The 144,179-nt window shown below is 44.1% G+C and overlaps 1 protein-coding gene across 2 annotated transcripts; it reads right to left on the bottom strand.

Moving 5' to 3' along the window:
- Window positions 1-39,688: 39,688 nt before the first annotated feature.
- Window positions 39,689-132,023, bottom strand: TMEM182 (transmembrane protein 182). 2 transcript variants are annotated; one of them, XM_052649834.1, is made up of 5 exons: window positions 131,694-132,023; window positions 131,357-131,456; window positions 129,600-129,698; window positions 100,447-100,584; window positions 39,689-40,694 (listed from the first exon to the last, which is right to left on the bottom strand). In XM_052649834.1, the coding sequence occupies exons 1-5, from the start codon at window positions 131,823-131,825 to the stop codon at window positions 40,591-40,593; spliced, it is 573 nt and encodes a 190-aa protein (XP_052505794.1). In that variant the 5' UTR covers window positions 131,826-132,023; the 3' UTR covers window positions 39,689-40,590. The 2 variants fall into 2 exon arrangements, with proteins under 2 accessions (XP_052505794.1, XP_052505792.1); XM_052649832.1 differs by lacking the exon at window positions 39,689-40,694 and adding an exon at window positions 82,838-85,017.
- Between the last annotated feature and the right edge of the window lie 12,156 nt (window positions 132,024-144,179).

Genomic DNA, 144,179 nt, shown 5'->3' with positions numbered 1-144,179 from the left:
TTCTCAGGGCGGTGGCTTCTCTCCTGGTGAAGCACGGGCTTCAGGCCTTCAGGAGCTGTGGCTCCCTGGTTCCAGAGCACAGGCTCAGGAGTTGATGCATGTGAAATGAACACATTTTCAATAGGTTTCCCATATTTTTCTACATTTGCTTCTTTTTGTCCCTCTTCTCTACAAGGACGGTGTTTTAAAAAATTAATGCACAATGAATGCTCATTTAGCTGCCCTGAAGCATGTGGGATCTTCCTGACCCAGGGATTGAACCTGCATCTCCTGAACTGACAGGCGGATTCTTTACCACTGAGCCACAGGGGAAGCCCCCCACCTCCTATTTCTTGTCTCTCAGACGAAGCACAGGGCTCAGTTCTGATCCTCAGGAACAGAGACAGTTTTAGGCTGTCAGCCCCAACGGAAGGCTCATTGGCAAGATTGAGTATTATGTCTCTTTCATAAGAATTAAAGATCTAATCTGACCAAGGCTCCGTCGATGCTGATCAGGAAGAGGGGCGTCTTCAAAATATGGAAGACACTTGATCACTTTTTATGGACGAGATACTCTAATTATTCAGTGGGGATTCATTTCAGGTTGCAGAATTTTTATTGGAAACCATTTAATTTTCAGTACCCGTCATTCCAAGTGGACAAGGATGAGGCACATCGAAGAATTACTGAAGCAGGAGGCCAGGGCCCCTGTAATTTGCATGCACCCATATAATATAATTTTTATCTTCTTTTCACATAGGAAGGCAGTGAAATTGCAGATATTGTCCACAGACCGCTGCCTGGCATATTGATCGTAGCAAAACTGTTAATAAGAAGAAGAATGCGGGAAATTCAATTTTAGGAACTAGCTCTATTTATCCACACAAGGAGAACTTTCTCGGATGCTAACTAGAGCAAATGGAAGGAAGGATGTGTGTTCCCCTCCCACTCTTCTGCTCTGTTACTGTTCCCCACATTCGAAATTAAACTGAGTGCATAATTTCCCAAAGCAACTTGGTCATCTTCACCATGAAGATTAGACAAGACGCAGACAGACGAATAAAAAGGAACGAAACCACAAGCAAATAGGCAAGGGTTGAAATCTCAAAGCTGGGCTCCTAATGTATGCTGCGGGTGGATCTCCGGTCTATTAAAGCCATTTGTGACGCTTTTACGCTTGGTCTGTACAGTTGAGGGGTATCACTGAGCCAGACAGCGATGCTCCCACACTAGTCGCTTCTACTCACACCTGTCCGCATCCTGAGAAATGCTGTTTGCCACCATTCAAATGAGGCTTCCAGAAGACACCTTGTCTTCAGAAAATATCACCTTGTCAATAAATTTGCATTTCATATGCGGCAGAATTATTCCAGGAGGTGTTTTTAAGAATGGTGTTCTTAAGGCACGGCCGTTCCAACTGTTTACGATTCACACATCTTTGTCTTCAAGGCATCTCTGCAGCTCCCTCTACTCATGTCCCACTGGCTCAAAGTAGCTCCCAATGCTGCCACAGGTTCAGGAGGAGACAGGTGAGATCCCTCTGATCCCAGAAAGGCGAGAGATGAGACAATTTTCCCTCCTGGAGAGGAGCTGTGGACTTGCCCAGGGACGAGGCCCTGAGTAAACATTACATGAAGGAATGCATGGCTGAAACAAAGCCAGGATGGCAGGACAGTGAATAACTGAGCTGGTGATGAGAGGACTCGGGATTCGCAGAGCAGGAGGAAGGCTTGTAAAGATATGGTGACAAGCACGTGATGGAGCTTCTGCCTGAGCTCCTGCCAGCAGGTTTTACTGTGCTGACCCTCAATTCAAGAAATGCTGATTAAAACAGGTGGCCACTAGGGACTTCCCTGGTAGTCCAGGGGCTAAGACTCCACACTTGCAATGCAGGGGATCCAGGTTTGATCCCTGGTGGCGCAACTAGATCCTACATACCGCAAGTAAGGCCAGGCACAGCCAAGTGAATCATAGAAAATAAAATATTTAAATAAATAGGTGCCCCTCGAACCAATTATTTCTTCCATGGACTCTGATATAAGCTTCAACACATCCTATAAGTGAGGGCTTTCAGGAACATATAAGGATTAGAAGCAAGACCATGAAAAAGTAAAAGTGTTAGTTGCTCAGTCATGTCTGAATCTTTGCGACCCCACAGACTGCAGCCCACCAGGCTCCTCTGTCCATGCGATTCTCCAGGCAAGAATACTGGAGTGGGTAGCCTATCCCTTCTCCAACGGATCTCCCCAACCCAGGAATCGAACCGGGGTCTCCTGCATTGCAGGCAGATTCTTTACCATCTGAGCCACCAGGGAAGCCTAAGACAGTGACAAGAAGGCAATAAATTATTGCCATTGGTCAAGAGTATCTGGCACCTTTCTAATGAATTCATTTTTACTCACTGGAGGCCTCAAAGCTCTCCTGAAGTTCCTCCATTGCCTGTGATAAGGTTGACTCAGATATAAACACCTTCAATGGGTGGCATCTGAGTATCCACACGTCTCTGTTACACAGGACGGTTCCCTCTGATCACATACTTTGTACCAGCGAGCTCAATAATTCCCGCCCAACCTGCAGGGCCGTGGGCGCTCATGCTTGCCACCTTAGAACAGGCAGGTGGAGAGAGTGATCTGAGGAGAGCCCGGTGTCGAAAAATCCATATCGACATTTTGATCATAGGCAGCGTGGGACCGAAAGTTTTTGAACAACAAACCGTTTGAGAGTGTGTAACACGCTTGTGAAAATATTCAAGGCATAATTAGATAAATAACAGATCCAGTGTCTATTTTTACTTTGCCTTGATGAGAAGCTTTGCAGGAGAGACTGTTGGTAGTTAATTCTCCTTAACAACAATCTGTGTAATCACAAACCCCAATTAGCCGTGCCTGTTCTCTGCGATACAAACTATTTCCTTAGCGCTTCACATCACTACTTTGTAATTAGCTTTCATCTACACGAGCTTTGACTAAAAAAATATAAAAGAGTGTAAGTGATTGTACTGCCACTCAGTATTCTGAGAAATAATCGCCTGCGATTTCAATCAGATTAATTTTATCACCCGTATTAAGGAAAATTACCTCCCTCTTCACTCTCTACAGCTGAGGGCTATTTCATTTCCTGAGATGTTCATAAAAGCATAATATAAAGCAATCTGTAATTGTAAATATCCTTCCCTAATAACTTTGAGATATTTCCTTAATACATCTCTACATTTGGAGTTTCCGTTCCATAAAATACAGTAACAAGTGCTCTGTTATGTTTTAAGTGTGCACTGTTAAGCCGGACAACTCGGCACTGTCCTTCCTGTTTTTACATAGGGTTATATTTAACTTGCAGATAATGGGAACAAGGTTTAAAAGTGATGGAGCGGAATAATGGCGTTACAGCAATAATATATCTTGCCTTTGTGAGGAATAGAACTTTACAGCCCTATTTCAGGTCAGCTGACACTGATACCATTTTTCACAGCCTGACAACTTTCACCTTCACCCAAACTCCTGATGCGTTCGCAACACCCTTTCCAGCCAGGACACAGAGGTCTCTTTGCTGTGGGTGTCCTTCCTTGTGAACCTCTTCAGAGAAGAACAGGAAAAAAAAAAGACTGTACAGGCTGGTCTGGGATTCTCAAGGCATCCAGAGTTCCCATAGGCATCAATGCAAAGGGTAAGAGCTTCCTCTGAGAGTGAGCTATTACAGGGAAGGTTTCAACCCCAGATGGGCAGGGAGCTGGAACCTTCCCACTGGACTGATGGCATTCTGGCCCTTGACCCAGCCAACCCGGGCAGGACTGCTGTTCTGATAAGGTGGCAGGCAGCCTTCTATGCAGCATTGAACACCACTCTGTGGCCCACTGACTTGGGACAAGAACAATTTATTAGGTGGATCGTTCCATCATAGTTGTACCTGGAAGATGGACTTCAGAAGGATTCCGGATTCTCAGCTCAAACGCATGTCAAAGCCCCACAGCTGGGAACCCTGGGAGGAGGGGGGTCTCCTTGAAACCTTGCTGATCATATTAAAATATAATTTGTATCCTGGGCCACCGATCCATATTTTCATGCATAAGAAGTCTACCAGCATCGAAGACTAGGCATACCTAGCCCATACCTCACAACTGTCTATATCTGTCCTAGTGGGCTCGGGTCATTTGAATTTGATAAAGACTGCGGGGGGCAGGCTGGTGCAGAAGGGAAGTCGCATCGCTTTGTGCAGTGGACCTTGAATTGCTCTCATACAGGCAGGCCCCATAGGGAAATGAAGTGCTCAGATGCCTTTAATCTGCTCCCCTGCAGCAAACACAGTGGCGTCTGCCAGCTCAACTCAAAAGTGCTCTCCCTTGCTTAATATTCTTCAGGCCTCTCTGTCTCCTGGCAGGTTTGCAAAGGTTTTTTCCCTGCACAATAATGTAGTGTGAACCAAAACTTTGGGATTCGAAATGGGAAGGGAAAGACAAGGAACCATGTGTTCTCTTCTCGGTCTTCTGATGCAAGAGAGGGCATGACAGAGGCAGGCGCTCGGGTGTGGGAGCGTGCCTGATGAGAAACATCCACAGCGCCCGTGTGCCACATTGTGATTTTTTTCTGACCCCAACTCCTGGCACAGGGATGATTTGGAGCAGCAGCTGCGATGTGAGGCAACCTGTGACCTGCCACTATGTCTGGACACGCCTCCAGGATGTGAGCAATGACACAAAACTGAGGCCCCGCAAATTCATTAGCCTTCCTCGGTTTATCCCCCTCGCTGTTTGTGAGGCCAAAAGAGGGTTTAACACATGCTCTTGCCCTGTATGTTTTAATCCTTCATCAAGAAAGAAGACCTTTTAGAACATGAAGATGTCATCTGCTGTTATGAAGAAGGCGTGCACGTGTGCTAAGTTGCTTCAGTCCTGTCCAGCTCTTTGTGACCCCACAGATCACCATAGCCCGCCAGGCTCCTCTGTCCATGAGATTCTCCAGGCAAGAATACTGGAGTGGGTTGCCATGCCCCCCTCTAGGGGATCTTCTGGACACAGGGATTGAACCTGTGTCTCCTGCATTGGCAGGCGGGTTCTTTACTACTGAGCTACCTGGGAAGCCTTTACACCACATTAGGGTCTACAGTAAACATCTGACCCTGACGAAGGCAGCTCTGATTTATCATATCTAAAGATGTAAGCTATAGTTGCTGGGGGAAGGATGGGGGGAAGGGATAGTTAGGGAGTTTACACACTGCTATATTTAGAATGGATAACCAACAAGGACCTGTGCTCTACTCAATGTTATGCGGCAGCCTGGAGGGGAGGGGAGTTTGGGGGACAATGGATACATGTGTATGTATGGCTGAGTCTCTTTTCTGTCCACCTGAAACTATCACAACACTGTTAAGCGGCTATACTCCAATACAAAATAAAAGTTTAAAAGAAATAAAGATGTTAAATTCTACTCTAAATTATTAATGATATCTCCCAACATTGCAAAAGTTGACAGATTACTGCAGGTGGAGTAAGTTTGGGCCAACAGTTAGGGACAACGTGTGTGTGTTCATGGGGAAGAATACACATTGTACAAGGGGATGATTCAGAAAGAAAATATTTGTGTTGAATACCTCGCGGCAGGCATTTGTAAGGAAAGTCATCTCCTGGAGGAAGTGGGATCTCTTGCCATTTTCCTTGAAGTTATAGGGCGTAAGGAAAAGGCAGCAGGCATATAAATTGGTGGAGACCAAGACCTATGGTCACAGAAGTGAAGCTGATTAGCACAGGTCAGCAACAACCAAGGAAACACCCATCAGGCTCGGTTTGTCCACCCAAACCGTCCTGTTGGGTGGACTCACTTAGGAAAAGTTTAATTGCTCTTTGCTTTTATGGAGATTAAATTACTCAGTTAATTAAAGATTTTTCTTTCACCATGTAGGAAAATTACCCCGGGAAAAAGTTTTCATTTACATATCAAAATATTTCTTAACCTGTGAATTTCAGAAGCTAGTAAAGGACAGTTTGGTTTTGAATTATCACTCTTTCTGGGGGGGGCCTTGCCCCTTGGCTTCCAGGATCTTAATTCCTTGACCAGGGATGGAAACTGTGTCCTCGTGCAGTGGAAGCACAGAGTTCTTACCTCTGGACCACCATGGGATTCTCTAGAAGTATCACCTTTAAACTGAGCTTCAAAGAGTCATGACAGTTCATTTCAGAATGCATTCATTCCTTATATATTGACTTTAGTTGAACATTTACTATATGAACACTTACTATATATTGGATATGATTCTAAGAACTGACTGTTAGAGGGAAGGTCTTGTTTAAGACAGTAAAACATTTTCTTTTTCTTTTTTTTCCACTTAGCCACTGTTGCAAAAGTAACCAACTTGAGGAAGAGATGCAAAGACTGAAAACTATGAAAACTTTTTACAAATTTCCCTTCACATCACCAAGAACGACTCCCTAGAGAGGATAAGAGTGGGGAATTTCACCCAACCCAGCAGACGTAAAACTGCACTTTTTAATAATAAAAGTAATGAGAATTAGAAAGATCTATTCCAATCCCAAAGAAAGGCAAAGCCAAAGAATGCTCAAACTACCGCACAATTGCACTCATCTCACACACTAGTAAAGTAAGGCTCAAAATTCTTGAAGCCAGGCTTCAGCAATACGTGAACTGTGAACTTCCAGATGTTCAAGCTGGTTTTAGAAAAGGCAGAGGAACCAGAGATCAAATTGCCAACAGTTGTTGGATCGTGGAAAATGCAAGAGAGTTCCAGAAAAACATCTATTTCTGCTTTATTGACTATGCCAAAGCCTTTGACTGTGTGGATCACAAGAAACTGTGGAAAATTCTGAAAGAGATGGGAAGACCAGATCACCTGACCTGCCTCTTGAGAAACCTATATGCAGGTCAGGAAACAATAGTTAGAACTGGACATGGAACAACAGACTGGTTCCAAAGAGGAAAAGGAGTACGTCAAGGCTGTATATTGTCACCCTGCTTATTTAACTTCTATGCCGAGTACATCATGAGAAACGCTGGACTGGAAGAAGTACAAGCTGGAATCAAGATTGCTGGGAGAAATATCAATAACCTCAGATATGCAGATGACACCACCCTTATGGCAGAAAGTGAAGAGGAAATAAAAAGTCTGTTGATGAAAGTGAAAGAAGAGAGTGAAAAAGTTGGCTTAAAGCTCAACATTCAGAAAACAAAGATCATGGCATCCGGTCCCATCACTTCATGGCAAATAGATGGGGAAACAGTGGAAACAGTGTCAGACTTTATTTGGGGGGGGCTCCAAAATCACTGCAGATGGTGATTATAGCCATGAAATTAAAAGACGCTTACTCCTTGGAAGGGAAGTTATGACTAACCTAGATAGTATATTCTAAAGCAGAGACATTACTTTGCCAACAAAGGTCTGTCTAGTCAAGGCTATGGTTTTTCCTGTGGTCATGTATGGATGTGAGAGTTGGACTGTGAAGAAAGCTGAGCACCGAAGAATTGATGCTTTTGAACTGTGGTGTTGGAGAAGACTCTTGAGAGCCCCTTGGACTGCAAGGAGATCCAACCAGTCCATTCTAAGGGAAATCAGTCCTGGGTGTTCTTTGGAAGGACTGATGCTAAAGCTGAAACTCCAATACTTTGGCCACCTCATGCGAAGAGTTGACTCATTGGAAAAGACCCTGATGCTGGGAGGGATTGGGGACAGGAGGAAAAGGGGACAACAGAGGACGAATTGGCTGGATGGCATCACGGACTCAATGGACGTGAGTCTGAGTGAACTCCAGGAGTTGGTGCTGGACAGGGAGGCCTGGCGTGCTGCAATTCATGGGGTCACAAAGAGTCGGAGACGACTGAGCGACTGAACTGAACTGAACTGATGCTGATTCAAGTTATTAAGAAAAGACAGAAATGTATCAGTTTTGTTTTTGAGTGATCGTACTCAGTGTTGTTATTTTTTATCACTGAAGGTGTCGGTATTTTTACACAGTTCAGAAAGGGTTGTGGAAATAATGAAGGCTTTTTAAAAACAAACTTGAAATTTTGATTTACATTCAGAGTCCAAAACAAAGTACCGGTAGGAGCTGGCCCTCTAATAAGATTTTTTTTTTTTTCCTCTCTTGATGAAAGTGAAAGAGGAGAGTGAAAAAATAGGCTTGAAACTCAACTTTCAAAAAACTAAGATCATGGCATGCAGTCCAATCACTTCATGGCAAATAGATGGGGAAACAATGGAAACAGTGACAGACTTTATTTTGGGGGCTCCAAAATCATGCAGCCATGAAATTCAAAGAGCCTTGCTTCTTTGAAGAAAAGCTATGACCAACCTAGATAGCATATTCAAAAGCAGAGACATTACTTTGCCAACAATGGTCTATCTAGTCAAAGCTATGGTTTTTCCAGTAGTCACGTATAGATGTGAGAGTTGGACTATAAAGACAGCTGAGTGCAGAAGAATTGGTGCTTTTGAACTGTGGCATTGGAGAAGACTCTTGAGAGTCCCTTGGACTGCAAGGAGATCAAACTAGGCAATCCTAAAGGAAATCAGTCCTGAATATTCACTGGAAGGATTGATGCTGAAGCAGAAACTCCAATACTTAGGCCACCTGATGTGAAGAACTGACTCACTGGAAAAGACCCTGATGCTGGGAAAGATTGAAGGTGGGAGGAGAAGGGGATGACAGAGGATGAGATGGTTGGATGGCATCATCAACTCAATGGACATGAGTCTGAGCAAGCTCCGGGAGTTGGTGATAGACAGGGAGGCCTGGAGTGCTGCACAAAGAGTCAGACATGACTGAGCAACTGAACGGATGATGATGACTCAGTGACAAAGGAAATCAACCCGGAGTGTTCACTGGAAGGACTGATGCTGAAGCTGAAGCTCCAATACTTTGGCCACCTGATGTGAAGAGCAGACTCATGGGAAAAGACCCTGATGCTGGGAAAGATTGAGGGCAGGAGGAGAAGGGGGAGACAGAGGATAAGACAGCAGGATGGCATCACCAACTCAGTTAACGTGCATGGGCAAACTCCGGGAGACAGTGCAGGACAGGGAAGCCTGTGTGCTGCCATCCATGGGGTGGGACGTAGTCAGGTATGATTGAGTGACTGAACAGCAACAACAAATATTCAGTCCATGACAAGGGAATTTTACTAAAATATAAGGCTCAAGTGAGATCATACAACAACTGTCCTAACTATGTTAGACATCATCAGAAAACAGAGACGGAGGAGTGGGATGGGACCATGGTGAAGAGGCTTAACTGCAACCTGTGACTGAAGGATCTCAGCTGCTTCCTTGGACATTTGTGCTGAACATCAGACAAGGAGGAGCGCACATCCACAGGCTCCTGGTGCCTCCAGCCCCACATCCCCTATAGGGTGAATGCTCAGGGGAGACCTTCCCATCCTTCTTGCAACAGGATGAACAATGGTGCTATTTGTTCACTTTGTTTTCTTCTGAAGACTTCCTCTTTCCCAGGCTTCATTTAAACAAAACCACATGGAATTTTGACTCTTTTTAAGAAGGAAAGCCCAAGTGAACTACCCATGCTCTGAGAAGGGGTCTGCCTGCTCTGGTCCTTTGCCTGCTATAGCAATGAGCAGACACATAGCAACGCTCACACATTTTTGTAGAATGAGCTTAAGAATAAAGAGATAGGGGAGCAGAATCTGGGGGAGAATGGATATATGTACGGCTGAGTCCCTCAGCTGTTCACCTGAAACTACCATAGTGTTGTTAATCAGCTGTGTCCATGAGATTCTCCAGGCAAGAATATTGGAGTGGGTTGCCATTTCCTCCTCCAGGGGATCTTCCTGACCCAGGGATCAATCCCAAGTCTCCCAAAGTGCAGGCAGATTCTTTACTATCTGAGCCGCTGGGAAGCCTGTAATCAGCTATATCCCAACACAAAATTAAAAAAAAAAAAATTTAAGAAAATAACAAAGAAAAAAGAGATAACTTTACTGTGTACACAAACACTTCAAACAATGCCATGCACACTTATACCCAGCAAAACATCTCCCAGCTGAATTTTTTCAGGTAGGATAACGCTTGATACTGTTTTGTTTTGTGTTTTGCTTGTCTGTTTGCTCATTTTTAGCTTTGTTTTTCCTCTTAGTGACTGCTCTAGCATTTAAAATATGCATCTTTAACTTAGAGTTTATTTGCCTTAAAATAATACTATATCATGACACACTATGATACTATATCATCTATGATAATATAATACTATATGATCATACACAGACACTCCTCTTGATTTTTAGTATTAAAACTACATTAACTTATCTGAGTCTACCAATATGGCTTTTCAGCAAATGTTTTCATAGAAGATTATTTTAGGGGTTTCCCAGGTGGCTCAGTGGTAAAGAACCTGCCTGCCAATGTGGGAGTCTCGGGCTTGATCTCTGGGTCAGGAAGATCCCCTGGAGAAGAGAATGGCAACCCACCCCAGTGTTCTTGCCTGGAGAATTCTATACACAGAGAAGCCTGGCGGGCTACAGTCCATGGGGTCGTAAAGAGTCAAACACGCCTGAGCGACTAACACTTTCACTTTTCTTTTATTGTTTTTTAGGATATAAGCTAGGGATTCTGTGTTCATGTGAAGGTCACATTTAAGGTGATGGAAAATGACCATCCAAGTGAGTGTTGCCAGGCAGATACCTGTTTTTCTGCCTAGGATCCCAGACACTGAGCATGACATGACTGCATTTCCCAGCAGGAAGGCTTCTTCCCACAAATTCCAAAGCTTCCAGAGAACATTCTCATTCTTAGCCAGGCTCAATTCCTACCTAAACACTGAGAGAACAGTTTGCAAGGGTCCGTTTGAGCAAAATCCTAAGGGAATTATTGAAGACTATCTGAATCCCAACATTTGAATCCTGCTGAAAGATGAGTGATCAAACCATTGGAGCAGGCTCATGCACAGCTGACTCTAGTAAATAAAAGAAAATAAATTCATGAGAGAATCTAAAATCTTTTGACCTAAAGAAGGCTTAATAGCCTGAGAAGCTCTTATGATGAGTGCTATTTGTTGTTTAGTGAAGTCGCTCAGTCGTGTCCAACTCTTTGCGACCCCATGGACCATAGCCCACCAGGCTCCTCCCTCCATGGGATTCTCCAGGCAAGAGTACTGGAGTGGGTTGCCATTTCCTTCTCCAGGGGATCTTCCTGACCCAGGGATCGAACCCTGGTCTCCTGCATTCCAGGCAGACACTTTAACCTCTGAGCCACCAGGGAAGTCCCGTTTAGTAGCTCAGTCATGTCCAATTCTTCTGCATGAAAAGTCCTTATTACAGGAGACGACCAGTTATTTGATTCTTACATGAAATTCCTGATGTATAGTGTTAAAACAACACTGAAACCCCGTACTGAGAACTCAAAATTCACAGAATGATTATTTTTGACCCCAATCCCCTCATCTGAAAGGATTAAATAAGACTGAAAGTGAAGTAGCTCAGTCGTGTCCCACTCTTTACGACCCCATGGACTGTAGCCTACCAGGCTCCTCCCTCCATGAGATTTTCCAGGCAAGAACACTGGAGTGGGGTGCCATTTCCTTCTCCAGATCTTCCCGACCCAGGGATTGAACCCAGATCTCCTGCCTTGTAGGTAGACGCTTTACCATCTGAGCCACCAGGGAAAATAAATAAGACTGAAACCAATCTTATTTCAAGCACCTGATTTACTAATGATTTGTACCTATACGCAAATCAAATTAATTGCACTGTTTCTGGAAATGTTGCCAGTCAAGAGGGAAATCTCCCATTCATCAAACCCATTTAAATCCATTTGGAACCCTTTGTGAGGGGCATTAAAAAGATTTAGCTGTTTAAGGAGAGAGCGAGGCCATTTGGACACAATTATTTATAAGTATTACACATGCTTCTGGTTTCCCCTCCATTTACTAGCATGAAGCCCAGGACCTCTCAGGTACACTGAGTCTATGGTAGGTATGACACTGGGCTCAATTGTTTCTTTCAGCAAAGATTCTGGCTTCAAAAGAGCCCAGACCACTTACTCTTTCAAGAGACATACATGATTCAGTTCAGTTCAGTTCAGCAGCTCAGTCATGTCCGACTCTTTGTGACCTCATGAACTGCAGCATGCCAGGCCTCCCTGTCCATCACCAACTCCCGGAGTCCACCCAAACCCATGTCCATCCAGTCGGTGATGCCATCCAACCATCTCATCCTCTGTCATCCCCTTCTTCTCCTGCCCTCAATCTTCCCCAGCATCAGGGTTTTTTCAAATGAATCAGCTCTCCACATCAGGCGGCCAAAGTATTGGAGTTTCAGCCTCAACATCAGTCCTTCCAAAGAACACCCAGGACTGATCTCCTTTAGGATGGACTGGTTGGATCTCCTTGCAGTCCAAGGGGCTCTCAAGAGTCTTCTCCAACACCACAGTTCAAAAGCATCAATTCTTCAGCACTCAGCTGTCTTTATAGTCCAACTCTCACATCCATACACGACTCCTGGAAAAACCATAGCCTTGACTAGACAGACCTTTGTTGGCAAAGTAATGTCTCTGCTTTTTAATATACTGTCTCGGTTGGTCAAAACTTTCCTTCCAAGAAGTAATTGTCTTTTAATTTCATGGAGGCGATCACCATCTGCAGTGATTTTGGAGCCCAGAAAAATAAAGTCAGCTACTGTTTCCCCATTTATTTGCCATGAAGTGATGGGACCGGATGCTATGATCTTAGTTTTCTGAATGTTGAGCTTTAAGCCAACTTTTTCACTCTCCTCTTTCACTTTCATCAAGAGGCTCTTTAATTCTTCTTCACTTTCTGCCATAAGGGTGGTGTCATCTGTATCTGAGGTTATTGATATTCTCCCGGCAATCTTGGTTCCAGCTTGTGCTTCTTCCAGCTCAGCGTTTCTCATGATGTACTCTGCATAGAAGTTAAATAAGCAGGGTGACAATATACAGCCTCGATGTACTCCTTTCCCGATTTGGAACCAGTCTGTTGTTCCATGTCCAGTTCTAACTGTTGCTTCCTGACCAGCATACAGGAAAAGAATCAAGAAATAAGATGTTAGCTGAAATTTATGATTTCATGAGTTTGAGTAAGCTCTGGGAGTTGGTGATGGACAGGGACGCCTGGTGTGCTGCAGTCCATGGGATCACAAAGAGTCAGACACGACTGAGCAACTGAACAGAACAGGTACAATGTTAAGGGCCACAATAATTTATTTTAAAATGCTGGCTGCCACATTTTCTTTCATTTGTCTGTGATCACTTAACAAATAAAAAGCATTTCTGAGCCACTAAAGGGCTTTCCTGGTGGCTCAGATGGTAAAGAATTCACTTGCAATTAGAGAGAACTGCATTCGATTCCTGGGTTGGGAAGATGGAGAAAGAGGGCAAAAATGACATCTGAGAACTCAGGGGAGTGATGCTCAGTGAAGTACTTTGTAGACTAGAAATTAATTATTCTGATGAAACTAGGTTTTAGCCTTGCTCACCTGGCCTCTGTTTTATAGCCCCTTAGAGACTCTTTGGGGGTAAATGCAACCCCTTCCCCCCATTTTAGTGGCATTAATAGATGTACATGGATAAGGCTGGGAGGAGGCGAAGTGGATAGAGAGGAGGCCAGAGGCGCCTTCATGCAGAGCATGCCTGCCATTCCTGGTGATAGAAACCACTCGCTTATAGCTGCAGTCTCCCAGTGGACAAGTACAGCATCCCAGTTTCTCATTAGAGAACTGCATCCCCCTTTTTCCACATTAAACACGGGGTACACTTTGTGAAGTAAACACCCAAGGTCTTGAACTAGTGATTGGGCTCCAGCCTCAACTCTGTTTACTGTCCAGTACAACCGCCCCTGCTACTTGGTGATGGGGAACAGACGTGTGCCGGCGAGGACAGCGAGCCTGGACACGCTGATCACAGCTCTTTCGGGAGGGCAGGCTCAAGATTCCGGGCAGAATTAGCTCTGCCAATTGCCTTATGCCATCTGTTCCTAGAGACCCACACACTACAGTCATTAACAGAAAGATTTCCTGTGACATTACAAAAAAGGAACCCAGCGACTTTTTTTTTTTAAGATGTGTTTCGAAATGGACATCAATCTGAACAAATTGTGCAAACATGCCTGATGCCAGTTCCAGAGCTGACCCTTTGATGTTTTGTACTTTTGTAAACCTATCCTCCTAGTTTCAAGAATATTTTGTTTTTTTAATTTATTTATTTTTAATTGGAGGATAATTGCTTTACATTATTGTGTTGGTTTCTGCCATACATCAGCATGAATCAGCCATAGGTATATACATGTCCCCTCCCTCTTGAACCTCCCTCCCATTCTCCCATCTCACTCTTCTAGGTTGCTATTTAAATTTACTTTTAAACATGCCTTTACCTGCTGTATAGCACATGGAACTCTGCTCAGTGTTATGTGCCAGCCTGGATGGGAGAGGGGTTAGGGGGAAATGGATACATATATATGTATGGCTGAGGCCTTGCACTGTTCACCTGCGACTATCACAATATTGTTAACTGGCTAATACATCAATACAAAATATTTTTGGTGTTAAAAAAATTAAAATTAAAAATGTCTTTATACTTACCATGACATGGTCCCTACAGACGGGGAGTTTTCACAAAGCTATAATGTTAGGTTGACCTCCCATGCCTAACAGACCCTTTTTTCTCTCCATCATCCTAATTTTTAAAGTGTAAAAAGTCCCGGTTGATCCCCTAGACTGTGTTCTGATCCAGCTTCATCTCTGCTCACTGTTCTGGTGACCAGGTTGTTGTTTAGTCGCTCTGTTGTGTCCGACTCTGGGCAACCCCATGGACTGTAGCCCACCAGACTCCTCTGTCCATTTGATTTCCCAGGCAAGCATACTGGGGTGGGTTGCCATTTCCTACAGGGGATCTTCTCGACCCAGGGATCAAACCTGAATCTCCTGCATTAGCAAGTGGATTCTATACCACCGATACCACAATTAGCTCCACAGTGCTTCAGCCTGTCACTAACATTTCCTGGTACCCAAGGTGCCTTATCTTCTTGAATCTGTCGATCCCTGAAAACAGGTAGTGTGTTCCCCTCTCTGGATGGGGTCAAATGTCATCCTGTGGCCGAGTCAGCCAAGGGGGTAGCACGCTGCTCTCATTTCCAACATCTTCTCTACTATGAACAGCCCACAGCATGCCCTGTGACGCATTTGTTCTCAATCCCACTTTAGGATCTAATGCTTTAATTCTATTTCCAAGTCTCCTGTGGCCTGGCCGGAGGTCAACAGCCTCCCAGGCCCTCATTCTGCCTCCACAGAAGCTTAACTGTTCACTGTTACTTTCTGCAATGAAGATAAATAAATGAGACAGAATCTCATCTTGGGCTTCCCTGGTGGCTCAGACGGTAAAGAGTCCCCCTGCCAATGCAGGAGACGCAGGTTTGATTCCTGGGTGGGGAAAATCCCCTGGAGGAGGAAATGGCAAGCCACTCCAGTATTCTTGCCTGGAGAAACTCAAGGACAGAGAAGCCTGGCAGACTACAGACCATGGGGTTGCAAAGAGTCAGACACAACTGAGTGCCTAACACACACACACACACACACACACACACACACACACACAATCTCATCGTACTTCTCGCTTTACAAATGAGGATGCCAAAGCCGTGCTCATGGAGTTAGTCGTACAACATCACAGAGCTGGTCAGTGGCAGAGCCGACCCTGAGACGTCTCACCAAGGGCGGTGCTTTCCCCATGTCAAGGCTGGGTCTTGCTCAGTGATCAGCTTCTCATGCCTGTGTGATGGCCTGAGTGTTTAAGACAAAGACTGTCAGGTTTCCAGAACAGGCAAAGACTTCAGCTTGTGCTCCAGCTGAGGGAGGGAGGAGGGGGGCAGTCACAGACAGCTGCCCAGGCAGGCCCTCTCGACTGCGCCCCCTCCTGGCTGCCAGCCACTCCCACGGGGACTACTGCCCCTTGAGCAGAAAGGAAATTCACCACCAGCCCCGCTGTCATGGGCCCTTTTCCCACAACACTGTCCTGGACTGTCTGTCTTCCACCCTCCAGCTTAACCTCCAAAACCTGCCTTCACCTCCCCGGACAAAGCGAACAACAGTTGAAACAAATATCTTATGGGGAGGGGCTTCCCAGGTGGTGCTAGTGCTGAAGAACCCGCCTGCCAATGCAGGAGATAAAAGAGATGTGGGTTCCATCCCCGAGTCAGAAAGAGCCCATGGAGAAGGGAATGGCAACCCACTTAGTACTGCTGCCTGGGAAATCTCATGAACAGAGGAGCTTGGTGGGCTAAAGTCCATGGGGTTGCAGAGTCGGACACGACTGAAGCGACTTAGCATGAGCACGAAGACACATCTTATGGGGAGTTTGGAAGTGCTGGAAGGCCAAGCCACCCCAGGATGCCTGGAAAAGAGCAGTGTCTGGGGGACGTGCTAAACCCCAAAGCAGCCAAGGTCTCTAGGGCAGCCAAGGTTGCTAGTGGTGGCGGCAGTTGCAGCTCTGGGGGGTGTCTGAGCAAAGCACTGGGGTGGTCACACTTCTGCTCACCCACATGTCGTCACCCCGCTGGAGCCTGGCCACACACAGGACTACCCTCCGGGCCACAGACAAGGACCTCCCATCACTGCGAGCGGTCCAGCAGGGGTGTGAGGGAAGGACTCCTGCCCCCATGCCTGCTGGGGATTCCCTGTAGGTCTTTTACAGTCATAGCTTTGACTGTTGCTGTTGACACTGAAGCCTCCGTGTTAGCAGCCAACCCCGGACCACACACTGCGCCCACTTCACCTGTGTGCTTTCTCCCACCAGCCATAGGGCTGTGGTTTTCCTGCCCTTCTAGTTTGGTTTCCATTTTAGCTATTCTTTCTTCTTCAGACATCAACAACTGTCTTCCTTTGTAAGGATGGAATGAGCACTTTGTAGGCAAAAAACCCCAGCAGGATATATTACATTATAATTTATTTTTTTTAATTTTAAGGGGAAGGGGGAAATAAAATAATGCACACATTGCAAGGAAAAGTGAAACCTCTGAAAAGTAAGTAGATTTGCTTTTAAAATTCAAATGAAAAAACCACCAAGTTCCCCTGCCAACAGTGTGCGTGTGTGCTAAGTCGCTTCAGTCGTGTCCGACTCTTTGTGACCCCATGGACTGCAGCCCACCAGGCTGCTCTGTCCGAGGGATTCTGCAGGCAAGAATACTGGAGTGGGCTGCCATGCCCTCCTCCAGCGGATCTTCCTGATTCAGGAATCAAACCCACATCTCTTGAGTCTCCTCCCCTGGCAGGAGGGTTTTTTACCACTAGTGCCACCTAGGAAACCCACCCATGCCAACCACCACCAACAACAAATCAAAAACTTTGCACCTTCACACCACAACTGGTAAAAGCCTGGACATCTCGGTGCAGAAAACGCCATATCTATATCCACTTAAGACACAGTCACCTGACTCATAAATACAAATACATGTTGATATTTTCATAACCACGGAAACTTATATGTGAGAAAGAAAATCACACATGCAAACACATTGGCTGCTTCTGAAAACTTGGCCCTGAAAGTCGACTATATTTTGCCATCGGCAGATGTTGTTGTTGTTTTTTTATCATTTGGAGATGTCGGTATTTTTACACACTTCAGAAAGGATCGTGGAAATCACGAAGGCTTTTTTAAAACAAACTTGAAGTCATCATTTACATTCAGGGTCCTAAACAAGGTATCGGTAGGAGCCGGCCCTCTAATGAGATTTTTTTTTCTCCCTTCCCTAAACAAATGTGGAATGATATGCGATGCACTTTCCAAGCCAGGTCACCTTTAAGAGCCCGGGGATGGCTGTAGTCACTGAATTACCCGCCAGCCCTCCGCAGAGATGTCTGCCCTGCAAAACCCGTGACAAAGGACCGAAATGACAGCACTCTGACTCACTCCTACATTGTGTTTGTTTAGGAGGTCCTAGAAATTGTATTTCACCAACCACATTCGCTATCAACACACAATTATCTGGCTTAATCATGTGGAACAGTGGCAAATTCACCTGGGGCTTAAGAACTAATGACATTCTCGTCTGAGCTGCTTTAGTGAAATGGCCCAGCACCTGAAGCAGGAACAGCAAGATTGCTCAAGAAAATTTGGTTTTCTGTTTTCATTTCACAGCATAGGGCCTCTGCTCAAATCAACAAACACTCCTGATTAAATAGCCGCGCTGGCCGGCTTCTCCTCGCTCTGGCGCATGGCTCGGAATGTTACATCGAGCGCCCCAGCCTCGACAGGCCAAGGATTGTCTGGGACTTTGTGGGTGATGCATTGTCTTTCTGATGGGGAAATGAGTAAATAAATTGGTGGTGCCTAATTTGGGTTTGATGACAGTTATTAGTGTTGGGCAACCCCTGTGTGGCTGAGAGCTCCGCCAGCCCGGCAGCCCCAAAGTCACACCAGTACGCTGCTCAGGTGTGTATTTTCATTTCCTCCCACCATTTGGGGCAAGGGCATTAAGATTCTGCTTACTCCTGAAAAACCCAGCCCCTACCCTTGGCCCTACTAGCCCCCTGTGTGCAAGGAGCTTTGTGGAGTCACTGCTGACTCTGCTATGAAAATCCCAAGGAGGGGAGGAGGCCAATTTTCGAAAGCCGGCAGGGGCGAGGGATGGAGTGCTCAGACTTCCAAATGTTTCAAAACAAGGAGGGAGGCAGGCATGACATTCCTCCTGGAGGGCCACGGGAGGAATGGCCTTCATTTCTCAGAGAGATGAGAATTCAAAGGCAGCCCGGGAGACCCCCGAATGTCTGCTTCCCTTCTTGGTGGATGTTCCACACCCAATGTTCATTTATTTTTTTAAACGCCAGCTAGGAACACCTGAACTTGATTTTATTTTTTAAATATTTACTTTATGTATTTGTCTGCTCCGGCCTTCATTGTAGCATGTAGGATTTAGCTCCCTAACCAGGGATCGAACCCTGGTCCCTCTGCATTGTGAGTATAGAGAGTTAGTCACTGGACTGCCAGGAAAGTCTCCCCAACGTCCTTTCCTTTTTGTTTCATCTCTCTCATGAGCATGGGCCGTGGGGCTAATGGCGATGAGCACAGCACTGTATCTTCAGCTGTGGTTTTTGCTCTCACTGCCAGCCCTGGGGCTGGGCTGCCCATATCAGAGCCCCAAAGCCTGCTATGTAGAGAAATTCCAAAGTCCTTAGGTTTGCCAGCTCCAAGCATAGCTCACATGCCTGCCTCTGGCCCCCCACGTCCCCTACTCCCGCTTCTCCTCTCACGACTTCAAACTACCACTAACACCATGACAATCCCTACCCCCAGCGAACAAGAAGCAATGCATAAACAGAAAAATTGTACACAGAGCAGAAGCAAAAATAACAGTGATAAACCCTGAGCAGGAAAGGATAAAAGAGAGAGAGAGAAAGCAGGAAAGGTTAGAGATTGGCACAAGCATGGAGACTTGTTGTCACACTGACTTTGAATACTTTTTTTAAAAACACAGGTGGCACTTCATAGGAGAGTCTTTTGATACTTAACACACGAAAGAGCTTTTTGATGGACCTCCCAAAGTAACCTGCCTCATGATAAAATGGCTAATGGCACAAACAGCAGCCCCCCAGGGCTCCTCAGTGGGTGCATTCACCACACTCTCACTCTTACGTGTGGCTTGTCGGTGGGCCCGCCCTCCGGTGTGACCACTTTGATCACTGTGAGACAAAGTGTAGTCAACCTTCATTGCACAATTCAAATAAAGTTACTGCACACTCACCACCAATAGCACGCAGCTGCTGAGCATCAGCCAGAAGCTACAGTTTCTGACTTTGTCAGAAAGAGACCATGATACAGCTCAAGAGGACATGAGTTACAGGAAATTTCTCACAAAAAAGAAGGCACTTATTCAAAATCAACTAACTCTGAGAAGGAAGGTTACAACCGGCATTGTACGTGCACGCTGTCATTCAGTCGTATCCGATTCTTTGTGACCCCGTGGACGGTAGCCTGCCAAGCTCCTCAGTCCACAGCATTCTCCAGACAAGAATGCTGGATTGGGTAGCCATGCCCTCCAGGACATATTCCCGACCCAGGGATAGAACCCACATCTCCTGCATTGCAGGTGGATTCTTTACCACCGAGCCACCAGGGAAGCCCAACAACTGGCCTTAGTACCTTTCCGTTGCTCCTGTGAAACCTCAGAAGTGGAAATGACTTAGACAAATCTAAAACCACTGTCTTCCAAAACCGCACACATCCGGAGGTCTGCTGCTGGTAGACAGCTCAGTGATTTGCTGCTTTTGCATCCACTGCGGCTTCAGTCTCCCCCAGGGCCTGTCCCTCCCCCACCCTTCTACCAGCCATCCACAATGCTGACCTGGCCATCATCCACAACATGTAAAGGACCTGAAGTTTAACAAGCCACAGTTCTTCCACGAAGGGGACCACAATGTGGCTGCTGTTAGTGCTACAGAAAAATAAAACTAATGAGTTTTCAGCGTCCACTGTAATTATAGAAACATGCAAGGGCTTTGTTGGGCTTCCCTTGTGGCTCATATGTTAAGAATCTGCTTGCAGTACAGGAGACCTAGATTTGATCCCTTGGTTGGGAAGATTCCCCCAAAGGAAGAAATGGCAACCCATAACAATATTCTTGCCTGGAGAATCCTATGGACAGAGGAGCCTGGTGGGCTACAGTCCATGAGATCACAGAGTCAGACACAACTCAGGGACTAATCCTTTACTTCTTTTCATGCAAGGGCTTAAGGAACATACATGGAGATAACCATTCTATTAACAGAGGAAAGTGCAGCAACTTTTCACACACACACACACACACACACACAAAACATGATACTTGCACCATGACTCTGCTCTTGTGAACAGGAAGGCTACTGGGGGAGACATAGATACAAACAGTTCCAACAACTTGAAGAAAAACAGGGACAGCAGTTCAGAGCAGCGCCAGACATCGCTGAGGAGGCAACGTGTAAGCTTAGACCTAAAGGACGAACAGAGAGAGAGCCATGTGCATGGGGCTGGGGGGACAGGCCAAGGGGGAATAGACAGAGGAAGACCCCCTGCGAAGAGCCAGCACAGTGATGGCTAGACCAATTATATGCTGACTATTGGCCAAGAGTCTAGACCTGTGACTAAAGCACGTGAATAACCCAAATGCACTAAAGCACGTGAATAACCCACTCTGTGGGATTCTGGCTTCACTCTTCTGTCACTATTACATACTGCCTGTGACCACGTGTGAATCGCTTCTCTTTCACGCACCCATTTCGAGACACATGAGCAAAACAGGAAAACGCTCAACCTGACTATAAATTAATAACAGAAAATCAATGATGAAAGTGGTTTATCACCTGAAAGCAATAGGTTTTCTCTTGACGTGACCAAATGATTCCTCTCCCATCCTTCGGTCCTGGGGCAAAAATCATCTTCCCACAGTCTCAGAGCAAGATGTTTTCACCATCTACCACAGCATCTTGGTTTAGAAATCCCATCTGTCCATCCAAATCTACATGAACTACTTGCCTAAAATAAAATTTTTACGTTGTTTCATAACCCACAGATTTTGAAAATTATCCCACAATTTTTAATTCAGTGGGATAAAGTAAAAATACCCAGACTAATTCTTTACTAAAACAAACCTTATTATTCTCTAACCTTAGCAGCATATTTTGAATTGCAAAAAAAAAAAAAAAAATAGCATTCATGAGCTCCATGCTGAGTTCAGTCAGGTAAATGGTGAGGATAATTTATAAAGGCAACCCGTTGACCAGCTGTGCCATCGGGTAAAGTCCTCTCAGATTCCCTATTTTTTTTTTTTTTTGCCTGAGATTCTCCATCAGATGTAATGGTCCCTACTCTTCCAAACTGCTTTGCGGTTGTTGTTGAGTCACTAAGTCCCGTCCGATTATTTGTGGCCACATGGACAGTAGCATGCCAGGCTTCCCTGTCCTTCACTATCTCTAGGAGTTTCCTCAAACTCATGTCCATTGAGTCGGTGATGCCATCCAAACATCTCATCTTCTGTCGTGCCCTTCTCCTCCAGCCCTCAACTTTTCCCAGGATAAGTGTCTTTTCCAATGAATCAGCTCTTTGCCTCAGGTGGTCAAAGTATTGGAGCTTCAGCTTCATCATCAGTCCTTCCAATGAATCTTCAAGGTTGATTTCCTTTAGGATGGACTGGTTTGGTCTCCTTGCAGTCCAAGGGACTCTTCTCCAACACCACAATTCAAAAGCATCGGCTGTCTGGTGCTCAACCTTCTTGCTGCTCCAACTCTCATAGGCATACATGACTACTGGAAAAAACACAGCTTTGACTTTACGGACCTTTGTCAGAAAAGTGATGTCTCTGCTTTTTAATACACTGTGTAGTTTTGTCTTAGTTTTTCTTCCAAGGAGCAAGTGTCTTTTAATTGCGTGGCTATATACAGTGGTTTTGGAGCCCCAAAAAATAAATCCAAATTGCTTAGGCAATGAGGAAATCAAACAAACTGTCACGGCTTAAAAAAAAATGTGCTTTTTAAGAATCACCTAACTTAATGCATGTAAGCTTATTATACTCTCATTACAGATGAGCCTCCTAGGTCATTGGAAGATGGAACCAAAACCTCTATCACTCTAGGTAAGAACAAAGACGAAGGAAACCTTCAGAAGAAAATAAGAGATAACACAGAAAATGATCAGTACCAGGAACAACAAAGCCTTCTTCTTGTGAATTACCTCTAAATGACCCAGTATGTATTCCAGAACCATTCCTGACCCTTTACCAAAAAAAGCCCTTTGCTGCTTGTAGTAAACTGTTAACAATGGACTATTATCATAATATTTCTTCCCAGGAAATTATCTGAGTGCTTTGCTCATTAGAAAGAGCGCCCCAAGTTTTGTTCCCAGAGATTCTTCTTCAATTGATAGGGAGAAAGTCCTGAGGATCTGGATATTTAACACACACCACATGTTATTCTATCAGGCAGTTTTGAGAAACACCACTGCAGCCTGAGTAAGCAACTGAAGGGCCTGAAGCAGGAATGCAGCACCCTCCAATCCATGCTAAAACCAATTTGCAAATGCCTCATCTGGGAGCTTTATACTTTGAGTCAGCGACTGGCTTCTGGAAATCAGCTAGGGCACTGTTAAAAAATCCCAATACCCAGGCCAGAGCACCATAGACTAATTACAGAAGAAGCTCTGGGGGTAGGATCCAGACACAGCGTCTTTAAAGCTCTCCAGGTGATCCCAGTGTGCAGCCAGGTTGGAGCAGATGAAATTCTGAGCAGTATTCTCCCGGCTCCTTACTCAAACAGGATGGCCTGCCTCTCTCTCTCTGGCAGGCTTTGGGTTCTAATAATAAAAAGTCAAGGCTCATTAGGTCAACGCTGAGTGTCACTTGCTTTATTTTTCTCTGCAGAACTCATCACAATCTAATACTGTAATACACTTTAGTAGTTTTTAAAACACATAGAATCTATCTCCCCTTTTAAAGCATATGTTTCATTAGATTGAAGACTTTTTCTGGAACAGCAGTGCCTAGTGCAGCTCCAGTACCTTGGACACCTGATACGAAGGGCCAGCTCATTGGAAAAGGCCCTGATGCTGGAAAAGACTGAAAGCAGAAGGAGAAGGGGGAGACAGAGGATGAGATGGTTAGATAGCGTCACCAGCTCAATGGACATGAATCTGAGAAAGCTCTTGGGAGACAGTGGAGGACAGAGGAGCTTGGTGTGCTGAAGTCCATGGGGTCACAGAATCTGACATGACTTAGCAACTAAACAACCATACACGATTGAAAACTTCTTGTGTTGTTACTGGATACTGCATTTATAATACCACTTGGCAGGGGATGTGGGGGAATATTCTTATGAGCCAGTACAACCTTAACTAAGCAGATAGATTTTGTTGGATGAAAAGAAAAAAACAACTGTGAATTAAGATATTTTTGACAATGGTAATGTAGACAGACATCTTCCAGGCAGCAAGAGAAAGCGATCCAAAACATCAGTACCCTCCTAACAACATCAGCAGATTGGTGTTGAATTCCCTTCTTGAAGGGAAAAATTCTCACAGACAGCCAACCACCATTAAATGTTTGCCTCCCAAAGTCATTTAAATCATAAAAATATCTAAGTAGATCTCAACTCTTTATGTTCATAACCTCGCACCTGTAGAAGGCTCAAATCAAACACAAAACCACAAACCAATAAAAGTACATTTAACAAAATTAATGTGGCACATGATGCAAAAATAAAAATGCCAATTTTGTTTTTAACAGGAAAGAGTTCTACATTTTTTACTTTTAACTTGCCCATTTATCTCTTTTTATTTTGAGCATAATGGAACACCATCTGATCAACTTGGTTGAAATGTTATTTTCTGTTTGAATAAATGTGTAACTTATAGTTAATCTTTAACTTTAATGAACACATATATTTAAGGCACTTCAAAAGACAAGACTAGCGAAAGGTAAAACTCCAGTTTAATCAAGTTCATCAATGTGTGACAACTATGATACTGACATTAAACATAAGTTATCTGTAGAGATAGGATTCCCCCCCCCACACACACACACACACTGTAAATACAGTGCTAAGAGCAGGCTTGAGGGCAATAAAGGACTTGAGCTACCAAATGTTAATAAGTAAAAGGGTTTCCCAGGTGGCTCAGAACTCCCCACCAATGGAGGAGACATAAGGGACACCAGTTTGATTCCTGGGTCGGGAAGATCCCCTGGAGAAGGCATGGAAACCCACTCCAGTATTCTTACCTGGAGAATCCTGTGGACAGAGGAGCCTGACGGGCTATGGTCCACCGGGTTGCAAAGAGCTGGACACGACTGAAGCAACTTAGCAATAGGTAAAATGTTTATATGTATGTGGTCGTGGTTTAGTCACTAAGTCGTGTCTGACTTTGTGACCCCTTGGACTGTAGCCCGCCATGGGATCCTCCAGGGAAGAATACTGGAGTGGGTTGCCATGCCCTTCTCCAGGGGATCTTCCCGACCCAGGAATCAAAGCCATGTCTCCTGCATCTCCTGCATGGGCAGGCAGGTTCTTTACTACTAGTGCCACCTGGGAAGCCCTTTAAGGGATCCATTTAATAGGAAATGTTTAATTTCCAAAAGTGGCCAAACTCTTCAACCCTCCCTCTCACCATGCCCTTTGTCATGTGACTTCAGAGTCCTTATGAAGGAAGAGTGTATTCCTCCAACCCTCCTGTTTGGGTTGGGACAAGACCTGGGTTTGATCCCTAGGTCAGGAAGATCCCCTAGAGAAAGTAACGGCTACCCACTCCAGTATTCTTGCCTGGAGAATTCCAAGGAAAGAGGAGCCTGGAGGGCTACAGTCCATGAGGTCACAAAGAGTCAGACACGACTGAGCAACTAACACTTTCACTTCTTCATCAGGACATCAAGGATGCAAAGACAATAAGATGTGGTCCCTGCTCTTGAAGACCCTTCCATCAACTTGATGTCATATTGGAAAATATAATGAAATACGTGTTTTGCCTTCTCTCTTTAGTAAATTATAGGAATGAACTAATGGTGCTCTTTAGCACCTAGTGTTTAGCTTTTATAAATACTATCTTCTAATTCTCTATGAAAAACCAAATGGTCCAAATGAGAGAAAAGTCAATTTGTTTAGTCCTCAGTTTGTAATGTCACACCTCAAGGTAAGACTCCCTTGAAAATATGAAACTTCTTGACATCGGCAGTATGGAAAAATAAAGTACGTGTCGCTCAGCGGGTGCCCAGGACCTATATTATGTCCTACTGTTGGTTACAGAATTTTCAATATTTCCTTATCCTTTTTCACTCATATGAACTGCAGCTTATAGCAGTGGTAATCATTTCCTGTGTTTGAAAAAGAGATGAAAGCATTCATGGATGAAAGTCAGTTGGATTTAATCTCCTTCTCTCTCATCCAGGGCACTGCACTGATCATTTTCCAGGAAAACAAGACTTAAGCTCATTTTTGTCATGACAAAACTGGTTCCCTAATAATCAGATGGCAATTCCTAGTGTACACAATTCTAATATAATTACCAGGAGGAAATGTGGAGGGAGTTGTAGGTTTGAGATAAAGAAAAGCCTGTGAATTTTGTATTAATGTCTCAGACTCTCTTATTTGTGCAAGTAATCAATCTTTCGGGGAGTAGAATAGTAATTCTTTGTGGGAAAAAAAAAAATGACGAGAGTCAGAGGAAGAAAGGAGATAATCTGAGTTCCATTCGGTACACAGTGGGTCAGCTGTGAGTGACAAAGCTCATCACAAAACTATAGCTCACGGAGTAATCCCAGTAGCAGCGTCTCATTTGCAGCCCAAGCAGTGTTAATGACATGTTTAACAGCTGCTTGTTGAAGTTTGGAATCTGCATTAACCCGCAGAGCAGTGAACAGAGAAATGAGGGAGCGTATTGAAATCAAGCCTTCATTATGCTGACAGCCCAGGTGAAAGGCTGTCCGGAGATTGTACAGAGGCGGGGAGGCAGGTCTGGAGGGTGGAAGGTTCAACTGCATGTGAGGACCATCTCGGAGATGACAGGGGCTGATCAGAAGACACAGAGGAGCACAGAAGCACATCGGCGGCCCCTCTCCAAGACGATGCAGCGGGAGCGGCTGGCCATGGTATTGAAGTCCTGGCGGGGCACACCAGCCACGTGGTTGGCATGACCGTCACTGTGGGTCAGCTCAACCTTACACTCTGTCGGCGCTATCGTAGTGGGGACACCAAGTGATGCCAAGTCTCAGGCTCCTTCACCCCCGGGAATATTATTTACTCAGCACTGCTCCAAAAGCAGAGGAGTCTAAGTGCCACGGCGTGAATTCTAGACTTCCTAAAAGAGTGCTTGTCGAATTAGCTTAAATGAATGACTAAATGTGTTTCCCTCTTGTTCTTGTTGTTCGGTCACTCAGTCGTGTCTGACTCTGCCTGCCAGGTTCCTCTGTCCATGGGATTCTCCAAGCAAGAATACTGGTTGTCATTCCCTTCTCCAGGAAATCTTCCTGACCCAAGGATCGAACCTGTATCTCCTGCATTGGCAGGTGGGTTCTTTACCACTAACCACCAGGGAAGCCCAAATACAACTCCTTATACTGGCCTGTTGTTCCCGGAAAGTGTTTCTCTGGTTTTTCCCTTGCAAGAGGGCATTCATTACTGAGGACCAAGAAGGAGGACATGGGAGGAAGAGTCATAGGATTTGGGGCAAATCCCAGCTTCTCTGCACTTTTTAAAAAGTAGACTTAGGGCTTCCCTGGTGGCTCACATGATAAAGAATCTTCCTACAATGCAGGAGACTCAGAATCTCCTGGAGAAGGAAATGGCAATTCACTCAGTATTCTTGCCTAGAGAATCCCATGGACAGAAGATCCTGGCGGACTACAGCCCATAGGGTCACAAAGAATTGGACAGGACTGAGCAACTAACACTTTCACTTTTTCACTTTTGGCAGCTTTGTGTGAAAGCCCTGGCTTCAGTGTTCTTGCCTATAAAAGGAAATAACAACACCTACCTTATAGGGCTAAGGTAAGGATTAAAGTAAAATGTTGAAAGCCCCCAACACAAGTGGACATTTCATCAAAAGTCTCTGGGGTTTTTATTGGAGATCACCACCATCAGCAGTGCAGGTGTGGCCAGTCTGCACAAAGGCCCTCCCTGGAGTAAACTGCACCCAGACACACATGGCACGGGCTTCCCAGGTAGCTCAGTGGCAAAGAATCCTCCTGCCAAGGCAGGAGATGCGGGAGACTCAGGTTAGATTTCTGGGTCAGGAAGATCTCCTGGAGGAGAAAAGGACACCCCACTCCACTATTCTTGCCTGGAAAATCCCATGGACAGAGAAGCCTGGTGGACGACAGTCCATGGGGTCGCAAACACGATTGAGCGTGCATGCACGCACACACAGCTGCACTCTGGTAAACTGTCAACCCCAGGAGACCTGCGCTTTTATTTATTTTTTTTTTCTACTTTGTTGACTGATTCATTCCCTGAAAACTAAACAGTGACTAATCCATAATGGTCAAAACATATGTGTGGGTGACAAGCCTGCTGTCCCCATCTAAAGCACCTTTCACTCCACTGTGTATTGCTTCTATATAAAGCTTTCTTCATTTAAAAAGGAAGAATGATGGGGCTTCCCTTGTGGTCCAGTGGTTAAGAATCTGCCTGCTAATGCAGGGGACACAGGCTTGATTCCTGGTCAGGGAACTGAGATTGCACATGTCATGGGGCAACTAAGCCCGTGCATCACAACCCGTGAGTTACCACGGAAGATCCTGCATGCTGCAACTAAGCCCAGGTGCAACTAAATGAATATTTTTTAAAAAAAGAAGCATGCTGGAATTATTGAATTATAGTATCTCAGTTATCATTTCTAGGAAAAACCAACTCACTGGAAGAGACCCTGATGCAGGGAAAGATTGAAGGCAAATGGAGAAGGGGGTGGCCGAGCATGAGATGATTAGATAACATCACCGACTCAATGGACATGAATTTGAGCAAACTCCTGGTGATAGTGGAGGACAGAGGAGCCTGGGGCTTCAGTTCATCGGGTCACAAAGAGTCGGACAGGACTTAGCAATGGCATAACAACAGCAAAAGCACTCATTTCATCAACCACTTCATTTCGCAAATGAGGAACCAACCGAGGCTCAGAGAGAGGTTGATATACTCTGTGAAGAGCAGGCTAAGCAATGAAGATTTCACAGCCTTAAGGAGATTCCCATGGAACAGTGCGCTCCTATATACCGTGTCTAGGCTGCTTCCCCTTTAACCAAAGCCCTGAGCAGTGAATTTTCACGGTCGTTCTGTCATGAAAGCAGGCTTGCCCACTGGTGTTCTTTCTTCGCCTTCAAGTTGTGTTGCCTTTCAGGTCTTCTATGTCCTCTTATATTTTACAAAATGAGGAAACTGGAGATGGTTTTGTCTTCACACAGCTTACTGGAGAACGTGGTTCTTCCATCCTTGTGTGTGTGTGTGTGTGTGTGTGTGTGTGTGTGTGTGTGTGTGTGTGTGCCAAGTCGCTTCAGTCATGTCTGACTCTGTGCGAACCCATGGAGTGTAGCCCACCAGGGTCCTCTGTCCATGGGATTTCCCAAGCAGGAATACTGAAGTGGGTTGCCATTCCCTCCTTCAGGGGCTCTTCCCCATGCAGGGATCAAACCCTGGTCTCCTGCGTCTCCTGCATTCACAGGTGGATTCTTTACCACTGGTGCTACCTGGGAAGCCCCTTATATTCCTACTCAAAATACAGCACCTCGGTCATAACATCTATTTTATATACCAGATTCTAGGTAAGATTTATTGAGGGTTAAAGACAGTTTCTCCAGCTAAGCAGCACTTGCCTAGATGACCTTGAGGCTCCCTTCCCTGCTGTTCCCCTTGGGAACAGAAAGAACAAAGTCAATTCCATGAGGAGGTACTGGATTCTGACTGCAACCCTCCCTAACTTCTCCTTCCCAAGGGATGAGGGTCTCAACAGAGGAGGCAAGAGGAAGAGGGAGGCAGAGGAAGGGGGTCAGAAGGAACTATTAACAGAAGGTCGAGAAGAACAAGAAGAGGAAGAGAGTCAACAATTCTACAGGACAGTCAACAGTTTTTGGCCCATGTATTTCTGCATCTGTCATCTTACTTAATCCTCACACAGATCCAGGGGTCTAAGTACCAACGGTATTAAAATGAAACGGTGGAGGCGATAAGATGAAGCTACCTCACTCAGTCACTCAGTCCGTCTCAACGTATTCATCCACCTGCCGATACAGGAGATGCACGTTCCATCCCTGGGTCGGGAAGAGCCCTGGAGCAGGAAATGGCAACCCACTCCAGTATTCTTGTCTGGAAAATTCCATGGACAGAGCAGCCTAGCAGGCTATAGTCTGTGGGGTTGCAAAGAGCCAAACACAACTGAGCGACTAAACAGCAGCAGCCCAGAGGGCAATGGTCAATGGCTTGCATCTCTGAAGTCTGCAAATCCAGGCAGCACTCCTTCCCCAGAGGACACGGCTTAGGTATGGAACAGCCAGATCTCTCCAGGTAACCTCCTCACCCCAGCATCTCATTCATTCTTCGGCTTTGCATCCAGGTAGAGACTGCTCTGTTGCAGACTCAGTCCCTAGTCATGAGGCCAATAAACAGTTAATTAGCAGGAAACAGGCTCAGCTCCTTCTGTGACATGCAAATAAGGATGACTAGATATTCGGAAACCATGCCAAGTGTTCGGATCACTGAGCCTCCTGTTTCTGGTTTTGTGACATCCTGGGATCCCCTCCTCCCAACCCACTGCCCTCTACCCTTTCCTAGGACCTGAGGCTTTTCTTAAATTTTCCTAAAATGTCTTCAAATACAAATAGTTTGAATTCACTTTTCACATAGACCTCTATATATATGTATGCTGGTGTAACTGCGCATACTCATTTCACATACAACTGCATATGTATACTTGTAAACATACCTATGGGGGCTTCCCTGATGGCTCAGCGGGTAAAGAACCCACCTGTTAATGCAGGAGACAGGAGATGTGAGTTAGATCCTGGGTTGGGAAGATCCCCTGGAGGAGGAAATGGCAACCCACTCCAGTATTCTTGCCTGGAAAATTCCATGGACAGAGGAGCCTAGCGGGCTATAGTCCACAGAATCACAGAGTCAGACACACCTAAGTGACTGAGCATGCATGGAGATCACATACCTTTATCCTTTATTAAAAAAAAAAAAAACTCCAGAGCTACCTGGAAAAGTACTTGGGTCTCCCTTGCTTCTCCCTGCCCTGGTAGGAACTTCCCCATTCATCACAATTCATCCTTGTATCCCCCCCACTCTCAGCCCTAAAGAGCCATGCTTCCCCTTCTCCCACAACTTGGTAGTAATAATAACAGTACCTACAGCCTACAGAGCACCTGCTCTGCGTCGAGCACTGCACTGGATATTTTATAGATGAGATCTATGAAAGTGAAAGTGAAGTCGCTGAGTCGTGTCTGACTCTTTGCAACCCGTGGACTGTAGCCCACCAACCTCCTCTGTCCATGGGATTCTCCAGGCAAGAGTACTGGAGTGGGTTGCCATTTCCTTCTCCAGGGGATCTTCCCGACCCAGGGATCGAACCTAGGTCTCCAACATTGCAGGCAGACGCTTTAACCTCTGCACCACCAGGGAGGCCCTATACTTCCCCCCTAAATAATCCACTAGGATTATCTGCCTCTTATAAGGAAAAACTGACGTTTATAGATTAAATGAATGTCTAAGGGCACATGACTACCAAGGGAGAGGATTGATATTCAAACCCAGGACTAGTTTTCCCTAAAGCCCGTCACATTGGCCAGTAACCTGTGAGCCTTGCATCCCACTCCTGAGGATCTTCCTGTGGATGAACAGGATCTTAATTCACTGAGCACGTGTTTACTGAATGCCTATTTTCTGCCAGACACTCTTCTAGGCACGTCAGATCTGGCAGGAGACGAAACTGTCAAACACCCCAGCGTTTGTGGAGCTCACACTCCAGTGGGGAAGACTGACAACAAAAACATGAGTAAATCTGCCACCTTGATTCCCGTTTCTGAGATGAACAGGGCTGAAATCGTTACAAAAGGGGAGATTATTTGTCTTTCCATGTAGCCTTCTGGGAAGGCCCCTGCCAGGTGAAAGAGAGTGACTTTGAAAGGGAGGCGGGATGCAAGCATACTGGCAGGCAAGCTGGGGGGCCTCCAACAGAGCTTGGCAAAACCGAGCCAGCAGACAGCTTCTTGCCTTGTGGGAGGGGAAGAGGAACGCATTTGTAAAGTCTGGACTTTTAACCAAGCCGAGATGTGCGTGCCCAGTCATGTTCGACGCTTTGCAGCCCCGTGGAATGTAGCCCGCCAGGCTCCCCTGTCCATGGGATTTCCCAGGCACTGGAGCGGGTGGCCATGCCCTTCTCCAGGGGATCTTCCCACCCAAGGATCCAACCCATATATCTTCCATCTCCTGGGCTGGCGAGCAGGTTCTTCACCACTAGTATCACCTAGGAAGCCCTTGTCATGCTTACATTCAGTCAAAAGCTATTCAAAATTCAGAGATGGTAAGAGTCTTTCCACGAGGCACTTGCAGAATGTGGCCACGGGAGCCGTATAAACAATCTTCAGTCTGCTCCTCCAGGGCGTCTTCCCAACTCAGGGAGCGAACCCATGTCTCCTGCATCATAGGAAGATTCTTTACTGCTGAGCCACCAGGGAAGCCTGGGGAATCTGCCTAAGTCAGCACAAATCCTTTTTAACATTTTTTAAAAAGTCTTTATTGAATTTGTTACAATATTGCTTCTATTTCATGCTTTGTTTTGTTTTTTTGGCTGTGAGGTCTGTGGGATCTTAGCTCCCCAACCAGGGATCGAATCCACTCTTCCTGCATTGGAAGTCAAAGTCTTAACCGCTGGATCACCAGGGAAGTCCCCTCAACAAAATCTTGAATGGGGGAGCAAGAATTTGAATCCTCGCCTCTAAAATCCCAACCTCTTTTCCACGACAAAGAGCTTCCAAACTTTTACTGAGGAAGCAGTGTACCATCTATTTAGAGATTTCTTTAGTTTGACTTGTTGGCAGCATATTCATGGTTGTAAATTGAAAGGAGAGACAAAGAAAAGGAATAACATGAAACAGTAGGTTTTTACTGCATAAGTCCTGTGATGGCGTATACAATTAGGAAATAATACTATGAAAAAAAGGTATACTGCCCTAAAAACAATAAATACAACCCTGATGTTTATTATTGTGCTAAAAGTTAAAAGGTAAGGGACATTCCTTCAGAATACTGGAACTAAACATTTTTAATAATAATTCTTAAATTATCGCTAACATTCAGTCTGTTTATAGCTTTTCAGTAGAATATGCAGCTCTGTGTTCCCTAGAATTCTCCTTTAGCTTGTTGCATGAAAATGGCTAATTTGAACTCACTATTCTTTTCTAGCCTGTTCATCAGTGTGCAATGTCCTGAAAGGGTAAATTAAAAAAAAAATTATTTATGTATAAAAATAATGGCATCAAAAGTAAAAGAAACAATCTCCAAAGAAGGAGAACAAAAAAATAAGCCATGAATTTCAGACCAGCAACAGCAAATCCCAAACAAGAGCTTCTGTGAGCAGATCACCAGGATCAGAGTGAAGCGTTCCTCCGGCAATTCTCACTCCAACCAGGAGGGTGTGCTACAAACCTTCAAGGTTGCCCACTCAGCTGTTGCTCAAACCAGCCCTTTCCTTCCTGAAGTAAAGCCACTGGCTGGAAGTAAAGAAGAGAGTGTGGGTGTGTCAGGAACTAGCCTGAAGCTCGCTGACTCCCTAGCACCCTGAACAGTGACACCAAGGTGGAGATGTTCATGATAGCTGCCCCAGTCCTCCCCAAAGTCAGTCTGACACGACACCAAACCCCAACCTCTCAGCTGGTTCATTTAAGATGCAAATAACAGAAATGACAAAGTCAAGCTCTAATCTCTTGGGCCAGGTATTCTAAAGATGAAGTGAACTGAGAATCATGGTGACAAGAGGAAAATCTAAGTATCTATCTGAATGCGTCAGGGTTAAAATAAATTTTCCCTATTTCCCCCTTGAAATTAAAACCCAGTTAACTTGGCTCATGAATCTTTTAGTTAACTATTTTGTTAGCAGGAGGTTTAGGCAGAAAAAGACAGAAACTGTTTTAAGTTTTTGAAGTCATCCTCTCACAGCAAAAAGGAAAAGACCCTCTCTCTTTAGAAAAATCTTATAACTGTATGTGGGATACAATTATAACTGGTTTGCTCTAAATTCAGTACAATCTTGACTGTGTATTAAGCAGTTGAACAGTTTTTCTCCAGGTTTTTTTTTTTTAACTTTCATAAAATATTAATTTTTTCCCCCTTTAAACATTGTTCCAATCCGCTTGGTTAATGTGATGAGGTGCGTGTGGTCGGGTAAGGAGAGCTGTATTATTACCCCATGCTCTATTTAAGCAGTACAGCATGGTCTTTCAGAAGCAAAGGGCACATTGAAATAAAATCAGCCCAAAAGTGTTCCTCTGTGTTTACATCTCACAATAGCAATCACCACCACCGTGCAGGGTGTTTCTTAGCAAGGCCTGACTGGCTGAGGTTAACTGCCCAGAGTACAGCTGAAGGCCAGCAATTCTTCCCAGCTACTTATTAACCCCCAGGAAATCTCCTGAACCCTGAGGGTCATTGTTCAATCCTTTATAAGCAGTTTTCCAAGTATTTTGAGTACTTGTTCTTTCCTGAACACCTACAGCCGGCCAGATCGTGTTTGTATAAAGAAACGCTCTTTTTTTCTCTCTTTAAAAGTGGATTGAATTTCAGGTCACCTTAAAGGTCAGTGGCTCCAGAAACCTTCTGTACAGCACAGCGAGTTCAGCTCGGTGCTCTGTGATGACCTAGCGGGGTGGGATGGAGCGGGGAGGACTATGGGAGGGATGCTCAAGAGGGAGGGGATATACGCATACATATGGCTGATTCACTTTGATGTACAGCAGAAATTAACGCACTGTGAAGCAATTATGCTTCAATAAAAAGAAAAACAGAAAAGAAAACAAAAGAATGGTCTTTACATTTTTTTACAATGGTCTTTAGACGGGTGTGTGTGTGTGTGTGTGTGTGTGTGTGTGCTGTCTCTCAGTCCTGTTCAACTCTTTGAGACAGCGTGGACCATAGCCCACCAGGCTCCTCTGTCCATGGGATTTTCCCAGCAAGAATACTGGAGTAAGTTGCCCTCTCCTTCTCCAGGGGATCTTCCCAACCCAAGGATCTAACCAGCATTTCCTCCATCTCCTGCATTGGCAGGCAGATAATTTTACCAGTGAGCCACCTGGGATTCCCAAGATGGCAGGGAATGACCTGTATAGTTCACTTCTGGCATGACTATGTTATCCAGAATTATAGCGTCTTCTACATCCATGAAGTTGCTGTTCTTTGCATAATTGACTCAGGTTCCAGAATTCACAAAAAAAAAACACTACTAAACATAAAGAGAATTATTGGTGAAATATTTTGTACATGTCCCAAGAGAAGTCATTCTTTTCAGAGAAAGGAGAAAAGACCAGTGGCTCAGAGAAAGAAGGTCATTTTCTTCACATTTTGGCTTCTCTTTTTTTCCTAAGGACCAAGAGAATGGAGAAGGTAAGGGAAAGAGGGGAGACAAACAGAAGGCTGAGAAGCCCAGGGACCAAATTTCTCCTCCTCCCAGGAATCACCCTGCGAAGGACAGGAGAGCAGGGGGCTGCTGGGGAGGAAGGAAAGGCTCAGAGGAGATGATGCAGGCAGGACACAAGGAGGTCGGAGTCAGAGGTGCCACTCTGCCAGCCACATGGCCAGGCCAGGGCCAACCAGAGACCACAGCTCAACCCAGAGACCGGAGACGACACTACTGATCTCCTTCTGCAAAACCAAGAGATTCTATTCATGCAAGAGAGTCCCACGCTTGTGTGTTTTAATATTGCAAAAAATTGAAGAGTATAGACTAACTTATCAATTTATGACAATAAATAGAATTAAAATTTTGGTCTGCCCTGCCAATAAAAATTTTATATTTCACCTCAACATTTAATATCAGGTGTCTGGTATTAAGAAGTTGTATAAATAATGGAGATTATTTTTAAACCACAAATTAATTATAGAGTTGTCCAGTGTTAACTCATTGGGAAGTTTTGAGTACCCTGTATGTTTTGTGTGTACGTGTGACAGAAAGGAGGGGAGTAAAGAGAAGCTCGAGAAAGAGGAGAGAGAAGAAAGAATCTTCTGAGTCAAAGTGACTTCATCTATTCTGCGTGTTACTGTCCCTTCTTCCAAATCATTTTTCTATCATTTATTAGTGCCCATAAGAAAAAAAAAGTGTCAAATGAAAATGAGGATCTTCTAAACAGATATTGTTAACAATAAGTATATCCCTGAAAGTGAAAGTCGCTCAGTCGTGTCCGACTCTTTGTGACCCCACGGACTAAACAGTCCGTGGAATTCTCCAGGCCAGAATACTGGAGTGGGTAGCCTCTCCCTTCTCCAGGGGATCTTCCCAACCCAGGGATGGAACCCAGGTCTCCTGCATTGCAGGTGGATTCTTTACCAGCTGAGCCACAGGGAAGCCCCAAGTATATCCCTATTATGACTTAAGAAACAGTTAGGGTCTCTTCCTAATCATTTAAAATCAAAGGCAAAAGGAGATTCTCCTGGTGGTCCAGTGGTTAAGATTTCACACTCCCAATGCAGGGGCCCCAGGTTCCATCCCTGGTCAGGGAACCAACGAGGATCTGGCACAGCCAAATAAATAAAATAAATATTAAAATCAAAGACAAAAGACTAGATACATAGAAATGACACATCGTTTGTTTATAATTAAAAAAAAAAAAAAGGATGTGAAGGCTGTCTCAAAGGACCAATAAACTTTCTAAAGTCATATGGCAGAAACATCACTATAGTTTCTTCCTTTAGCTGAGAGAAGAGAGGGAAACTATATTCACAATCACACACATACCAAATTGCCCTACCTTGATGTTCTGGAGATCCCTAGCTCCTTTCCAATCTAGTGGTGGGCTTCCCATGTATGTTTATGAAACATTATGTTAAATCAGTCCAATGTAATTCAGTGAGCAGTGATGGGCATATGGCTGAAGGAGAATCTGGCACTGGTATTTTTATGAGTATAGGGTGAACTGTGATATCCTAAATGCAAAAGGGATGATGGGCACTGCCTATTCAACCAGGGTAGAGCTGAAGGAAATTTCTATAAAATGTTTTCTAATTTGACAATGTCTACACAGGAAAGAAACATCACTTTGCTGACAAAGGTCCATATAGAAAGCTATGATTTTTTTCAGTAGTTATGTACAGATGTGAGAGTTGGACCATAAAGAAGGCTAACTGCTGAAAAACTGATGCTTTCAAATTGTGGTGCTGGTGAAGACTCTTGAGAGTCCTTTGGACAGCAAGGAGATCAAACCCCTCAATCCTAAAGGAAATCAACTTTAAATATTCATTGGAAGGACTATTGGTGAAGCTCCAACACTTTGGCCATCTGATGTGAACAGCCAACATATTGGAAAAGACCTTGATGCTGGGAAAGATTGAGGGCAGGAGGAGAAGGGGGCGACAGAGGATGAGACGGTTCGATGCCATCACTGACTCAATGGCCATGAGTTTGAACAAACTCCAGGAGATAGTGAAGGACAGGGAAGCCTGGCGTGCTGCAGTCCGTGGGGTCGCAAACATGACTTAATGACTGAACAAAAACAACAATACAAGCAAAATTATAGTACTGGGCAAAGCAAGTCCCATTATTTCTGCATCTTGGACACTGACATAAATACAGAGCAAGTCAATAATTCAGTCAAACATAAGTAGTGTTGGGGTCAGTCTTTATAACGACATGGTATCCAGTATACATTTAATCATAAAAGGATGCAAACCAAGCCAGCAGCCAAGAACAGCGTTGAAGGAAGTGTTTCTTGCAGACAGTAGGACTTGAGCCTCTAGGAGGACTTTAATTCAGAAAGAAGCAGACAGTTCAGCTCAATGACTCTTCCTTTCCCCAGAAAAGACTTGGGAGTCCCTGAATGAGAAGGAAAAATGCCTTCCATCCTGCTCACTGCCATCCTATCCCTGAAGGCTATCCTGTGACTAAATGTAGCAGGGCCTGTTGAAACCTGCACAGCTGTGATAAAAACACTTGGACCAGGACTTCCACAATAACTGTTTGCATGGCTAGGTACAGTTAATTATTATGTTTTTCTTCACCCTTTCAGAATTCATAAACTCTGCCTCAAGGTCAAGGCATGATTTTTCTGTACTTTTAACAGGTCATTTATTCTTAAAACGTTTGGGGATTTTTTTTTTTTTTTTGAGAGAGAGAGAGTGAAACAGGTATATAACTTTAGGGAAAACTCTAATAGTCCAATTTGAGGAGATGGTAAATGATGGGGGGGGGGGATGTTGTTTTTCTTAAATATTTCATTAGTTTTTCACCTTGAGATTTTTTTAAAAGCCATATGTTTAGGATTATTATTATTCTAGGCCTGGTATCCTGCTAAGAACTTTATATATGTTTTACTTTTCACAATAACCATATGAAGAAATTTCATTGCCATTCTCCATTTACATACTGAAGGTTAGAAAATTTCAAACCCTTTGCAGGAGTCCTGTTACTAGTAAGACACAGAGCTGAGGTGTGAATTCAGGTCTGTCCTGACTTCAAATCTCTTTATCTTAATTACTGAGTAATTCTGCAATTGAATTGCTTTTCAGAGGTGAACTACTTCAGATAACAAAATGAGGTTTGCATTTCCTTCCCTATTATCATGTTCAAAGGATAATAGTTAAAAACAACACTAGGGACTTCCCTAGTGGTCCAGTGGTTAAAACTCTGAGCTCTCACTGAGGTCGGCTGGGGTTTCATCCCAGATTAAGGAACAAAGATGCCACAAGCCACTCGGAACTGCCAAAAAAATACTTAATAAAATAAAAACAACACTATATTAGATATTTACTGCCTTGTCAGTTTCTTCACTTTTACTAAGAGTCTCATGAAATTAAAAGTTTTATTTCAAAAGGCAATACAAAAAATCTCAAATGATGGTTTCTCTCCCAGTTCTATTTCACCTACAGGGAATCTGCATAACTAAGGAAGACACTGGCCACTCCCCAATTTCACTGCAGCAAACTCTTCTCACCCAGGAGAGCTTAGTAGTGACATGTTGGTATTAGAATAGCTGTCTATTTACCCTGGTGTAGTACTAATATTGTTAACCAGAAAATTCACATTTATCAGTGTAGAAATGCTGCATTAACAATTCAACCCTTGAGGTTCCCTTGGAAATGTTCAAGGGTTTACATTTTTGTAAATGGAGCTTTACATGTTACAAATAAAAGCTTTCTTTTATACTCCCCAGAGCCCATCCAAAAAGTTGTGCCAATAGCATCAACTTTCTGTTCCCACCATAAACACACCCACACGCACACACACATGAGCACACACATGAACACACACCCGAACACACACCCATCTCATCCTTAGAGGGAGAAATAATGAATAGGGTAGTTGAATACGAAGCTAATTAAATGCACTTAGCCTACACTGCCATCAGCTTTCTATTCAGCTTAATGTATATTCCTTTACCTATGTAATCAAGGCATACACCCCAAGCTGTCAACACCTCAGCCCAAATAATCAAAGCAGTTCCTGGATAACAAAGAAGCAATATGCAAACAAAGTGTTTCTACAGCCTCATGAATTTATGTATGGCTCAAAGTTCTTAGATATTCTTTCTACGAACTTCGGATTCAGCCAATATTCCACACCGACCCAAAACAAGAGTGAAACATCCTTGAACAGTTTCTTATGCCTGTTTATACCATTTATTCATGATCTACAAATTCATTTAATAAACATTTCATGCAAGCTTAAAAGCAGCTTCATGAGAAAATGTAAGGAAGCAGCATACACAGAAGATGGAAAGAAAATGTGTTCTTTCTCAAAGAAGAATCCAGGAAGATTTCATGTACCGTGGAGCAACTAAGCCCGTGCGCCGCAGATACTGAGGCCCACAAGCCACCACAAGAGAAGCCGCCGCGAGGAGAAACCCTCACACGTCAACAAAGAGCAGCCCCTGCTCACGGAAACTAGGGAAAAGTCCACGTGCAGCCACGAAGATCCAGCACAGTCAAAAATTAATAATTAAATAAATAAAAATTAAACAAACAAAAGAGTCCTAATCCCAATAAAAGAAAAGGGATTAAATTTATTTTTTAAAAAAGAGTATGTTTTAAAAGCTCAAGTATATCCATGAAAATGGCTGTTTCAGCAATCTGAATGTTTCTTTCACAGAGAAACAGGTTACTCCTGACCTGTTTTGCAAATATACTTCACACTGATGATCAGATCACTATCAGTCTGGAAAGGATTGTTGTTTTACCAACTTTCAATAAATATGAAATAATCCTGGAGGAATAAATGCACAATAAAAGTCCAATTGGAGTTGCTTTGTTTCCCAAATGCAAACTTGTTCATCTGCAGCCTGTTTAGAAACCACAGTTCTGAAAGGAAGAATTAGGTCATGAATGGATGTGGCTGAGAAACAGAGGTTGAATAAAAAGGATATGACATTCCTCAACCAAGCACAAGATATTATGAAAATACATAATACAGTGTGATGCCCTTCCTCATGAAACAGTGACCAGTAAAATTATAATGAATATACCAATGTCAATGGTTAAAGGCCATGCAAAAGAGTCATGGGGAGATTACTTTCTGAGATAAATAACACACTGCAGATGTATATTTATGTATTTTCACTAGAGCTGATAATAGATTAAGGTTTAGAATGGCAAACATTCCGGCTATAAAATCTTTTTTAATGAGACATGCTGTATGCTGAGGATATAGGACAGTGAGAATCAAAAAAAAAAAAAGGTGCTGATTTTGAAGAAGTTAAACAATTTGTTAGCTTTCTTTTATTCTATACTAGTGTACTGACATGTTAACTAAAATTTGAAACTATCAGTGTGAAAATATTGTTGTTTTTCAGTCACTGAGTCCTGACCAACTCTTTGTCACCCCGTGGACTGCAGCCCACCAGGCTTCCCTGTCTTTACTATCTCCTGGACTTGGCTCAAACTCATGTCCATTGCGTTAATGATGTCATCACCATCTCATCCTGTCTGCCGCTTCTTTTCCTGTCCTCAGTCTTTCCCAGCATCAGGGTCTTTTTCCAATGAGCTGGTTCTTCACATCAGATGGCCAAAGTCTCGGAGCTTCAGCTTCAGCATCAGTCCTTCTAGTGAATATTCGGGGTTGATTTCCTTTAGGGTTGGAAGAGAAAGAAAGAAAGTGAAAGTCGCTCAGTCGTGTCTGACTCTTTGCGACCCCATGGCATAACAAAATAATCCCCTTGAAGTTTTAATGTGATCCAATAGCTCTCTTGTGCAACAAGCCTTTAAAAAGTGCTGAGATCTATTGCTTTGGGAAAATACAGTAGACTATAAATCAAGCTACAGTAACAACTTTGAAAACTTCTCTTACCATTCTACACCTCTAGGCTCACCTCTGCCCAAGGGAGCTCTGGAAACCTTCTATTCAATAGACTCTGTCTACAAACAGTTATTTATCACACCTTGAGAGGTGGCTTCACCTCCGCAACTAAGTGTCTGGAGATTTCATTTGTCTTCACTCACAGTTATGAGAACAAAGGAAACTTTGATTCATTCGGTTGGGATGAAATGTATCCATATCATAGCAATATTAGGACCTTTTAATCATCTCTCCATAAGAAAAGATTAAAATGCCTTAGTTATGCGAGATTAAATGTACATTCAGTAATTGCAACGGACAGTATGCTTTCAGAGTGGGAGAATTAAATTAAAAGAAAGACAACCCTGGAAAATGTACTAGTGGTAGAATTAGAGGATGTTTCATCAGGTCCTGATGTCTCTACAGTAATGAATCTGCCAAAAGATAATAATATTTTAGTGAAAGGTGTGATTGGATAAGTCACATTATTTATTAACTGTTACCCTAAAATATCACTTTTGTCTTATTATTAAGAATGGTTAGAGGGCAGCTGGAATGCCTGACACAAGGTATTAGAATTGGATTGTGTCCATCACAGATCCTGGAGGCATGATCTCTGAGCTTGGTATTGGAACTCACTAGCACCTGCTGGCTGAGTGTTCACAGACCAAGGCCTGCCAAGGTCTCAATTATGTCTCCAGGATCATCCAGTCATTCACATGGTCCTCTCTAATGGCCTCAACAAGAGCCGTCTTTAATTCCTAAACTTGCTCTTCAAAAAATTTCAAATAGATGCAGACATTGGAGAAGACTGTCAGCGACCAGAAAGACTAAGGCTACAGAAGCGGGAGGGGGGATCTTTCCTGGTGACCCAGTGGCTAAGACTCTGTGCTTCCAAAACAGGGGCTCCAGGTGTGATCCCTGGTCAGTAAGACGTATGTAGCCAAGTAAACATATAAAAAATACCGTTATTTTTGTTGTTCAGTTGCTCAGTTCTGTCCCACTCTTTGCGACCTCACAGACTGCAGCATGCCAGGATTCACTGTCCTTCATTATCTCCCAGGGTTTGCTCAGATTCATGTCCATTGTGTCAGTGATGCTATCTAACCATCTCATCCTCCGCTGCCCTCTTCTCCTGCCTTCAATCTTTCCCAGCATCAGGTTATTTTCCAGTGAGTTGGCTCTTCACATCAGGTGGCCAAAGTATTGGAGCTTCAGTATCAGTCCTTCCACTGAATATTCAGAATTTATTTCCTTTAGGATTGACTGGTTTGATCTTCTTGCAGTCCAAGGGACTCACAAGAATCTTCTCCAGCAACACAATTTGAAAGCATCAGTGTTTCAGCGCTTGGCCTTCTTTATGGTCCAAATCTCACATCCTTACATGACGACTGGAAAAACCACAGCTTTGACTATGTGGCCCTTTGTCAGCAAAGTGATGTCTCTGCTTTTTAATACACTGTCTAGGTTTATCATAGCTTTCCTTCCAAGGAGCAAGCATCTTTATTATTATTTTTTTAATTTATAAAGAAAAAAGATTTGATGGGAAAATGTCTTCGAAGCCCTCTCTGAAGGTTATTGGCCTTCTCGTGGGAAGCAAACTTTCAAGGACAGGTTAATTTAAGTCCTTAGATTCCCAAAAAGCTTATGTGATAAAGGCTATGAATGATGAAACAGACATACCAAAGAACAAAAGAATGTAGACTTCTTCAAGCAAAGTAGGTCTGGAGGGTAAGGAAGCAACAGGAAATCAATCAGTAGTTACACTGAATTTCCGAGGGCTTGCAATAGAGGAGGGCAGGAGGGAGAAGGAGATGGGGAGAAGTCCAAGGGCCTCACAGCTGTCAGAATTCTTTCTTGCTGGTAGGAGGTCTTTGTCCTACTCAGGCCTTCGATTGACTGGAAGAATCCCACCTTCATTATAGAGCCATCTGCTTTACTCCAAGTCCACTCATCTAGACTTTTGTTTGTTTGCTTTTGATTTGTATTCAGTTGTTCAGTCGAGTCCGACTCTTTACAGTCTGACCGTAGCCCGCCAGGCTCCTCTGTCCATGGGATTCTCCAGGCAAGAATACTGGAGTGGGCTGCCATGCCCTCCTCCAGGGGATCTTCCCAACCCAGGAATAGAACCCAGGTCTCCCACATTGGAGGTGAATGCTTTACCATCTGAGCCATCAGGGAAGCCTTATTTAGATGTTAATCTCATCCAAAACCCACCTTTAGGAACATGCAGTATGTGGGACTAAGTATTTGTCCCCAGTGGCCTAGCCAAGTTAACGCACAGAATCAACCTTCACAGTTTCTAAATGGACTCGATACTTAAGACCAAGTTGACTGACTATCTGGGCAAGGAGCCACAGCATCATTTATAGGGAAAAGATAAAAGAAATAAACCTGCAAATAAAAATGGACTCTTCTAAGTCCCAGACATGAAGAAGAGAAAAAAGCCAAGGTGGGACTAATCATGATGAGTGATTTCTTCACAAAGTAAAATCATTTCATCATTTCAGCTTCTCTCAAATCGGGTCAAGTGAATAACTCTATGAGAAAAGCAGAAGATCGTTTAATAAAATACTAAATCAAGCCCATGTATAGTAGTGTTACAGGGTGTGATGGCTAATTGTATGTGTCAACTTAGTTTTATGCTCTAGTGCTCAACTGTTTGGTCAAACACCAGTCCAGAAAAGGCTGCAAAGGTATTTTCAGATGTGATTAACACTTAACACCAGCAGACTCCGAGTAAAGCAGGTGACTGACTCTTCATAATGCGGGTGGGCCTCATTCATTCAGTTAGTGGACTTAAGAGAAAAGTCTTAGGTCCTTTGAGAAAGAGAAAATTCTGCCTCCAGACTGCCTTCAGACTCGAAACTGTGACTTCTGCTAAAATGTCCAACCTGCCCACCTGCCATACGTCAGATGGCAACCCACTCCAGTGCTCTTGCCTGGAGAATCCCAGGGACGGGGGAGCCTGGTGGGCTGCCGTCTGTGGGGTCGCACAGAGTCGGACACGATTGAAGCAACTTAGCAGCAGCATATTCACACAAGCCCATTTGCCAGGAGCCAGCGTGAGGAAGTCCGCCCATGGCAAAGGTTATGAGGAAGGAGGCTTCGGCATACACAAAGGTGGGATTGAGCCTCAGGAAACCCCCTGTTCCTGAGCAACTACCCCCAAAACCAGAGTCTGATTTATGCTCTCACCTACACCTCTGACTTTACCGGGCTCTCCCCCATCACCATTTCTCTCGGAGAAGGAGTTAACTTGCAGCTCCAGTTAATAAAAATTCCTGGGCGTGACAAGAGTGTTTCAACTTACAAACTCCTCTGAAGGTTCTCTAGCCTGCCTGAGCGGGTTTGTCCAGCCACATGTGATTGTTTACAGCCTCCCAACCGTGAGAGGCACGAGATGCTTTAAAATTTTCAAAATACAGACTCTTTTGAGAAGTTATAAAATTATTAGTATAGTATAGTGGGTTGATTAGAAATTATATTGGTGAAGGGTTTTCATTTGTTGAGCCAACATTTGCTGCTAAATCTCTATATTCCTTGCCCTTATAATGAATATAACTAGCGTATAGGAAAAATAAGTATTGACCTTTAAGATTAATCATGTTAAACCGTAGGCTAAGTAAATTCCTTTCTTGATTGTAACGCACTACACCCTCACCCTATAGGAATGCAACTTTATTTGGAGGGTGGCGCCTAGTTTAAGAAAAAATCACCTCTGGAAAAAATAAGTTTTCTGGTTGACTGACCATTATCAGAAAGGGTGATAAAATGTCAGCAGGCCTCATGGCCAGAAGATGATGTAAAACCCATAAGACCTTTGTATAATTTTATATGAAGCACCTGATTTTGAGAAGGGTCAGGTCTGCTGACCCCCGTGTGACTCTGTATTCATCCCTATGTATAACAAAAAGTATATAAGCAAACCTAAAAAATAAAGAAATCAGATCAGTTTCTGGAAAGACTGATTCCCCCGTGTCATTCTTTCTTTCCCCTTCTGGCTGAATTCCCATCTGGAGTGTGGGTACTCACCACGTCTACTTACTTGCCCTGGCTTCTAAGATCCGTGAGAGAGGGACCCCAAGGCAGGGCACCCTCCGATATTCAAACGGGCGCCAGTGGCCCAAAGTAGATGGTGCAAATTCCTTGTCTTGGAGTTTTATTGGTAGTCCATGTAAACCAAGTTATTCAGCCTCTTTTTCTCCACTAATTTTCCTACTACACTATTCCTTTCTAATCTCTCTTTATATCTGTAATTAAATAAGTTTTTTCCTAGGACGCCTACTCTGTCTCCCCTTCGAATTACCGTGGATCCACCGGGGCTGGACCCCGGCACCCATTTTTGCATATCTTTCTTTCTGTCTCTTTCTCTGTCTCTCACCCTCTCTTTCTCACTCATTCTGTGTGTGTGTGTGTGTGTGTGTGTGTGTGTGTGTTAATGTTAGTCACTCAGTCGTGGTAGACTCTACATGACCCCATGGACTGTAGCCCACCAGGCTCCTCTGTCATGGAATTCTCCAGGCAAGAACACTGGAGTGGAACACTGGAGTGCAATCCACTCCATCCCCATTCTCCAGGGGATCTTCCCAATCCAGGGATTGAACCTGGGTCTCCTGCATGGCAGGTAAATTCTTTACCATCTGAGCCACCAGGGAAGCCCAACAGGATGTGAGTGTGTGTGTGTGTGTGTGTGTGTGTGTACATTCTATTGGTTCTATTTTTCTGGAGGACCATGACTAATACAGTGGTGGAGAGCTTTATGGCACGAATGGGCCCAGTATCTGAAACACTTCTTTTCTAAAATAGGTGTGCTATTCTATAAAGAATCCTTATATCTTATTTTCAATGTATATATTAACACTTCTTTAACTTTGTTACAAAGTTTAACACTTCTGTTTTAAATTCTTAAACTCACTTTCTGTGTTAAATTCATAATTGACCAGCATAAAACTCTCGGAAGAAGAAACTGAGATTGCCTTGCAATCTGTTTAGTGCCTTGCACACAGCAAGCACTCTTTGAGTGGCTCAGGTTTACCAGTTAATCTTCCCGCATTACAAGGATATGGTTTCCCAGGTGACGCAGTGGTAAAGCATCCGCCTGCCAATGCAGGAGATGTGGGTTCGATCCCTGGGTCGTGAAGATCCCCTGGAGAAGGAAATGGCCACCCACTCCAGTATTCTTGCCTGGGAAACCCCATGGACAGAGGAGCCTGGCGGGCTACAAAGCATGGGGTCGCAAAGAGTCAGACACACACATACCATGTAACTAATCTGTTTAGACAAAGAGGCCTGTATCCTCTCTCTGCATCTACAAGACAAGATGTGAGGTCTCTAAACACAACGTGGCAGGTGTACAGCATTCCTTAGCTGATAGCCAGAAGAGGAGAGACGTTAGACTGGCTGTCACCAGCTTCCACCCACCCGTGTTTCATATCCAGCAAGTTTTAAAGAACTCCAAGAAACAGAACTGACTAACTTCCTCAGGAGCTAATTCCAGCATGCACAACATCCGCTTGCATGCTAGAAATGGTCTTCACAGGATGCAGAGGCTATTAAAGTGAGGTGCTCACTCAGTTAACGTTATGTAAAACCAAATATGCACAGGCAAATTATTAAAGATTTGTTTACTTGGAACTCTGATATTTGCCATGAAAATTCCTACAATTAAAATTTGACTTAAAAAAAAAAGAAGTTTCTCCCCCCTCCCTTTAAAAATAACTTTCAAAAAAACCCTTGATAGAATCAGCTAATTAATTCTTGGCCTCTTTAACTAACACCACATTTGAAGTCACGTGCTATAAATCAGTTTCAGTTGAGATATTAAAATCAGATTATAACAGAAAAGCCTTGTAAATATTTGCCTCCAAATGAGTTTAAGAATAAATATATATTCAGTATATCATCCATATTTAGCAGATATTAATAAGACAAAGCATAGCTTTAAATTCACTTATCATTTAATACAAAGGAGGAAATAGGAAAGTGGGCCTGATTAGCTTGTTTATTCTTGGGCTTGGTAATACCTTATTAAAATTTGAGGTTCAAAATTGATATAATCTGTCAAATGTCAGCAGAAATATTTATTCTGTAAATGAAGCTTTAGTTAATAGAACTTTAATTTGAAGTATTTTACATTTTCTTCTCCTCCGTAAGGAAACTGGAAAAGGGGTGGGGAAGTATTGATAGGAATGTGAAATTAACACATGCAGCGTGCTCCGTCACTAAGTCCTGTCTGACTCTCTGCAACCCCGTGGACTGTAGCCCTCCAGGATCCTCTGACCATGGGATTTCCCAGGCAAGGTTACTGGAGTGGGTTGCCATTTCCTTCTCCAGGGGATCTTCCTGACCCAGGGATCAAACCCAGGTCCCCTGCATTGGCAGGCAGATTCTTGACCTCTGAGCCACCAGGGAACAGGAAATTAACACTGAGGTCTGAATTTCCTTTCCAGATCTGTGCTGACACTAGAGGTCAGCAACCTTCTAGAAATGATATCTTGAGTCTTCACTCATTGTAATCTGCGATTTGACAGAAGAACCACAGAATTTTAGGTGAGGAAGTGGTCTTACTAATGACTTAATCTGCTGTCTTTCTGGAAGAAAAAGAGGTGAGATCTCAAGAGGACCAGGGACTTGGCTGGTCTCAGAGTTACAGGGAGTCAGGGCTGAACTCTGGACGCTAGGAGCTGATCAATGACACAGCGTTGGGGCTCTTCATAGTCACAGAGACCTTAGGTGGGTGCTTGTGCCAAGTCCCCTCAGTCATCTCCAATGCTTTTCGACCCTATGGACTGTAGCCCAACTATGGACTGTAGCCCCCCAGGTTCCTCTCTCCACAGGATTTCCCAAGCAAGAAAACTGGAGTGAGTTGCCATTCCCTTCTCCTGGAAATCTTTTCGACCCAGGGATCCAACCCATGTCTCTTGTGTCTCCTGCCTCGGCAGGTGGACTCCTTAGCACTGGCACCACCAGGGAGTCCCCAAGGTAGGTTGTCTACAGGACATCAAATACTCATTTCACATTTTACTGATAAAATCTACCCACTTCCAGTATTTTCAGCACCCCATAGACAGGACCTTAATGCAATGACTTTGAAGACAAATTAACCTCTGAGGGATCTATCCTAACTCAGGTTTGTTAAAAAAAAAGTCTGCTTATTCTGGAATGGGAGATGCTCAGCTTTAGCCCGAGGCTGCTCTCAAAGCTCTCCAGTCCACTGGGTTCAGAAGACACATCACACTGGGAGACAGTACCCACTGCTCTTCTTTACTCAGGCTCAGACAGCTTCTATTTTGTACTGTGTTCTCCTCCATCTTCCTGACACTGTATCTTTTGAATATACGGAAGAAAAACTTAAGTTTGTGACTCCTGAAAATGTCTATTAGAAAATCACTTTATGTGAACATGGAAAATGACCTAAACACTCTAATATCAAAATTAAACATGTGGTGATGAGGATTTCTTTAACAAAATAATAAATTGAGCTTCCCTTTTGGCTCAGTGGTAAAAAAAACAAAAACAAAAACAAAAACACTTTCCAATGCAGGAGACATGGGTTCGATCCCTCAGGAAGATCCCCTGGAGAAGGAAATGGCAACCCACTCCGGTATTCTTGCCTGGAGAATCCCCATGGACAGAGGAGGCCAGTGGGCTACAGTCCATGGGGTCGCAAAGAGTTGCACTGAGTGACTAAGCAGCAACAAGGGAAAAAAGTACGCCCTGGGGGACCATTCTGTCTGCATCCTGCAGCTTCCCTGTGGGCCCTTCTTCCTTCTCAGCTGCAGCAGGTACACCAGCGATGGGACTCTGCGCCCGTACCTGCACTCCAGTGGGATGGGCAGCCTGGGAGGCTGAGTGTCTGTGCGGCACTTGCTCTCTGCACTCAGCTTTTGTCACATGGATTGAGGGACCACTGCCTCCTCAGCCCCCTGTCATCTACCGTCACATGAATGTGACGTCATTTTAGTCTGTTAGAGCACCGTGACAAAAAAGGAGGCATTAGAGCCTGACAGCACCTGTCAGAGTGTTGCAAATATTTATTTGAAATATTGGATTATACCAGTGTCATGTGACGTTAGTGGTGGCAAGTGTAAATGAGGGCATCACACTCAGGCTATCATCAAAGAAAATGTCCCCTCATGTAGTTATGGAATCAGAATTTCTAACGTGCAGAGGAGCATCATGACCATGAAGAACGATGCTACAGCATTCCTAAGCTTGTGGCTCAGTGCCGAGCAAGCCAGTCACTGTGCCCATGAAGGCTAGCTAAGCTTCTCTGACCACATGGGTGGACATCCAAGTACTTTGATTATTTCCAAACAGAGTTTTAAAGCCATCACAGCCTTGCTCTGATCCAGCCTCGTTTGCGCTTCTCCTGTTTCCTTAACTGGAGGCTCCCTGAGCGAGTAGGAACCGTCCTGAGCATCCAGCACCGGGGCTTCCTCCTGCCAAAGCACAGTGTTCAGGGCCTGAAGATCGAGAGCAAACTTTCTTTTATAACAGATGAGGGAACCAGTCAATGCACAAGAGTTATACAGTGAGGGCAAATTATTTAGTTACATTCCTTAAAACTCACAGGGTTTTATTACACAGAGCACTGGTCTCACTCCTGACTTTAAAGTATACATTGTTGTATCTTATCGTTTAGTCACTAGTTCAGTTCAGTTCAGTCGCTCAGTCGTGTCCGACTCTTTGCAACCCCATGCACCACAGCATGCCAGGCCTCCCTGTCCATCACCAACTCCCGGAGTTCACAAAACTCGTGTCCATCAGTCGGTGATGCCATCCAGCCACCTCATCCTCTGTCATCCCCTTCTCCTCCTGCCCCAATCCCTCCCAGCATCAGGGTCTTTTCCAATGAGTCAACTCTTCACATGAGATGGCCAAAGTACCGGAGTTTCAGCTTCAGCATCAGTCCTTCCAATGAACACCCAGGACTGATCTCCTTTAGGATGGACTGCTTGGATCTCCTTGCAAGAATACTAGAGTGGGTTGCCATTTCCTTCTCCAGGGGATTTTCCTGACCCAGGGATCAAACTCATGTCCCCTGCATTGGCAGGCAGGTTCTTTACTGCTGAGCCACCAGCAAAAGCCTAAATTAAGAATTTAAGTTTAAAGCCTTCACATCTAAAAATGGGTTGTGAAGTTATCCATCTGGAAGTTGAAGACTTCAGTTATAGCCATGTATTATTACTAGGTGAGTGAGTAAGTGAAGCTGCTCAGTCGTGTCTGACTCTTTGCAACCCCATGGGCCATAGCCTACCATGCACCTCCATCCATGGGATTTTCCAGGCAAGAGTACTGGAGTGGGTTACCATTTCCTTCTCCAATTACTAGGTAGCTGAACATAAAATATTTACTTTCTTATAAAAAGACCCTGATCCTGGGAAAGATTGAAGCAGGAGGAGAAGGGGGCAACAGAGGTCAAAATGGTTGGATGGCATCACTGACTCAACAGATATGAGTTGGAGCAAATTGTGGGAGACAGTGAAGGACAGGGAAGCCTGGCATGCTGCAATCCATGGGGTCACAAAGAATCAGAAATGACTTAGCGACCGAACAACAACAATTCCAGCTATGTTCTATGCTTGTGATGAAAGACTAGGAAGCATCAGCTCTTTTAGGTCACAGGGCATTAGAATAACTCCACTGGTGACGATGATCATAGTGGAGATGACAGTGAGCGTGGCAACATGAGCTGCAAGAAAGCTCCAGGGACCCAGATGCACTCAGAGAGGAAGGGCCTCTAGGGGAACGACAGCCAGATTTTAAGGTCCATATTGTATCAGCCTCTTTCCCTCTGGTTTCTGTTTTCTCTAAGGGGGGATGTGAAAGGTTTAGAAGGAGAAATTGTGACATCATCTCCCCACTCTGGGGTTCAATGAACTAAACATGAGAGTTTAATAAATTTAAATATGTTTACTGCAGCCTGATGACGAAACAGGACACTACCTCTTCTCGGAAGCCCCCTCCCTGCTCTCATCAAAAGTGACCGCTGTCCTGACTTTCATGGAAGTCGCATTTTTGTTTTTCTTTGTGCTTGTATAATTGCTGTTGTTCAGTCACTCAGTCGTGTCCAACTCTTTGCAACACCATGGACTGCAGCACACCAGGTCTCCCTGTCCTTCACTATCCCCCATTGTTTGCGCATCTCATCCTCTGTTGCCCTCTTCTTCTTTTGCTGTCGATGTTTCCCAGCATCAGGGTCTTATATGAACATGCATTTTCCTAAACACTAAGGCTTAGCTTCACCTGTGTGGGAACATTTGTTCAACACTATGTTCGTGAGCTTCACCTGCTTTTTCATCCAGCCGTAAATTTGTTAATTTTCAGTACTGTGTATCATGCCTCTGTGTAGATAAACAATTTATTTATCCATTTTATTGATCATGGTAACTTTTTTTCCTGCTTGAGATAATATTCATAAAGCTGTTAAAATATTCTTGTATGTGTAGGTAAAGAGATAGATACAGAAAGATATAGATATTTCTTTGTGCACATATGCATGCATTTCAGGGGTACATTTTTAGGTATGTCATTTCTGAGTCAGAAATTTTATTAGATAATTATAAACTTTTATAATTTTATTAGATAATTTTCAATTTTATTAGATAATTATAAACTATTTTCCAAAGTGATTCTACTAAGATTTGCCATCATTAGCAGTGTGAAAGTATTAATATTCCTTCCTTTTCCTGGAACACATCATCCGTCTTTCACAATTTCAATCATTCTGCTATGTCGCGTCATATAATGAAGACATGGGGAAGAACCAGAGCATTCTTAATGCTATTTGGGGTCATTTGTGACCGAAGCACAATCTAGGGTGGTGGGATGTAAGGACAGCCTTCCAGGACCTGTGCCTGCTGGAATCCACGCCCTGGCGTAATCCCTCACCTTGAGAATTTACAGGCTCGTTTCCTGGAACAGAACGCAGCACATGTGATGGGCTGTCACTTCCGAGATTAGGTCACAAAACAACCGTGGCTTCCTTAGTGGCCACCTTCTCCTAGCCTCTGATTCTTTCTCTCTGTCTCTCATCAGCACCCACCACATCATGACAACACCCAGGCAGCCTATACAGAGACCCATATGGCAAGGACCTGAGGCCTGCCAGCAACTACATAAGTGAGCTTGGAAGCAGATCTTCTAAGGCAGGCACGGAAGTGAGCTAAGAAGTGGATTCTGCAGTCCCAGTTGACACTTGAGATGACTTTAGCCTCAGAAAATATTGTGATGTAGCCACATGAGATTCCCTGAGCAACAACCCTCCTGCCTGGCCACTCCTAGACCCTTGACCCACAGAAACTATGAAATAAGAAATGTTTTTCTGATCTAAGATACTACGTTTTCAGGTAACATTTTGTGGAAGTTTGCATGGGTGCATGTTCCATGGACTGTAACTCACCAGGCTTCACTGTCCATGGGATTTTCCAGGCAAGAATACTGGAGTGCTTTGCCATTTCCTCCTCCAGGGCATCTTCCTGACTAAGTGATGTAGCTAAAAAACATATACTTTGGTACCTGGAAATGGGGTGAAAGTGTTAGTTACTCAGTCATGACTGACTCTTTGCTATCCCAAGGACTATAGCCAGCCAGACTCCTCTGTCCCCGGACTTCTCCAGGCAAGGGTACTGGAATGGGTAGCCATTCCCTTCTCTAGGGGATTTTCCTGACCCAGGGAGTGAACCTGAGTCCCCTACATTTGCAGGCATTGTCGGATGTCATTGTGAAAAAATACCTTTAAATGTGGGAGTAGCTTTGGAATAAGACGGTTGGTGGAACCTGGACTTTTGGGAAATGTTAGAGAAGGATACATTTCCTTGCACAGACTGTTAGTAGCACCATAGGTTTTGAGGACTCTGCATTAGGACTTACAAGGAAATCACAAATGTATTTCTGGAAACCGGAGGAAGGGGATTTTGGTTAAATAGCGGTGGAAAGGTTTGCAACATTATCACCTGCAGAAACGTGGAAAGTAGAACATATGTCAGATGAACTAAGGAGGTTTCCAAGCAAGTTGTTGAAGGTACCAAATGGTTTCTTTTTGCTGTTTATAGTACATGCGAGAGAAAAGACATAAATTGTGGGAAGGACTGTTCGTCACAAAGGAGCCAGGACTTACTGGATTTGAAAGTTCTCAGACCCTCAAGATAACAAACAGCTATTGCTAAAGCTAAAAGGGCTTCCTTGGTGGCTCAGACAGTAAAGAATCTGCCTGCAATGCAGGAGACCCAGGTTCAGTCCCTGGGTTGGGGAGATCTCCTGGAGAAGGGGATGGCAACCCACTCCAGTATTCCTGCAGCCTGCCAGAATTCTTGCATTTCTTGCGGTGGTATTCTCGTAGTCCACCAGCCTCCTTTGTCCATGAGGTCAGTAAGAGTTGGACACGACTAAGTGACTAGCACTTTCACTCTCTTTTTCAAAGGTAAATATGGTTTCCAGGTAAAAGTTAAATCCAGGGCACTCTCAGCAAAATATGGCCCAGAGACGAAGCTGAAGGTAGGAGTATAAAGTCTTCTGTTACGTCTACAGAACAATCGAAGTCGATGCCCCCGAGTACTACTTAGCCAGACAGGAGGGCCTTTAAAAGAGTAAGGGTATATGTGACAGATCCTCTCTGTTGAACAACCAGACCCTGAAAAGGTTTCATTAGAAAGGGGTTTGGAGGCATGGCTTTTGTTTAATGGAATGAACCACAAAGAGATTCTAAGACAGCCCACAAAATTTGAGAGGATTTTGTTAGGAGAAATATAATTGGCCTGGAATGAATATTAAGAAAGCACAAAATGAAAAGAGGCATTTGGACTCCTGAAATTCCACTGGCAGGAGGCAGGTCAAGAAAAGTACTCAGCTGCAAACAAGTGCTACATTTCTTGAAAGAGGAGAATGGCTTGGGGGATGAAGTCAAGAGTCAAGGAGACCTTTTTCTGGGCCTTCATAGCTAATCCCAGAACTTCCAAGATTTTTTTTCCCAACAAGATTTCAAAACTGCTATGGACCAATGACATTTTCTTGGCCCGCATTTTCCCCTTTTTTGAACAAGAATATTTATAGTGATTATCCTGTGTCTGTCCCACCACTGTATGTGCACGTAGAGGACACATAACTTCTCTCTTTAGACTTACAGATAGAAATGAGCTCCCCATCAGAGTTGCAGTTAAGAGCTATTCCTGAGAAACCTCATCCTCACTTGAACCTGAGTCAAATAATGGCATCCTGAACTTTGAGCTGAGTTTAGAATGTGATGAAACTGTTGTGGGCCTTGGAGAGTGTCGATGCGTTTCATAGGTTAAAGAGACAGAAATCACTGGGGGCCAGAGGGAAGAGTGTAAGATGCCTCCAAGTTAGTGCCACTTCCAGGTAGAACAGATGGCTCAGTGGTAAAGAATCTGCTTGCCAATATAGGAGACACAAGAGGCTCGGGTTCAATCCCTGGGTTGGGAAGATCCCCTGGAGGAGAGCATGGCAACCCACTCCAGTATTCTTGCCTGGAGAATCCCATGGACAGAGGAGCCTGGTTAGCTACAGTGTATGAGGTTGAAAACAGTAGGACACAACAGAGAGTGCATACATGCAATGCAACACTTGGGAGCTCCAACCCTAGGCTGAGGTGGTTCATCAGAGCAAGCCCCCTTTTAACAGGCCCTGAATGCCAATCTTGGTGTCTTAGGTCCTAGATATTAGCAGGAGCAATGTTCAGTCTCTCCCGTTTTCAGCTTCTGCCTTATGAACCGTTAGTTATCCTTTGGAGAAAAGATGGCCAAGAGCCAATGCCAATTTTTTGGGCCTCTGCCTTTCCTTTAATCTCAAAGCACAAAATCGATGCTGCTGTCATTACTAAAACATCAGTAGGAAGCTCACTGGATCGCACAGAGACAAAGCGACCAGAGCTAACATTAGTGAGTAACTTCTAAATGCACGTTTATTATACGACATCGCATTTATGACTCACTTTAAAAGTGGCAATTCTTCTGTCCCTATTTCTACATACTGGCACAGAAACACAAGATTCATAGTTACGGTTTGCTTAGAATTACAGTTCCTTCGAATGAACACCCAGGACTGATGCTGAAGCTGAAACTCCAATACTTTGGCCAACTGATGTGAAGAGTTGACTCATTGGAAAAGGCCCTGATGCTGGGAAAGATTGGGGGCAGGAGGAGAAGTGGACGACAGAGGATGAGATGGTTGGAAGGCATCACCGACTCAATGGACATGAGTTTGGGTGAACTCTGGGAGTTGATGATGAATAGGGAGGCCTGGCGTGCTGTGGTTCATGGGATCACAAAGAGTCGGACACGACTGAGCGACTGAACTGAACTGAACATTAGATACTATTCTGGCTTTGCTAAGCCTCTGATAAACTGCTGTCTCTACTTCTTATGATAAGACGTACATAATAAAGGGAAGTATGAAGCATAACAGTAGGATCTGATCTAGAGTAATCTATACCCGTGCTACTCAGAGTTGTCTGCAGGCATCCTGGTTTGCTATCTGTCACCAGTTCACAGGGAGAGAAGGACAGAAAGTTGAAAGCCAGCATCCGGAGACCTGTGGGGCAATTTGGCATCTCCATGAGCTCCAGCTGTGTGGTCAGGGTCTCCTCAGCTGGACGGGGTTTGGCCGAATCTGGAGTTGCTGAGCTCAGGCATGAGTTACATGTGACCAGGCTCATGCCAGCCTGGTACAGCAGCACTTGTTGAGACAGCGGCCCAGGCGTCAATGAAAAATTTTAAAACACATCATTCACAGCAAATAATCTGAGAAGCACTAATTACTGACAGTGTCCACTCATGCCCTACTCTGGATTGGTGTCCCTGCCTTCCCCCAGTGGAAGTTACCCTAGCAACAGCTAAACCTTGGACCGGACCTTGGAATGGGTCCCTCATGCTGGGAGCCTTTGGACCTATGAGCCTGTGTGTGGTGCCAGCTGGCATATCTGTCCTCTGGCAGGCTTAGGTCCATGGAGGATGGCTGCTCCAGTGGTCCAGAAAATGACATGACCCAGAAGTAGAAGAGGGCATGGAAACCCATTCCAGTATTCTTATGGGCTTCCCTAGTGGCTCAGATGTTAAAGAATCTGCCTGCAATGCAGGAGATCTGGGTTCAATCCCTGGGCTGGGAAGATCTCCTGGAGAAGGGCATGGCAACCCACTCCAGTATTCTTGCCTGGAAAATCCAATGGACAGAGGAGCTTGGAGGACTACAGTCCACGGGCTCAAGAGGAGTCGGACACAACTGAGTGACTGATACTACAACTACTACTACAATTGAAAAAAATGCTGCATACCAAAATTTGTCATGATTTCTATATCTTAACCCTCATTTCCCTTTATTTTGGTTCTTTCTAACTTAGACCAACACAGAGAAAACTAAATTTGGGACCATCCTGTTGTGTTTATTTTACCTCTCGTTGCATCCTTCTGGCTTCTTCTACCTTCTAAGATAGCTATCTAGAATTATAACTTTGTTTTAAATGAAGCATATTAACACTAATAGTTAAACTTTTGCAACTCTCCAGGAAATCCCCAGGATACCTCCATGGTCTGCTGACAACATCAGGATTTGGAATCCCCACTCTGGTCAGTACTTGGGGACAAGTTAGAGTCCTCTGTGTGTGTGTGTGTGTGTGTGTGTGTGTGTGTGTGTGTGCGCGCGCTCAGTTGTGTCTGACTCTTTGTGATCCCAGGGACTGTAGCCCACCAGGCTCCTATGTCCATGGGATTCTCCAGGCAAGAATACTGGAGTGGCTTGCCATTTCCTTCTCTAGGGAATGAACACATATCTCTTGCATCTCCTGCATTAGGAGGCAGATTCTTTACCACTAGCACCACCTGGGATAGCCCTTAGAGTGCCCTGGGAGCTTTTAAAATAGACTCATACATTGGGCTGCCATCTATGGGGTTGCACAGAGTTGGACATGACTGACGTGATTTAGCAGCAGCAGCAGCATACATTGCTGGAGAAGGGAATGGCACCCACTCCAGCACTCTTGTCTGGAGAATCCCATGGACGGAGGAGCCTGGTGGGCTGCAGTCCATGAGGTCATACAGAGTTGGACACGACTGAAGCGACTTAGCAGCAGCAGCAGCATACATCGCTCCCCCCACCCCCAAAGAAAATGACTCAGTTGGTCTGAGGTGGGACTAGGTTCTGTCTATTTCAAAAGCCCTGAGGTGGCTTTCTAGGATTGAGAAACACTGTGAGGCCCACTTCAGCTCACAGAGTGCTTGGTTTTTGCTCTCTGACCCCAGAAGCCCTAGAACAAGGACATGATTCCAAGTATTTCTGCCTTTCAAAGGCAATTTAAACAACAAACACACTACTAATACCTCAGAACCATCAGGAAGACTTCTTCTAGTAAAATGACATTCTGGAAGCTGAAGTCCAAGAACAAATCTGACTCCATTTAAAATTACACTCAGACTGCACCCCCAGAGACATTTAAAATGATTTGTGGGACTTCCCTGGTGGTCCAGCGGCTAAGACTTCACACTCGAAATGCAGGGGCCCTGGGTGCAATCTGCGGTCAGGGAACTAGCTTCCCACAAGCCACAACTAAGGCCTGGCATGCACGTGTGCTCAGTCGCATTGGACTCTCAGTGACGCCTTTGACACTGAGCCCCCTACGAAGCCCCTAAGAACCAGCGCAGGCAAATAAAAACAAATTGTTTGCAATCTTCTTATAGAACTGTTCCTGCCTCCTGTATTTCCTGCTTTGCTCCATGCTGTAGCTGAGGAAATGTGGTCTCCAACAATCCCAGCCCAGTGACTGCAGCCTGGAGCTCGCCAAGTAGGAGCTGGGGCGTGGCTAAGGGTGCCCTCCCTCAAGGAGGGGTCTACACGCTAGCCCGGAAGGTGAACTGTACAGCCCCAGACAGTTCCTGGGCGCAGCTCTAGGCTGGGGGCCAGCTCCCAGGAAGGCTTGGAAACCACTGGCACTCCTGAGCCAGATTCTGCACCAGGCTTGCTGCCTTATCCCATGAGTTGATTTGAGCTGAAATTTTGTGTTTGATTCTCACCTCTATTCCCTTAGTGAAAATCCCATTATCTCTAACAGCTGTGTGTCAAGAAAAGACATGGATTTTGTGTAACAACAGAAGGATACCATACTTGTTTTTCTAGGTAGCCTTAGGCAAAACCGTTTTAGCTCACTTTCTTGGCTTATTATATAAAGACTTAAACTTTGTGTAGAAAGACGGGAGTTACTTTAGAGTGGGAAACTGGAAAAAAGGAATTCAATCTCTATTACACAGAAGCAAGTTGATAACGATATTTTTTAGAAAATACAGCCTGGACCAAAAAGATGGCATAGATTTGCCACTAAAATATTATTTGCAGTTTATTATTTCTAGATAAATTCATAAAGTGAAAGAAAACCAGGAAGGTGACATACACTGCTTGTGTAAGCCTTGAAATTGATTTCAGAAGCATCAGCCCTCACGACAAAAGAATTTCACAGTTTAATTAGGATGGCTCAAATCCAGTGTCTATATTTAGGATAAGCTGGAAATTACAGTGTAGAAATGAGAGTCATCCAGCAATACTCTAAATGGGGCCAAGGGATCTATGGAAAAAAACTACCACAGTTTTTCTCAGCTAACCATAAAATTTCTCAGCTTTTGTTTTTCAGTGGATACAAACAGAATGCTCTCTAAGAATTTTTTTACCTGTTCAAACTGAGGAAGGCATTTTTCCTAAAATTCCCTAAATACGAACTTTTAAATCTGCACCTACACCTACCTAAATTCTTTTTAATACCTGTGTGATCTGTGCTGAAGCACAGATCAATTTGGCATTTAATGTATAACATATCAGAGGAATCTCATTAAAATTCTGAATGTATATAAACATGTTTTATACAGCTAATATTTTGGCTTTGGTTTGTATGTGGTTGGCAGAGTTCTCATGACACTCTATCATTAATTCCTTAAATATTCCTGTTTTCTTCTCATCATTGGTGTATCATCAAATAAATCAGTTCAAACCCAAGATGTGACAGAAAGAACCATATGATTACATTTTTTTTTAACTTCAGGAAATGTTTTAAATGATCTCGTACAAGTTATATTGGCTTCACACCCAACAATTTATTAGAGGAGCATATGATTATTTATGACCATAATTATGGTTTTTGGATGTCCAACAAGAGTGCTTTTCTTCCTTCTCTTTCTCTTCTTCACCGTGACCTGGGTCTGAGTTTATATATGCTTGTCAGTAATTTCCCTAAAAGCAGTTTAAATGCTCTAAATAATACACTCAAAATCATTAAGAAAATAAATCGCTTTAGCGAGCTGACCTCGGCAGCAAAGATGCTCGAAAGCACAGGGACTATCCAGCCAGAAAGACGCAGACAGAAGTCAGAACCTCAGGAATCAAAAATCCTTTGACATTTAAGTTACTTGCCTTGGCTGAAGGTTTACTTTTAAATTACAAGGAAGGAAATATTCCAGGTGAAATAGCTCTTAGCCAGTTGTAACTAACAAATCAATTGTAGATCTCTGGTGCAGAAGCTGAGTGTGTGCCATCACTACTTGTGAATTACCTTCTCCTCATTCCTTTATTTTGCAATTGTTCCAATACTGCCCCATGCTACCATCTGAACGTCAGGCAGCTCATTCAATGTGGTCATTCAGATTTGTAAAGGGCCCTAAATTCACCAAACTCCCACTCTGAAGATCCGGTGGAACTGAGTTTGTTTGCTTGTGTGTTATTGTAAATTAACAGGTACATTGACTACTCCTTTAATCCTCAAAGTGTCACTTACAGATAGGGGATCACACTGTATCAGTGAATAAACTGAGGTTAAGTATTAATGTTTTCCAACTGTGATGCTGGAGAACACTACTGAGAGTCCCTTGGACTGCAAGAAGATCAAACCAGTCAATCCTAAAGGAAATCAACCCTGAATATTCATTGGAAGGATTAATGCTGAAGCTGAAGCTCCAATACTTTGGTCACTTGATGTGAAGAGCCAACACGTTGGAAAAGACCCTGATTCTGGGAAAGACTGAGGGCAGGAGGAGAGGGGGACAGCAGAGGATGAGATGGTTGGATAGTGTCACCAACTCAATGGACATGAGTTTGAGCAAACTCCAGTAGATAGTGAAGGACAGGGAAGCCTGGCATACTGCAGTTCATGGGGTCACAAAGAGTCAGACACGACTTAGCCCCTGAAGAGCAACAACAAAGTACAAATCAGTAATCTGGTGCCAGAGCCTTAATGGAGAACCCCTCCAGGTGAACACTGGCATTGCCTGTGCTGTGCCTGTTTCTGTTCCTGGTCTCTGATGCAGCAATTTTGGAAAGATGTTGACCTATCCAGGAGGCACCTAACATTAGCATGAAAACCTCAGCACTTCTTGCTTCCCTGAAGCCATCTGGTAACTGAAGGTGAAACCAACAAAGTCCATTTTTCTCTTTCTGGGAAAACGGGAAGTTGGGTAAGTGATGGTGGCTGAAATAAACACCTTGGGCTGCCTTTGTGTGTGTGTGTTAGACCTTCAGTCATGCTCTATTCTTTGTGACCCCATGGACTGTAGCCCGCCAGGCTTCTCTGTCCAAGGGATTCTCCAGGCAAGAACACTGGAGTGGGTTGCCATGCCCTCCTCCAGGGGATCTTCTTGACCCAGGGATCAAACCCACATCTCCTGTGTCTCCTGCATTAGCAGACAGATTCTTTACCGTCTGAACCACCAGAGAAGTGGCTGCCTTAATTTCCAATCAAATTATCTAAAACATCCCAAATGTCTTATTGCTTCTTTCAACTCAAATTAAAAACCCTCAGCCTCCAATCAAAAAACTTTCTTACACTTTGAACTAATCAGGAGGAGCAGTGGTGATTTCTATGACAAGGCAGGCAAACCAGGCTGGTCAGATCTTATTGGTCACCCTCACGACAGGCACTGGCACTGAGTGGACCCCAAGGAAAGGGGTTTTGCACAAGGAGCTGCCAGCTGGCCTAGAGCTATTCATTTTGCTCATGCACGTGGCACTGCGTCTGGTGGACACCCGGAAAATGCAGAAAATCAAGACCAAGGCGGGGCAAGGTCACTTTAACCATGTGGAGAAGCGCCCTAGGAGATGTTGTTCCCAACACTGCCACCAGGTGGTCATTCCTGGGAGAGACTTACATAAATAAAAAAAAATAAAAACTGATGATTTCCTGCTAACGATCAGAATCTAGCCAGGTCTCAGATCTATCATCAGTTTACAGCCAAATGGAGGATTCGACCAGCCAAAGTCAGAATCCTGGATCTTCAGGACAAATAACTCACTCTCTTCAACTTGTTCATGGGAGGAAGAAAAGAAGAATGAAATGGAGTTTGTATGGAAGCAGGGAGGAGTAGGGGAGCTGCTTTGAAGGGCAGGTAAGAGATATACTTATGAGGACCTCCCTGGTGGTCGAGTAGGTAAGACTCCAGGCTTCCACTGCAGGGGGCACAGGTTCAATTCCTGGTCAGGGAACTAAGATCCCACATACACACACACACACACCTATGAAATGCACTGGTCAAACAGATCAACTGTAACAAGACATTTTCTGAGCCAAATGGGGAAAACTGGTTATAGCCTGTTTGTCAGATGATATTAAAGAATCATGACTCATTGTGCTGATAATAATATTGAGGTTTATTTGTAAAAGAGGGGTGCTTTAACTTATAGATAGGCAGTGTCCATCAGTGACATAATACAGTATGGAGGATTTGTTTTAAAATCGTTCAGAGAAAAAGCAGGGTTGGGAGTAGATGAAAGGAGATCGGGAGAATGTTGGTGCCTAGAATCCAGGGTTATTCCCTTATGTTCCTTATGTTTATAGGTTTGAAAGTAACTTCAATAAAAATTCATTTCAAAAACCTGCTAATTTACAGGAAAAATATCAATAACTTTGAGTTATATACATATATGTTACCTGTGTTAAGTCACTTCAGTCGTGTCCAACCCTTTTTGACCCCATGGACTGCTGCCCGCCAGGCTCCTTTGTCCATGAAACTCTCCAGGCAAGAATACTAGAGTGCGTTGACATGCCCTCCTCCAGGGGATCTTCCCAACCCAGAGGCTGAATCCATGTCTCCTGCACTGGCAGGCAGGTTCTTTACTACTTGAGCGACCTGGGAAGCCCTACAACATAGTATCTGAACTCAAAGTCAAATTAGTCAAATTTGTACTCAAATTCCATTTTGCATTCACCTTTTTTATTGCTGCGCCCTCAGAATAAGGCCTTGTCCACTCCTACAGGAATTACAACAAACCAGAGCATTCCAATTAAATTGGGCATCAGGTCAGTTTCGATTTTTTTCTGGTTTAAATTTCATAAGAACAAGGACTATAACACAGAGCAACCATTGGTTTACAAAAGGTAAGAGGCTTGAAGGAGAAGGAAATTTTTCCAAACAGGTAGAAAGATAACAAAGGTATTTTTTTTTACACTGATTTCTTTCCTTTTAAATTTCACTTAAAAAATAGCTACAAAAATATTTTTCTCCAAACACGTTTCTTAGTGTGGGTGCTTTGTTTTATTTTTCTTGAGGTTGGCAGTGGGTGGAACATAAGTAAACATACCAAATATAACCAGTCATAGTAACGCTCCTTAATAATAAAGTATCTCATCAATCTCCTTATAAATAAAGTATAAACATACCAAATATAACCAGTGTCATAGTAACTCTCCTTATTATAAAGTATTTTGTTTCTGAATCAATATCACTTCCAGTGATTAAAAGATGCCAAAAATCACTGGATATATTTCAATTTCCCTCAGTTTAAGAGAGGAGATTGGTTTTGCTTCACAGCTTTCAGAAAAGTCTCTGCCCCTGATCATAAACTTGCCGGAGGGAGCGTCCCTGGTGGATCACCGGGTTCAATCCCTGGTCTGAGAATGCAGGGGACACAGGTTCAATCCCTGGTCCGAGAAGATCCCACATGCTGCGGAGCAACTAAGCCGGTGAGCCTCCACTATTGGGTCTGTGCTCTTGAGCCCGGGAGCCACAGTTAGAGAGCAGTCCCCACTCACTGCAACTAGAGACAGGCCCACGCAGCAATGAAGACCCAGCGGAGCCAAAAAAAAAAAAACAAAACAGGATAGACTTGTGAGCACCCAGCCAGGTGCCAGGCTGGCTATTACCAAGATGCTGAGCAGAGCAATGGATTTCATCTCTTGGTTTCCTCGGTCTTAAAATGGGCAGAAATCGTGCCTTTGCTGGGAGGATCCGGGCAAGTCTACACCACCTGGTGCTCAGAGAGAAAGAAGGTGGAGTACCCACCCCCTTCCCCAGGGCTCCGCCCACGTGCTCGCTCCGCCCCATCAGGGCCCTGACCCTCCCCTTCCCCACCAACCGGTCCTCCTGATTCCAGGCTCTGCGCCTTCCCGCCCCTCTTCCTGGACATCCACTTCCTGCTCGGCTCCCTGCGCCAGCTCCCGCGTCTTCTCTGAGTGTCAGCTTCACCGTCAGCGCCTACGGAAGTGTTTCTATGCCTCCAGTTGGCCTTTGCTTCCGAGAAGGTGAAGTCCCCCAACCATCCCCAGTGTCTCTTGGGTTTTCGACACTTATTGGTGATTTCACAATGGATGCCACTCCTCCCAGACTCAGTTCCAACTGAGAAGTCTTGCCTTCTGTTCAGCGCTCCTCCTATGCGCTTGCACGTTGTACAAGTGGCGTGCTAAGTATCTCGGTCGTGTCCGACTCTTTGTGACCTGGTGGACTGTAGCCCACCAGGCTCTTCTGTCCATGGGATTTCCCAGGCAAGAATACTGGAGTGGGTTGCCATTTCCTTCTCCGGAGGATTCTTCCCGACCCAGGGATCAAACCTGCGTCTCTCGCATATCCTGCATTGCAGGTGGATTCTTTACCACTGAGCCACCAGGGAAGCCCTCTATGATTACAAGGAAAGAATTAATTAGGAAGAGTACTTACAGGAGTGCTCTTGTTATTCTTATAAGAATAGAAGCTGTGCAACTTTGGGCAAGTTACTTAACTTTTCTGTGCCTGAGTTTCCATTACTGCAAAATGGGATTGATAAGAGTCCCTTGTATGGTTGTCCTGAGGGTTAAGTGGGGACACCCACTATACATGCATAATCCCGCATACCGCCACTGAGTCGCATGCCCTGGGACACGCGTATGGCTTCGCTAGGACGAGCAGCTCCCAGGGACCAGGAAGCCTGACCGGCAGGAAGATGGGACAGCATGGGATGACAGCCCTCAGACCTTCCCAGGGAGCACGGTCTCTGCGTATCACCCTCTAAAACCACAGCTTCTCTGCTCCGAGGACGTAGGCCGCTTCGGCCCTTCACTCCAGCCACTTCTGTTTACCCCCTCGGGGGAGAGTTGTCACTCTCCACCAAGTGACCAGGGGGCAGCTGTAGGCAAGAACAGCTTTGGGGTTTGGGAAGAAGGGGAACAAGGCCACTCACAGCAGCAGCATGAGGGTGGGTGTACATGTCTGGGTGAAGTGCCCTTTCACATTGGGGGGTGGTGGTGTTTCCTCGCTTTGCTCGTGTCCGACTCTGTGACCCCATGGATTGTAGGCCATCAGGCTCCTCTGTCCTTGGGATTTTCCGGGCAAGAACACTGGAGTGGGTTGCCATTTCCTCCTCCAGGGATCTTCCTGACCCAGGGATTGAACCCAGGTCTCCCGAATTGCAGGCAAATTGTTTACCGCTGAGCCACCACTGAAGCCCCTCGCATTGGACAACTGGACACCAGGTCAGTGCCAGAGGGGTGGGGGACCCCTATTCCCCGCATGCTCTGCAGCTTCCCGTCGCTGGCCATGGCTGGACCAGGGCAGAGCCTCAGCCTGAGATGTCAGCAGAAGGCAGCCCTGGTTAGAAAGCACCTTTGGCCTGGGGCAGTGGCCTGGCTTCAGTCTGGAGGCTCCCGCCTGGATACAATTAGCTTGGGACAGGCTCCGGGAATCGGTATGCAAATGTGCCGTAATGCAGCCTTCCTTATTTTCTAAAGCTGTCATTTCTTTTTCTTTTCTTCTTCTTCTTCTTTTTTTTTTTTTTTAAAAAAAAACCCTCATGTATGGATAGAAATATCTGAGACCAGTGGCCTCTGCTGACCACTGGGTCAGCATGGAGGTTCCTGGTCACAAAGCGCCATCCATTAATCACCCTGACAGGAGCAATTACAAAACGGACGTGCTGCAGAGGGAACGTTGCATTTCCCTCCTGCATGTGAACTGTTGAGGGAATGGATAATTGGAAGCATTTTTGGAAAAACAAATACTATAATCCCCAGCTCCCTTTAATTATATGTATAAGCAGGTATGCATTTCCTCCATTGATTCAAGAAACATTTATAAGACATGATATGGTATGGGAGAAACAGTTGAACAATAAGCATTAGGAATAAAAGTGATAGGGAAGCATTTAGGCGTTAAAGAGAAAACAGTTTAAAACAAATTCAAGATTTGTTCTCTGCTGAAGGAAATGGCAACCCACTCCCATATTCTTGCCTGGAGAATCCCATGGACAGAGGAGCCTGGAGGGCTACAGTATGTAGGGTCCCAAAGAGCTGGACATGACTGAAGCAACTTGGCACTTAGCACACACACTTCAAGTGACTTGCAACTAATTGGGAAGGTGCATTATTGACAAATGAAATGATAAATGGCCATTACACCCCAAGGTAATTCTTGTTCAGTGGTGGTTTATACCAGCAATGGTGGAAGAGAGTGGAGAGTGGGTTACCATTGTCTACTGAAGAAGTTTCAGGAGGGATTGGGACAGAAAGCCTTCGAGAGACAAGTAACTGGAAATTCCACATAAAGAGTGAAATTTATTAGGAGAACTGTTTAATTTTAGAGAAGAGATTTCTCAAGGGATTGTGCAAAATAGTATGATTGGAACTATATCATTAACAGATTAAATCTCCAATAATGTATCAGATTATGCTCTGTCAATTTGCTAACAAGAGAGATTGACTCTGAATGACTTGAATAAGAAGGAGAAAAAAGACTAGTTACTGGGGGATTTTCCAGGTGGCTCAGTAGTAAAGAATCCGCCTGCCAGTTCAGGTGCTGCAGGAGACTAGGGTTCGATCCCTGGGTTGGAAGATCCCCTGGAGGAGGAAATGGCACTCCACTCCAAGTATTCCTGCCTGGAGAATCCCATGGACCTAGGAGCCTGGCTGGCTACAATCCATGGGGTTGCAAAGAGTCGGACATGACGAAACATGGTTGGGGGATGCCAGGGTGTCCCATAAGGGGCTGACCTGAGCAACTGAGGCTCAGGGGGACAGAACCCAGCTGTGTCTGGAAGCCTCAGCGTCTTAAGGGATGGGCTGCCATTCATGGGGCTCAGAGGCCATGACATCAGACCTCGATGTGTCTGTGTTTCAGATCTCCTCTTCTTGGCAGTAGCATCTTTCTGCACCCACTGAACCAGAAACCTGCTCTCTGCATCAGCAGCTGCGGCCAAGGGGCAGTGCCAGTGGCCCTCCTGTGTATCGGGGTCATCCCTGGAGAAGGAAATGGTGGTGACTCTGGGGACCATGGAGAGGTATCTATTGTAAGTAAGTGAGGACCAGGTACCAGGTGCTTTGCTACATGATGACGTCACCTGACTATGACGTTAAGTCCATTCTCTATGAAACACACAGATGCATAGGAGAGAAGAAACAAGATAAAAATATGTCTTTAAGAAGGACATGCTATGAGTGATGCGCCCTTTGGATTTAAAGGTAGGCCAGACTCGAGGTCAGAGGTGTATGTGACAGTGGTCCCCAACAAAATCCGGAGTGTATGGCAGAGCCATGTCCTCCTGGACCCCCATACTCGGCAACTCTGAAGACATGGATCAGGCGTGGGCGGCTGGAACTGGGGTTTGGGGAGCGCTCCCCAGCAACTCAGAGTCTCTGAGCCAGGAAGCCGGACCAGTCACCCTGCCAACAAGCAATGCAAAAAAAAGCAGCAGACAAAAGAGACGGTGCCGGCTTTGAAAAGGACACTGACCCTTTAGGGATGTGTTTGGGAATGGAGGACCGTGACTAAGAAGTTGAGGTGATTCCCACAGTTCAAGGTCAGGGAAAGGGGACAGCACCATCACACGGAACAGAGGGAGCAGAAAGGACACTGACCCACAGAGATAATGATCTTACATTGGTGTCGAGCAGGACTTCAGAGCAGAGACCGTCAGCAGGCGTTTGGACCCAGATGAGCAAAGCATGTTATCATCCCAGAGGCTGTAATTTATACATGGGTAATAATGTATGAACAGAATCTATTCAAAATGAAATTAAAGTATTAAGATAATAATGAAATCTAAACAGTATCTCAGCAATGCATCTGGATTCACATGTAACTAACCATTCAAGGTGCCTTCATGAATATTATCTTATTTAACCTTTGCAATTACCCTGTCATGGAACTGAGCCTCAAAGCTCTAAATTATGTAAATTGTCCAAAGTAACACACATGTCGGGTGGAGAAGCAAGATTCTGAACCCAGACTTTGAATTCCTGAGTTCTCTCTGTAACATCTTTGTGCATGCGTGCTAAGTCGTTTCAATCATGTCTGACTCTTTGGGACCCTGTGGACTCCAGCTCACCAGCCTCGTCTGTCCGTGGGATTGTCTAGGCAAGAATACTGGAATGGGTTGCAATGCCCTCTTCCAGGGGATCTTCCTGACCCAGAGATGGAACCTGAGGCGCTTACATCTCCTGCATTGGCAGGCAGGTTCTTTACAGCTAGTGCCATCTGGGAAGCCCATAACATCATCACCCCTTCCCATTAAGAAACAAAATATGTATGTGGACAATCAGCAAATAGGAGGAACACAGTTACAGACACTGGGAAATGTAGGCATCTACCTTGTTAGTGTCCCTATGGATGACTGTGTTTCTTAAAACTTAAAAATCCAGCTGAACTAAAGAGATCAAAGACAACAATCACTGCAGATTCCCAGCCTCAGAGTCAGCGGCGGAGGTGTTTCTAATTCCTCCGAGTCACTGCTGCGTGGCCTGGGTACAGTTGTGGTTCAAGGTCTTTGATTGGCGGCCCAGCTAGCTAACATGCAGCTGCTTTTCCTCTCCCTAGTTCAATAATTCCACAGTGACCCCTGCTGGGAAGAAACCGTGGCTCAGTCGCACTCTCCTCCCATGAGAGGTCCTGCCTGGCCTTGGTGGGGACAGGAAAGGGGGGGATCTCCCCCCTCCTCCAGCAGCTGCTGCTCATCAGGTGAGGGGACGATGATTCACACCCACATTCCAGTGCCCTCTGAGCTGGGCGGGTTCCAGCCGGGTCCCAAATCTGCAGAACCGCCACCCACCCCTCCCCCACCCCAGGACTGGCAACTGGAGAGGACACACCTGTGTGTCCTTGTTCAGCTCTCTCCCTGGCCCCTGTGTGCAAACATCTGTCCCCTCCGTCACACCCCAGCCGTCACACCATCCTGGGGTCTCCGGGATACTGTACTTAACAAAGTGAAATTGGAAAAAAGAAGTCCCTTGGCATAACTGAGAAGATGACTTCCGTGGAAAGTGCCAAAATGTTTTAGAAATACACAGTAGACAACAGAGTCGCTGCATATTTCACCAGGCAGGATCGTAATTTATGTGATGTATTTTTAACTGTGAGAGGTGATGGGGGAAACCGCTTAAGTTTCATGTGAGTTGAAGATTTGTCAGTTACGCAGTTCCTGTGGTGGCAGATCTGGAAAATGTTGGAAGGACTGAGCGATTACCCACAGAGTGTGCCTACAGCTGGAGCTCTTATTTGGGCTCTGACTCCCCCTGTTGTCGGGAATTGACTTCTTTCTGGGAATAGTTTGCTTTCTGTGAAAGAAATTGGAATTTTACCTTGTCTGTCAAACATTCTTTTTTTAAATCACCTCTCTCCCACCTTTGCTTTTATTCTTCAGGTCTCTATGTCAGCCTCTGTGTGATGCTGAGATGGCTGGGACACTAACCCTATTCTTTGTGCCCAAATAGCATCTTCCCAACTCAGAAAGCGGGCTTCCCAGGTGACTCAGATGGTCAAGAATCTACCTGTAATGCGGGAGACCTGGGTTCAGTCCCTGGGTTGGGAAGATATCCTGGAGAAGAAAATGGCAACCCACTCCAGTATTATTGCCTGGGAAAGCCCATGGACAGAGGAGCCTGGCGGGCTACAGTCCACCGGGTCACAAAGAGTTGTACATGACTGAGTGACTAAACACAACTCAGAAAGATTGAGAAAGATGCTTGTGTCCAACTTGGTCCCTGCCCCATCTTAGGAGGACAGGAGCAGTCACCAGGTCTGGACTGCCCCCCTTCCCCCCTGCCAACACACACACAGAAGAGTTATGTTGGAATAAACAGGCTTTAGTTCGTCCCTGCAGATAAGGCAATGGCAGCCCACTCTAGTACTCTTGCCTGGAAAATCCCATGGACGGAGGAGCCTGGAAGGCTGCAGTCCATGGGGTCGCTGAGGGTCGGACACGACTGAGCGACTTCACTTTCACTTTTCACTTTCCTGCATTGGAGAAGGAAATGGCAACCCACTCCAGTGTTCTAGCCTGGAGAATCCCAGGGACGGGGGAGCCTGGTGGGCTGCCGTCTATGGGGTCGCACAGAGTCGGACACGACTGATGCGACTTAGCAGCAGCAGCAGCAGCAGCAGTTCGTCCCTGGAATTTGTGCTGTGAGTACTGAGGCTACAACAATCAGGAAAAACTAGCCTCTTAAGCCGCGGGGACTTCACACTGAGACACACACAAGGACAGAACTCTGCTGTCTCCGGCTGCCCGGGTCCTCCCCGCCCCCACCCCAGTTCCCACCACCCTTCCAGACAGGCTCAACAGCCTTTTGGAAAGATACCGGGTTTCCGAGGGAAACTTTTCACTATAGATGAAGCGAGCCCTCTAGTGGCGATTTTGCAAGTTACAGCCTCTATTTTAAGATTTCAAGGGGGTGAGTTCAATTTCTTCTTTCTTCTAAAGAAGCACCCAGAGCTAGTTCTCACTGTGAACGGATGGAATTCCATTCCTTTTTACTCCTTCCCCTACCCCCCTAAACAATTCTACTCTCCTTTCCCCAGTGTGCAGCATCCCTGAGGATCTTTTTGCCTGTTGTAATCCCTGCAACTCACTCTCACCTATCAGTCTGGGGTCCTCCGTCCCTGTGCCTTTCTCTGCTGGAGAATCGCTAGTGTTCTAACTGCACAAGCCGCGTGCTGAGAACAGTGACACCGCACTGGCAGCCAGACTAGCAAAGCCTTCTTTGACTAGTTTGGCCATGAGCTACAGCTACCGCGCATTTCAGTTTCAAGGTGTTCCGATATTGACCCCCAAAGTCACACCGTCTGCCATGCTGGTCGTATGTTAACACTTCTGCTTTCGGAGCGCTCCAAACAAACTGCAAAGGAGCACTTTGACGGTTTAGGACAGGATGCTGGGGATGACGTGAATTTGCCAGGAGCAAAGAAATCAGAAATCAGTGCTGACTCAGGTGGGCTGCAGGTCGCTCCAAACCATTTCAGTCAACAGAGTACATCCATGCAGCCTCTTAAACAGCTCTGGGGTCTTTTTTGGGATCCTAATCAGTTAGAAAACGGCATGTATTTAGCACCCACCATGGCACCCATGCCATGTGAGACAAACATTAAATACAGAGGCAAAAGGAAAACTCCTGGAGACCAAAGTGCTCATGGTCAGATAAAGAGAGAAATAAACAGGTGAGACTCAGCTGGGAAGCCGAGCCCATCAGAAGCATGAAACAGAAGCACCGTCACTTCGGGTTCTTTGAGTTTCTATGGAGTTCTCCCAACAATAAGTTCTGTTCCCGCCTCAGATGGAATCCAGGGCTTGGTTCACGCACTTTTGAGAGGATGAGCCATCCCGGACCCCTCCCCCCTCACTTCTCACACCCACGATGCATCTAAATTCATCCTTTGCTGCCCTTCATGTGCCAGTGGCTTGGCTGGGCTCTGAGTCTGCCTGAACAGCTGAGACACTCTTCTGGGCTCAAGTCCCCACAGTCATTTCGCCCCAGACTCCCCATTCTGCACAGATCCCCGATTCTAAAATTCCCCTGCAGGCCCAGTCCTGCTGCAGACCCCATCAGGGACCTCCTCGTCCTCTGCACCAGTTTCCAGAGTGCGCTCAGGATCCTGACACCTCAAGACATCGCTGCCGGGGCTGCCCTGACGGCTCAGCGGTAAAGAGCCCGCCTGTTAGGGCAGGAGCCTCAAGAGACACGGGTTCGAGCCCTGGGTCAGGAAGATCTCCTGCAGGAAGAAGTGTCAAACCACTCCAATCTTCTTGCCTGGAGAATCCCATGGACAGTGGAGCCTGGTGGGCTGCAGTGCATGGGGTTGCAAAGAGTTGGACACAACAGAGCAACTGAGCATCTCTGCATATGAATCAGCATTTCTTACTACTGATCTCACTGTGAAGGAGTTTGAACCCATGAATAGCAAGCAGGAGAGTGCAGCTAAAGCAAGTCCTAGTGTGGAGATGACTTGGGCCCCCACCCCCCAGCCCTGCACCAGCACATCCCCACCCTCTGCTCAGCTCCCCTGCTGCTCCGGGAACCCCATGACTCAGGCGGGTTCCGGGGTCCCTCGAGTTGGCCTCCAGGGCCCCGGGGACCCACAGAGCCCACTCCCAGCATCACTATCACAGCACATAACGCTCCCAAGGCCCACGCTAGCCTCTTTCACCCTAACTCTGCCATCAGTTTTACATGCTCTCATATTTGCAAGAACAGCATCTCCATCCTGTCAACCACACCAAAGCATTCACAAGAAATCTGTAAAGTCAGTCAGTGCTTTTATGATTTTTCTTATTCGAATGAGCAACTTTATAATTCTTGACATTTGGGGAATTACAGCCACCTAAATTGAAAATAAATCCACAAACGTCACTCTGTGTCTAACATTTGTTTTTTAAAATTGAATTGGGTTGGAACTAATGTTCTAAGAATTCTCTATTACATATGAAAAAATCAGAAACACCACGGGGTAGCATAGAGCTGGGGATGGAAACCACCTGAGAAGACAATTAGCCTTGGAGGGAGGTCCCGTAATAGCACAGAGTGCTCATCTGGGCCTAGAGTTCCCGTGCAGGGCAGGGAGTATATTTCAAGCAGATAGCAAGGCGACACTAAGTTTATGTGTTGCACTCAAGAGAGGTCTTCCATCCCTAATCTCAGCGTTAAATTAAGTACATTCAAAATAAGCACTGGATTTGAGGATCTTGGCATAGCCTGCATATATCAGGATTCTTCTATATAAAACCAAGGCCTGTATGCACACGTTCTCAGTTGTGTCCAACTCTTTGTGACCCCATAGACTGTAGCCCCGCCAGGCTCCTCTGTCCATGGGATTTCCCAGGCAAGCATACTGGAACAGGCTTGCCACTTCCTCCTCCAGGGGATCTTCCGTGCCCAGGAATCGAGCCTGCCTCTCCTGCATTGGCAAGCAAATTCTTTTACCACTGGGCCACCGAGGAAGCATGAAGTCAAGGACTGCGTACATTATCTTGGAAGCTAGTCCCGGCATGACTGATGGCTGAGAAGTTGGGGGTGGTCTAGAGGGTGAGGCCTGTAAGGACCAGTGCTCTTACTGTCCCTAAGCGGCCATGACCTCCAGGGGGCCCTTCTGAGATCTGGAGCCCACGTCCTTGTAAAAGGGGCCGTGGAGGCATGCAGCAGCACTCACAAGATGAACTGTTTCATTCTCAGGGAGCTCCCTGGAACACACTCATCATTTACAGGGCCGTCGGCAAGTGATGTTATCTTCTCCGAGCCACTGCTTCCCTCTCTGTGAGGTGGGAAGATGAAATCATAGCACTTGCTTAATAGGGTTTTTGTAAGGATGAAATGAGAGCCTCATCTACAGTGCTTAGCCCAGTGTCTGCCGCATAGTCAGCCCTCAGAAGCTTCCGGCAGATTGAGACACCACTGCACACGTTTGAAAGTCCAAAATCCAGAGCACGGACAACACCAGGTGCTGGAGAGGATGAGAGCATCGGGAACCCTCTTTACTGTTGGGGGAGGTATGCAAAGTAGAGAGTAGAGAGGCTTCCCTGGCGGCTCAGTGGTGAAGAATCTGCCTGAGAATGCAGGAGCCGCGGGTTCAATGCCTGGGTTGGGAAGATCCCTTGGAGAAGGAAACGGCAACCCACTCCAGTATTCTTCCCATGGAGAGAGGAGCCTGGGGGGGCTATAGTCCCTGGGGTCACAAAAGAGTCAGACATAACTTAGTGACTAAACAACAACAATGCGAAGTAGAAGACACTGTGGGTGATACCATGGCTGTTTCTTCAAAGGTGAACATTCTCTTACCATACCATCCAGCAAGGGCATTCCTTGGTATTTACCCAAGGGAGTTGAAAATTTATAGTAAATAATGAGGACCTGGGCTTCCCTGGTGCCTCAGACAGTAAGGAATCTCCCTGCAATGCAGGAGACCCAGGTTCAATCCCTGGTTGGGAAGATCCCCTGGAGAAGGGCATGGCAACCCACTCCAGTATTCTTGCCTGGAGAATGCCATGGACAGAGGAGCCTGGTGGGCTACAATCTGTGGGGCTCCTAAGAGTCAGACACAACTGAGCAACAACAAATCAACTAAGCAACAACAAATCAAGGTGAGTGGACTTAAAAAAACACCTGTGGTACAGTCACACAACAGAACATTATTCAGTGCTAAAAAGAAATCAGCTATCAAGAAAAGATGTAGAAGAAACTTAAATGGGTTTCAGAAGCCAATCTGAAAAGGCTTGTTGTTCTTCACTCAGTCATGTCCGACTCTGCAGCCCCATGGACTGCAGGCTTCCCTGTCCTTTACCATCTCCTGGACCTTGCTCAAATTCATGTCCATTGAGTCGGTGATGCCATCCAACCCTCTCATCCTCTGTCGTCCCCTTCTCCTGCCTTCAGTCTTGGCCAGCATCAGGGTCTTCGCATCAGGTGGCTAAAGGATTGGAGCTTTAGCTTCAGCATAAAAGTCTGCATACTGTATAATTGCAACTAGGCAACAATATGACACTCTGGAAAAGGTAAAACTAAGGAGACAGGAAGAAGATGGGTGACTGCTGGGAGTTAAGGGGAGACAAGGATGCTTAGGCAGAACACAGGCTATTCAGGGCAGCGACCCTACTCTGTATGGTACTATAATGGTGGGTACACGTCATTACATGTGCATCCAGACTCACAGAATGCACAGCATGAAGTGTGAACTCAAATGTAATCACAGGCAATAATGACATGTCAGTGCAGGTTCATTAATCATACCAAGTGTACTTTTTCAGTGGGGGGACCCTGTGGGGATCGGGGTGCGAGCAGAGGTTCTATGGGAAATTTCTGCACCCATTGTTCAGTATTGCTATGAACCTAAAACTGTTCTTAACAAATTAATCTACTAAAAAAATTTTTTTAGCTGTGGTTACTGTTATATAAAATTGCCTCTAGCTTTAGATTCTGGCCTTCTATGTAGCCAGTTTGTATTTGTAGGATGAAGTTCATGTTTATGGAGTATTTGTGTTATCCTGGCCTCTGGTGGTGAATGTGCAGAGATGTCAGAATTTTTGACTTCTGCAATGAGCGTTTCCACAGCACTTTGCCCTGATGCTGGTTTTTCCTGAGCTGCTGTAATTTTTGTGTCTTTCCCACCCCCTGCAATTTCTTTGTGTGCTGCTGATGACTACTATTATCTTTAATTTCCGAAGGAGGAGACATGCACAATAGGCCCTCATCGAGGAGGTGTTATTTGGGCATAAATAACACCTCAGGTGAAACAGGTGGGGCACAATTTGCATCTTGGCATTAAATTAGAAGTAAACCCCAGGAATATTTTATTCCTGAAATAACAACGACCAAGCGGAAAAGCCAGTGTGATTAACTAACGTTACTTGGCTTTCACAATTACTTGGTAACAAATTCGGAGTAGAAGCCACCTGCTTACGGGCTGGACTGTTTTGGACCGGCAGCAGCCCCAGGCTCTTCGGCTGGAGTGTCCAGGCAGGTCAGTGGACTAAGCACCAGGGCACCTGGGTCCCATCAGTGATGCGGCACTGCCAAGGTGCTAGCACCCTGGCAAGTACCTGAAATTTCCTTAGCATCAGTTCATCAGTGTTTTGGTTTTTTTCTTTTTTTTAATCTGTGGAGTGATGATAAGGCTCTCTGATTTTTACACCTCACCGGGTCGAGAAGAAAAAAGACAAATGTTAACACATGCAGATAAGAGATAACTCCTGAGGTGTAACTGGGGCAGTGCTTCTTCCTTCAAGCAGGCTGTTGTGCCTAAAGCTCATCAACGGATGACCGTTTGGCCCCAGAGTTAAGACCACAGCAAAGTGGGGTGAGGGCTTGACTCGCCAGCGGCCGCAAAGAGCCACAGCCTCATCAGAGATGTGTTTAGACGTCTATCCATCACGCTGGCCACAAATCACAGAGAACTGACATGAAAACCCGAGGCCCAGCCAACAATCAAGGCACCGAGTACTTCTCCCAGCACACACACGCAGTGTCCATGCTGTGTCTTCTGGACTAGCAGTTAACACAAGGGTAGCTAAGCGCCTTTGCTAACTCAGGACCCAGTCACAGAAGTGGAATAGGTTACGTGCTGCTGACTTAGCAGATCCCACTCTGATTAAGTCACATCACCTAATGGGACATTAATGTCCTGCACCTCAGGATACAAGGTACCAAGAAGACTCCATCATCTCTGTGACATTCTTTCCCCAAAGCCCTGGCTCCAATTCATCCAGCTATCAGACAAGATCAAAATAACGGACACCTGAAAAGGTAACTGGTAGGTACACTTCAACACTGTCAAGGTCGTGACAGACCGGGAAAGCCTGAGGAAAGGTCACAGATGGGAGGAGGCCCAGGAGACCCTGCAACTAAATGCAGTGTGGGCTGCTGCCCCGGATCCTGGGACACAGACAGACACCGGAGGAAAGGCTGGTGAACCCAAAAGAGCGTGCAGTCTTGGGGGTCTTGTTGTTGCTGTTATTGTTCAGTCGCTCAGTCATGTCTGACTCTTTGTACCCCCTCGGACTGCAGCACACCAGGCTTCCCTGTCCTTCACTATCTCCCAGAGTTTGTTCAAACTCATGTCCATCAAGTCAGTGATACCATCCAACCATCACATCCTCTGTTGCCCCTTCTCCTCCTGCCCTCAATCTTTTCTGGCATCAGGGTCTTTTCCAGTGAATTGGGTCTTCACCTCAGGTGGCCAAAGTATTGAAGTTTCAGCTTCAGCATCAGTCCTTGCAATGAATATTCAGGGTTGGTTTCCTTTAGGATTAACTTGTTTGATTTCCTTGCAGTCCAAGGGACTCTCCAGAGTCTTCTCCAACACCACAGTTCAAAAGCATCAATTCTTTAGCACTCAGCCTTCTTGATGGTCCAACTCTCACATCTGTACATGACTACTGGAAAAACCATAGCTTTGACTATAAAGACCTTTGTTGGCAAAGCGGTATCTCTGCTTTTTATAGCACAGCTAATTTCTCAGGAGTGGCCCTGTGCTCTCTCTGTCTACAGTTAAAACTGCTCTGTAAGTTCAAATTTATTTACAAATAAAAAGTTCTGAAAATATTCCAGTGCTCGGTACCCCAGGCCCTGTGCATGACAATTCCGAGGAGGTTCTGGAGCCTGGATTGCCTGTGGTGGGGGAAGGGAATGATAGCTACCCGGTTTAGCTTGATGCAAAGGGTCAAAATGAACATGGCTGTTATCTCAGTTAATACAAAGAGTATATTCATAACTAGTTTATGCCAGACTGTGAACAAATAACTGAGGGTGTATTTGATAAGCTCCTGCCAGCAGCCCTCTTATTTACTAACACACCACCCCTCTTCCCACCTCCCACCTGCCTGGAAAAGAGAAAATCCTCCATGAGATCATCATCTGTTCCGATTCTCATGTTGACTCTCCTCTCCTTACATCTTTCTCATGAAGGATGCCACAAGAGGCTCCAAATAATGATGACTGCTGTCATAATTAAGCTCTGGGATGGATTTCAAAGACTCAAGGAGGACCTAGCAGGTCATCCAAGCCCATCTCCCTGCCAGTGCACAAGGGCTGTGCAGGATTTGGCAGATCCGTCCCCAGGCTGTAAAAATTCTAAACTAGTCAAAAAATTACCACCATGTACAAACGATGATTAAAAAGTTTACCTTATTCCTGGATGATTCTAGAGGGAAGGGGCTGGGGGCAGGGGGAGTAAGTCATGAATAGCTTCCTGAAAACAACTGCTGTTCTATTCGGAGTATATTTTCCAAGGTGAAAATGTGGTTATTTTCCATTCAGTGTGTGTGATAGCTAGGGCTCATTGTTATGCAAGAGTTGCCTCTGCATCAGATAAATTAAAATTTAGCACTGACCCCCAGCTGTCCCTCAAACGATATTATAAATGCGTCTGTCCTAGTTCCAACTTCTGGCTTATACTGAAGTGCTGGACTTGAACACAGTTGTGTACGAGGCTGCCGCTGGCTCAGGCATCTTAGCAACAATGTCAACATGGCCTAGGAATGAATGCTACAACAAAACCCAATAAGGGCCACCACTTGCTCAAGTGACTGTGTGTTATCAAGTTGAGTGGGGCCTTTTCCAATGAAAACTGTGAAATGTACTCATGGGCATATAAATCCAGCAGAAAAGGGCAACAACAACTATGATGTCAGTGAAAACAGGAAGGATTTTCAGGAGATAGAACTTGGAGGAAGATCGAGGAGAACTGTTAAACAGAAGAGTTAATTCAGAAATAGATCCTTGGAAGATGGCTTGATTACATACAAAGTGGAAGCCTGGTGGCATAAACGACGAAGGCAGGTGAAGTCCGCTGAAAACTGTGACTGCTGTGTCTATCCCAGTCACTCTTCTATGCTGGGCACAGGGAAACAGAAGCACGCAAACACTAAATACGTCCACATTTTCCATTTTTCTTAAGCGTTCTCTACTTGGCACATACATTCACCTTTATACATACAATACATAAGAAAATGTAGGTGTGTAGCCTATGGGGGAAAAACCATGCCTGGCCTTTCCTTACAAGTACCGTGTGGGTTGGGCACATCATGTCTGTCATAAGTCACGGTGGAAACTTACATAAGAGGCCTATCCCAAGGGACTTCCCTGGTGGTCCAGTGGGTAAGGATCTGCCTGCCAATTCAGGGGACACAGGTTTCATCCCTGGTCTGGGAAGATTCCACATGCTGCAGGGCAACTGAGCTCCTGTGCCTCAACTACTGGGCCCACGCTCTGCAACTGCTGAAGCCTGCGCAGCTGGAGCCTGTGCTCTGCAGGAGAAGCCACCGCAATGGGAAGTTCAGGCACTGCAAGCGGACGGTAGCTCCCACTCACCACAACTAGAGAAAGCCCAAGTGCAGCAGTGAAGACCCAGAAGACAAAATTAAAGTGATTATTTTTTAAGTCTTAAAGAAAAAAAAAAAAAAAAGAAGCATATCCAAAGAACCGTAGATCTGTGTTTGAAATTCTTCACCACTCTTTTTTTAGAGCTTCCCCGGTGGCTGAGATGGTAAAAAATTCACCTGCAATGCAGGAAACCTGGGTTCGATCCCTGGGTCAGGAAGATTCCATGGAGAAGGAAATGGCAACCCACTCAAGTATTCTTGCCTTGGAAATCCCATGGACAGAGGAGCCTGGTGGGGTACAGTCCATGGGGTTGCAAAGAGTCGGACAGAACTGAGTGACTACTAACACTAACCAACCAAGCTTGGAACTGTCATGGAGTCTGTGGGCGTGTCGTTTAGCTTGCTGATGTGTTACAATGAGCTAAACTGAGGCTCAAGGTCTAGTGGAAGTTGACTTGTCTGCCATATTGGACATATTTGGTTCGAATCAATTTATGTCATGTCCTCGGGCTGTGTCACCCTTTTAAAGGTTACACCCTGCCCGTTTCACTAGCAGTTTTATTATTTCTTTCCACTAAGGGTAGCTTTCTATCATGAGTGACCTGAGAGGTTAACGCCCTTTGATCATCTTTGGGCGGGGACTGGATTTCTCCTTTCTAATTAACAGCTGCACAGAGTGGTGTCTCCTAACCAAGTCACATTCCAGAATAATTTTATTTGTCTCATCCTGAAACCACAGGTCACTGCTCCTGTGTGTATGTATCAGCCAACTCTTTTGGAAGTTGCTTGTCTTTCTTGACCATTCTGTGAAATACACTGTATGATAATGAAGGTGAGGCTTTACACTGCTCCTCTAATGCTCAGCACTCCACCACACACTTCCAAATCTTGTCTGAGGCTTCTCAGGCTCGGGGAAAATGGTTTCTTTTCAAGAAACAAGCTTCCAAGATCCCATGATGCACAAAGCACTTCAGTTTGAGAAGAGAAGAGGAGAGGAAAGCCAAATAAAAAGGGCTCAGGCTGGAAAGTCTCGAAGCTGGGGGATTCTCTGAAATCATTCACAGATGCTGGATCTACCCTTGACAGGTCAGTTCATCCCATTTACCACTTTTTATCTTTGAGTTCCAAAGCTCTTAAGCAAATGGAGAAGGGAGGAAAGCTAACATTTCTGATGATTCAGTTGATCAGACTGACAATCGAACAGAAGTTCCCCTGTGGTGCAAGTAAGACATGGTTTGAAAAAGAAATAATACAAAAGAAAGGAAAAAGAGGATCATAGAGATCACACCTTCACATTTAATTTCAGAGAAGAAGACCTGAAGTTGATGTCTGTTTAGATCAGTTGTGCCCCAGTTGGAACATGGGTGCCCAGACCTGCAGTGCAGTAACATGAGCTATGCTTTAAATAGCTGCCAAATAGCCATGTGGGGGCTGGCAGCAGGCTAGGGTTGCAAGGAGACCGATCTGATTCAAAGTGAAGTCACATAACAAGAGGGCAAGTAGGGCTGATGTTCAGGAGAGGCATTTTTCATTATCATTCTGTGCTTTCCTTGATATATATATATATATATAGGCACTAATTCAATTTGTATATATATATGTGTTTGTGTGTGTGTGTGTGTGGTGTGTGTGTGTGTGTTTCTGCTTTGGTTAGCCCACCAGATATAGAAATCCACCCCAGGAACTTCTGAGATAACTTCTCTTCTTTGGCAGTCCTATTTTCTCTGTTGCTGTTGTTCAGTCACTAAGCTGTGTCCAAATCTTTTGCAACCCCATAGACAGTAGCCCGCCAGGCTCTTCTGTCCATGGAATTGTCCAGGTAAGAATACTGGAGTGGGTTGCCACTTTCCACTCCAGGGGACCTTCCTGATCCAGGGATCAAACCTGTATCTCTTATGTCTCCTGCAGTGGCAGGCTGATTCTTTACCAACTGAGCCACCGGGCAAGCCCCATCATGAACAATGGCTGCTAAAGATAAGGCCAGAAGGACACTTCTGCAAGGCGGCATCTGCTTTCTAATACTGGGCTGTCTAGTTTGCACTCAGGGTGGCATAAGCCATTCAAGTGGCTTCAGACTCCTATAGCCTCACACATATTTTAGGTCACTGATGTCATTGAGTATGCCCTGGGATCCTTGAACTCTGAACCACTCCGTTTAATGTCTGGAGCCCAAAGCCTGCAGCAGAGGGGCTGGTCAGTGGAGGATTTGGAAGTAGCTCACTTCGTGCTTCTTCATTCATGTAACAAACCAACATGCAACCCTAATCATTCACAGAAATCTTTCTGTTTTCATTCAAATATGTTCAAAATATTTTCCTTCCCTATTAGGGAGAAGCCAAGAAGTGTCATAGAAAGAGCATGGAGTCCAAACACCTAGAGAACCATCTCCAATCCTTCCTCACTGTGTGGCCTTGGGCGACTTCCACATCTTCTCAATTTCAGTCCCTCCCCAAGGGAGTGACACCACCAAATGGCGTAGGAATGGGTAGTGGCACCCAGGAAGTGCTCAAGAATCGGAGTCAGCCTGTTCTTGATCTTGTCTGGACTGTCATCCAGTGGAAGTCTAGAAAGTATTAGCACGATTTGCAATTGTCCACAATCATTTAACTCAATAACCAAGGGGATGTGCTCAGTCACTCACCTGTGTCCAACTCTCTGCAACCCCATGGACAGTAGCCCACCAGGCTCCTCTGTCCACGGGATTTCCCCTGCAAGAATACTGGAGTGAGTTGTCATTTCCTCCTCCAGGGGATCTTCCTGACCCAGGGATCAAACCCACCTCTTGCATCTCCTACATTGGCAGGTGGATTCTTTACCACTGAGCCACCTGGGAAGCCCATAACCTAGGGTGGACACGCCTTGTTATTTCTCCATTTTAAAATATGTCCATATGAAGAAGAGCAAAGTGACTCAGAAAGAGCAGAATCTCCAGAATCCGAGACTCTAACACAGACCAGGCAGGCCCATCTCTGAGATGCGCGGGCTTGGCTGCTATTGAGAGTGTAGATAATCTCTGAAATATCTAATGACATAGAATTGTTCAAACTGTCATATTCGGTAAAAATCTAAGTTTACAAAGCACTTTTCTGTATGACCCTTTAAGTTGTCTAATGTCCCCAGGTGGCCCTAGTGGTAAAGAACCCACCTGCAAGTGGAGCCCACAGAAGAGAGGTGGGTGAGCTCGATCCCTGGGTGGGGAAGATGCCCTGGAGGAGGGCATGGCAACTCACTCCCGTATTCTCGCCTGGAGAATCCCCTGGACAGAGGAGCCTGGCGGGCTACAGTCCATGGGGTCACAAAGAGCTGGATGTGACTGAGCGACTGAGAACTTTAAGTGACCTACTAGAACTATTTATGTACTGCTTGACTCTACTGGTGGAGTACGGATGAAATTTCTTTCTTTCTACTCATTGATACTTTCTGAATGGTTTAATGAATATTCATAACTTTTGCAAAGAAAAACAATTTGGAGAGGTAAACAAATTTTAATGTCTTTTTTTTTCTGTCTTATTGCGTCTGTGAATAGGAAGTAACAGACCTTGGAAATCATGTTTTTCTGGAAGTTGGGTAAGTGGTAAAATGATAGGCTTTAGGGTTCACCATTTTATGACTAAGACAGCAACATTATGAAGCAACTGCATTAATTAGAAACATCATGCTATCATGTGGACAGGCAAAAGTATCAGAAATCACAAACTGTACTGATGATGCTATATCGATCAATTGATCAAAAACTAAGTATCTACAAGCATATGATGTGGCCCCTATTCCCAGCAGCCTTGAGATGGTCTGCCAATTGTGCTGGTAGTCAGTCAGGTCAAGTGGAGAGAGAGCATTAGAAAGAAAAAACAAACACAAAGACAAACTTATAACACACAAACACACACACACCCACACACACAAGTTGATAATCGATAATTACCAAGCACTGACACCTCTTCCATCATATAAATATACTCTTATAAGTGGATTTAATCTTCAAATTCAGTAAATACATTTCATAGATTAGTCATAAAAGCAGTCAGTGTCCAGTAACAGTACACTTAACAGTATTAGCTAACAGCATACCTTCAACCCCAAATTAAACATCTTCATTCAGCACCTTTGCAGGGTTTGTCCAGCAGTTTCCTGTGTTTCCTGTCGCAGGACTGAACTAAACTGCTTGGGCAAAGAGGAGAAGGAGAGAACACAGTCTCCACCAGAGTCCAAGGTCACACCTCACTGTCCTCTTACCTCACTCTTTCTGCAAGTGTCACCAAGAAGCTACCTTATTCATTGAACTGCAACTTCAAGACGCAAAATCAATCCTCTTAAAAAAGAGTTTTAAAACTTTGAAAGATTTGGAAATAAATCAATACACTAAATAGAGAAATAAAACGAAGCATACTATCCCAAAGCAGATATTAGACTGTTACAAGAATATATAAGTGTATTTTACTCGTTGACATAGTGAATACAACTCACCTTTCCTCCACGGATTGTTGCTGAAATAGATCAGGCAATATGCTTGAACTAATGGGATCAGTGCATTACAACCATTACTTCCAAAGTGTGGATCAGATATTCAGCCAGTTGCCCTAAGATAAATATATGGTAGTCACACAAATATTAGAAAGTAAGACTAATCATCTGAAAACTACAAATAGTCAAACCTTTACTAAAAAAAAAAAAAACAACTTGCACATGGAATTCGAATGACGTATAATACACTAGAAGAAGGCTCCATTCCAAAGTTCTACCAAAAGGAATTGTTTTTACAGATGCCATGAGTTAATCAAATACATCCAGCATCGTCTGGAAAACTTAATAGCATGCCACAACTTAATATCACAGTCAACATGCATAACAGAACCCATAATTATTTTTGTAATAATCAGGCCAAAAGCAAAGAAATAAATGAAGCAATATAAAAATGAAACAGAAGAACACAAAGGAAAGTACCAGGAAAATGTGTATGATAAAATTGAAAATGCCTGAGAAACCAGTTTAAGGCCCTGAAGTCTTTTCTTTCTTTTATTTTTTTAACAGGAAAATCCGGTCGGTAGGTAACCCCTAAAATGCCCCGTGATCTGCACACACCTCAGACCTTCATTTTTTTCCCCCAGAGCACCCTCCCAGTAAACCAGGTTTAACAGAAAGTACAAGGTGTGCACAGAAGAGACAATCTAGGGACTGGGGTGAGGCACCCGGGGACCAGAGCCTCTGCTCCACCCCAGGCTCGTCTCCTAAGGGGTCACCCTTCTGCCTGCCTCTGACTCAAGCCCTTGGTGTCCGCAGCAGCTGCGGAGTAAAGTGCTGTGTCTGGAGCACGTCAGTCTGCACACCACGCAGGGCCTCTGCGCCTTCACTAGGCGAGTCCTCTGCCAGGGGGCTTCCAAAATGCAAATTAGACCTAGGCTGCTCAGATGGATGCGGTTTCCATCAAAACTAGTGCCAAACAAACATCTTTGATATGCAAAATGTCTACTCTAGTGAATATAATCATTCCTACATGCCCACCCCCCCAGGTTTTCCTCCAAGAGGTTAAAGCAAATAGCAGATCCATAAATGCTAATGTACTTGCTGTAAAGCTGAAGTCAGGGAGGGACAACAGTGAAGGGCATCAAATGATGGGAAGAGCCACGACCCATAAGATCTTGGGGAAAGTTAACATTCCATAGTCTTTAATAAAGCAAGACTATTATCACCCTCATCTGGAAGCATTTTGGGCGTTTATAGTGAGTGCATATTAAAAACACATTTCATCAGTAAATCTTCACATGCTGGACAGATTAGCAATATAATTTTTAGCTGGAAATTTTAAAATATCAAATAGAATTATGTACAAAGCACAGGCGCTTGGTTTTTACATACTTTCAACCATATTCCATATACAGTTAAGCCACTTTCAGTTCATAAAAAATCCAATCTGCATTATCTGTGATTTGGTATAGAGATTTGCTTCTTTTAAATATAGCCTAAGATTTATATAAGCATGCACAATTAAGTGAATAACTTAACATAACCAAACTTAATTTTGGTTAAGAAAGCAGAATAAATACACGTTGGTTTTATGGGGGCCCATTCTAACTGATGAGTTTGTGTGGCTCCTGCTAAGGGAGCAACTTTGATCTATTTTTAAGTGGTGAATAATCTGCTCACAGGAACTGGTACCTGTGTACATGGGTATTTACGTACAGAGAAAAGACCAGAGTTAATTCTCTGACAACATTTGTTTGTTGTTCATAACTACTCTCCCAAGAGTTTTTCTTAAGAGCAGCAGAAGTGAATGCAAAGGAGGCTTAAACCAAATCATGATTTGCCCCTGGTGATGGTATTTTGCACTTTCAGGCCTTTGTTACCTGCAAACTCCAACAAGTATGGTGAAAGGGATGAGGCCCATGTTACCTGCAAACTAGGTTCCTGAGGGCACTTAGACAAGACTGAAGCACCTGGGACCCTCTTATGAGAGAAAATCAAAATGGCTAATTCAAATAGCAACTAACAAGTTACATCAACTCATTCTATGCCGGGATCATGGAGACAAAATGAAAAAAAAAAAAGCTCTGTTTTAAAATCATTCAAGGAGACACTGGAGGCAGCAGTCTGACTAGTGATGTATCTGAATGTGCCGTCCAACAATCAGAAACAGTAATCCAGCTAGCAGGGAGAAAACAATCCCCGCCGGGGCCAGGAAAAACGACCAGCCGTACAGCACAGAGGGGCTGAAATCCAAGCAGTCTCTCATTTTCATGTGTCTGTAGCTTTCCATGTCAGCCACCGCCTGGACCCAGATGACGTACAGCATCACCACCAGGGAAAACAGGACGCCTGAGGGGACAGAACAAGACACCTTTAGCCTTTCTGAAGATGTCTGCCCGAGCGTGCTAGCAGACCAATCACACGCCCGGTGATAAAACTGTGAGAGGGCAGTTTTAGCTAAGCCGCCTACTTGGTGCCAGACCTGCTACTGCACCTTCCCAGGCACATCACTTATCTTCAGTGTCCAGGGCCCTGGGGGCGAGAGCTGCAGAAGAACGAGGACGGTGGCTGACCTGTGCTGACCGAGCGCGTACGTGTGCCAGGGCCTGCATGAGGTGCTGGCCAACCCTAGAGTCAAAGGCCCCTTGCGCTATTGTGGAGGCCGCTTAGTCATGTCCAGCTCTGTGGGACCCCGTGGCCTGCAGCCCCCCAGGCAGGAATCCCTCTGTCCATGGGATTCTCCAGGCAAAAAAACTGGAGTGGGCTGCCATTCCCTTCTCCAGGGAATCTTCAGGGATTGAACCCAGGTCTCCTGAAAGGCTGGCAGATTCTTTGCTGCCTGAGCCACCAGGGAAGCCCTGCCTAGCAGAATTTACTTTCCAACATTTATCCGTCTTTATTTTATGTCTCGTTTGTGATGAGCACCGTTATATGTTATTTCTTTCAACATGTACAACATACTCATGAAACAGGTACTCTGAACCCCTAGTTTCAAGTTTATGCAAACTCAGCTGGTAGCTTTCCTAGCTGATTTTTAGTTCAAAGTCTTTCTGACTATTGTTACAACAATGTAACATTTATAATTACAGCTAACTGGTGCTGTAGTTAAATGTGACAGTGAAAACAGAAGCCAAGTAAGATAAGTACCAGAAAAAAAACAGAGATGGGAGCACTGAACTAATATAAAAGAACACACGTGACTCCTTAACAAACTTTCTGTGGATTTGCGATCAAGAGCCTTATTAAATAAAAGAAAGGAAGAAAGAAAGGAGGGAGGGAAACTACTAAACAGAAGGCAACATAATTTATGACCCATTTCAATATAAAACTGCAATCCACCTATTCAAAAATACTGTTGGGATTATAAGGGCAGAGAAGTGTCATAGTGTTGGACCTTGGACTTTATCAAATAACATAACAGAAGAGCTTTATGAATGTGGAAATCTGAGGCTACTACCAGGCACATGCGTTTCCATGTGACTGTTACAGTGCGAGCAGAAGGAGGTGGTACCACTGCACTGAGCTGCAGTCTCGAGAGCTGCTAAGTTGATGCATTCCTGAATGAGGGACAGGTCCCCATACACGAATTTGTCCCAAAGCAAAATATACGTCCAGTAGTCATGTGTGGATATTGAGAGCTGGACCAAAAAAAAAAGGCTGAGTGCTAAGAATGGATGCTTTCAAATCATGGTGCTAGATAAGACTCTCGAGAGTCCCTTGGACAGCAAGGAGATCAAACCAGTCAATCCTAAAGGAAATCAATCCTGAATATTCACTGGAAGGGCTGATGCTGAAGCTGAAGCTCCAATCTTTTGCCCACCTGATGCGAAGAGCCAGCTCACTGTAAAAGACCCTCACACTGGGAAAGATTAAGGGTAAGAGGAGAAGGGGGTGGCAGAGGACGAGATGGTTGGATGGCAACACTGACTCAAAGGACATGAGTTTGAGCAAACCCTGGGAGACAGTGAAGGATAGGGAATCCTGACATGTTGCAGTTCACAGGGTCGCAAAGAGTCAGACACAACTTAGCAACTGAACAACAATAAGAATATACCTGAGGTCACTTGTTGTTTCTCCAAAAGTTCAATCTAAACTTGTTAAGGATCTACTGTACCCTTTGAATGAATGAACTGAACTATCGGGTATAAAAGCTCCACATTCTAATTGCTAGTCTGTCTGGAAGGTAAGCACCACCTTGTGATCAGGAGCAGAGGCTGGGAAACATGAAGAGAAGAGAGCTTTTAACGTGGGTTACAAGCCTAGCCATCCATCGCTCTTGTGGAGTTAACCATGTTCCTAAAGTATTTAGGTGTCCTCACCCTCCTGGGTCATCAATTTCATAAAGAATCTTGAGAAGAAGGGCCCACACATTATGTCAAAGTATATCATCACCAGAGCTGAAACTTTACCCTGATTGTGATACAAGCTACAGAGTTGTGAAGGGTCAACACAATGGCTTCACTAATAAGAACCATCCTTCACACTGCCTTCTGAACGTGAACGTAAACACTGCAGCACAGAATAGAGCAGTCTAATCACTGCACGACAGCTGATCAGAAAGCAGCAGTGAAGCCGGATCCGGCCAGCAAGCTTCTCGCAGAGCCACGCCTCAGACTGCGACAACAGTATGGTGAGGCCATGTGCTGTCTAGCAACTCTGAGCCTCTCAATGCATTTTTTTCAGCAAATACACAGACAGTGTGCTCTGCTAATGTAAAGGTGTGGCTTGGTCATCTGCATACCCTTTGCCTTATGCAAACACATTGCAAACCATTTTTTATTATTTGTTAATATATATATATATTTTTAATTTTCCTTGCATCACATGATCTCTTTTGCTTTCAGGTATTTTTCTTTAAAAAAATTTCCTTGGTGAAAAACTAGTAGCTTTATACATCTTTTCTTCAAGAATTGTAAACTTACTGAATTTAGACCATATTTTTTAAGTATTGTAGGGCCTCCCAGGTGGCTCAGTGGTAAAGAACCCGCCTGCCAATGCAGGAGACATGGGTTCGATCCCTGGGCCAGGTGGCTTCCACACGCTGTGGAGCAGCGCAGCCTGTGCACCACAGCTACAGAACCTGTGCTTTAGAGCCTGGGAGCTGCAACTATGGAAGCCCGCGTGCCCCAGAGCCAGTCCTCTGCAACCAGAGAGGACCCTAGCAATGAGAAGCTCTCACACGTTACTAGAGAGTAGCTCCCGCTTGCCACAACTAGAGAAAAGGTCCAGGCGGCAGTGACGACCCAGCACGGCCGATAATAATAAACAAATAAATAAATAAAATTATTAAAAAGTATTGTAGGACATCATGCAGACGACCCATAATAAGGAAGAATTCAGTTACATTTAATCATTGCTGTTTTTTGAAGAGCAATTACATCCTGAAACCAATGAATAATAGTGGTTTCTATCAATACAGTCTTGTTCACTGGTTGGAGAAATAGTCCATTTACTTCATAACAGATCAGCTTATGATTATACCCCTGGGGTAAAACAGTGCTTCCCTACTCTTCATAACCCATTACATCGCCAGTGTCGTGTGTGTGTGTGTGTGTGTGTGTGTGTGTGTGTGCTTGCACGCAGACAGACAAAACAGAAGGAAAATTAACAAACAAACATGGGGAAACTATCAGTATTTACACCAAAGGCCAACAGATTAGCTAATATGGCAGCAAAAAGTTATGACGGGGGCTGCATGAAGTTAAGTAGCTGAAAGAAGAGTCAGGAGACTATTGCTTCCAGCGGGACTGATCATCCACATACATATATCAAGGCGAACTGGAGTCAAGTTCTTCACTCCTGAGAAGGGAGTCACTAATTTGAAAAGGGGGGAAAGCTAGAATGAACCCTATGGTGTTTTTTAGAATTGAATGTGTTGGTGTGAATTTGTGGTTTTAGATAGATGGATAAATGAATGAATATGGAGGCAAATGTGTGCACACACCTTTGTGCGTTTGTGTACCTAGCTACACTTCCTGGCTGTTCCCTGTGAAAGTCTGGGAGCAACACCACCCCAGTTCCACGGAGCACACTGGGCATCTAGATCTTGGCTTCTAAACAGGGGTTCGGGGCATCTCTGAGAAACAGTTGAGTCCAGCCTGGGACAGAAAGTACAAGACGAATCTGGAACATCATGTTATACCAAAAAAGTACAGATGTGCTCAGAGAACAGTGTGGGCATTCAGAAAACACATCTTGGGGCTTCTCCTAGCCAGTTCTAAGAACATTTGACGATTAAACAAATAATGATAGAAGCCCATTACATCTCATCAAACAAAAGAGGGATCCAAGAGTCCACAGAGATATAAATAAGCAAGTGAATAAATTTTAGTAGGGAGACGGGAATGCCTTTCATTCAGAATGCTGACTTATAAATACAGAAGGAAGAGCTGAATCAGAAATCACCGCTCAGCGATCATTTAAGTCAGAATTAATTCAGGCAAGAAACAAAAATGGATACTAAAACTAGTGGATGAAATTTAGATGGGAAATAAATGTTTATATCGGCTCAGAGTCTCTTCCCACAAAATGCGTATTAGTCGTAAAGAAAAAACATCAACGCTACAGTGAAGAAACCAGGCAAATCCCACTTTACTCAAGGGATCAAAGTTGGTAAAACCAGGGACATGACAGGCTGGTGTCACTTACCACTTCAAGAGATTCAGTGAGAACACAATGTAACAGCTGTGCGGCTGCAGCAAAGGGAAGAACCTAAGTCCAGTACTGGGCAAGCATCAGGCAAACCAACTCAGGAACATGCCAGAAAACCACAGCCCTGCACTCTTCGAAAGAGCCCCGCTCATGAAGGTCAAAGAAGGATTTATTCTGGTTTGATGGATACTCAGATGACACCTCTAAACACAGGGCGTGTTCCAGGGCTTGATTCTTTCGCTTTCTTTAATAGGCATTGTTGGGAAAATTACCAAATGTTCCCAAGGGAGTCTCCAGGTGAAGGGGCTTACCATTTCTCTGTAAGTTTGAAAATATAGCAAAACAAGAAACCAAATGAATGAGAAAAAAAAAAAAAGTATGGTGGAAGTGTGCGGCTACCTGTGCTGGAAAGTGAATGTGGTGGGGGTGGGTGGGAGGAGAGGATGTGTGTTCACACCCAGAGAGATGCATCTCCTATTGGTGGGATATTGTGACTGTTGATGAACAGCAGCATTACTGATGTATGGATCAAGAATGTATGGATGTGAGAGGTGGACCATAAAGAAGACTGAGTGATGAAGAACTGATGCTTTCAAACTGGTGCTGGGGAAGACTCTTGAGAGTCCCTGGGACTGAAACGAGATCAAACCAGTCAATCCTCAAGGAAATCAACCCAGAATACTCACTGGAAGGACTGATGGAGAAGCTGAAGCTCCAATACTCTGGCCACCTGATGCAAAGAGCCAACACTTGGGAAAGACCCTGATGCTGGAAATGATTGGGGGCAGGAGGAGAAGCGGGCAACAGAGAATGAGATAGCTGGATGGCATCACCTACTCAACAGACATGAGTTTTAGTAAATTCCGGGACATAGTAAAAAGACAGGGAAGCCTGGCATGCTGCAGTCCATAGGGTCACAAAGAGTGAGACATGATTTAGGGATTGAACAACAACAATTATTAATTTGGTCCACCCACCAAGTGAAGCACTAATACTATGGAAAAATCTTAACTACAAAAAGAAATTCATAAAAACATAAGCAATAGCTGTCTGGAGAGACAAGTGTATTATATTGTATTAAACCCACTTGCCACAGTGATTTTAGAAAGTATTGCCAATATTTAGGTAATAACTGTTTTAAATGAAGTTATATTTAAATTAGGTTATACATTTTGAAAGTGTAATTTATCTCCAATTGAATTTTATAATTTCTATTTTTTGAAGTCTAATACAAATTCATAAAAGAGCTTACTGGAGGCATAATCAAAATATGGTCCCAAAGCCCATGAAGCTTTGTGATCATAATAAAACAAATAAACGGACAAATAATTATGGCATACCACGAACAAGGCGGGTTTCTTATTGGCCGTGTGGTGAGGAGTCATTCAAGCTTATCACTATGCATAGTTTCTGTCACAAATGTCACCAATGCAACCTGGAGAGCACTTTTTTTGTACAAAGGTCATTTGCTGGTCTAATGTCTTTAGTCAATGAAGCCTATGTATTGGGTATTATCTATCAGATTTTTCAAATACTACTTTTTTAGATTGGCATGATAACTTCCGACACTAACACCCTTTATATTCAATACTCTGTACTTTTTCTCTCTCTCCCTCTCCTTTTTTTTTTTTTTTTTTTTAATTTTTTGGCCATTCCCCTTGGCATGCAGGATCTTAGTTTCCTGACTAGGGATTGAACCCACATCTCCTGCACTGGAAGCGTGGAGTCATAACCGCTAGGCAACCAGGGAAGTCTGAATACTCTGTACCCTCTTGTGAAACAACGATTGATAGATAGAGAATGATTGTGCATGTATATCCATATCTACTCATAAGTAGTGAGGGGTTTGATCTGAGAAGCAGTTTCATTTAAGGCCAAGGAAGGGTCTGCTGGTGGTAACTGAGTTTCAGGAAGTATTTGGTGGTTGAAGAGCACAGGGCTGCAATCTGTCTACCCAGGTTCAGGTTTACTGCTTAGAAAGTTTAAACTTTAGTAGCTGAGCAACACTGAGCATGTTTCTAACGTCTCTGTGTCTCCGATTCATCACTGGTAAAATATAGATGACGCAAGTGCCCACCGAAGAGGGCAATAAGAGAAAGGAACAGAGGAAAGTGCTCCAGGAGCAAGATGCCCCAGACAGGACGAGCACATAGCCAACACTGAGCTTTGGCCTACGCTCTTGCTGTGGCTAGAAACATCATCCTCTGAAACCTTCTGACGCGTCAGAGCTTCTCATGTGACGGGACTATTTCAGGACGGGCCAAGAGGCAGGAGAAGCAGCTTGCCGTGGATTCTCCTTTCTGAGACTTCATGGAAGCAGAGAGGGAAAAGGTGGTTTCACGTGTCTGCCCGGGCCTTGCTGGAATCCTCCACCAGGTGGCGCCCGTCACCTCACAGCCCCCGTCTAGGGGATATTTCAGAAAGCGCATCAGGTGAATCCAGACTGGTGCTTAGTCGTATTAAGGACGTTTTCTGTTTCCACTGTCCAGTCAAGCAAGCCTTCTTCCCCTCCACAGCAGCCCCTTGGTCACAGGAAGCAGAGATTCCTCCTAGGAAAATCCAGCCCGTGTCGATCTGATCATTCAGACAAATCTATACCTCACGTGCTTCTCTTCTAATAAGAAAGTGTATGTGAAGGGGAAAAAGGCCTCAGAAAACACATAACATAATCTAGTGAAGAAAGCAATATGCCTTGTCCACTCAATGCTAGTTATTTTCCAGCAAATGAAAGTTTGGGGAAAGGGTGTGGAATGAAACAGAATATTTGCAAACAAATTAAACCCCTCACAGTACCCAGTAAACAGTAGATGTTAATAGTCCACGTACTTTGGAGAGGAAAAGGAGGCAGATGGAAACACACTCTGCCCGTCCACCTTGGCAGAATTCACTCCAAACCAGAGATCCTATTTATAGGCCAGAAAGTCTTGTCACCTGACATGTTTAAGACTCCTCAGGCTGGAGGTTAATTATTCAATGCATTCGTTTGCAGGCCTGTTACTCTAGTTCTCAGCTCAGACACATCTTTTAAAAGGGGGTGGGGAGCATTTACTTATCCCAGTTTCAAATTGAAGCTTTTTTCAAAAACGTTTCACCAAAGCTATTACTTACTGAGCAGGCTTCTCACATCCTCGATTCACCTGGGCAGGAGTTGACCACAGTCCAGATGGTCCCCAGCAAGGATGGTGCAACCAAGGCTGGGGTGGTGGGGGCGGGGGTGACTCCTCTCTCCCCCTCACACCCACCTACCCTCTGCAGCCGTCACCTGGCTCAGAGGTTAAACTGACTGTGATGCGTCCTTTCTGAACTCCTCTTCTGGGTACTTGTCCCTTCACTTTAGTGCCACATACAGGCAGATCTTATTTTACTGCCCCTCACTTGACTGTGCGTCTCAGATACTGCATTTCGTAGCGAAGTGAAGGTCTGTGGCAGCCTGTACCGAGCAAGTCTGTCAGCGCCGTTTTTCCACACACCATTTGCTCACTTTGTGTTTCTGCGTCACATCATGGCCGTCCTCACACTATTTCAACCGCTTTTTAGACATAACGGTATCGCACACTAATGGATTACAGCAGAGAAGGGTCTGGAAGCAAACCCAGCACCTCTGTGAGGCGCCCCTGTGTCTACCACGAAGACTCCCATTCAAAACCAAGAGAGGGCAAGTCTGATTCTAACAGTCTGTGCCACAAATCTCAGCTGAGAAGCAATGTGGAGGAAAAAAGCAACTTTCAAAGATGCATCTGAGAAAGAAAAGTATTATGACTTTAAAGTACTTTTGTAAATAACAACTCTTCTAAGCTCTTCCCTATTTAATACCAGCCAAGGTTGACTCACTCTGGTACTTGATATTTATAAAAATTTAAAAAAAAGTCAGATTGAGGACATTAAAATTCCACATGAGAATAGTATCAGAATCCAACACGATGATTTTCCTAGACAAATCCCCAAATGTGACAACTGAAGATGCAAAGCAAGTGTACAAAAACAGGTACTTTTAGAAACATAAGAGTCACTGGTTCCTCTGTTCCTACTTAGAAGGCAGACCTGTACACCTGCAACTCTGGACTGAGCACAAGGAAAAGCTGAGCAGCCATTCTGCATTTCCGGAAAATCCAAGACACTAATTCTCCTTCAACAGTACATCCACCTGACAGATCAGCAGTGCCTACTTAGTATTCATGACTATTTCCCTCCACCGCCCACCTCCAACAGACCGGAGCCCTGAATAAAATGCTCAAGTCCTGTACTTTGGTATATATTTGGTTCCATACTGAGAAGTTATGCTTTTGATTTTCTCTGAAAGCCCACTTCTTGCCTGCTAAGAAGATAGAAGCGTTAGCAAAGCCACCGGCAGGCCCTCCAGGCCAGTTTCCCTTACGGGGAGGTCCCCTCAGCTGCCCCCGGGTCAGCGGCTATTTATAGTCTGGGTCTCTCACTACAGGGACTGGAGAGGGCAGGGGCACTCAGAGAGGTGTGCGTGCCTGTAAGTGGAGAACGCCTGCCTCCAGGCCATCAGCAATTCTTCCCTGAGCCCTCCTGCTCTTGGTCTGTTTCCTCCACACTCTCCTCCGCTCTGACTATTTGGCTTTATCTGGAGGAAGATGTGAGGAGCCGGGCATGATCCCCGAGCCTCCTGTGAGCCACGTGTTTGGTCTCAGCCAAAGGAGAGTGAATACCCGACATACGTCCCTGGGATTCTATGAGCTACTTTTTCTGGCATTAAAGTAAAAAAACGTCTCCTGCAGTATGCATCCATCACATCTGTGTTTTCTCTAGAAATGAGTGTGGTTCACCATGAACTACTACAAATTCCACTGACCTTTTAAAGGAATAAGAAAACACATCGCAAACCCGATGTGCTTCTGAGTCAGTTTTACCCTCTTGTAGAAGAATGTCATATTCCCTTCACATCCACTTACCCCCCTGACCCGTTTTAAGGGGCTCCCATCCCTACCCTCTTAGAAAGCACTGTCCTCCAGACTAGAAGGACATGCTCAGGGTGTCTGCCGCAGGTAGCAGAGGGTTTGTATAACTCACCCCACTCACTCCGCTCACGTCCCTGGTGAGCCACGGCAGCATATGAAACAGCTGTCTGGACAAGGAAAGGATGTGCCCCGCAGTCACTGAGTGGGGCAGGACTCAGGCCACACCTTGGCCTCCATCACCTTCCAAAGGACTCACTGCACTGCCAAGGTGTCCTTTCCTTTGGCTAACATACCCTGGGCCTGGAGTGTGGGCTTCCATGTTCCTCTGACTTACAAGACGAGTGTGCAGTCTCACTAACATGAGATGCTAACAAGGCATTTAGCCAAGATTCAGAAGTTTCCCAGCCCTCTTGACCCAGCGGAGACTCTGTGGAGCTCTACATCCAGCAAAAAAAAATATAATCCCAGGTTGTCATTCAGGAAAAGGTGATTTCAATTACGGAAGAGAAATCTCTCTACCCTGTTGTTCAGTCACTGAGTTGTGTCCAACTCTTTGTGACCCCCTGGACTGCAACACAACATGCTTCCCTGTCCTTCACCATCTCCAGAAGTTTGCGCAAACTCATGTCCATTGAGTCGATGATGCCATCCAACCATTTCATCCTCTGCTGCCCTCTTCTCCTGCCCTCAATCTTTCCCAGCATTGGGGTCCTATCTAAATAGGTGGCTGGCTCTTTGCATCAGGTGGCCAAGGTACTGGAGCTTCAGCTTCAGCAATCAGTCCTTCTAATGAATATTCAGGGTTGATTTCCTTTGGGATTGACTGGTTTGATCTTGTGGTCCAAGGGACTCTCAAGAGTCTTCTCCAGCACAATTAAAAGCAATCAATTCTTTGGCACTCAGCCTTCTTTATACCCTGATAAGCTGATAAAATTCACCCAATGTCAGTGTCCCAGAACATCCCAAACCCTGTCCTCATTATTTCCTGTACACTCCGGGATTTTACTCATGCACAGCAATTCCTACATTGATGTCGCTTTGGCCAGTGTTCCCAGGGATGGGGGGAGCCTGGTGGGCTGCCGTCTATGGGGTCGCACAGAGTCGGACACGGCTGAAGTGACTTAGCAGCAGCAGCAGGAACACTCAGCCACACAATGATTATCTCCACATAGTTCAAATGGTTTTTAATGCCACGCCTTCCGACATCTTTCCCATCATATCGGGTATCACAGGGTGCAGAGAAGCCGTGAGTCAGCCCTCCATAGCTGCCCCACGGAGTTCACCCGAGAAGAAGACTCAGCAACTCTTCAGGCCTTGGAGTGGTGTGGCAGAGGCTCACTTAAGCAGACTCGGGGGCTGTCGCATCCTAACGATCACCTCGCACTTGGTCCGGAACTGAACTTCCATGGGGAACACATGGCCCGGCCAGAGAAGGCATCTGGCCCAGAGCGGGAAGTGACGACACAGGGCCTTCAGACTCTGCCCGAGCCGCGGACAGAGCGCGAGGAAGACCGCGGACCCCGCCCCTGCTCACACTGACAGCTGTGACGTCAGCACGCCACGGCCGTGCGTGGGATGTGCCCAAGCGGCCTGCGTGCTGATGCTAGAGTCCTCCGCGTGCTGATGCTAGAGTCCTGCGTGCACACACCAGCAAGGCCAGTAGGAATGTGGTTCCGCCCTCTCAAGGCCGTCTGTCCAAATAAAGAGAGTGTTTTGTTTGTGGTGTGGATGAAGTAGCTCCGGCAACTGCGGGCCCGGCCACACCTGTTCCCGACTGCCAGGCCCAGCACGGAGAGTTGGCATGGGGAGACAGCGAGGTCTGGAGTGACCAGCAAGCCCGGAAAAGGAGGGGTTTTGGAATACTTGCCCCCTGGAATGAGAACTCTTCGTTTTGAAAACGTGACCTCTAACCACTAGAAAGCTCGATAAATTCGATCCAGTTTAACTCAGTAAATGACTACCTGCATGGTTCCATGTCAAATACAGTACAGAAAAATCCTGGCTGCCCCCAAAACCCAGTGATCAGAGCACATTTTCCTAATGTCTCTATAGAATAGTCTGTAAGTTTCCATTTCCAATTCTAAGAGTATTGCCTATTAAAATATCTGGGGGTGGAAATAGTAGACAACTGAAAAATTTTTTAAATTTGTCTCTAACACTCAGGCATATGGATGATTTATTAAAACCCCATAATTGCTTTAAAAGATGTGTCTCATGGTGGAAATTGCTACTAGACAGTAAGTTTCAGGTATTCCTGAGAATATCACTTTTACTGTCCAAACTGATTTTTTAAAAAAAGTAGTTTAAAAAAATCTCATCCAATGGAATACCTCCTTGTGTTCTTAGGAAATAAACGGCCATGCACAAACAGTAAATAATTGGTCTGTGAAGGAAATTACAAGTCAGATTTGAAGTCTTCTTGTAACTATCTGGTTGAGTGGCTTTCAGGACCGGGCTCCTGGAACACACTGACTCCTCCCTTTCGCATAAAGTCCTCAGCCAAGAGGACCTCAGCCCCATACCCAATGCAGCCAGAGAGCCACTGAAGAGAGAAACCCTACTGGTCAAATATTAATCAGATGCTTCATCTTTCTTCAGAGTCCTCAACCAAACTAATTCTTTAGATACACAATTTTCTCAAACAAATTATAAAATGGAAAAAAAATGACCAACAGTTTTTTCAAGAGCACTGCATACACACACACACACACACACAATTCTCTAATAAGATGAAACCCAGGATCACAGTATCTCTGAGTTTAAAACAATCATGTTGCCCATAATGTAACCACTGGACTACTGCTGGTTCATATTCCCTTTATGGAGAAAGGTTTAAGAAGATGGAAAAGCAAAGAAGAAGAAAGAAAGGTTTACACATTTTAGTAGAGGGAGATTATTTCTGGGAGGATCACGGGGAAATATACACCATAACTAGACCTTTGAATGAAGTGAGAGTAGAGTGTGATTTGGGTGAGAAAATATATTTGGTGAAGAAGATGCTCAGTTTTAAGGCATATAAGAGATTCCAGTTCAGTTCAGTCACTCAGTTGTGTCTGACTCTTGCAACCCCATGGACTTCAGCACGCCAGGCTTCCCTGTCCATCACCAACTCCCTGACACAGCTCAAACTCATGTCCATTCAATCAGTGATGCCATCCAACCATCTCATCCTCTGTTGTCCCCTTCTCTTCCTATATTCAATCTTTCCCAGCATCAGAGTCTTTTCCAATGAGTCAGTTCTTCCCATCAGATGGCCAAAGTATTGGAGTTTCAGCTTCAGCATTAGTCCTTCCAATGAATATTCAGGACTGATTTCCTTTAGGATGGACTGGTTGGATCTTCTGGCAGTCCAAGGGACTCTCAAGAGTCTTCTCCAGTTCAAAAGCATCAATTCTTCAGCACTCAACTTTCATTATAATCCAACTTTCAATCCATACATGACTACTGGAAAAACCACAGCTTTGACTAGATAGACCTTTGCCAGCAAAGAAATGTCTCTGCTTTTTAATATGCTGTCTAGGTTGGTCATAGCTTTTCTTCCAAGGAGCAAGCGTCTTTTAACTTCATGGCTGCAGTTACCATCTGCAGTGATTTTGGAGCCCAAGAAAATAAAGTCTCTCACTGTTTCCATTGTTTCCCCATCTACTTGCATCCCTATGAAGTGATGGGACCAGATGCCATGATCTTAGTTTTTTGAACACTGAGTTTTAAGCCAACATTTTCATTCTCCTCTTTCACTTTCATCAAGAGGCTCTTTAGTTCCTCTTCACTTTCTGCCATAAGGGTGGTGTCATCTGCATATCTGAGGTTATTGATATTTCTCCTAGCAATCTTGATTCCAGCTTGTGCTTCATCCACCCTGGCATTTCACATGATGTACTCTGCATACAGATTTCTCAGGTCAGGTGGTCTGGTATTCCTATCCCTTAAAGAATTTTCCACAGTTTGTTGTGATTTGCACAGTCAAAGGCTTTGGCGTAATCACTAAAGCAGAAATAGATGTTTTTCTGGAACTCTCCTTGCTTTTTCTATGATTCAATGGATGTTGGCAATTTGATCCCTGCTTCTTCTGCCTTTTCTAAATCCAGCTTGAACATCTGGAATTTCATGGCTCACATACTGTTGAAGCCTGGCTTGGAGAATTTTGAGCATTACTTCGCCAGTGTGTGAGATGAGTGCAACTGTGCCGGAGTTTGAACATTCTTTGGCATTGCCCTTCTTTGGGGTTGGAACGAAAACTGACCTTTTTCAATCCTGTAGCCACTGGTAAGTCTTCCAAATTTGCTGGCATATTGAGCGCAGCACTTTCACAGCATCATCTTTTAATATCTGAATAAGGGATTTGGTCTAATGGAATTATGAAGTATAGAGAGATTATCAGTTGTGAGATCTAAGTCAAAGAAGCCAGACACAGTGTGATTCCACAGACATGAAATGTCCAGAAGAGGAAACTCACAGGGACAGAAAGTGGACTGGTGGTTACCAGAGCTAGAGGAGAGAGAAGGGGAGGGGAGGATGAGGTTTCTTTGTAATAAGATAAAAAATATATATATTCTGTAATCAGATACTGCTGATCTTTGTCCAGCTCTGGAAATGTACTCAAAACACTGCATGACACACTTCAAAATTGTACATTTTGTGGTATGTAAACTATATTCCACATATTTACAGTTATTTTTAAAATCATGAGCTCAGATGGGTAAATCTGGGCCCTTGATAAAGGCTCCCTGAAGACTCAGTGAAGAGAACAGTTGAAATAAGAGATGAATAGAAAGACAGAATAGGTTACATAGGGCCCCTGTCCCCAGGGTGGGCTTTGGTCTCATTTGTTGTTGTTGTTGTTGTTGTTTCGTGGGGTTTTTAAAGCTTATTGAGCAGAGATTACTCTTCTTATTCCCTGTGCAAAATTAAGTATAATTTTTATACAAACATAATGCTCAAAGAAGCCATTTTGTTAACTGACCATTGGTTAAGTGATTCTGGGCAGCAACATGAATTGTCTTTGCAGCAACTACAAAGGCCGCTGAGCCGCCCAGCCTGTCCCGCCCTCCACGGCCACTACAGTCTCAGGTGAGGCCCCTGGACCTTCTCATGTGATCCTGCAACACAGCAAAGGCAGGTCCAGCTGGGTCTTGTTAGTGCTCAGTTGTGTCCGACTTTGACCTCATGGACTGTAGCCCACCAGGCTCCTCTGTCCATGGGATTTCCCAGGCAAGAATACTGGAGTGGGTTGCCATTTCCTCCTCCACAGTTGGCTCTTAGGCTGAAGTTTGTCTAAATTCCTAGAATTCTTATGTTTACAAAAAGATATTGCACTTGTGTTTTCAGGTTAGTGCTCTGAATTTTAATTCCTGATGAAGAGAAAAAGTGTTAAAAATCACAAAAAGTCTTAAAACTCACAAAACTCACCTATTCGGTTATTTTTCTATTTGTACTATTTGTATGATAATTTCAGTGGCACTTAGAAGGACTGGTGGACTTCCCTGGTGGCTCAGATGGTAAAGCGTCTGCCTACAATGCAGGAGACCCGGGTTCGATCCTTGCATCTGGAAGATGCTCTGGAGAAGGAAATGGCAACCCACTCCAGTACTCTTGCCTGGAAAATCCCATGGATGGAGGAATCTGGTAGGCTACAGTCCATGGGGTCGCCAAGAGTCGGACACAACTGAGCGACTTCACTTAGAAGGTGACTATTTTAGTTTAAAATAGCTATTTTATTTTAAATGCAGGTTTTACAGAGAAGGTGCTTAGATAACACATATGAACCACAGTTATGAAAATGGAAGGAAGATGTAAAAAAATTGATTTTCACCTGAGATAAATAAATCATGAGGGTTTGTAATATCGTAATGGGCTATCTTCTTAGGCACACACAAGAGGCTTCACAAACATCCAGATGTTATAGACAGACGTGTCAACACACCCATTTTACACGTGGAACTTTAACAGGACAAGGGAGATTAAAAGGCTCTTATAGCAGAGCTTTCCTGCCTATTGTCTTCATTCACAGAACCTGGATACAATGAGCAAATGGAAAACACAAAGTCCCTGGAAATGTGTGTGCCACCTAGGCAGTACTCAGGAAATACTCTATGTGCATATTAGCATATTACTAACTCCTAGAAGTCTCACCTCTGAAACCAGAACTGGAAAATACAAAGACCTATTCCACAGCTAGAAATCACAGCCTTCACACTGGACGTACCTGCAGCGATGTAGGCGCCTCCCCCGGCTTTGTAGAGAAGGTGGCTGGTGAAGGGTGCTGCGCAGATGATCAGAAAGCTTGCAGTCACTACAGCGACCACCCCCAGAAGCATCAGGACTGCCCAGAAGCCACGGTAAACTACAGGTCCCAGGAGAAAAGGAGAAAAGTAAGGCACGCTTAGATTGTGAACACGGCAGACTGTCGCACAGTAAGTTTCTCTCTTCTGCATGTTTCTAATTTCAGCCCCAGCACTGCTGGGCAGCCTCCCAGGCAGTGGTCCTGAGTTATCTTTGAAATGAAGCCTCACCAGATGACTTTGGATTCAATGATGCCGAACTTCTATCAACACAAGCTTGGTATTTACACCACGCGCAAGCTTAACATACTCTGGGAGCTCTTTTTCTGACCAGCTTATCCATTTAGAAATGGGAACACTCAGAGTTCTATAAAGACTCCTCTTGAGCAAGTTCCCAGATGGGTCACACACAGGAGTTTACACCAAATGGACAAAGACATAAAAAGGCATTCACATCCACAAACACTGCCTCTTACTTCCTGCCCAGATGATGCTTGTACTGCAGTGATCCCTGAGAAGCTGGTAACAGTCCCCCAAGTTTCCTAACCAAAAAGTGGGCTCTTATTTAGATTGTGACTCTATTGGAAAATAGTCTTAAGGTAATAAAAATGACAAGCAAAGCCAAAAAAAAAAGGTTTGTAAAGACTGAGACTTAAAATAAGATATTTTTAAGACTTAAAGAAAGATTTGAAAAGTTATAGTGGTCTCTTAGTCAAGGGTCAGTAAGTCTGAATTAATAGATGCAGCTGGTGATAAACAGTAGATTTGGTGACATATAGTAATCGAATAAAGAGGAATTCTAATGACCATTTTTGAGTGGGATAATTACTGATCCACTAAACACATTTGTCATTTCCCAAAGGCTAAAACACAAAAACAAATTCCTACATGTGTAAATGAGGGAAAGCGTAGCACAACATACTGGGGAAATTATACTTTTTTATGAAAATACAGAAACTTCATAAGAAAGTAAAGAATGATTTTTCTCAAGAAGCGCACCTGGCAAAATATATATAAATCAGCTGGAATCTTTAAGAGGAAAGAGGATGGGAAGATGGAATATTGAGCAGAGGAGCCACTGTAGTTAAATAGGAAGAGGAAGTTTACATTTTGTGTAACTGGGTTTTGAAGGCAAGAACACAAGGGCAGGCTTTCACCTCACACGCCGATGCGCCTCGTGGGGCATGGCTGCTGGGTTGACTGTGTAAGGAGGCTCTCTGTGGTTGTATTCCAGCTCCGCAGGGCACAGGGCAGGAAAGTACTGGTCGACTTGACTGTGGGAAGTAAGAGGGAAGGCTTTGAGACAAACCTTTGCCTTCCCTGTCCGACCAGAGTTACTAGGTGACAGAGGAGCCTCACAGCTTACACTTTCATGCACCTCATTCACTGCACTATTAGGAGGTGGTTTGGTGGCAAGCGGGGTGTAAATGTCAACAAGCACTGGTCTGGGGAAAGTGGAGCATGACAAATGATAAAGCATAGTACAGTAGAGAAACACAGCTTTTGGAATCAGAGTGACCTGAGTATTCACCACTGACAGTTACTTAAACTTAGGTGTTAGTCACCCCACATCCTGTCCAGTGAGCTCAGGAAGTTAGCGACCCATTAGGACACCTTCTGTACACACAAAAAACCAATAATTTGTGGACCTAGCTTGACCATGCAGAGACAAGAATACTCGCCCGCTCAACCTCGAGGAGGAACTGCTAATGGAAGCATGACATCCATTCGAGAAAAACAAAGAAGCTCTTCTCCCCCTCCCCACTTCTCTCCTTTGACTATGAAACTGTAGCCCAGTAAGTTCCAGGGCACTGCATTTCTCACTTGTCTGCTTATAAACCTCACAACTAACCTTATTCTAAGAAATCACTTCTTGTCTATCCCTTTGCCTCTTGCTGGATTCTTTTCTGCACTGGGACTGACAGCTCTGGGTACCGGAGCTCTTTGGAGCCCTTAAAAGGACTCCTAACCATATCAGAGGGACTGCCAGAGAGAGAAAGCATCCAGTGAGGGTGAGAGCAAAAGAGAGCCGGAGGGAGATGGGGGGTAAACGCCCCCAAGAACTGCTGACCCTGAGACCTGCTACTTCCTGCCCTGGTTTGCTCTAGCACAACCGCCTGACTTTGGATTCTCAGTCCCTGGGAAAAGGCAGGAGCAACAGACTGGTACTTCTTGGAGGGGGTCCTGGCTGCCTGGAGAGTTGTGACCATACAGACACAGCTTCCAAGTGAACTTCCTTACGGCAGTCACCACAGTCTTTATTTCTGCCCGCGCTTCGGCGTTCCAAAGTGCGCAACTCTCAGCCTATTTCAGAATTTCTTGGAACTTCCTGTTTCTTAGCTAATTATATTACCTACTTTGCATATGTGGCACTCTTCGATTCCAGAATGGAAATGTTCAGTTGTAATGAAGAATCGTCTCGGAATTGGGTAGTTCCTTCACTGTCTGAAGTAAAACTGAGGCAATCCGAGACTTTTCAACATGAAGTGAATTACGTTGCATGTGTTTTGAGAGATTACTGTGTGACTCCGATAGAACACAGTTTTCTAAACCAGAAAGCACTATCCTTAAAATAAGTTTATAGGAAGGATTGAAAACATACATGGACAGTAGTTACATGCAATAAAGAATCAAAAATATTTGTTACTACTATTATTTTTACATGCTTTGTAATAAAATGCTCTTGTCAACAATGTAGTCAATATTTAAAAGATATGTATTAACCTCATGGGTCTAGGATAGGGCAAGCTTTCAGTTCTAGTACATAGACACCAAAAAGTTTAAAGTATGTTCTTGTTTGGTTAGTGATTTATATACTGTTTAAGACTCCCAGATCTTGAATGTATCTCTGAGAACACTCGATCTGTTTCCTTGTTCTTAATAGGAGCCCATGAAAACTGCAAGTTCTGTCTCTGAAAGCTCTGAACTGTGCCAAGTGAAAACATCTCTAAAAATCCATTTCTACCATTAAATACAACCCAAAGCTCAACTTAAATAATATTGAATTTCTATTAATTCCTTAGAACTTAGAAGCAAGATATACAATATGAATAGATTTACATGTGATCTACATCATCACAATTTGGATTAATTAAAGGAAAGCTTCATCTGAATCACTGAGAGGCCAGAATTAACTACTGTTTTCAAAGAAATGAAGTTGTTAATTCTAAATAATTGGTGAACTAACCTAACAAAGTGGTCCTTGGTTGGGTGTTGTAATGAGGAGGAGGATGAATCATTAACAACAGCCGTTGTTGTTAAATAACTAACAACAGACGAAATGGTTCTCCTGAAGTACTCAGTTTATTTTCCTGAATCGATTAAACTTTCACCCTTACAGTATTACTTTCACGGGCTTCCCTGGTGGTTCAGATGGTAAAGAATCCACCTGCTAGTGCAGGAGACTCAGGTTTAATCCCTGGGTAGGGAAGATCCCCTGGAGAAGGAAATGGCAACTCATTCCAGTATGCTTGCCTGGACAATCCCATGGACAGAGGAGCCTGGCGGGCTACAGTCCACTGGGCCGCAAAGTCGGACACGACTGAGCAACTTAACACACACACATCATTCCTGTAGATGGACAGAGAATGAACTGGCAGGAGAAAGGACAGACCAAGGCAAACAAGTGAAGCAGTTACTAGAGCCTCCGGGCGGGGGGCTGTGGCTGGGTGGGGAGAGGGGAGGGCAGCAGAAGTACCCTGAGCTTTAGTGATTCTGCTGTTGGGGCGGTGAGAGTCCAGCAGGACAAAGGCTGTCTTCATGGCTATGGTCTGTACGCCGCACAGGCTGTTCCGTTAAGGTACCAAGACACCTGGACTGGCTTTTGTAATACTTTAATTTACACAACAAACCCTCTTTCATACAGAGCGCAGAGACGGGAAAGTCAATCCAAATGACGATTCCAAATCTATAGTGTTTTGATTAATTACTCTGTTGTGTCTATAAAAATGTAAATATTGTCTTCGCAGTTTCAAGATAAACTTCAGTGGTGTTCCCTTTTCAAAGCTTGCGATCTTGCCTCAGACACCTCATGAAGCTAGTTCAGAAAGCCGGTCCTGTGTTTCGACACATCCTGGGGCACAGACTGTGGAGTGCTATAAGCCGTTCTAAAATGAAGCCAAAACAAAGCACTACCACCCCCTCCCCTGTCCTCGTCGGCAAACGAGGGCCCGCGGCATATGCTGCGGTAGCTTCGGGCAGGCCGCTTCTGCTGCTCAGGCCAGCAAGCCGGCCCTGCATCTCCACACACCGCTTGCCTTGGCGACGTCGGGTCTAAAAATACAGAGATGCCGGCACCGGAGCGGAAAGACAGGCTGCCCGGCGCGGCCGTGTCTGAGCGCCACAGCAGAGGACGTGCCAAGTCACGTGCTCTGCCCAGGCCGTGGATTCTCAGGACAAAGAGAACCATTTACTTTCCTCTTGTAAGCCTGGCTGCGAAGGAACAGCTGAGAGGCAGAAGGTGCCTCGGAGGGCGGGGCCCCTGCCACCCCACCGGCGGCGTTTGTGACCTTGGGAAAGGCCCTGACGCCGAGGAGCGTGGCTTCTCTCACCGGTAGAGCTGGGGCACACCCACGGTCGTTAGTCACTGTCTGGGCTGCCCTTCTGGCATCCTCAAGGTCGTAGTAGGGAAGAAGGCAAGGTTCTCAGAAGCCAGGTGAAGGACATCAGAACAGGCCACCCCCACACATGCCAGGCTGGTACCAGGGTTACTGTGAGCTGGGGTCAAATGGGGACCAATGCACACAGAATCAACACACGCTGGTAGGAGTTTTTATTGTCTGACGGGAGGAAGGAGAAACTTCGGAGAAATGAGGACCTCCAGAGGAGGAGTTTTACGGCCACGAAAAAGACAGCAAGTCAGCATAAGGATGGGTCTTCAAACCTACCAAACAAACCTACCAAAACAAACCATGTCTTCTGTTAGTTTCTCTCATATATTTCTCCTGGTCACTTTCCCACAATTTAAAACCCAGGCTCAAATTTCTTCTTCCTTTGTCTTGTCACACCTCCATGTTCATCACTCTGCTAAAAGATATGTAAGTTCCCAGGACTATCAGCTTCTTCAGGTCTCGCCTTTCTACGAAGGCCTCCGTGCGCACACATAATCATCAAGCTTTCCTCTGTCAGTCCGTCTCTTCTGTCTCTATACTGTGATAATACTGACAGCCATCCTACCACGCCCTTAAGAAGACTGAAAGAGCAGATGCAGGTCAGCGTGGAGTGGAGCCTGGCCTCACACTCTGTCAGAGTTCCCAAAGCCTGCCCATCACTGGACAGCACTCTGCACTGTCCTTCTTGACATTCCCACATCCACTTCTGGCCGGGGCCCTCCTGCAGGGCAAAGACGCAGTCTGGCCCATCTTTCCTACTCTAGGGAAAGCTTTATACCTGACATGCAATGGATGCTCAACAAAATGCGAATAAGCGGATGATTGCTAACTTATCACTCAGTCCCCACTGAAATCTCAATATATACATACAGTCAAGGTTGCTGAGATGTTTAATGACCATGGGAAAGAACGAAGCACACTCATTCACAATGGCAACCACTCGATGGTCTTGGCCTCTGATCACGACGACTGGAGGGGGCCATTATCACTGGAATCACTCCTGGGGAGAAGCGGGCACAGGAAGAGCAGAGCTGAGCATTCAAGTGGGGAGATGTGAACACCTAGATGCTGGGAGCACCAAGGATTGTGTCACTGTCCTTCCTACACTCCTCAACACCCAGTGCACAGAAATGATCAAGAACACTGGGAACTTCTGTAGGTGACCCTGCCAAACTCTAACAATGCTAGCAGAGAGACAGATTTCGTCATTAATGGATTCCCTCTTAAAAAGTCAGGTCTATTCCTGAGACGACCTGCTGTCCTTCATATTGAGCCAGAAAAGGAACAATCTTAGGATCCCTTTACTCACATACTTTTTAAACATTAAATATGAACCTGTTTACCCAAAGCTTTGGGCAGACAATTGAAACAAGTATAGCAAATCCTTGTTTATTTGATGGTGAATATTCTGTTGTAAGTTTCTTAGGACCCCTGAGCCCAAATCTTTCAGATGATTTGCCTCCAAAACTCCGTAATACCCTAGACACACATTTCTCTGAGGAATTTTATGGGTTTTTGTCACAAATGTACATCCAGGAATCTTTCTCTAAGGGAGTTGACTCAAAAGTAGTTTCTCTACTTCTTTCTCAGAAAAGTTAGTTTAGGAATTGCACAGCGCTAAAATGATTTGATATTTCTCCTCTATTTTTCTCATAAAACACCAACAAAAGAAGCGATTAACAACTGAATTAAATTCCACTTTTTCCTTCACCCACGCTCAAACACGGACTGAGAAATCTACTGTGTACCAGGCACTGTGCTAGATAAGTACAGACTGGTGATATGCCATGAAGAATGTCCAACATGTGCTACCAAGCAGTCTGCTGGGAGTGAAAGCCACAGTCAGATGACTGCAGCTATGCCAAGTGCCAGGGCAGGACCCCGTGGTACACCGCCCAGGAATAAAGAAGGGCACGTGACCCAGTCTTGGCATATGACAGAAGGTTCCTTGGAGGAATTACTTCTTAAATGGGAGCGCAGGAATACAGGAAATGGAGGCAGAGAGCAGAAAGCATGAACAAAAATCAAGGAAGAAAGAGCTGTGTGCAGGGAGCTTAGTATGTGAGCACAGAGAGGGAAAGCTTTGGTGCTGGGGAAATGGTGAGAGAGAGAGAGGCAGGAGGGACGTCACAAGGGTCCTTGTAGAATACAGCTGTTCACCAGGAGAACACTTCGGCCCACATTACATGAAACTTTCCCTACAAACAATACAAAAAATCATTGCTAAATTAAAACAGGTGTTTTATCCACATAGAGCTTTAATCTATCAATAATCACACCATTGGCAAAAGGTTTGCAGTCTGGTTTTGGGTGGGGGGGTGTTGTTCAGAGAGAAAGAGAAACAAAGGAAGTAAAACACATACTCCCTTCTCTTTATTTTATACATTTACATTTTCTTGATTTTTTTTTAAAGGGTAAAATACTTAGAGATAAAGGCACCCCAAAAGATCTAACAATACTTCATGGAAACTAGCCTGTCTATGAGTAAAATGTAATGGCAAGAGACCTTATCAAGGACTTGTAATAACAAAAGGGAGTTCAAAAGTTTCTAGGAAGAAAATAAAGGAATAGAGTTGAGAGTACCCGTTGGCTACTGCGGTGCGAGGGCCCTGCAGGCAAGCAGGGCCGGTCCCCGTCAGCGAACACCTTGGAAGAGTAGCTGGCCAGCCTGGAACCCAGACCTGCACGGTTTGGGATGTGAACCCCCAAGGGAGGAGTGCTAGCTCGCAGGTGTGAAATGACTGTCTCCTGGGGACAGACAAGATGGCTTGTGTCCCTAGCAGGGCAAGCCTGCCTCATTCACTCCAAAACAAACTCTCACACTGCTTATTCACCAACAGAGTCACAATTTTTCCACTGGTCTTTGCTGTTCAAAGTCAGCATTCACCAAAGACCTAAACCCCTCTCCCCATCTCTCACTGACTAGGCCTCTTCTGGGGCTCAGTCTGAAGGAACAGGGCAGATATGCCTATCGGCACCCCTGAGTCTTCACCGACTTATCTTCTATTTGCTGCATGCTTTGAGAAGTGATCACTATCCAGCTTCCCTGGTTTTCTGTTTGTTTCCTGATTAAAAAAAAAAAAAAAGTAGAGCAGTCTTAGGAGTCACTTCCAACTTCCCTGGTTAGAGCTTCAACAAGTGAATAGTCAATATTTCCCTTTGATAATCAACTGCATAGACTGAACTTCCAGCTCTCCACTAGAGAAGACCAGCCTGCCGAAACTGCACATTTTAGGCAGAAAACCATTGAAAAGATCAAACACAGCATTCCCATAGCTACTTTGTACATGATGTAGTGGGGGATCTGGTTTTATTTATTTATTTGCAGTGATAAGATACATCTTTGGAAGACTTCCCTCTGGAGCTCCTCAACACAACAAGCTATTAGGGCAAATGCCCTTCATATTGTGTCGCAACAGCTGTTGCTTTGGGAACAAGTTAACACTTGGCTTTCCACAAGACGTGTCATTTCCCTTAACAACACTAGATCGATGCTCTGTCACGGCCACAGGCAGTCCCGGAGCAATGGATCTGAGTCCTGGAAAAAGCACTTTATAAAAATCAGTCATGTTTTAAAATAACTACATTTAAAAATCACTTGAGTTTTATTTCTATAACCCCACACTTGTTTGTAAAGAGCAATAAAGAGTAAAAAAGAAAAGAAAAAAACTCACATTGAGTCACCATACCAAAACTAAATATACTAGAACTCACCAATTCTCTCCTAAATAACAAATAGATTTTGTTTTAAACAATATATTGCTTGTTAGAAAAATATGGCATAATTTCCCTTACAATGTTATCAAGAAGGCGACTACGGAAATGGAAGCAGCTCACTGCAGAGCTGAACTCTGAGTTGAGAAACCCAAATGCTCTAGGTTTCCTTGGCTTTGAAAAGGCAGCAATGAATTCTACTTGACAGTATGGTCTCAAGATCCAGGGAGGCAGTATTTGTAAAATAAAGTAGGTGGGTTTGTTCAATGACTGCCCATAATAGGAGCCTGTCACAGGAAATGGAATAAGTCATTTTGTTGTGATATTAAAGATTTTTATAACATTTTTCTTCTTATATATTTGTCAGCAGATTAGTAGGTTTTAATACGCAGAAACAAGATATATGGATCAGTGAACAACTCTGAAGCAATGGTGATGGTGTCTTTGAGCAATTAACAGCTGCAATAATTGATAAACTCACTGGATCTAATTAATCCCACATGTCAGCACTGAAATTTATCCAGCAAGACTTACATGCATCATTCATATACTCTCATTTAAAGGTAAAAGAAAGAAAAGAGAGATTACACAAAATGTGATGTATGTGTTAAAGGGGATATAGGGGTAGTGAGCCTGAGAAGAAATAAATCTAGATTGCAAAGCACGAGGTCAAGTTATTGTGGACAGCCTGCTCAATTCAAGGGTCAGACCTCCATCCACGCCTCACTCTACTTCGAGGTAGCATTTGGCCAAGCATATCACTCCCTTCTCTTAGAAAGCACTCTCTTTCTGGTTTGCAGAACACCATGCTCTCCTGGTTTTCTTCCTTCTTCCCTCGCTGCTCATCCCCAGTCTCCTCTGTGGGTCTCTCCTCTTCTTCCTGACTTCTGAACAACAGATCATCTTAGGGCTCTGACTTCAGACCGACCTCCTTTCTCTCTATCTCACTCTCCAAATGGTCTTATTTTTCTTCATGGTTTAAATACACCCCCAAGCAATGTCTCCCAAATGCACACTTTCTCCCCAAAGGGCCACTTTAACTCCAAACTCTGGGACCCCAAAGCCTACATAATATCTGCACTAGGTGTCCTGAACTCAACATGTCCGAAAACTACCCAAGCTTCCTCTTAGCAATCTATCTCAGCCTTCCCGACCACTAAAAATAACAGCTTCATCCCTCCAGTTGCTAAGAAAGTGTCCTCATTCACTCTGCTCTTTCCCTCACACCTCACACCAGGCCATCCGTGAATCCGGTCAGCTGTGCTTTCAGAATGTAACTAGATAAAGTGAACTTCTGCTTCCAGGAAGATGAAGCACACGTACCTTCCCCTATTGCTTCTTTTAGTCACCACGAAAATCCCTGGTGATCATCTATGAAACAAACAGAAGAGGCCGAAAGACGGGAGAGAAGAAGGCCGACTGGGAAACCTGGAGTCCAAGGAATGATGGGATGGTGAGTTCAGGTTTTATTTTCGCTCATTCATCCAATACTTAGAGCTCAGGGAGCCAACAACTGGCAAACAGCAAGGGCCACAGCAGCAGACCAGCCCCCTGCTGGGGTCGTGCCAAAGAGGGAAGGGAGGTGAGGCTTTTATCACCACCAGGCACTAACGTTCAGCGCATATGGAAAAGCAAGCAATCCAGAAATGCCAACATTTACAGTCAAAACACTTTCCAACAAAAACAGTTTGCTTTGATCCCTGGGTCGGGAAGATCCCCTGGAGAAGGAAATCCCATTGACAGAGGAGCCTGGTGGGCTACAGTCCTGGGGGTCACAAAAGAGTGGGACATGACTGAGCAACTAAACCACCACCACCACCAAAGAACCAGGTAAGGGACTGCCTATCAAAGCAAGAAACTTTTAGAAAATAACCACTTGACACAAGTCAAACACCACAGAGGGCTTCGCTGATGGTTCAGTGGTCAAGGACCCTCCTGCCAATGTAGGGGACACGGGTTCAGTTCCTGGCCCAGGAAGATTCCACATGGTGCCCGTTTACCACCACTACTGAGTCTGCACCCCAGAACCCACAAGCCACAAGTACTGACCCCGTGTGCTGCAACTATTAAAGCCCACGCACCCTGAAGCCCATGCTCTGCAATAAGAGAAGCCACCTCAGTGAGAAGCCTGCACATCACAACTAGAAAACAGCTGTCCGCTTGAGGCAACTAGAGAAAGCCCAAGCGCGGCAATGAAGATCCAATGCAGTCAAAAATAAAATAATTTAAAAAAAAAACACACAGAATAAATGTTGGCCCCAACCCCACTCTGATCAGCAAAGACCAAGAGGGGAGCCTAGTCTTTGACTCCCGAGAGGCTGTAGTAAGGTGCCCTCCCCCCTCCACTCACATGCAAAGATGCAGAAGACAAAGCTGAATGTGGGGTCAAGACTTTGATTTTCATAGAGTAACGGGGCCACCATTCACAGTGAAAGTGGAGACCACAAGGGGACCCTGGACTTCCACCCCTGCAACGTGGAAGTTAGACATCCCTCCCCCTGGGGCAATATGAGAGGAGGCCAGTAAAGATTTAGGAGTTTCCCCATCAACCATAGTAATGAGGACTCCTTTGCAAACCTATCATGTAAGTGGAAATCATAGTTAAAGTTGTAATGATTCAGTCCTGCCCCTCCTGGTCAGGATGGCATCAACAGAAGCATAGTGGGAAGCCAGAACTTTCACTATGCCCCAGAAGTACCAAGGAGGGCTCCTCCTTATGTCAACACAGTCTAAATGGGGAACCTGGAATTCCATCCCACCTGATTTTATTGAGGCAATGCCCACCCTTCTCCTGCAGGAGCAGTGTCAAAAAAGCAAAAAAAAAAAAAAAAAAAAAAACACCCAGACGATCTCGTGTTTACTAACATAATATGTCCAAATCCTTGGCTTCATTTTTTTTCATTGTTCTTTTTTATTTTTTAAATTGTGAAATATGATGACACATTTACAGGAGATTTGGAAAATACAGAACAAAGTTACATATAGTTTCACTATATATTACAATTGTTTTAAGTAGATAAATTAAGATTTCTTAGTTGGAGTTTCAATATCAAACTCTCAGAAGTTAACTGAATGAATGTACAGAGAAGTAGAAGAATACAGTATACCTGAAGAGCATTATGAACCAATTTGACATAATTAAGATTTATACAATTTTCACACAACAGTAGGATACAAATTCTATTCAACTTCCCATCGACTTTAAACTAGGAGACACTGGAATATATCCAGAGACTTAAGACCAGGTGCAGCAGACATTTAATTTCCAAATACATGGGATTTTGTAAAAGTATCTTTGATGTTAATCTCTCATTTCTCTGCAGTCACCCTCTGTGTTTTTTTTCAGTCTTCTAACTTTATTGAGGTTTTCAATGGCCCAGTCAAAGATCTGGCTTCATTTTTAAATGAGGTCATACCAAGAACCAGAAAAACTTCAACTTCAATGGGAAAGCTCACTCACTAGATGGCAATGAAGATAGAGATGTTAGAATCATCTAAGAAGGACTTTGAGCGAGTCATGATAAAAATGTCTTCAAAGTATATGCTTGACCCAAACTGAAGAGAAAACAAACGTTGCTGGCAAATAAATGAAAGATATAAAAAAGAACCAAAAGGAAAATTTAGAAATGAAAAATATAGTAGCCCCAAATAAAAATGCAGTGGATGATCTAGACAGTCAGATGGCGCAGAGAAGAGAGATACTCTGAGAACCTTCAGCTAGTTCAAGTGGAATGAAATTGTGAAAAATCCAAGTCACCCTTAGAAAGGCAGGATAAAGAAAAGAGAAACGAAAAACAGAGAGAACAAACAGGAAACGAAAATTAAAACGGCAGGGTTAAGATCAATAAGAACGTTAAGTATAAATAGGATGAAAACCAGTAAAAGTGTTAGGCGCTCAGTCATTCTAACTCTTGCGGCCCCATGGACTAGCCCGCCAGGCTCCTCTGTTCATGGAATTCTCCAGGCAAGGATACTGGAGTGGGTTGCCATTCCCTTCTCTAGCGGATCTTCCCGACCCAGGGATCAAACCTGGGTCTCCTAAGTTGCAGGCAGATTCTTTACCATCTGAGCCACCAGGGAAGCTCCGTACACTGTTAAGTGTAGACTTTGCCTTAATGTGTATGTACATAACAACAGAGTATTAAACCATGTGGGGCAAAAACTGAGAGAACTTAGAGGAGGATAAGAAGGATACACTGTTAAATTGGGAGACTTCAACACCTCTCTGTCAGAGTGGACAGATCCATCTGGCAGAAAATCAGAAAGGACACAGCCAGGCTCAACAAGGTCATCAATCAACCGGATACACAGTTGAAACCCTGGAACAACATGGGTTGGAACTGCATGGGTCCACTGATACGTGGAATTTTTCAATAAATATGCAGTTGTCCCTCCTAAGCCATCAGGTCCACATCCATGGATTCAATCCAGATGGGTTTACTGTTAAGTTCTACCAAATATTTAAAGAAGAAATTATGCCAGTTCTCTCTCTACAATATCCCAGAGGGAAAGAAGCAGATGTCATACGTTCTAACTCATTCTATGAGGCCAGTGTTATCCTAATATGAAAACCAGACGTTTATAGGGAAAGAAAACTGCTGGGGTCCAGCCCCAGTGGATCCAGGGAATTCGAAGCGGGGACGGAGTCGGCGTCCCAGGAAAGAACTTATTTGATTACAGATATAAAGAGAGATTAGAAAAGGATAGTGTAGTAGGAAATATTAGTGGAGAAAAGAGGCTGAATAACTTGGTTTACGTGGAAAACCAATAAAACTCCGAGACAAGGAGTTTGCACCACCTACGTAGGCCATAGGTGTCTTCCCATTCTCCCGAAGGAGTGGGGACACAAAGGCCTCCCTGGTCAGATCTTAGAAGCCCCAGCAAAATTAGTAGGCTTGGCAAGCCTCCACGCTCCAGATGGGAATTCAGCCAGAAAGTGAGAGAAAGAACAACATGAGGAGACCAGTCATTCCAGGAACTGATCTGTTTCTTTATTTTTCAGGTCCACTTTTATACTTTTAGTTATACATAGAGATAAATGTAAGAAACAGAGTCACGCAGGGTCAGCTGCTCCGACCTTTATCTAAAGACAGTGTTTTCAGCATACCTTTGTTCTTACAAGGATCTTACATTTGTTTTACGATATCTTCTGGTCTGGAGACTGATTAACATTTTATGGCCCCACCTTTCTTTCTATTGATAAAGGTTAATCGATCAGAAAACTTGTTTCCCCTTAAAATCTATTTTAGTCTTAAGATAGTGATAAAGTTACATTTTTATATAGCAAGGACACAATGATTTATAACAAAGAAAGAGGAGTACAGTGATCTATAACAAAAGAGAAAATTCATTAACTCAAAAGTCTAGTATTGCTAACATCAAAACTACTATATTTCTTTTTCTACATTCCAATTACATCGATTAACGTACTCCCAGGTGCCTAAGGATATGGAGGCCTGGCGGCAATCATTAACTCAGCAATGAAACCCTTCACCAACATGATTTTTATCTTTAGAAAAACCCTATGCTAAATAAGACTTTCAAAATACTCCAAACTCTCTGTGCTATTTATGGTTGAGAGGTTGTAAACAATCATGTACATAGTAGCAAGAGTGTGGATAATCCTGTCACACAAGCTAGTCTGCCAGCAGAGAGGTTTTTGGACTGAAACACCCTTGTCACGCTTAGGAGATTTATTAACTGGAGTCCTAAGTTAACTCGTTTTCAGAGAGAGGTGGTGGGGGATAGCCCCCCATATAATGTCAGAAGAGTGGGTGAAAAGCACAGTGCAGTAAGGCAGGCAGACTCTGGTTTTGGGGCAGATGCAGGAGCAGATCCAGCGAGGCTCCCTTAAGGCCCGACTCGCCTTTGCCTGTCGGGCCCCTTAACCTCATGACCTTTGCCACGGGCGGGACTCCTTGTGCTGGCTCCGGCAGAAAACTACATTCATTATCTCTCATGAACATAGACGCAGAAATCATCAACAAAATATTAGCTAACTGAATCCAACAATGCATGATTATACATGGTGATCAGGCAGACTTTATCCCAGGTATTCAAGGCACCTTCACCATACAGAAATCAGTTACTATAACCCATCACATCACCACATCAACAAGGCTAAAAAAGAAAAACCACATGATCATATCAGTAGACATAGAACAAATATTTGACAAAATCCAACACCAGTTCATGATAAAAACTCTCAGTAAACTAGGAATGAGGGGGAAATTCCTCAAGTCGATAATGTATATTTAGGAAACCCTATAAGCACACACAGACAGCTGATATCATTCTTAATGGCGAGAAACTGGAAAGTTTCCCACTAACTTCGGCAATAAGACAAGGATGTCTCCTCTCACCACTCATTTCAACTGCCCTGAAAATCCTAATTATGCTATTAGATAAGAAAAGGAAACAAAAGGTAAACATATGGAGAAGGAAGAAATAAAGCTGTCTTTGTAGATGATATGATTGTCTATGAAGAAAATCTGAAAGAATCCATAAAAAAAAAAAACTGTTGGAGTGATTATAACAAGGTTACAGGATACAAGGTTAATATACAAAAAAATATTTTTTTATTCCAGCAATAAACAAGTGGAACTTGAAATTAAAAACTTATAATTTACATTAGAGCCCTCCAAAATAAATATTTAGGTTTAAATCTAACAAAATATATATCAGATTTATATGAAGAAAACTATAAATCTGATGAACAAAAGAAAAGAATTAAGTAAAGGGAGAGATGTTCCATGTCTAGAGTAGTAAGATAACATTATCAGGCTGTCAGTTCTTTTTAACTGAATCTAGACATTCAGGTACCCCACTCCAGTACTCTTGCCTGGAAAGTCCCATGGACGGAGGAGCCTGGTGGGCTGCAGTCCATGGGGTCGCGAAGAGTCGGACACGACTGAGCGACTTCACTTTCACTTTTCACTTTCATGCATTGGAGAAGGAAATGGCAACCCACTCCAGTGTTCTTGCCTGGAGAATCCCAGGGACAGGGGAGCCTGGTGGGCTGCCGTCTATGGGGTCGCACAGAGTTGGACACGACTGAAGCGACTTAGCAGCAGCAGCAGACATTCAGTACAACTCCAGTCAAAATTCCAGCAGGTTATTTTGTAGATATAGACAATTGATTCTAAAGTTTATATGGAGAAGCAAAAGACCTAGAATAATACAACACTGAAGAAGAAAATCACCATGGGAGGACTGACACTACCCGGCTTCAAGACTTACCGGTGAAGCTACAGTAATCAAGATAGCGTGGTACTGGCAAAGGAGTAGACATACACAGATCAATGACAAAACAGAGAGCCTAGAAATAGACCCACAGAAGTATAACCACCTGACATCTGGCAAAGGAGCAGAGCAGAGAAAATGCTCCTGAAACAAGTGGACATCTACATGCAGGAAAAAAAGGAATCTAGAATCAGACTTTACATTCTTCACAAAAATTAACTAAAAATGGATCACAGACCTAAAAGTAAAATGTAAAACTATAAAATCTTTAAAAGATATTACAGGGAGAACCTTGGGTATGGTGATGACTTTTTAGATGTCCTTGAGTATAGTGGTGACTTTTTAGATACAACACCAAAGAAACAATCCATGAAAGAAATCATTGACAAGCTGGACTTCATTAAAATTAAAAGCATCTGCTCTGGAAAAGACAATGGCAAGAGAATGAAAAGACAAGCTACAGCTTGGAATAAAATATTTGCACAAGACAACTGATAAAAACACTGATCTGAAGTAGATAATGGACTGTTAAAACTCAACAATAAGAAAACAAACACCTTAAAAAAAAAATGGTCCAAAGACCTTGATAGACACCTCACATAACAGAGCTCATATCTCCTCCACCTCTGCAACCCCAGGCTCCTTAATCTCCAGGTTCCTTCCCTATCTTGCATTTCTCTGGACACCTGTCATCTTCCAACGTACTACAAAATTGGTTCCCTTTATGCCACTTTTTCTGCCTCCCCTCACTGGAATGGCAACCCCATGAGGGCAGGGATTTCCAACTCGTTTGTTCACTGTTGTTTCCCAGAACTTAGAAGAGTAAATACACAAGTGTTTGTTGAGTCCATATTAATCAACATTGTCACATAAATAGTAGCCAATCTTGGCCAGTACATGTGGTAATATTAACTCTCATGTACTAGGATGATGGGGATCATGACATTAATAATGAGCTTTATTTATGAAGTTCTTATTCTTGACCAGAAGCTGTACCAAATGCTTGATGTGGTCATACACACACACACACACACATGCACTCAGAGAGCAGAGAGCATTCCACTAGGGAGAAGCTAGGATGAACTGACATGCCTTGGGGATGACTTCTTTAGGGTCTTGTAAGTTAGTATAGCATATTAAGAATGACTGACATTTATTGAATACCAAAGACATGGCAACCGCTATGCTAAGCATTTGTACTATTCTCTCCTTCTATTTTAACCACAGCATGAGATTGATATTAAGCTTATCATCCTTTCACAGACAAGTGAGGTGAATCTGGGGGAGACCAGAGACAGGAAGTCACGGCTCCAGACAGTGAGCGCAGACTTGCGACCAAAAGCCCAGCTTGTAATGCCCACAGACCCTGTACCAAGAGCCAGTCCCTGTGCTGAGCACTCCAAACAGCATTTACCTAGGTCCCAAAAGAGGGGTCAGGAAACTGACAGTTTAGCTGGTGGCAGCCCCATTCAACTCAGAGCTGTCAACTCAAAACAGGCATCACCTTTTCTGTGCAGACTCCCCGTCACCATAGTTACTACTGAGGTCCCTCCACACACACTCTTTCTCCTTCTATTTCTCTCCGAGTATGTGACTGCTTTATTTTTTGCCTCCCACTGCAATGAAAGCCCCATGAGGGCAAGAATTTAGGGCTGGCTCTAGAGCACCCAGAACAGTGCCCAACATACAGCAAACACTCAATAACTTTTTTTTGCATCAAATCTACTTAATACTGTTTTCTCAAAAAAGGTCTGAAGCCTGAGGCAGAAGCGATGCTAGTTAAAGATAAAATTGAGGCCAAGGTGGTCTTCTTGCTCCTTTCTGGTTTAAATATCCAATACAAAAGAAGACAGAGGAAACTAAGCGTTATTTGGGTTCCAGACTTGGAATTGGACACAGAGTGTGGATAATACAGGTATAATTCTGAAGAGGAGCTTGGGCCCTGGGTCGGAATCTTGGGGATGAATGTCTAAAGTGTCCCAGTAGTTCTCATTGAGGTGGTTCTGTGCTCATCCAGATACCCCAGGACATTTGGCAATGGTTGGAGATGTTTTTGATGGTCACACCAAGAGGCACCTCTGATATCTAGTGGGTACAGACCAGAGATGCTGCTAAATGTCCTACAATGCACAGGACCGTCCTCCCACCACAGTCATCTGGCCCCAGTGTCCACGTGCCGAGGCTGAGAAACCCTGGTCCACGGTGCCAGGAGGTGTCCTTTCATTAGAGGGGGTTTCTACTTGTGCATGTAGCTGACAGCGTCACAGATATGACCGACACCCTCTGTCCAGGTTACATGCAGCGGGTCCTCTGGGAAGGGAGGCCAAGGTACACTGATGTAAACAACAAACAGTCCTGTTTAATAGGGGCTTCCCACATGGTGCAGTGGCGAAGAACGCACCTGCCGATGCAGGAGATGCAGATTCTATCGCTGGGTTTGATCCCTGGGGTGGGAAGATCTCCTGGAGGAGGGCATGGCAACCCACTCCAGTATTCTTGCTTGGAGAATCCCATGGACAGAAGAGCCTGGCGGGCTATAGTCCATGGGGTCACAGAGAGACAGACACAACCGAGCAACTGAGCATGGAACGTATTTCCAAATAACTAGGTACTTGACATTTGTGACCAGAAAAGAAAAAAAAGAGAGAAAGACTGAATTGTATTTTCTATTAAACTTTGCAGAGCATGCTTTTTTTCCCCTACACAACTAACACAGAGCAGAAGTATTTAAAACTATCTTGTCAATTTATGACAATGTCCAGAATCATTGTATGCAAACAAAAGAATTGGCAAATAAGATACGCTACACTAGCATACTGGAATTCCAAGTAGAATGGGGTGGGGTGGGGTGGGGAGGGGCGGCGAGACATTCCAATGAGATTAGTTTCCTCTGACATGTTGATCTGTCTCCTCAATTGTTTAAGCGTTTATATTGACCCTAGACTGAAACCTTAATTCAGTTGTTCACTGCTTCAAGCTGTCCGGTACAAGGGCATGCATTTTTATGGTTTAGTTTGCCCTGCAGAGTAAAGCGTGGGGCTGTTTTGCGGGGACCTGCAGCTTTCTAAGGAGAAGGCAATGGCACCCCACTCCAGTACTCTTGCCTGGAAAATCCCACGGATGGAGAAGCCTGGTAGGCTGCAGTCCATGGGGTGGCAAAGAGTCAGGCATGACTGAGCGACTTCACTTTCACTTTTCACTTTCATGCATTGGAGAAGGAAATGGCAACCCACTCCAGTGCTCTTGCCTGTAGAATCCCAGGGACGGCGGAGCCTGATGGGCTGCCGTCTATGGAGTCGCACAGAGTCAGACACGACTGAAGCGACTTAGCAGCAGCAGCAGCTTTCTAAAAGGCTGTGCCCTTTGAGTTGCTCTCTCAAGGCCCAGGGTTGGCTAACGGCAAAGCTCTCCACTTCCTCACTGCTGGGCTCCCCGGACACCTAGTGTGAGGTTTCACGTTCTGTCCTTCTGCTGCCCTGCCCCATGAGGAGGATCACTGCCTTCTGACCTCTCTCTCGGGAGAAGAGCAGGAGAAGCCTGGGGCAGGGCTTGGCTCCCAGGAGGATCTGATGGCAGAATGTGCAGGAAAATGATGGAGAAAAAGCACTGCCAGGGAGAGAGAGCTGGGCCTGGGCTCAGCCCCAAGGGATGGCCCGTGCACAGAAAGGAGGACACAGAGCAGAAGGGCTGGGGTCTCAGGCCAAGCCAGCAGCGCCTGCAGGTCTAGACTTCAAAGGAGCTGGCTTCACGGGCCTCACCTTGGTGGCGAGGGAGCTGCCAGAGCTCAGCAGAACCTCTGCACCACTGGGGTATTGCCAACCCCTCTTGCCTGTTCTCATCCTCATCCACTTCACGCCTGCACTGAGGTCAGCCTTGTCCTTCCCAAGACTGCTGCCTGTGCAGACCCCTCTGACAGCACACCAGCCAGCCATCGCCTCGCCTCTCCCTGCTTCTCTCTCTTTCTCCTTCCTGGACTGCCTTTGCTTCTTTCCTTCTAAGGATAACTGATATTTTACCACCTTCTTTACTATGACCTCTCTTAAAGATCATATTGTATCAAAAACCATCTCTGCAATTCTTGGTATCTGTTATGCTAATTAAAGTCTTTTAAATCAGTCCTGCACATCAAGCTACTGGCTGAATTATTTCAAACTGGTATTCCACTCTCAACCCAAATTTAATGTGTCTAAATCCAAACTAAATTCCCAGTCTTCACTCCAAAACAGGCCCTCTCCTCCTGATTCTCATATTTCCATCTTCCTACCACATGTTCTTAGTTGAAATACTTCACGGTACAGTACTGGTTGGCAAGCAATTTGGCACCTTGGCAAAATAATAAAAATGCAATTTTATTCCTACCTTTTGATTCACATTTATGTAAATATAATCCAAAGAACTAACACAAATTATGACAAATGTTATACACATAAAAGTATTTTTAATGTGGAGGTGGCAGCTAACATTTAAAATCTGAGAAACTATTAGGCACAAACATGGAGAAATATTAGCTAACTTAAAAATTAAAAAGTGAGATACACGTTTTTATTTAGAAGGATCAAAAAAAAGTACAATATGCATGTAAAAAGGACTGGAAAGAAATACACTAAAATAATATTTATTGTCTGGAGGAAAGTGACCATTTTACCTTGACTGTATGTTATTTAGTAGCTATATCTACTACTGTGGGCAAGAATCCCTTAGAAGAAATGGAGTAGCCATCATAGTCAACAAAAGAGTCCTAAATGCAGTACTTGGAGGCAATCTGAAAAATGACAGAATGATCTCTGTTCGTTTCCAAGGCAAACCATTCAGTATCACAGTAATCCAAGTCTATGCTCCAACCAGTAATGCTGAAGAAGCTGAAGCTGAATAGTTCTATGAAGACCTACAAGACTTTCTAGAACTGACACCAGAAAAAGATGTCCTTTTTATTATAGGGGACTGGAATGTAAAAGTAGCAAGTCAGCAAACACCTGGAGTAACAGGCAACTTTGGCCTTGGATTACAGAATGAAGCAGGGCAAAGGCTAATAGAGTTTTGCCAAGAGAACGCACTGGTCATAGCAAACACCCTCTTCCAGCAACACAAGAGAAGACTCTACACATGGACATCACCAGATGGTTGACACCGAGATCAGATTGATTATATTCTTTGCAGCCAAAGATGGAGAAGCTCTATACAGTCAGCAAAAACAAGACTGGGAGCTGACTGTGGCTAGGATCATGAACTCCTTATTACCAAATTCAGACTTAAATTGAAGAAAGTGGAGAAAACCACTAGACCATTCAGGTATGACCTAAATCAAATTCCTTATGATTATACAGTGGAAGTGACAAATAGATTCAAGGGATCAGATCTGATAGACTGAGTGCCTGAAGAACTACGGATAGAGGCTTGTGACATTATACGGGAGGCAGTGATCAAGACCATCCCCAAGGAAAACCAATGCAAAAAGGCAAAACGGTTGTCTGAGGAGGCCTTACAAATACCTATGAAAGGAAGAGAAGCAAAAGGCGAGGGAAAAAAGGAAAGATATACCCATCTGAATGGAGAGTTCCAAAGAAGAGCAAGGAGAGATAAGAAAGCCTTCTTCAGTGATCAGTGCAAAGAAATAGAGGAAAACAATAGAATGGGAAAGGCTAGAGATCTCTTCAAGAAAATTAGAGATACCAAGGGAACATTTCATGCAAAGATGGGCACAATAAAGCACAGAAATGGTATGGACCTAACAGAAGCAGAAGATATTAAGAAGAGGTGGCAAGAATACACAGAGGAACTATACAAAAAAGATCTTCATAACCCAGATATTCAAGATGGCGTGATCACTCACCTAGAGCCAGACATCCTGGAATGCAAAGTCAAATGGGCCTTAGGAAGCATCACTATGAACAAAGCTAGTGGAGGTGATGGAATTCCACCTAAGCTATGTCAAATCCTAAAAGATGATACTGTGAAAGTGCTGCACTCAATATACCAGCAAATTTGGAAAACTCAGCAGTGGCTACAGGACTAGAAAAGGTCAGTTTTCATTCTAAAAATCCCAAAGAAAGGCAATGCCAAAGAATGCTCAAACTACCACACGATTGCACTCATCTCACATGCTAGCAAAGTAATTCTCAAAATTCTCCAAGCTAGGCTTCAACAGTACGTGAACCATGAACTGCCAGATGTTCAAGCTGGATTTAGAAAAGGCACAGGAGCCAGACACCAATTCCCAACATCCACTGAATCATTGAAAAAGCAAGAGAGTTCCAGAAAAACATCTACTTCTGCTTTATTGACTACGTCAAAGCCTTTGACTGTATGGATCACAACAAACTGTGAAAAATTCTTAAACAGATAGGAATACCAGACCACCTGACCTGCCTCCTGAGAAACCTGTATGCAGGTCAAGAAGCAACAGACAGAACCAGACGTGGAACAACAGACTGGTTCCAAATCAGGAAAGGAGTACATCAAGGCTGTATATTGTCACCCTGCTTATTTCACTTCTATGCAGAGTACATCATGAGAAATGCTGGACTGGATGAAGCACAAGCTGGAATCAAGATTGCCAGGAGAAATGTCAATAACCTCAGATATGCAAATGACACCACTCTTAAGGCAGAAAGTGAAGAGGAACTGAAGAGCCTCTTAGTGAAAGTGAAAGAGGAGAGTGAAAAAGTTGGCTTAAAACTTAACATTCAGAAAACAAAGATCATGGCATCTGGTCCCATCACTTCATACAAATAGATGAGGAAACAGTGGAAACAGTGACGGATTTTATTTTCTTGGGCTCCAAACTCACTGCAGATGGTGACTGCAGCCATGAAATTAAAAGACGCTTGCTCCTTGGAAGAAAAGTTATGACCAATCTAAACAGCATATTAAAAAGCAGAGACATTACTTTGCCAACAAAGGTCCATCTAGTCAAAGCTATGGTTTTCCCAGTAGTCATGTATGGATGTGAGAGTTGGACCATAAAGAAAGCTGAGCACAGAAGAACTGATGCTTTTGAACTGTGGTGTTGTAGAAGACTCTTGAGAGTCCCTTGGACTGCAAGGAGATCCAACCAGTCCATCCTAAAGGCAATTAGCCCTGAATATTCATTGGAAGGACAGATGCTGAAGCTGAAACTCCAAAACTTTAGCCACCTGATGGGAAGAATTGACTCACTGGAAAAGACCCTGATGCTGAGAAAGATTGAAGGTGGGAGGAGAAGGGGATGACAGAGGATGAGATGGTTGGATGGCATCACCAGCTCAATGGGCATGAGTTTGAGTAAACTCTGGGAGTTGGTGATGGACAGGGAGGCCTAGGGTGCTGCAGTCCATGGGGTCACAAAGAGTCGAACACGACTGAAGGACTGAACTGAACTTGTGTTATATAAACTGAATTACATCTTATTTAGAGAGCAGCTTCTTTATCAGCCTAGATGCCCCTAGATTTCTTCTGTTTGGCTCTGAAATTTACATGTTAACTCTTTAATTTGCATGTTAACTCTTTAATATCCTGTATGCCCATCAGTCCTTCTTGACCTTTGTTGCCTCATCCCTTGTCCTGCCCTGATAATGTCCAGGGAGGACCAAGATGCTGGTCTGTGAGGAGGACCATTGGAACTCTTCTCCCCTCTCCCCTTATCCTCTTCCTCTCCTCCCCTGCCACAGAGCCTGGAAAGCAAGCAACTTCAAGCCCCAGCCCAGCAAGGCCATGTGACATGGTTCTGACAAGGGAAGCATTGGCAGCAACCTATTAGAGAATTCCAGGGACACGCCTGTTCTCCTGAAGATGGGAGGAGATGACAGAGGCTGTCCACCTACCAAGGATGTGGAAGCAAAGGCTTTGAAAGGCCAGGGTCCCTGACAGCATCATGACAGCGGCTGCTTCTGACCTTCTTACTGTGGGACAAAAGTAACCCTCATTCTCCAGTTGCTATTTGTTTTTGGCTACTTCCAGCTTCATGAGCTGCTGACTAACACCTTGCCTAGTTGCCTTCCTGCTTCTAGTCTGGTATCATTCACAGCACCCTACCTTTTTTTTATAAGACTGAAGAATGAGCAGACCAGAAAAGAGTAGTAAATAAATATTGGCAATAAAGGTAAAAGAGAGCTGAGTCATGAAAACAATGGTGTAGACCTAAAAAATTTACCAGAAGTATGAAAAAACCATTTTCAGAGTAAACGAGGTCCACTGAGTAAAGGTTTAAAAATTCCTACACACGTCAGTAGTTATTCAAGGCATCAGTGTCAGCACACAGTCCAGTCTAGTTAGTGCAGACTCTCAAGAAATACTAATTCTACAAAAATATTCAGTCAAGAGTGGAAACAGCAGTGAGTCAAACATAAAAGACCTTACAGTTGTGAAGCCTAGAGTTAAATCCGGAAGGGATATATGAACAAAATAATTCTGCAGTAAACATTTAAAATCTGTGCTATAAATTATCAAATGAAAGCATGGGTTTTATAAAGGAGAGCCTGGTCTAGCCTCCGTGTTAGAGGGGGCAAGGGCAGCAAGGATGTCTTCCTTAGGAGCTGAAGTCTGAACTGGCTCGGTGGGTGATCCTGCTTCATCAAGGAAACGGGGAGGAGGGCGTGGGAGGAGGGAGGAGCACCTGGGGAGAAGGGTGGACACCCTTGGGCCCTGCAGTGAGAGCGCAAATGCTGGTTCTGAGCAGCGCAAAGAAGGCCATCTGGCCGGCCTGTGTCCGCATGTTTGTTCCAACTCATCAGGGAAAAACAGAAATTATGTTCAATATATTCTACTTCATAAGGAAGCCCTTTCCACTTGGAAGTAATAAAGTTAAAATAGTTTATCGCTGAAAATGCAAACTGCAATTTGGCACTGTCATGTCATACAAACGCTGAAGGATCTTCTAAGTATCCAGCACTATGCTAAGTGCTGGTGATACAAACATGACTAGGTCACAGTCTGTGCCTTCGGGGAACTGCAATAAACAATGAAAGAGCTGAGTATTCATGAACAGCTGCAGTTAGGTACAAGGAGCACCTTGGTGGGTGTGGTTACAGGCCAAGGGGACGCCATACAGAAATGACTGACTCACTCAAGGGTTGAGTTACCTTGAAAATTAATCTACGTTCAGTACACCATCACCCAATGTTAGCAAATTAATGGACTATGACTAAATTTAAGCATGAAACAAACCAGAAAATCTGAATTCTGACAGATATTGAGAGGTAATGAAATTGTTTAATGGACTTCGAAGTACATAGTCCTACTTCAGAAAACAATTCTGAGAATTAAATCAGCCCCTCTAAGCTTGGGCAACCATCCAAATAACAAGATTTGAACATAAATGGATTTTAGAATATGCATTTGAGATTAAAAGAAAAATAAAGGAAACAGTGAATTAGACCAGACTGTACATACATACAAGTCAGGATCAAACAGAAAGGTAAAAAAAGCCAACATAAGTTTACTTTGTTCTTTTATTGAAATCCAACTAAAAGACTTTACTTTAAAAGATTTAATAGTAAGAACTAAAATCAGCCTTTTTTCATTCACTGTAGTTGATAAGAACATCAATAAACAAAACCCAGAGGCTTGGACCTTGGGTTAGTTCTGCCAGTGATCAACTGTGTAAAGACAGAAATCACACGGTTTCTCTGAGTCTCAGCCCCCTTATCGTGAAATAAAATAATTTCATCAGTAATGTCTAATAATTCTAAAATAGTCTTTCCAGAAAGCTATCCACCACTGTATCATTTTCAGTGATTTCAGTATTAGCTAACTGTAGCTAGCTAATGGCAGTTCTGCCAATAATTTGCCTGGCCACAATACATCAGATTTCACAAACAATACTTTGAATTTTCCCAAGATAAGCTGACAAAGGCACCGTTGTCGTTGTTTAGTTTCTAAGTCATGTCCGACTCTTGGCAACCCCGTGGGCTATAGCCCAGCAGGCTCCTCTGTCCATGGGGTTTCCCAGGGACGAATACAGGAGTGCCAATTCCTTCTCCAGGGGATCTTCTCAACCCAGGTATCAAACCTGTGACTCCTACATTGGCAGGTGGATTCTTTACCATCTGAGCCACCAGGAAATCCCAGCAAATGTATAATGCCTGACAATTATTAGGCTATGAAGTTGACAGATAGTTCTGGAGTCTAGTGAAATCTCGTGGCTTTATCAAGCAGGAAACACACACTTTCAACCAGATTGAATCTTTTTGATGAAGTCTGTATCTTTCTCTTGGATAAAAGAAACAATAAAATAATCACCCAAATATAATGTCAGGTATCACTTGCATATACTATTTCTGTTATAGGACATACCTCTTCTCACCTCAGTCATTTTCCCTTAGTGTTTTTGCTTAAAGTAAAGTAAGAAGTTGCAATATGTATGCCAAAGAGGAGTGTGACAACTTAAAAAAATGGAACACGGTTTGTCACTTGATCCAAAAAGTGACATAGTAATTATATGTAACGCAGCATAATTCTAAACATAATTGCAGCGCAATTTCGCTGACATGCACTCACCCCTTCCCCATCATTATTATGCACAGATAGCGTTACCCTGTTTTGCAAGTTCGCTACCATCTCCTTAGGGCTTCCCAGGTGGCGCTAATGGCAAAGAATCCACCTGTCAATGCAGAAGACTAAGAGACTTGGGTTTGATCCATGGGTTGGGGAGATCCCCTGGAGGAGGAAATGGCAACCCACTGCAGTATTCTTGCCTGGAAAATCCTATGGACAGAGGAGCCTGGCAGGCTACAGTCCATGGGCTCGCAAAGAGTCCGACACAACTGAAGCAACTTAGCACACACACACTATCTCTTCGAGGTGCAAATTTTTCAAATATGCAGATTCACTGTTAAGTATATGGAGCCTACCGCACCTATCTTATCACAGGACCCCAACACACGAGTATCAGCAACAGCAATATGCAAATATTTATGCAAATAGCTAATGTCCTAGAAAGAATGACAAGCAAGGGATAGCGTTTCCGTAACTCTCTGTAATGTAACTTTTTATAACATAAAGCAGTGTATCTGCCTGTTCCCCACGCCACGTCCTCTATCATCAGTGAGAAGGTCCGCATCGTAAATGACGTAAGCGAAGGTTTGGCAAGTGTGACTGAGACAACTGTTTTTTAAAGCAATGATGAAATGATGGGGGAACTGTACTTATCTATTTTTGGTTGCAGCCAAGCAGATTTTTACGGGAAAGAGCATCTGCACCACACTCATTATCAACACCAGCAGCCACAGGCCCTCTGAGCACAGGCAAGTCTGGTGGACAAGCACAGCTTCATCCCTTTTCCTACCCGGATCCACACCTGCTCCGTAACACGTCATGTTAATAATGTGATATAAGCAGATGCTATCCCCTCTGACAAACTCAAAACAAAATTACAATGTATGGAAATTCATATTGTACATAAAGACGAAAAAATGGATGACGGATGTAAAAGTTCATTGAGTTCTGTGGTTGTTAATTTTATGTGTCAGCTTAGTTAGACGATGGTGCCCAGCTGCTTGATCAAACAGTAGCCTAAAAACAGCTATAAAGGCATTCTGATGTGTCAGTGTTTATAATCAGCAGACTATCAGTAAGGTAGATTATCCCACGGTATGAGGGGCTGGGCCTCGTGCAATCAGCTGAAGGATTTAAAGAACAAAAAAGGGCTTCCTGAAGAAGAAAGAACCCTCCTCTGGACTGCACCATAGAAATTCTACCCAAGTCTCTAGCACTCAGAGTCAAGGCCTCAACATCAGCTGTTATTTGAATCCCCAGCTGCAGCCTTGCCCCAGAGATTTCAAACTTAACAGCCTTTCAAACAACAGCATGAGCCAATTCCTTAAAATCTCTCCCTCAGTCAATCAATCAATTAACCTCAGTCTCCCTCTCTGTACACACACATACAATTCCTATTGATTCTCTGGAGAATCCTGACTAATACACATTTATCCAGAATATTAAATGTTATGTATTCTCTTTGAAAAACAGATTTTCTTTTTGGCCCTGTTAATGACACCACTAAATTCTGTACCAACCCTTAGTTTTAAGCTTAGGATAAGCACTCTCTTATGAAAAACTTCATGAAACCAGCTGAGAATAAAGTTGACATATTGAGCTTATATACTTTTAAAAATTAGATTTATGTGCTAAATATTGTATACTTTCTACAGAAACTAAGTTTATACAGTTTCTATAGAAAAAGTAGTATGAAAACATGAAAGAAGCTGGGCAATCATGATTCCCAGTTAACAGCATAGGGCTCTCCTTCTTCTGAGGAATATCACACACAATGAAGCATCGGAGAAGGCAATGGCACCTCACTCCAGTACTCTTGCCTGGAAAACCCCATGGACAAGAGGAGCCTGGTAGGCTGCAGTCCATGGGGTCGCTAAGAGTCAGACCTGACTGAGCAACTTCACTTTCACTTTTCACTTTCATGCATTGGAGAAGGAAATGGCAACCCACTCCAGTGTTCTTGCCTGGAGAATCCCAGGGACGGGGGAGCCTGGTGGGCTGCCGTCTATGGGGTTGCACAGAGTCGGACACGACTGAAGCGACTTAGCAGCAATAGCACCATTGGTGGTCAAGAACCTGCCTGCCAATGCAGGAGACATAAGAGACGTGGGTTCAATCCCTGGGTCAGGAAGATGCCCTGGATCAGGGCATGGCAACCCACTCCAGTGCTCTTGCCTGGAGAATCCCCATGGACAGAAGAGCCTGGTGGGCCACAGTCTACAGGGTCACAAAGTCGGATATGACTAAAATGACTTAGCACGCAATCATGTTCTTATGTATGACAATGGCAAAAATGTTTTAAAATCAGGGTGTATATTACAGTGGTTTCCATTGTAGGACGAGTTTTACATCTTCCCGAGCAGTTCTTCCTGATGCGTGTGTCTCAGTCGTGTCTGACTCTTAGCGACCCCATGGATTGTAGCCTGCAGGCAAGAATACTGAAGTGGATTGCCATGCCCTTCTCCAGGGGTTCTCCCCAACCCAGGGATTGGCCCTGGGTCTCCCAAATTGCAGGCAGATTCTTTACCATTTGAACTACCCGGGAAACCCATCTTCCTGATGAACACCATTATTTTCATATCAGAAAACAAACACACTTGTAAAAAATTATCATGATAAGCAACAAGCAAATGGGCTTTGATTTTGGACCAAAGTTGTATTTTATTAAGATTATAAATGGTATTTTAAAAAATGACATTTGGGGAATTCCCTGGCAGTCCAATGGAGAATACTTCACCTTTCAATGCAGGGGATGTGGGTTCAGTCCCTGGTGGGGGAACTGAGATCCCACATGCCCCATGGCCGAACAAACATACAACAGAAGCACTACTGCAGCAAATTCAATAAAGATTTTAAAAAAGTCCACATCAAAGATAAATAAATAAATAAAAATGACATCTTATTTATTATTTTATACATGACTGATATAAAAAAACACATTGAAATTATAAATTATTTTTTGATTGCCCACAAAGCTGCTATGGGGGGAGTGTTTCAGAAAGACCACCCTTCTGGAGGCACCCTGAGGACTGAGTACTTACTGACTGCAGAGTCGTAGGAGGTGGAGTTGTGCTCGCCTCTCAGGAAGGGGTATGGTGACAGGTAAGCGTGGGTGCAGTTCTTCCACAGGGGCTGATTGGCTGGGAAGGAAGGCAAGACAGACGTATTTGTTACTGAGAGGCTGCCTGAAGATTTGTTCCCAGTAGAAGAGAAATACAGGCTGTGGGCGGTACACAAGCAAAATAAAACTACAGATCAACAAACTCAGAGAATTATTGAATAGGGAGGAACTTCCTTAAAAGTCTCACATGGAATAGCACAGGAGACCTGGAAAGTGGATTCATCTAAAACGTCTAGCTCATGACCTAATCCAGTGGAGAGAATGCCCTTAGTATCACCTACAGTTGAAATCACCAGATTTCATTCATTTTCACAACAGTATTCTCCAGTTCCTAACATAATGCCCGACACAGACACACACATACACAAAATGTTGTTGTTTAAAAACCTAATAAATTTAGATCTAACTATGATTGGTTCTAACTAATGCAAATTTTCTTCTATATTCTACTTTCAGGGAAAAGATGTAGATGATAGACCATACAAGTTAATGATTAAAGTTTATTTTTAGTATTTGAAGAAACCACAAGAAAGAACTTTAATGTTGTTTGAAATCTTGATGATTTCATCATATACCCTTTAAGGAGTAAAATATTTTTTCCTTCTCTAAGCCTTGGCAAACTCTTCCTCTTGCAAAGTCTGACTTACTTCACTTTACCAAAGCCTAGATAATTTTCATCGGCAGATCACATGCTTATTCTCCTCCCCCAAATGACAATCAGAAACTCTATGAAATATTTCTCTCAAAATGCCATTTCATCTTAACTTTGTTCCTTTAACATATGCCAATTTACTATTGGCTTATCTTCTGTGATCTCAAATTTTTATGATATACTCCATAATCTTGACTTAAGTGCCATACTTTGATTTATCACAGGAGTAGTTTTGAGAAGAAGACTAATAATTTCAACCCACAGTAAGTCAGAAGGTAATAAACAGTTCTTTCATTGTTGGATGCAATAAGATAAAGGCTAGCTATTTTCAGTGAATTGATTTTCAAAGATTAACAACAATATAGAAAATACAGTTGAAAGAATGCAACTGTATTTTTAAGGAGCTATTTTATTTCAAAAAAGAACTTTAAAGTTTCTGTGAGAGAATGGAAACATCAAAAGCAAAGTATTTCTTGATATTGCCCACAAACCTGGTTTAAGCCTTAATAGAGTAAGCTTTCATCTGTCACTGCTCATAAATGTTTTATTATAAAAAAAGATTTTTTTAAATTTTGAAGCTATTACTATAAAATAATACATCTCTAATTCTGAATTTTTAAATTTGTGACTTCAAGGATTCATAGCCCCCAAAATAAAAACATTTATTTGCAACATAGCAATAATAGACATTCCAAAAACACACTATAGAGAGTATTTGTTTTGTTTGTTAAGGATGATGTATTTTAAATGTGAGCAAGGAAACAGTGGATTGTCCAATTCTGCCGTAAATATGGACTACAACTTTATGTTAGAAAATAAAATAGTTATTTCTATAGCCAATTCTGTTTACTGAAAAAGAATCAGGAACCTTTGAAAGGAACCTTTGAAAGATACCCCATTGAGATTCCACAGCTAAGAATCCAATCTTGTTTTGTAAGTGACGTGCACCAAAATAAGAAACTGTTCTTTTTTATTGACAAGCCAGGGGTCGGGGTGGGGGGGAAATAAGGCTGAATTGTACTTACTGTACCAGAACTGCCAGATATTGGAATCATTCTCTTCCACAACCCCATTAAACCAACATCTCCAGAAGAATCCTTCATGGTGGAAAGTGACATTTTCTACCTGTACAGAACACAAATGAAGTAACTGGTATCAACACAAGGAACACAATCTGAATAATTACATCTGGGAAATTTTTTAAGCAACGTATTGTTTCCCAAATAATGATGATCATTAGCTTTCTACATCTCTCTTCTGAGAAGAAATAGACATTCCACTCCTATTTTTGGATTCTCAGAAGATACATGAGGCTATCCTCATTACCACCAAGTACAACGATATTTTGAAGAAGAAACGCACATTTTGTTCACCTGAACACTTTGCTACTTCAGTCGCGAGAAGCCAGTAATCTGATCCAAAAGCCACCAGAAAGAGTAAAACCCCCAGAGCACCAAAGAGAGCCCCAAAGAAGATGGCAATATTTAGTCTCATTTTCAGTTCACTGGTTTCTGTTGAACTAAAATAAGAAAATAAATGAGAGCGGACACCCAGATCCTCAGTTAAAAAAAAAGAATAAAGACTTCTGAGCAGGCGGGATCTTCCTGAGAAGCGGCTCTTAGCTGGTGCTTCAGTGGAGCCCCACTCACACGGGCGGTGGATTCATGTTGCCTCTGCGTTCCCCTGGAGGGCCTCCAGTCCGGCAGCTGAGAATGGCAGGCTATTTTAGGACACTGACTGAGGAGTTGCCTCTCTCCCCAGGGGATCAAAAAATAGCTGACCTTCCCCTGACGGTGGAGGGGGTAGTATCAGGAACTGGCCAGAATCACCCTTATTGCTGTGGGGCAATCCAGAGGAGTGGAAAGATGACAGAATGGTGTGAGGTCACGGCCACACTGGCCCAAAGTCTTAAGTGTCTGAACAGGCTCCCCTTGATCCCGAATGACCATGACAACCCTGGAGACACTGAAGACCCGCTACAAGGGTAGATAAATCACAGGTGTAAAGAACCACAAAGACCTCTCTTGGATATAACTGGAAGAAAGGTGTGAGTAGTTCAATCACTGGAGAAGGCAATGGCACCCCACTCCAGCGCTCTTGCCTGGAAAAGCCCGTGGACGGAGGAGCCTGGTAGGCTGCAGTCCATGCGGTCGCTGAGAGTCGGATAGGACTGAGCGACTTCACTTTCACTTTTCACTTTCATGCATTGGAGAAGGAAATGGCCACCCACTCCAGTGTTCTTGCCTGGAGAATCCCAGAGACGGGGGAGCCTGAGGTCCTCTGAGGATTGCAATTAGGTTTTTTTTGGATATTTTTGGAATATAAAATAGTGGGTCAATTGATCTAACATAACACCAAGTACAGTTCAGGTTCATAACCTAGAAATTCATAAGTATATTTAAAAGATCAAGAATATGGTAACATAAACTGTTAAAGTAGAACAAAATACTTTTACATAGCACATGCTATGACATAAATTGCAGTTCCCAGATGCTATACAAGGTGTTCCAAATGATCATCCCCAAAGTAGACTCACGAAAAAAGTCTCAAAAGAATATTATTTTCCAGATTAAAATAAGAAAATACAGCCCACATTTTCTTTTGTTTCTTTCATTTTAAATATTCAACCGCCTTAAAATAGGGAGTCTTACTTGACACCCATACAAGTCACCGAATAGCAATGTATCTACACATTCTTCATGTCTAGCATCTCTAGCTCATTTCTTTGTTTTCACTCCATGTCTAAATATGCCAGAGGGAATTTTTTAAGTATTTGTGCAATATTTGAAAACTTTCACTGTCTCTAGTGATTACTGTCTTTTGTATTCAGTTGTAACATGGGTTTCTGCATCTTCTGAAGAGGCATCTGACCTCTGCCAGCTTCCTTCACCACTTTTTTTTGAGATGGGATGGATCCTTAGAAACGAATTTGTGTGTGTGTGTGTGTGTGTATGTGTCTGCGTGTGTGTGTGTGTGTTCGTGTGCACATTCAGTCACTCAGTTGTGTCTGACTCTTTGCAATCCCACAGACTATAGCCCACCAGGCTCCTTTGTCCATGGAATTTTTCAGGCATGAATATTGGAACAGGTAGCCATTTCCTCCTCTAGTCATCTTCCTGGCCCAGGGATCAAACCTGCGTCTCCTGCGTCTCCTACGTTGGCAGGTGGGTTCTTTACCACTGAGCCCCCTGGGAAGCCCCCAACAGGCAGAATAATGGGTTCCCAAAGATGTCCACACCCTAATCCTAAACATAACCACATAAGCTATGAATACGTTACCTTACACAGCAATGACCTAGATTATACAGGTTGACCCAATCTACACACATGAACCCTTAAAAGAAAAACAGAGAATCCTTCCTGACAGTGGTCAGAGAAAGAAATGTGACTCCAGAAAGAGTTAGAGACTTGCCAGTTTAAAGACAGAGGAGAGAGGCTACAAGCCAAGGAATGTGGGCAGCTTGTAGAGCATGGAAGAGGTAAAAACAAAAAACATACGAACAAAAAACCAGATTCTCCCCAAGAGCCTTCAAGAAGGAATGCCGCCTACCAACAGTTCCTTGACTTTGGGGATTTCTGACCTCTGCAACGGCAGAGAAGGAAAATCTTATTGTTTCAAGCCGCTAACGTTGTATTGTCACATTTTTACGGCAGCAGCAGGAAACTACTAAAGATGCTGTTCTATAGTTAATGCAGTGTAAGATCAAATTAAGGGGTTCTTCTTGGGGGATGGCTAGGAAGAACGCATCTTCAAGAAGTGCTTATAGGGAGCTTGTGACTATCCGGGCATTTTATCAGATACACAGGCCCTGACCATGAGGAGTTCATGAGCTAGTGGGGAAGAAACGATTCATTGGAATGAGGTACACAGAGGTTGCAGTAATAAGCTTCTGGTCACCCCACACCCCCTCCCAAGGTAACAGTAGTTGTGGTCATGCAGTTTTATTGTAGGTGACAATGTTGTTATTTGGAAAGGAAAAGGAATCTTTACAGGAAAAGTTTACTGTATTTTATTTATATCATAATGGCTTATGATAAAAAAAACCTATGCATTAATACCAAATCTTTAGCATATGCATTCACAAACACACACATATATACAAACAACTAGACTTTTTTAAATAAGTAGAAAAGAGTGTAGGATTTTGTTATTGCTACAATTCATCTCAGTTTTGATCTCTGTCACACACAAAATATCACCTTTCTGGAAGAGGTTCATCAACTAACATTTTTTTCACCATTTTTGGTTTATCCAAAAGTGAATAAGCATCATTATTAAATGTATATATATATATACACACACACACGTGTGAGTGTGTATATGTATATCAAAGCAGCTACTAATTAGCCAATCTAATTGTTTTCAACCATTCATTCATGGGCAACTATTTGAGAAAAATACTAGAGACTAGTTTCGATTTCATAAAACTTAACTCCTTTAGCTCAGTTATCGTTATCCTCAGTGTTTATCACGGTGGTTGACATACACGGAGCACCAAAGTAAAATAAAAATCTACTTGTATTATGACTCTTGGCTGTAATGTAAGTACACAGCCTGAGCTATTTAACTGGTTTAAATGTCTTTTTATTTACTTAACTGTGTTTTTGTTTTTTTTTAATCAGTAAACACACTACAACTTAGCAGAAATCCCAAGTCATGTTTAGTTTGTGAGTGATAAGGAGCAAAACATTTTTTTAAGGTCATAATTTCCAATCTTGATATTGCAATAGTCTTAATTATCTCAACATATCTACTGAAGCTATCTAAACATTCTACCAAAAAAATTAATTCTGGTTTACTTTACTCTTAAAAAATACAGGAATGACAATGCTTAACACCCAAAAGTGCAAACAAATGTGTAAATAAAAAAAGAAGCCTAACTTTCAGAAACCAAAGTGGTTCTGTGCAGATTTGAGGGTAAATTCATTTCTGTCTTGGAATACTATGTTATAGATCCACAATCTTCATCTGCCATTCCAACATTCAAAATTTCTGAAAAACAAAAGCTTTTAGCAAACCAAATCTGACTGGCACGAGGATGCAAATAAACTATAGTGTGAGTTCTTATACATTTGACTGGACAAGCACTAACGTGTTTGGTTACAGTGCTCACCAGGTTCCACGGGGGTGTGGTGGTGGGATGGCAGACAATGTACTGCACACACATATTGCTACTTTTTCAAAATCCCCCAAATTCTGAGTTCTAAACACACCTGGCCCTAAAGGTTATATATAAAGGTTTGCGGTCCCAAGTCCTAGGCACAGACAATAGGCTGAGTGATGACCCTACAATCAGTTGTTCCCCTTTGATCACTACCGAGACAGATTTTCACTGCCCATGAACCGTCACTGCCAGTCTCTGTGGCTCTAAGGGCCTCTGTAAGTCTCTGTTTTGTGCTGGTTCTCGAGCCTCTTGTACGTCCTCCTCCCTGCTCCCTCCCCCATCCAACACTACGACAACAGGACCACAGTCTGTCATTTCATGAGATTACTTTTATAAGCATTCTCATCCTGTACATAGTATCAGTTCAGTTGCTCAGTTGTGTCTGACTCTTTGCGACACCATGAATCGCAGCATGCCAGGCCTCCCTCTCCATCACCAACTCCCGGAGTTCACTCAGATTGCATCCATCGAGTCAGTGATGCCATCCAGCCATCTCATCCTCGGTCGTCCCCTTCTCCTCCTGCCCCTAATCCCTCCCAGCATCAGAGTCTTTTCCAATGAGTCAACTCTTCGCATGAGGTGGCCAAAGTACTGGAGTTTCAGCTTCAGCATCATTCCTTCCAAAGAAATCCCAGGGCTGATCTCCTTCAGAATGGACTGGTTGGATCTCCTTGCAGTCCCAGGGACTCTCAAGAGTCTTCTCCAACACCACAGTTCAAAAGCATCAATTCTTCGGCGTTCAGCCTTCTTCACAGTCCAACTCTCACATCCATACATGACCACAGGAAAAACCATAGCCTTGACTAGATGGACCTCAGTCGGCAAAGTAATGTCTCTGCTTCTGAATATGCTATCTAGGTTGCTCATAACTTTTCTTCCAACGAGTAAGCGTCTTTTAATTGCATGGCTGCAATCACTATCTGCAGTGATTTTGGAGCCCCAAAAAATAAAGTCTGACACTGTTTCTACTGTTTCCCCATCTATTTCCCATGAAGTGATGCAACCAGATGCCATGATCCTCATTTTCTGAATGTTGAGCTTTAAGCCAACTTTTTCACTCTCCTCCTTTACTTTCATTAAGAGGCTTTTTAGTTCCTCTTCACTTTCTGCCATAAGGGTGGTGTCATCTGCATATCTGAGGTTATTGATATTTCTTCTGCATAGAAGTTAAATAAGGCTGACAATATACAGCCTTGATGTACTCCTTTTCCTATTTGGAACCAGTCTGTTGTTTCATGTCCAGTTCTAACTGTTGCTTCCTGGCCTGCATATAGGTTTCTCAAGAGGCAAGTCAGGTGGTCTGGTATTCCCATCTCTTTCAGAATTTTCCACAGTTTATTGTGATCCACACAGTCAAAGGCTTTGGCATAGTCAATAAAGCAGAAATCGATGTTTTTCTGGAACTCTCTTGCTTTTTCCATGATCCAGCGGATGTTGGCAATTTGATCTCTGGTTCCTCTGCCTTTTCTAAAACCAGCTTGAACATCAGGAAGTTGACAGTTCACGTATTGCTGAAGCCTGCCTTGGAGAATTTTGAGAATTACTTTACTAGCGTGTGAGATGAGTGCAATTGTGTGGTAGTTTGAGCATTCTTTGGCATTGCCTTTCTTTGGGATTGGAATGAAAACTGACCTTTTCCAGTCCTGTGACCACTGCTGCGTTTTCCACATTTGCTGGCATATTGAGTGCAGCACTTTCACAGCATCATTTTTCAGGATTTGAAACAGCTCAACTGGAATTCCATCACCTCCACTAGCTTTGTTCGTAGTGATGCTTTCTAAGGCCCACTTGACTTCACATTCCAGAATGTCTGACTCTAGATTAGTGATCACACCATCATGATTATCTGGGTCATGAAGATCTTTTTTGTACAGTTCTGTGTATTCTTGCCACCTCTTCTTAATATCTTCTGCTTCTGTTAGGCCCATACCATTTCTGTCCTTTATTGAGCCCATTTTTGCATGAAATGTTCCCTTGGTATCTCTAATTTTCTTGAAGAGATGTCTAGTCTTTCCCATTCTGTTCTTCTCCTCTATTTCTTTGCATTGATCGCTGAAGAAGGCTTTCTTATCTCTTCTTGCTATTCTCTGGAACTCTGCATTCAGATGCTTATATCTTTCCTTTTCTCCTTTGCCTTTCGCCTCTCTTCTTTTCATAGCTATTTGTAAGGCCTCCTCAGACAGCCATTTTGCTTTTTTGCATTTCTTTTCCATGGGGATGGTCTTGATCCCTGTCTCCTGTACAATGTCATGAACCTCATTCCATAGTTCATCAGGCACTCTATCTATCAGATCTAGGCCCTTAAATCTATTTCTCACTTCCACTGTATAATCATAAGGGATTTGATTTAGGTCATACCTGAATGGTCTAGTCGTTTTCCCTACTTTCTTCAATTTCAGTCGGAATTTGGTAATAAGGAGTTCATGATCTGAGCCACAGTCAGCTCCCAGTCTTGTTTTTGTTGACTATATAGAGCTTCTCCATCTTTTGCTGCAGAGAATATAATCAATCTGATTTCGGTGTTGACCATCTGGTGATGTCCATGTGTAGAGTCTTCTCTTGTGTTGCTGGAAGAGGGTGTTTGCTATGACCAGTGCATTCTCTTGGCAAAACTCTATTAGTCTTTGCCCTGCTTCATTCCGCATTCCAAGACCAAATTTGCCTGTTACTCCAGGTGTTTCTTGACTTCCTACTTTTGCATTCCAGTCCCCTATAATGAAAAGGACATCCTTTTCGGGTGTTAGTTCTAAAAGGTCTTGTAGGTCTTCATAGAACTGTTCAACTTCAGCTTCTTCAGCGTTACTGGTTGGGGCATAGACTTGGATTACTATGATATTGAATGGTTTGCCTTGGAAACGAACAGAGATCATTCTGTCATTTTTGAGATGCATCCAAGTACTGCATTTCGGACTCTTTTGTTGACCATGATGGCTACTCCATTTCTTCTGAGGGATTCCTGCCCGCAGTAGTAGATATAATGGTCATCTGAGTTAAATTCACCCATTCCAGTCCATTTTAGTTCGCTGATTCCTAGAATGTCGACGTTCACTCTTCCCATCTCCTGTTCGACCACTTCCAATTTGCCTTGATTCATGGACCTGACATTCCAGGTTCCTATGCAATATTGCTCTTTACAGCATCGGACCTTGCTTCTATCACCAGTCACATCCACAGCTGGGTACTGTTTTTGCTTTGGCTCCATCCATTCATTCTTTCTGGAGTTATTTCTCCACTGACCTCCAGTAGCATATTGGGCACCTACTGAGCTGGGGAGTCCCTCTTTCAGTATCCTATCATTTTGCCTTTTCCTACTGTTCATGGGGTTCTCAAGGCAAGAATACTGAAGTGGTTTGCCATTCCCTTCTCCAGTGGACCACATTCTGCCAGACCTCTCCACCATGACCCGCCTGTCTCGGGTTGGCCCGCGGGCATGGCTTAGTTTCATTGAGTTAGACAACCCCACGTCCAAGGAGTGGTGGCTGTGTGGGCGCAGGAGTAACTAAAGGAGCCATCCCACATTGAAGGTCAGGAAGGGCGGCGGGAGGATATACCCCTCATCCAAGGTAAGGAGCAGTGGCTGTGCTTTGCTGGAGCAGCCGTGAAGAGATACCCCAAGCCCAAGGTAAGGGAAACCCAAGTAAGATGGTAGGTGTTGCAAGAGGGCATCAGAGGGCAGGCACATAGTATAGGAACAACCAATAAACTCTGGGGGGCGGTGATAGAGGTTCTGTCTTTGTTTGCTGCTATATCCCTAACCCTAGCACAATGCTTTATGTAGGTTCTCAGTAGGTAGCTCAGCTGGTAAGGAACCTGCCTGCAATGCAGCAGGCCCTGGTTCAATTCCTGGGTCGGGAAGATTCACTGGAGAAGGGATAAGCTACTAACCACTCCAGTATTCTTGGGCTTCCCTGGTAGCTCAGCTGGTAAAGAATCCTACTGCAATGTGGGATATTTGTGTTCAATCCCTGGGTTGGGAAGATCCTCTGGAGAAGGGAATGGCTACCCACTCCAGTATTCTGGCCTGGAGAATTCCATGGACTGTATAGTCTATGGGATCTCAAAGAGTCGGACAGGACTGAGCAACTTTCACTTTCCCAGTAGAAACGTGCCTGACCAAAGATCCATCTGATAGAGTTGAATTAAACTGGGTTGAACAGTGCCATCTGCTGGCCGCACGTAAAGTTTGCATTCCACGGTACACAAGGTCCTTTGGGATTTTTATCACACAAATACTGCAGTGCGAGGATTTGCTGTTTTCAGAGTTTGATGCTGACCAGCCTTAACTAAGATGGTGCCATGCAAGTAGTAAGGCTCTGATAAATAGCTTACGTTGACTGTGAGCGAATCAGGATCCATCCACAGGCTCATTCACTCATTCATGTGGGCAGTTTACACTCCACTGAATTGAGAGCTACTTACACAAGGAACTCACACAAAGGGAGTTATATTACACAACTATCTTCCACTTCGAAAAAGGGTCTGACGCCCAGCTCCACGTTCAGTTCCCCAAAGAACTCCATTAGTATGCTGAAGTGCTTTAACTCCTGAAAGGGGAAAAAAACTTGGAACTTATTTTTTTTTTAAACCTGCTTTTGATTAAAATCAACACACACACACACACACACACACACACACACACACACACACCACTTCAGAAATAAAACTGGGGACCAAAGGAGAAATTTTTTGATTATATGAAAGCAGAAATGAAAAAAATGTAACGTATAGGAATGCATGTATTATATAAACAAATACAGATTTAATGATGGCAATTTCGATTTTAACTTACCCATCCCTTTGTTTCCTTGTATTTCTCTCTGAAGGAAGACATTATACTCCCTATACCAGAAGCCTTGTGAATGAGAAGATTCCCCTCTCTGGTCCCTACTCTGTGAAAGCACTTTGCATGAATCTTGTATACACGATTTGAGTCTTAACTTCGAGAAAGACATTTTTATTTATCCTTGCCTCTGGGGTATGTTGCCTTCCCCTTAAAAACCTTTGTCACTGGGTCATTCTTTACCTATCAAGATGAAGATGGACTTTTAAAATTTCCATTCCAAAGACTTTTCCAAGAAGAGACTTATAGAAGGCTCAGATGAGTCCAGGGTCTGTGAGCCAGTTCAAGCTGACCCACAGAGGAAAGACAATCCAGTTCAGGAGAGAGTGGGAGGGTGGGGAGACACAACCCTGTTACCTTAGTGTCCCCAGGTCTCTGTTGAGGAAACACCTGGTGTTGTATTGACATGAACACAGTCAGAACTGCTGCAGGTATTTCAGCCTTCTCTTCATGTCCTGCTCAGCCAAGTCCCTGTTTAAGTCCTATTTAATTTGACCATACATGTGCTAAGGGATAAAGCTGGCTTCCCATGTGGCCCAGCAGTAAAAGTATCTATCTGCCTATCAATGCAGCAGACACAGATTCAATCCTTGGGTCAGGAAGATCCCCTGGAAGAAGAAACAACAACCCACTCCAGTATTCTTGCCTGGAGAATCCCACTGACAGAGGAGCCTGGCGGGCTACAGTCCATGGGGTCGCCATGGACTGAGTCAGACATGCCTGAGCAACTGGCATGCACGCCAACGGGATAAAGTCAGAACCTACCAGGATACTCAAGTAGCACAAAAGCTAAATAACAACAGTGACCACAGCAACAAAACAATAACCCCTTGGGCACACACAGAGCACTCTTTGTCCTAGGCACTATTCTAGGAGCCTTGGGTTTATTGATCCATTAACCTCCATGGACTTAGGACTTGTGGAAGAGGTAATTAAGGTTAAACGAAGTCATAAGGAAGGGGCCCTAATGTATCACCCCAGAACAGGGAAACAAAGTCAGGAGTGAGATGTCTGGGCATAGCTCAGCTCAGGATCAGTTGACAAATAAATAACACAATGTGACAAAATCAGTAAGACTTCCATTTCCATCTTGAAATTTAGAAAGCTGGAAAGAGCATTCTGCCACCTTTCCTGCAAGTAAAAGGTGAAGCAAACTGGCCCGCACCTTAAACATGAGATAGCACTAGGGCAGTGCTTCCCACCTTCGGCACCATGGACGTCAGACACTGGGTAACTCTGTTGTGGAAGCTGGGGTGCTGCCCTGTGAGTCGCAGGATATTCAGCAGCACCTGTAGCCTCTACTCACTAGATGTCAGTAGCACACCCAGAATTCCAACATGCCCCAGGCAGTGCCAAATATCCCTAGGAGGCAAAGTCACCCTCAGGTGAGAAGCACTGAGCTAGAGAAACGTCAGTCCTATGGTGCAATGGGGTAACCACGGCAACAAACCACCCTCACACTACCCTGGACCCAATTAACACATACCTCCCTCACATTGAATGACTAGCCGAAGGAAAATTGTGTGTGTGTGTGTGCGTGTGTGTGTGTGTGTGCGTGTAGTATTTAATAGCATAACTTCACTACGTACTGTCCTATACAGCATGCCAAACTTTCAACAAAATATCACGGGACATGTAAAAAGCAAGAAAAACCAGCTTGAGCTCTATTTCCAGAATGGTAGCTTGGGCAGCTCCATGGATCCATTCCCCAGTGAAACTTGTATAACTCGTGAAATCTATTTCAAACATCTGAACATTTAAAGTCTAAGGAAATTGTCCTAAAGGCAAATAGAACATTAGTCAAAAAAAAGACTACTTAGATTTTTATAAGCACACCAAGTGTCCTTGACATTTTAGCCATGACCCACTCTCTCCTTATTTCACAAAATACACAAAAAATAATAATTCACAACAGACTACTGGCCTAAATGTAAGAACAAAAACCATGTAACTCTTAGAAGTAAACGTGGGTATAAATATTCATGACCATGAATTAGGCAATGATTTTTTTATATAACCCAGGAAAAGCACAAGCAATACAAAAATTAGATAAACTGGACAATAATGAAATGAGCTTTTGTTCACCAGTGGAAACTACCAAGTAAGTGAAAAGATAACTGCAGGGTGGGAGAAATATTTACAAATTATATATCTGATAAAGGACTTGTATCTAGAATATACAAAGTGCTCTAACAACTCAATAATAAAAAGATAAACAATCAGTTTAGAAATGGGCAAAGTGTCTGAACAGACATTTCTTCAGAGAAGATATGCAAATAACCCATAAACACATGAAAAGATGATCACGAAATGCTACACAAAATCCTACTCTCTTCCCATCAAGGAAATGTAAATCCACCATCATTGGAAAATAAGTGTTGAAGAGGATGTGGAAAAATTAGAGCCTTCATATACTCCCAGGGATGGGGGAGCCTGGTGGGCTTTCGTCTATGGGGTCACACAGAGTCGGACACGACTGAAGCGACTTATAGAGGCAGAAGCATACACTGCCAGCAGGAATATAAAATGATGCAGGCACTCTAGAAAATAGTTTGACAGTTCCTCTAATGTTTAAACACAGAGTTACCAAATGATCCAGAAGCCCCACTTTGAAAACATATATTAATACAAAAACCTGTACACAAATGTCCATAGCAGAATGAGTCATAATATCCAAAACCTGGGAACAACCCAAATGTCCATCAAAACAACCAATTTTGTAGCATGCAAATTATATCTTAATAATAAATCCCATGGACAGAAGGAGCCTGGTGGGCTACAGTCCAGACATGACTAAACCACTAAACGACGATATTGTTTTGGAAAAAAAAAAAAAGAAAGAAAAAATGCAGGCTGAAGAGACAAAGCAATCATCACAATTCAACCCAGATATGACAGAGATGCTGAAACTACACCACAGTGGAATTAAAATGATTTTGATAAATATGCTAAAGATTATATTGGAAAAGATAGACAATGTGTAAGATAAGATAGGCATCTTTAGCAGAGAGATGTAAACTATACGTAAAATATCAAATGCAAATTCTAGACGTCAAAACATAGTCACAGAGGTGGAGAATGTCTTTGACAATTTCACCAGCAGGCTAAAGACAGCCAAGGGACAAACCAGTGAACTTGAAGACAAATCAACAGAAATTATTCTAGCTAAAGTGCAAAAAAGTAAAAAAAAAGGTGAAAGAAAAAAATACACAGAACACGTCATTCAAGGTCTAATGGGCAATAGCATTACATCATGTTATCGTATCACTGAAGTCCCAGAAGTACAAGACAGAACACGGGGCAGAAGAAATATTTGAAGAAATAATGGCTGAAAGTGTTCCTAAACTAGAGACACATCAAAGAACAGATCAAAGAAACTCGGTGCAGACAAAGCAGGATTAAAATCAAGAAAGAAAAAAACATACAAGTAGGCCGATCATATTCAAATTGCTGAGTATCAAAGAAAAAGATAAAATCTTTAGAGGCTGCCAGAGAAGAAAAAGTGGGCTTCCCTGCTGGCTCAGCTGGTAAAGGACCCACTGCAATGCAGGAGACCCCGGTTCAATTCCTGGATCAGGAAGTTCCCCTGGAGAAGGGATACGCTACCCATTCCAATATTCTTGGGCTTCCCTGGTGGGTCAGCTGGTAAAGAATCCACCTGCAAAGAGGGAGACCTGGGTTCAATCCTGGGTTGGGAAGATCCCCTGGAGGAGGGCATGACGATCCACTCCAGGATTCTGGCCTGGAGCATCCCATGGACAGAAGAGCCTGGCAGCCTAGTCTATGGGGTCGCAAAGAGTCGGACACGACTGAGCAACTAAGCACAGCCCAGAGAAGAAAGAG

This window comes from Budorcas taxicolor, chromosome 11 (genome assembly GCF_023091745.1).
Source record: "Budorcas taxicolor isolate Tak-1 chromosome 11, Takin1.1, whole genome shotgun sequence".
Lineage (NCBI taxonomy): Eukaryota > Metazoa > Chordata > Mammalia > Artiodactyla > Bovidae > Budorcas > Budorcas taxicolor.
Note: the sequence above shows the minus strand (reverse complement) of the source record. Positions and strands in the feature narration are given on the sequence as shown.

Coding starts and splice junctions, on each gene's coding strand:
- TMEM182 (XM_052649832.1), bottom strand. CDS start 131,825: ATGAGACTAAATATTGCCATCTTCTTTGGGGCTCTCTTTGGTGCTCTG. Junction 100,585..129,599: donor CTCCTACGACTCTGCAGTCA/GTAAGTACTCAG, acceptor TGGGACCTGTAG/TTTACCGTGGCTTCTGGGCA. Junction 85,018..100,446: donor AGGCGCCTACATCGCTGCAG/GTACGTCCAGTG, acceptor CTGTCCCCTCAG/GCGTCCTGTTTTCCCTGGTG.